This window comes from Acomys russatus, chromosome 29 (genome assembly GCF_903995435.1).
Source record: "Acomys russatus chromosome 29, mAcoRus1.1, whole genome shotgun sequence".
NCBI classification, from domain to species: Eukaryota; Metazoa; Chordata; class Mammalia; order Rodentia; family Muridae; genus Acomys; species Acomys russatus.
In genome coordinates this window covers 14,402,407-14,543,244 of record NC_067165.1, presented here as the reverse complement: position 1 = coordinate 14,543,244, position 140,838 = coordinate 14,402,407, and the positions used below count along the sequence as shown (strand labels likewise).

At 47.6% G+C, this 140,838-nt stretch overlaps 4 protein-coding genes and 2 long non-coding RNA genes across 9 annotated transcripts; 3 read left to right on the top strand and 3 right to left on the bottom strand.

Moving 5' to 3' along the window:
- Positions 1-4,574: 4,574 nt before the first annotated feature.
- On the bottom strand, positions 4,575-5,522 carry LOC127211874 (olfactory receptor 2A12-like). Its single transcript, XM_051171962.1, has one exon. The coding sequence runs from the start codon at positions 5,520-5,522 to the stop codon at positions 4,575-4,577; it is 948 nt and encodes a 315-aa protein (XP_051027919.1).
- Positions 5,523-39,882: 34,360 nt separating this feature from the next.
- On the bottom strand, positions 39,883-44,607 carry Ebna1bp2 (EBNA1 binding protein 2). The gene is made up of 9 exons (XM_051171415.1): positions 44,533-44,607; positions 44,372-44,455; positions 43,995-44,170; positions 43,158-43,281; positions 42,162-42,251; positions 41,819-41,894; positions 41,545-41,638; positions 40,176-40,338; positions 39,883-40,033 (listed from the first exon to the last, which is right to left on the bottom strand). The coding sequence occupies exons 1-9, from the start codon at positions 44,590-44,592 to the stop codon at positions 39,983-39,985; spliced, it is 918 nt and encodes a 305-aa protein (XP_051027372.1). The 5' UTR covers positions 44,593-44,607; the 3' UTR covers positions 39,883-39,982.
- A 145-nt stretch (positions 44,608-44,752) lies between these two features.
- Positions 44,753-121,612, top strand: Cfap57 (cilia and flagella associated protein 57). The gene is made up of 23 exons (XM_051171416.1): positions 44,753-44,847; positions 45,070-45,244; positions 53,127-53,443; positions 55,382-55,665; positions 57,706-57,913; positions 61,869-62,021; positions 67,444-67,583; positions 68,320-68,485; positions 69,171-69,284; positions 75,593-75,805; positions 78,523-78,696; positions 83,620-83,781; positions 88,149-88,304; positions 90,166-90,259; positions 91,109-91,299; positions 92,040-92,213; positions 94,110-94,268; positions 96,963-97,106; positions 101,812-101,928; positions 104,058-104,192; positions 104,280-104,423; positions 112,343-112,475; positions 121,361-121,612. The coding sequence occupies exons 2-23, from the start codon at positions 45,088-45,090 to the stop codon at positions 121,573-121,575; spliced, it is 3,750 nt and encodes a 1,249-aa protein (XP_051027373.1). The 5' UTR covers positions 44,753-44,847; positions 45,070-45,087; the 3' UTR covers positions 121,576-121,612.
- On the bottom strand, positions 45,012-96,694 carry LOC127211514 (uncharacterized). 3 transcript variants are annotated; one of them, XR_007833430.1, is made up of 4 exons: positions 96,594-96,694; positions 83,631-83,758; positions 53,218-53,373; positions 52,455-52,582 (listed from the first exon to the last, which is right to left on the bottom strand). It is a non-coding gene; the product is annotated as an uncharacterized LOC127211514 (long non-coding RNA). The 3 variants fall into 3 exon arrangements; XR_007833428.1 differs by lacking the exons at positions 52,455-52,582; positions 53,218-53,373 and adding an exon at positions 45,012-45,213; XR_007833429.1 differs by lacking the exons at positions 52,455-52,582; positions 53,218-53,373 and adding an exon at positions 67,169-67,565.
- Positions 121,613-128,079: 6,467 nt separating the features above from the next.
- LOC127211650 (uncharacterized) lies at positions 128,080-130,946 on the top strand. Of its 2 annotated transcripts, XR_007833452.1 has the most exons (4): positions 128,080-128,176; positions 129,112-129,224; positions 129,709-129,851; positions 130,476-130,946. It is a non-coding gene; the product is annotated as an uncharacterized LOC127211650 (long non-coding RNA). The 2 variants fall into 2 exon arrangements; XR_007833451.1 differs by lacking the exon at positions 128,080-128,176 and having other exon boundaries at positions 128,748-129,224.
- A 14-nt stretch (positions 130,947-130,960) lies between these two features.
- On the top strand, positions 130,961-132,250 carry Tmem125 (transmembrane protein 125). Its single transcript, XM_051171657.1, has one exon. It carries the CDS (start codon positions 130,989-130,991, stop codon positions 131,637-131,639), a length of 651 nt encoding a protein of 216 aa, XP_051027614.1. The 5' UTR covers positions 130,961-130,988; the 3' UTR covers positions 131,640-132,250.
- The last annotated feature ends 8,588 nt before the right edge of the window (positions 132,251-140,838 follow it).

Sequence of the window (140,838 nt, the reverse complement as noted above, 5' to 3'; positions counted from 1 at the left end):
CAGAGGCAGCCCTGCTCCTCCTGCTCCTCCCAGATGCACAACTGACTGTTACGTGTGTGCAGACAGCCTAGGTCCATCCCATGCGTGCTCTCTGGGTGGCAGTTCTGTCCCTGTGAGCCCCTATGGGTCCAGGTTAGTTGATTCTATAGGTTTTCTTATGGTGTCCTTGACCCATTTGGCTCCTTCAATCCATCCTCCCTCTCTTCCACAGGACTCAACAAGCTCCATTTAATGTTTGGCTGTGGGCCTCCACTATACCACAGTGACACTTGCCCAACTGTGTTCATAGCAGCTTTATTTGTAATAGCCAGAAACTGGAAACAACCTGTATGTCCCTCAACGGAAGAATGGACAAAGAAAATGTGGTACATTTATACAATGGAATATTACTCAGGCATTAAAAACAATGACATCAAAAAAATTTGCAGGCATAAAGATGGAACTAGAAAAGATCATTCTGAGTGAGTTAACATAGACTAAGAAAGACAAGCGTGCTATGTACTCACTTATAAGTGGATATTAGCCATAATGTACAGATAATCATGCTACAATCTACAGACCCAAAGAAGCTAAGTAACAAGGAGGCCCTAGAGGGGACACTTGAGTCTCACTGAGAAGGGAGCCTAGAGACAAGCCATAAGTAAGTATGGACCCTTTGAGCTCTTCTCCAGGTCCTTGCTGCCTATCAAAGCCCTTGCAGGAGAATGAGGAAGGCAGGAAGAAAGGGAAAGGAAGGAAGGGAAGAGAGGAGAGGAAGAAGGATGAAAGGAGAGAAGGAGGGGAAGGGGGAAGGAGGGATGAAAGTAATCAGCTCTGTTGGTCTGAAATATTTGAGATGAAGACTGGTGACATGGCCTCGCCCCTCCATGAGAGCCCAGGGTCCCTGCAGGGGAGCATGTGCCCAGTGTTCCCATAGTATCACCTTATCTACCAACCAGAGCGAGACCGATGCTTAAATAATTAAGCAAGATTAGACATGAGTGGCAAACAGGACCTACGGCTGCAGCATAGTTACATGGCATCATTGACAAAAGAAGGGCTTTTATAAATTAGTAAGAAAAATACAGGACCAGTGAGATGGCTCAGCAGGAAAAGCCTCACTCCACCTGAGCTCTAGCCCCAGAACCCATATAGAGGAAGAAAAGAACTGGCTCCCACAAGTCTTCTGACCCCTACCAGTGTGCGTGCGTGCGTGCGTGCGTGCGTGCGTGTGTGTGTGTGTGTGTGTGTGTGTGTGTGTGTGTGTGTGTCTGTGTGTCTGTGTGTCTGTCTGCTGTCTGTCTGTCTGTCTGTGCCTGTCTGTCTGTGTCTGTAATAAGTGAAACACAATAAATTTTTGAAAAGTGAACACCAGAAAATTAGCAACAGGTGTTATTTATTGATTGATATTTTTGAGGAAGGGTCTCGTTATTTTGTTAATCATTTTTATTTAACTTATGTGTGTGTTTCTCCCACACATATGTCTGTGCATTACTTTTGTGCCTGGTGCCCTCAGGGGACAGCAGAGGGCACTGGGTCTTTTAGAACTGGAGTTAGAGATGGTTGTGAGCCACCGTGTGAGTACTGGGAACCAAACCCAGGTCCTCTGCAAGAGCAGCCACTGCTCTCAACCACTAAACCACCTCTCCAGCCCCAGGACTTGCTCTTTAAAATGCAATAAAACACAAGATTTCACAGAGTGCTAGTATGAATATAAATTGACCTTTTGTAAGATGATGTCATTGTGTGTCAGGAACATTAACGATGTCTTTTCATGACCTTCGACCTTGTAATACCGTTCTTAGGACACCTTAGGAAGTGGGTATCAGAAGAACAGAAAAAGCTGCAGCAACCTTTCCACAATGGGAATCACAACAGGGGATACATGGGGGGAGCTGAAAACACCTCTGTAATATGAAGCCACAGCAACAGTCTGTGATGCAGGTGTGTGTCAGGATCCTGTGTGGCTGTCAAATGCCACCTTGGTATTCTGTGATGAAAACACTCACATGTTAAGTGAACAAAAAGCAAAACTGAGGTAAAATATCCACAAATCATATCTCTGACAAAAACAACAAACAATATTTACCTTTTAAATCCAACTTTTAAAATGTACTTGAAAAAAAATGTAATGTACTTGATGGTCTGGAGATGTGTCTATAATTAAGAGAGCTTGCTGCTCTTCTAGAGGACCAGAGTGTGGTTTCCAGGACCCATACTGTGTGGCTCACAACCATATGCAACAACAGTTCTGAGGGATCCAATGCCCTCTTCTGATTTTCCTGGCTACCCCCACATCCTCTCACATCTCTCTCTCTCTCTCTCTCTCTCTCTCTCTCTCTCTCTCTCTCTCTCTCTCTCTCTCTCCTTCTCTCCTTCTCTCTCCCTCCCTCCCTCCTTCTCTCCCTCCCTCCACTTCATATGCACACACACATACAAACTGTAAAAAGAAATATTTTAAAATTATATTCCAGCTAGCAAACAGAACTTCGAAGGCATACCTGAAAAATAAATAGGATGGAGGGAAAATAAGCACATACAATAAATTCACCGCCAGGGGCTGTTAATCGAACGCAGATGCACGCGATGACACTGATGCACTGCTTAGCCTGTTAGACTGACTGAAATAAGAAAACGCTGACTACACTTACCTCTGGGTAGTTCGCAGAGCAATGGGAGACTGGGTGTCTGGTTGTACAAGTCTCTTCAGAAAACATACTGTCACCTTCTGCTTGAAAACAACTTCACCTAGGTATAAGTTATATACTGTAAAGTTCATACGTTGTATGCATACAGTTCAGTATTTTACCGTGTTCATAGTTTTGTATCTATTAACATAATATAGATTTAGAGCATTGTCACTGTGTCAAAAGAAACTCCATACTCATAATTGTTCCTCTATTCCCATCGGACTGCTAGAACCAACAACTATAGATCCACCTTCTCTAAAAAGAGAAGTTGCCTATTCTGGATATTTTACATAAATAGGATGACATGCTACGTGAAGTTTTGCAACTGGCTTCTTTAATTGTCTCCAAGGAAAACCAACACTGTAGCATATATAATGTAATAATTACATAGATCTCATTTGTTCAGGTTTGGTGCAAAATATATTCCACCAAGTGGACGTACCACACTTTATTTACCCACTCAACTAATGGCTTTGAGATGACAATCTTGCTTTCTAGTTGTCATGAATAAAGTTGCTACGACCACAAGTACATACAGTTTTTGGGGGTTTTTTTTTTTTGGTTTTTTTTTTTTTTTTTTTTGGTTTTTGTTTTTTGCGTTTGGCCTGCATGCGTGTCTGTGAGCCGTACGTGTGCAGCACCTGTGGAAGCCAGAAGAGGACATCTCCCCAAGAATTGGAGTTACCCATGGTTGTGAGTTACCACATGGATCCTGGGAATCAAATCTGGGGCCTCTGAAAGAGCAGCCAGTGCTCTTAACTGCTGAGCCATCTCTCTAGCCACAATGTATGCATTTTTTTTTTTTTTTTAGTAATGTGTATGTTTTAACTTCTCTTAGATATGTATCAGGGAGTAAAATGGATGGGCCATGTGTCCCTCTACGTTGATATCTGAGGACCTGGCAATAACACCAGTTTACACTCCTCCCAGACGTGTAAGGCTTTTTAATGCTTGCACAGTCTTCCAGTGCATCTGTCTGTTTAAGTGTGACACACTGGCATGTATGAAATGGTATCTGTGGATTTGATTAAAATATTATTATAAGCTGAAGAACACACATATTATATGCCCTAACAATCACATTCTGTTTATTTATTCTAGAGAAAAAAAATCCTTTTCCAAAAGTCTGCACAAGAGGGCCAGTGGGAGGCTCAGCAGACAAAGGCATCCACTGCCAAGCCTGGCCACCTGAGTTTAATCTTCAGGTCCCATATGTTAGAAAGGGAAAACAGACTCCCACAGCTTGTCCTTCAGTCCCCACATACACATGGTGGCACACTTGCCCTTCCCACAATAAATAAGCAAATGTCACTTTAAAACTGTTAAAAAGAGGGGGGAAACTTCACACAAATATTCATAGAAGCTTTATATGCAATAGGCAGAGAATGGAAACACCACTATTGTACCCAAATTAAACTCGCAACATAGCATATATGATTACAAATAAAGAAATATACTGCTGTCATACATAGCACTTTAGATGAATCACAAAGGATTTAAGATAAGTAAAAAAGAGGAACCCCCAACACCACGTATTGCATCTGTTTATATAACATTCAAAAATGAGGAAGTTATACTGATGGAGAAAATAGCAACAGCATCAGCATCAGAGGGTAGAGTTGGGGACCAGGTATAATGTTGCTTTGTGTGGTGGTGGGGTACTTCTATGCCCTGATGGAGTTGTGTGGACCTGTGCATACGATCAGCTTCCACACAACCGTGTACCAAGATGAGTACATGTAATAAATGGTAGCATCCCAATTAAAGTCTGCCGTAAGTTAGTGGTGCTGAACCAAAGCCAAACTCACTGGATGTAATCTGGTTTCATTATGGAGGACAGTCTCACTACAGGCGCCTCCGTGAAGAGTGTTCCAGAAGGCTCCTAGTCTCACAGCCCTCAAGCCCTCACCCCGACCCTTTGCTACAGCCCATCACCTTGAGGAAAGCCCTTTTCACATCTTTATTACGAAGGCTGTAGATGATAGGGTTGAGGAAGGCAGAGATGACATTATAGAAGAGAGCTAGCTTCTTGTCCTCTTCTGGGGAGGACTCAGAGCCAGGTCTCATATACATGACCATACACGGGATGGAGAACATGGTGACCACAGTGATGTGGGAGGCACAGGTGGAAAAGGCCTTGATCCGCCCTTGGGTTGAGCGGATCCTCAAGATAGCAGCAAAGATATTGATGTAAACAACGATGATGAGGGAGAGTGGTACCAAGAGAAGGATGAAGCCTAGGATGAAGTTCACCTGGTCATTGAGAGAGGTGTCTGCACAGGCCAACTTCAGGACTGCGGGGACTTCACAAAAGAAGTGGTTGATCTCATTGGGGGCACAGTAGGGAAGAATCATAGCAGAAACAGTATATACCAGAGCACAGGTGATACCCCAGAACCCACAGAAGGCCACCAGTGACCCACGCAGCAAAGGGCTCATGATGACTTTGTATCTGAGAGGACGGCAAATGGCCACATATCTATCATAAGCCATGATCGCAAAAAGCCAAGACTCGGTGATTCCCAGCATCAGGAAGATGTACATCTGAGCCACACATCCAACATAGGAGATGGTCTTCTTCTCACAGAGCAGATGTACCAGCATCTGGGGCACGGTGGTGGTGACATAGCCCATATCCAGAATGGACAAGACACTGAGGAAAAAGTACATGGGTGTGTGGAGGCGAGAATCCATGTGTATCAAGGTGATGATGAGCCCATTGCCTAGGAGGGTGATGAGGTAGAGGAGAAGAAAGACGCCGAACAGAATACCATTGATCTTTGTGTCACTGGAGAATCCTAGAAGAACAAACTCGGTAAGAGAGCTGCGGTTTCTCCAGATGAAATCCTGCATCCTTCTCCTGCTGCAAAGACAGAGCAGAGCTGTCACTCGTGACAGAGAAGCCCCAGATGCCAACCCTGCCGCCATTCATACAGAAGGCGCACCCAACACAAAGAGTAAAGTCAGGTTAATATAGGGGTTGCACAGAGCTGGGGGCCAAAGTTTTAAAGCTATTTAACATGAAACAGCCTGCTTTTCTATCGTGCAATTCCAGCTTATCCCAAGATGCCAAATTATGAACCCCACATTTTAAAATATAGAATTTGCAAAAAGAACGGGGGATACTTAAAAGGTATTGTCTTATGATTCATGGTCCATACAGCTTATGAAAAAGTCACAAGAAGGATGCTACAGGGAGAATTAGGTGTTTAAGAAGTCAACATTTCTATGTAGCTAACATCAAATGTTGAAGTCGGCCTCCGTTCAAGGACCATCCCCAAACTGGCCTTAGTTGAACAGCTCAAAAAGCTTGATGGACACCCCAAACTGAAGAGATTTGGCGGTAAACCAGACTCCCTGGAATGGCAGGAAAATAGCTATCATGGGAAATAAGTTATATTCCATCAGTAAGTCAAAGTCGCAAGTCTTCGTGGACTGTAGATAAATGATACAAGGAACAAAGGACAAGTCAATAACTAAATAATGATGGCCTCAAAAAAATAATAATCATGATGGCCTCCAAAGGGAAGGGACACACTGACCTACAGAACAAAGAACTGCTGTCCGGGAAACACCAAGAAAGGCAAACATAAAGGAAAGTGGCTGAAAACAAAACAAAACAAACAAACAAAATAGGTATTGTCCTGAAACTGGCCTAAGAAGTGAGAATATGTCTTTTCAAATGATCAACAGTGAGACAGGCTGAGGTGTTTCCACAGGAAACAGAAGGTAACTGAGCAACACATTTAATGTGGTGAGGAGGGAAAGGGGAGAAGGGAGAGGGAGGGGAAGGAGTGGAAGAGAGGAAGGAGATGAAGACGTGCACTGAGGAAGAATCAAGCCTCTAGAAATAGAACCCGTTGAACCAGTCCTTGAGAAATCAAGATTGTTTTCTCTCAAATGAAAGTGGGTCATAGATTTCCAAAGACCCATAGCAGAAGATGCTCCAGAGAACTTCTTTAGTCTGAAGGAAAACAGACCTCTGGGAGCACGGAGCTGAAAGGGAGAATGAAAAGCAGAGTCAATGTCTGAGAAAAGATAGCAGAATGCTGACTGTTTAAAGCAACAAAAGTAGCACCATACACAGCAGGCTGTGTGTGTGAGAGATAGAGACAGAGAGACAGACACACAGAGGGGGACAGAGAGACAGGCACACAGACAGAGACAGAGGAGTAAAGGATGCATCTGTGTAGCACACGAGACTGTCTAGTGAGTATAAATGGTTTATATAGTAACCACAATACATGTTTTTATATATTATATGTATCCATGCATCCGTGTATCTATAAAACATGTAACAAAATAGCCTAAAGAATAGGAGGGAAATGGGTTTTTTTTTTCCAGTATTTGAGAAGTGGTGACAAACTAATTAAAGCAAGCCTGGAATGGGTCAAAGTCTCTAAAGTGCTTTTCTCTGTAAAGGAATGGGAAACAGTTTAGCTTTGCAAGCCACGGATAGTCACTGTTGCATGATCACACACAGTGGGCGGGTCAGTGATGGATCACATATATAGTAGGGACCTCTTAAGATTACAAGAGAACTAAAGAATTCCCATTGCCCAGTGGCTTTATTGCCAGATACTTCTCCGCAGCAATACATTGCTCAGGTATCCATGACGATGCTTTGCAAGCAAACCCATTGCACTGCCAGGTTAAAAAAAAAAAAAAAAACACCATACACACAATTATGACCAGCGTGTGATATTTGAACATGGTAATAAATGCCTACACTATGTACTTGCTATTCTACACCTTGAAGTCATCATTATAAAGTTAATTGCTACCGACAAAATGTTCAGTGCAAAGAACCTGCTGTCTTGCAGAGCACACCATTACAGATCAGAGGGTGTCACAGAGCCTCACAGGGCATCATACGGTGTGATGCGTCCAACATTGTCATTGGGTGTTAGAGAGTACACTGTGTTGTGTTGCATCATAGAGCACCCTGTCTTCAGGAGCAGACTGTGCAACAGAGCAGATGGTGTCATAGATCAGTTGCCCTGTCATCGAGTATCAGAGAGGGTACGGTAACACAAGACATGTTGTGTCATGAAGCACACTGTGTCATGGCGCAGGCTGCGTTACGCTGGCCACAGCCTTATGCATCTCATGGTTGTCACACTCTTCAATCAAGTCATGCGGCTGCTTCAAGGGTTTGATCTGCATACCCTCCAGGTGTAGTTATGCACCTTATAAATGACACGATTTCTCAAACCATATCCCTGTCACGTAACTGAAAATTTTTAAAACAGGGGTGCCTTTCTTTTTTTAAGATTTACTTATATTTTATGTGTATGGATATTTTGCCTGCATGTATGTATGTGCACCGCATGTGTCCTTAGTGCCCATGGAGGCCAGAGGAGAACATTAGATCCCCTGAAACTAGAGTTCCGGGTGGTTTCGTGAGACGCCATGTGGGTGCTGGGAAATGAGCCCAGGTCTGACTCTCCAGCCCATCTCAGATACTGTATTCCTAAAACTCTTTAAAAATGTAAAGTTTACCAACCCTGCCCTAGAGAAAGACAAAACAAACCTGAAATAACAGAATTGAAAATATTTTAAATTACATAAATTATTAAAAATTTAATAAGTAATTCAAAGATAGCCAGTGTGTGTATGTGAGTGTGTGTGTGTGTGTGTGTGTGTATGTGTGTGTGTGTGTGTGTGTGTGTAAAAAAAACCTAAGCTAGAACATGAGAGGCAGCCTAATAACTTTAAAACCCTGAAGAAAGATGCCGAATGATAGAAAGACCTCCCACGGTAAAGTGCCGGGAAACGGGAAAATTGATGGCTGTGCTGCCAAAAGCAATGTGCAGATTCTGTGCAATCCTGTTCAGAATCATCATTCTGCTCTTTACAGAAAGAGAAAGGGCACGTCCTCAAATGCATATGGAAGCACAGAGGACCACGGGACAGCCACAGCGATCCTAAGGAAAAGGGATCCGGTGTCACCACATCTGGCTTTCAAGTTCTACTGCAGAACCATAGTAGCAAAAGCAGCGTAGTGCTTGTCTTAGTTATTTCTCTGTCCCTTTGAAAGACACCATGACCAAAGAAACTTAGAAAAGAAGGAATTTAATAACATGGAAATGTTATATAACCCAGTACCTTGTACAATGTATACTCACCCATGAAAATGAACTTTAAAAGAGAAAAGAAATGAAGAAAGCTAGAGACAAATGCCAAACAAGCAGTTAAATGAGGGACTCAGACCTAATTGCAGCAACAACTACATTAAGCGTAAATGTAGTGTGCAAATCACCTGAGTGATCAAGATGGATTTTTTTTGAAAACTAAAAATAGTAGAAGAATTCTGCAACTGGAAGGTAGACACCCCTGAGGAAGAGAAAGCACCGTTTCCTGGTTATTGAGATGGTCAACCAGCCCGGGGTTTCTCCTTCCTTACCTTATTAGTGTTCATAGGCTGCTCTGTGGTAACTCAAGCCCATCGCTCATGCCATAAAACTACTGCTGCAACTCCTTCTGCTCCATCCGGTGCTAACTAGTTGCGTGCGTGCACGCACGCGCGCACACACACACACACACACACACACACACACACACACACACACACACACCGTGGACCTTCAGCTCAATCTCCACCCCCTGCAGTTCTCTCATCAGCATCTGCGTTATGTCCTTCCCACCTCTGTCCTTTCTTTAGAGAAAGAAGCCTTTCTCTCTCAGCAGCTTTCCTGAAAGCAGACATCCTCCACAGTCTCTTTTCCCTCATATTTCTTATGAAAATGCATTTATCCACTTGTTGTCTGCTGCCCCCAACTAAAAGGATTCTGTGTCCTCCTGTGTCTCCAGTGTCGAGCACTGCGCCGGACACAGCTCATTAAATTGTGAAAGTAGGCAGTGCAGTCTTGACTCCACCCTAGGGGCTGTTCTGAAAGCTAAGGGTGACCCCTTTCCTCAGCAGTGGGACAAACACATCCATAATGTAAACCCACTGTGCCTGAAACCCATGTTTAGAGGGATGTTAGGCAGGCTGTGGCTTATAGAAAGATGCTGACATGATAATGGGATGGCTTTAAGCAGGCTTGCTTTTCTCTGCTGAAATTAAGCTAAGGAGGCTGCTGGCAGGTCTCTGTGGGTGACTCTGGGTGTTTCCTTTATAACTTAAGTGTTCAGTTAGGAAAACAAATGCAACCAACAACTAAGCTATGGACAAACATAGAGGGGCCATCTAAAACCAGTAAGCCTTGGGCTTAAATGCATCTCCCATCCCTGTGTGTGTGTGTGTGTGTGTGTGTGTGTGTGTGTGTCTGTCTGTCTGTCTGTCTCTGTCTCTGTGTATGTGTGTGTATTTGTGTGTGTGTGTGTCTGTGTCTGTCTCTGTGTATGTGTGTATTTGTGTGTGTCTCCGCAGAAGTCTCTGAAAGACTCTGGAAAGGAGCATGGATGAGACTTGCTTGGCAAAGCCTCCAGATTTAAACTGAAGCATAAATGCCAGCAGGATGCCACACCTCAGCTTGATTAGAGAAAACCCTCTCACACTCAGGGCTGTTAAAGGCTGTAAGCAGCTCAGAAACTCCCTTCTGTGTTGAACTTCAGGCTGACTGTAGCTAGTCAGGAGCAGCACAGACTTCATCCTGTGTATCTCCCACCATGTTTATTTGTTGAGACTCTAATCCCAATAGAATGGTATTAGAAGGTGGGGGTCACTGGGAGATGATTAAGGTTAGATAAGATAGATGCATACACACACACACACACACACACACACACACACACACCCTCGGGAGGGGGCAAGGGAGGGTGGAAGACTTCATTACAGGATTAATGCCCTTATTAAAAGAAGAAGAGGAGGAGGAGGGAGAGGAGGAAGGAGAGGAGGGGGAAGAAGAAGAGCTAATGAGACTAGCACAATTGGACTTGAGGTCCAGACCAACTTCAAGAATTAAGGGCTTGCTTCCAAGAGTTAAGGATTGCTTTCTGCAATCCCCTTATTGTCTAGTTTTACCTGGTCCTGTCCCAGTGCTCAGAGTACTGTGACACCTTCTCCCTTATTTCATCCCCAAGATCCACCCAGTCACTCCATCCAACAGCGTTTACTAGGAGAAATCTTGATTTTAAAAAATAAGAAAGGAAGGAAAGAAGGAAGGAAGGAAGGAAGGAAGAAAGGAAGGAAGAAAGAAAGAAAGACTTTCTTCACCATGACATGAGCATGTTAGGATATACACACTATAGTGTCAAGCTTGAAGAAGAAGAGGGAAAAGCATGGAGAATGGAGAGGTGGCAATGGTGTGAAGAGGCTGCAACATTCAGCCACACTGTCCCAGCTATAATGGGGAAATCACTGCATGACAGTTGTCTGCATGGAGACACCAAAAGAGATCATCAAATAGCTCAACCAGTTCTTCACACTCCCCTTCTATGCTCTATCCTGTCAGCGTGCTGTCCTGTCAACCTTTCCCACCACCTCTCTGCTGCTTCTGTCACCCCCCCAAACCTGCTTAGTGCGGGAATATGAAAGAAGCCAGGACTTCAATCGTGCCAACAGCAGCCCTTCCTTCTCTGGGCCTTTATTGGCAACTGAAGACCAGGTGTCTTGAGGGGCATGTTGCATATTCTAAGTCTGATGGGTGGGTTGGGAGAGAGAGAGACAGAGACAGAGACAGAGACAGAGACAGACAGAGACACGGAGAGACAGAGACATAGAAAGACAGACAGACAGACAGACAGGGGGGCGGGGTAGGAAGGCAAGGAGGATGAGCCAACAGAGAAATAGCAGAGCAATGCAGATGTCAGGATCTGCAGACAGTAGAGAGACCAAGGCCAGCAGAAGAGACACTCTGCTGCCTCCTGCCCCCTTGTCACTCTTTACCTGCTCTTAGGACCTGTGTGAGGTGTGAGTGAGGAGTCTGAGGAGTTCTCCTTTGAAACTCTGCCCCAGAGAGCCCTGATTCCCAGAAGGGTAGTGCTGGTGCTTTCCTAATGAGCTTCTTGTGCCTTTGAATTCCCCAAGATCTGAATTCCAACACTATTGGAGTCTGGGGACAGCCCAACCCCCTGACTCTCCAACTTTGAGTCCCAGGCCACTGTTCCGCCTCGATATCCTCCCAGGAGTCACATTCTCCTCAAGTTGCCACCACACCACATGGCTTGGATCCTGGTTTACACAAGCAGTGACTATGTGCAAGAAGCTGTCCCCATCATACTGGCTCGTGAGCATGTGCTATAGTTGCGCCCCTGTTGCTGTGATAAAAGACTTAACCAAAATCAACTCGAGGTGAGAGTAGAGTAGGGAAGTAAGCACAGGGCTGAGTTTTGAACCTCAGCACCAAGCTAATAAAATTGTGGTGCCTCCTGCCTCTGGCTTAGTCCCTGCTGGCAGAGACTCTGGACTGGCTTCACTCTGAGCTAGAGAACTTTCGCCCTTGTCACTCAGACAGCATCACCAAAGGCAGGTTCCAGTAGTCTTAGGCCGTAAGTCTACCACAGCAGCCAACAGCCCTTACCAGCATGGGACACGATCTTGTGCAATGTTGCGCTAGCAGTTCTGAATATGATTTAGTGCTGTGGCCATGAGTCTGCCCAAATCATTATCTTCCCGAGCCCAGGCATCATGACACAGAGGGTGTAATTATCTTCTTTGGGAAATAAAAGTGGGTCGGGTACCAAGTCACAGGCATGGGAACCTAGTGCTGGCCCTTGCATGATGAAGACCAAACATAAAAAGAATCCTGTGGTGCCTGACCACAGAACAACGACAGTGATGCATGGGCCTGTCCTCACCCCCAAAAGAGGCTTGCTTGCAAGGTCAGAATACCTCTTCAGACACTCCCCCACACCATCATGGATAACAAGGGATCTGCAGGTTTGATACAAACCTGGCCCCACCTGGCACCCACTAGTGCTATAAAGCAGTGACACAGCTGCAGCCTATTCAAGGCAGCCCTGGACTTAGTCTGCCATCTAGTGCTGAACAGTTCGGTTCACTCCTGAACAGCAATGGATTGAGAAAGAGGAAAGCAAAGTCATTCTCAAAATAAATTAAAATGGAACGAGAGCATGCCAACACCTATGAAACACAACAGAAGCTGAACCAGGAGGGAAATTTGCAGCAGTTAGCTCTTACGTTAAGGATGAAAAGACCTGAATCAAACTAGCACTGCACCTCAAGGAGCCAGGAATACAAGAACACATGATGCTTTAAAAAAAAAAATAACCAAAGGAGAGAAATAATAAGTATCAGAGTAGAAATCAATGAAATAGAAAAGGCACAAAATACAAGTGACACAAATAGCAGGTTAAAAAAAAAAAAGATAAAATTGAATCTAGCTATATCAAGAAAAAGGAAAGATTTGAATAAAATCGTAGATGAAAAAGGAAACATTGTGGCTGCCTCCAAAGCTTATTATGAACAATTCTGCAATGTTGTGCCCCAAACTGATAACCTAGAATAGACAAATTCCTGAATTTGTCCAATTCTGTAGTATACACACAGTAATGCACACACTATAATATCAGTAATGTATACATTACTGACACTGAATCATAAAGAAATAGAAATTGTTCAGAGACTAGTAATAAAATGTCCCATTAAAGAAAATCCCTGGGCCAAAGGCTTCACTGCTGAATTCTACCAAACACTGAAATGACAACTAATACACCTCTCCTCCTTTTCCTCCTCTTCCTCCTCCTCCTCCTCCTTTCTTTGTTTTTTTTTTTTGTTTGTTTGTTTGTTTGTTTTTTAAGACAGGGTTTCTCTTTGTAATAGCCCTGGCTGTCCTGGACTCCCTTTATAGACCACATTGGCCTCTAACTCACAACGATCCAAGGTCTGGGATTAATGGCGTGCGCCACCACGCCTGGTCTTCTGTTATGTTTTTCAAGAAAGGCTTCCTCTGTTTGGCCTTGGCTGTCCTGGAACTCACTCTGTAGACCAGGCTGACCTTGAACCCAGAGATCTGCCTGCTTCTGCCTCCTGAGTGCTGGGATTGAAGGCATGTGACACTACACCCAGCTCTATTTTTTTCCTTAAATAGCTCCAAAAAATGCTCATGGGGTGATGGGTCAGTGGGTAAAGTGCTTGCCACGTAAACATGAGGACATGAGTTCAGATTCCCCAGAAGGTATGTAAAAGCAGAACATGAGAGCGTTCACATCTGGAATCCAGTGCTCCTATAGGAGACGGGAGGCGGAGACAGGAGACTCCAATGAAACTTGAACCTGATATACACAGCAGCAAAGTGTCAAATGTATCAAATGAGGTAAACGGTAAAGACTAACACCCACAGTTGTCCTCTAACAGCCTGCACTCACACACACACACACACACACACACACACACACACACACACACACACACACGAAGACTTGAAAACTCCAAAAAAAAAAAATGTGAGTATGGGTGAATTTTTCCAAACTTATTCTTTTAAAGCCAGCATTATCCCAATGCTAAAACCAGAAGGACACAGAGAAAGAAGGGATGGAGGGAGCTGGAAAGGAAGACAGGAAGAGGAAGCAGCAGCACCTTCTAAAAGAAATGAATATGGATTTAGAAATTCACAACAAAATATTATCGAACTGAAACCAATGATACGACAAAATACAAGGGGTGTGAGGGCGCTGCCACATATGCAAATCAATAAACGTGAGGGACCACATTAGTAGACTGAGGTAGAAAAGCCATATGCTCATCTAAATAAGTGCCCCAAAATCATATCATTCATCGCCTCTTTGTAACAAAAGTCTCAGAATAGATTATTTAACACACTTCAACACAATAAAAGTCATGTATCACGAACCAGTATCTAACAGCATGAACGGAAAATAACAGAAGGCTTTCTAAGATGTGGACGCGGACAGGAATGCCTGCTTTAGCCACTCTTATTCAACAAACCACTGGAAGTCTCAGCCTGAAAAACCAAACGAGAAAGAAAGGAAGAGGATCCAAACACAAAGAGAGGAAGCCAAGCTGTTGCCCTTTGTAGATGGCATGATCATCTACACAGGAAACCTCAAAATCTGCCAGGATCCATCAGAACCAGTAAATGAATTCAGGAAACTTCCAGGACACAAGTCAACACATAAAAGTCAGTAATGTTACTACACACCAACAGAGAACTGTCTGAAAAAGGAAGCAGCATGTGTTGCTTTTAACAAAATCTCAGTTGTTTGATTTTACCAATAATGACTCCAGAGCCAGACACTGGGGTGAAAACCTGCTAGCTCAGAGAGGCATAGAAAGCACCCAGCTGACCTTACCCTCAGCTGATGTCCCAGGAGGAAGACCTTTTCTCATGCCATCTCAAAAACCCTCAAACCGAATGTCCTTCCTTTCTACTTCCTGTGTGTCACTCTATTCATCCTCCTGACTTCCTCTTACTCTCTATGGTGTTTTTCCTATGTTCACTCCCTGTCACCTAGTGGCTTGTATTTTATTTAATTCAAGCAGAAAGCTTTTGGATTAAAAAAAAAAAAAGTGTGTGTGCTAGGGCTGAGCCACACCACAAACTAGAAACAGGTTTTTCTAGTAAACAACACAATCTTAAGAGTTAACAGTGTGATCAAATATCCTACAACGTCCCCCACCCCTTTTTTAATATATCAATGAGACTTCTTGTTTCATTTATTTATTTATTTACTATACAGTGTTTTGCCTGCATGCCAGAAGAGGGCACCAGATCTCATTGTAGATGGTTGTGAGCCACCATGTGGTTGCTGGGAATTGAACTCAGGACCTTTGGAAAAGCAGGCAGTGCTCTTAACCGCTGAGCCATCTCTCCAGCCCCTCCCCCTTTTTGATTAAATAAAAAGGAAAGGTTTTAACTCTAACACAGTACAGGTATTTACAGTAATGAAGCTATTTCTGGCCATGCTTTCCACAAAGTCCAGTTTGGTTTATTTTGGCAGTTTTAGGATTAAGAATTTTGTCCTAAGCAGTGTGTAGTCAGAAGCTGATCTTTGGGTGGTGTTTGTCAGCTCAGTTGGCGATCCTGGCTTGGTAAAACACAGCAGTCAACCCGAAGGTGCCCAGTGTTTGTGCAAAACCTGGTGGCAGAAGAGGCGTGAGGCAGTTTTCCCCCAATGGTTAGTGTTACAATCCAGGTGGATTCATTGTTGCAACGCGCCATCATCTTCTTTGAGACCTCAGAGATGGTCGTGGTTTACTGTAGAGAAATTAAACATTTAAAATGCCATATTCAGCAGATCTCCAAAAGGTTTGAGGACCACAACTTACTAAGAGCATCCAAGGGACACAAACTTGGCTCCCACTTACTTGCTTCAGACTCCAACCTGAAAGCATACACAGGAAGCTGGATGAAGCTTGTTTAGTTAGCACTTTGTGTGACTGTTAGCATAATGACAGAAAGTTTACATATACATAATAACCTTATAAATTTTGAGATAATATGTATACCTTAAGAAAAGTTTTAGAGGTTAAAATGAAAACCAAAACATGAGATTAGTGGCAATAAAATAGTCCCACAATTTTTATTTTCTTCTCTTCTGTACCAGGTAGGTTTTCTGATATGAGACAGAGATTTTGGGTTTTTCTTTAAGAAGTATGCATAGGTTTGAGAGAAGGAAAGAGCCACGCTCCAATTCCAAAGCTGGCTTTAATTTTTAATTGGATTGGGACCAATTGTCTCTGTAGAGGGCAGTGATACCATTTAGCCAATTTAGTCTTTTTCCTGGGACATTTTCTCTTGATGGTCAGTCCATTTTCTTCAGATGTTTCACTTGTCAGTGGTCTCAGATTCCTTAGTTGGATGCTTTTATTCTCCTGAGAAGATAAAAACAAAACCCTGGCCCAGTTCTGACTCTGGGAGGTTCCTTTTTTGGCAGATTATATCTTTCCTAGGGAAAAATGGCTTTGAGCAACAGAAAAAGTATTATCTTTCCATTGGAATTTTTTTTTAAGTTCTTTTGAAAATTTGAAACTAAATATCTCTGAGTATGTGTAGGTAAATACACCTATATTCCCCTTTCTCTTTATATATTAATTCAAGGTTTAAGTCTATTTATTTTTTTAGATCACAGAGAGCACTCATTTTGAATTTCAGCCTGCCTTCTGCAAGTAGCTTTTACACTTAATTCACTGGAATTCTTATGTACCTGCCTCTGCCTCCCAAATGTCAGGATTAAAGGCATGTGCCTCCTGAGTGCTGGATTAAAGGTCTGAACCATTGCCTGGATATGGACTCCTTATAATCATTATTCTCACAGAACTGTCCTGGTTTAATTTAGTTCTCCATTTCCCCTTAGTGTTAGGGGTAAACTTTCAAGTTTTTTTGGACATATAATCTATCATCCTTGCTGATTCATTCTAAATTTGCTCCCTGGGCAATTTTAATATTCTAGTCTGAATTAACTATGATGTCACTTTGTCCACTATTACATTATTTTCAGGTGTTTTCCTGTCTTGCATTCATGCAGTCTTTGCTAAGTTTTGTCAGATTTTGCTATCTCCGTTCATGTCTCCCATGACCAGATATCTTTGCCATTTATCTGCCAGTTAGTGCCTTACCATTTTGATGGTCATATAGCTAAACCATTGCACACAGACCAAGAGGTGGAGAAGATAGAGATTTCCCATTTGCCTTCCTAGTTCTTTGTCTTATATCCAGTAATGCTGAGTTGACTTTGTGGTTCCTTCCTCAGTATTGTCCAGCCCATCCCCCAGTCTATTGGTTGCCGCTTTCCATTAGTTTTGGTTCCATCAGTGGTTGATGAACAGTCACTAAACCATGCATTTAGCCAAATGTTGTGACTATTCTGTAGGTCCCCACGCTTCAATAGGTGCCTCTTTTGGGGGAGGGATGAGCAGTTTAGGAATGGGATTATAGGAAACTGAGTAGAAAGGCATAGAGCCCTTTGCTACTACAGCCTGGTCACAAAGGAATTCCGCTAGGTACCAGTTCCACTGTAAACCTTTGTTTCCATGGATAAGCCTACAAAGGTCTCTGCCTTCCAACGGATCCAATCCATCATTGTAAGGGTTGTGCTTATGACCATAGGGTGGTTGGCAGTGACTGAGTATAAGGTTCTCCATGCCTCGGAAAATGTCCAGATTTTGTTTCTCAAAGAGAGAATATTTATTCTCTGTATATGGAAAACATTTGCAATAGAAGCCAACAGGCAAATGTTGGTGTGCTCCTTTTTTTGCATTAGGAAGAGTCCCCAGCTGCCATTTCATCAATAAATATGGTATCCATAATTAGGGTTCATCTGGTTCAATATTGGTCAGGGTTACGCGCGCGGAGACAAACTCACCAGCAGTCACAAAATTGCTCTTTGTTCCTGACCCATTGGAAATCAGCTGCCATTCTAGTAACCCTGTAGAGGGCTTTTATAACAATCTGTAAATACGATATGTCATTTCTCTAGTGTACAAACATACCAATTAGGAGCTGTATCTGAGTTTTGTCCCTGGATGGTGGGATTAAAGGTTTGTGCCACACCACCATGTTCACTGTAACTCTAGAATTTAGAAAACAACTAATTTATAGAGACCCGTTGGTCTCTGCTTGGGATTAAAGGCATGTGCTACCACCTTGCTCAATTTTTGTTTTGTTTTGTTTTGTTTAGCTGTTTTATTTTTTTGAGATACGGTTTCTCTGTGTAGCCTTGGCTTTCCTGGACTCCTTTGTTTGTTTTGTTTTGTTTTGTTTCTTATGTTGTTCTTTATTCGTTTGCTTGCTTGTTTTTTGTAGACTAGGCTAGCATTGAACTCACAGCAGTCTGCCTGCCTCTGCCTCCCAGAGTGCTGGGATTACAGGTGTGCACCGCCACACCCAGCTCTTGCTCAAATATTTTATCTTAGATCCAAATAACTCCAACTCTTAGAGATTTAGAAAACAAGTTCGAACTGTAGTAACCCTTTGAATTTATTTAAAACATTTAAAATCTCTTAGCTGTGTTTTTGATATCAAAAACCAAAAATTATTCCTTTTAAGAAGAAAACTCAAAAGCTTATATCCAAGATAACGTGGGCCACGTGGCAAGCTACGGTCTAACATTCTAACACGGAATTAAGACATGTGGGTAAAGAAAACCTATTTTTTCATTTCATGCCAGTAAGGCAAGTGTGCTTTTGGTAAATTATCATCCAAAACTACTTATTTTTATTTTTATTTTTATTTTTTTCATGCCTTGTTAACCGTTTTAAAGGTAGGGCAGTTGGTACCTTTAAAAGACCAACAGCTGTTGTGTCCTGCTTATGTACAGTTTTTCTTAAAACTTTTAGAAATTTCTTCTCCTATCAGAGTAGTGTCATAAACATGAGATCCACTATCAGCTGTATTTCTTTTGTTTGTTTGTTTGTTTGTTTTGTTTTGTTTTTTTCAACACAAGGTTTCTCTGTGTAGCCTTGGCTGCCCTGGACTCACTTTGTAGACTAGGATGGCCTTGAACTCACAGTGATCCACCTGCCTCTGCCTCCCAAGTGCTAGGATTAAAGGCGTGCACCACCACTCCCAGCTCAGCTGTATTTCTAATCCATTCATTTATTGGTGTTGATTTTGCCTTTAAAGGCCTGATCACCTCTTTGCATTCGGAATTAGCATTTTCAAAAGCCAAAGATTCAATTAGTATTTTTCTGATTTCTGAATCTGATACTATTCTATTTACAGCTGAAGTCCATCTTTGCAAAGAAAAAAAAAATCAGTGAAGCCATCTTCCCTAATTCTTCAATCTTTTCCCAATCATTTAAAGCTACTAAACGACATAACACCAAGGTATGATCATCAAATTCAAGCTGGCTTTGTAACTCAGCATACTGACCTTCACCTACCAACTGATCCTGGGAAATATTAATACTTCTAGCCATATATTATTGTTCTATGTACCTTGCTTCCTCTTTCTAACATGTTCACCATTGTAACTGAAGACCAGTTTCCAATATTGCTGTTGCCAATTCTTCCCAGTCTTAGGAGATATTCTGTTCTGACTTGCCATGAATTTAATATTTGCTTCACATAGGGTGAATGCATACCTTATGAAACAATCACTTCTTTAAATCTCCTATATAGGATATCATTTAACTTCTTTATAACCTTGGGGATGCCTATCATTTCTGGTAGGTCTTTTATAGTAACTGGATAAACTAAGATTGGATCTCTAACAACCTTGAGCCATATGCCTCTTCAGTTTCATCATGTGGTGGTGTGGTAGGTTCTTGTCTAAATTTATCTGTGTGTGAGTATTTTTCTCATTTTTATTTATAAGTCTTTCTAGTTTTTCTTCTAAGGTTTGTATCTTATCAATCCAATTTTCATATTTTTCTTTTTCCTGTATTTCTGAGGCATTTTTCTTTTTGGTGGCACAGAAAGCCACTATGGCTATTAATGGTAAAATAGGAAATACCAAAATAATAATAATAATCATAATTGGTATTGAGCTAATTTCATTTAAGTCATTTATCTTTTCATTTTCTGCTTCTATTGTGTTGTTGTTGTTTTGGTTTTTTGAGACAGGGTTTCTCCGTGTGGCTTTGGCTGTCCTAGACTCACTTTGTAGACCTGGCTGGCCTCGAACTCACAGTGATCCACCTGCCTCTGCCTCCCGAGTGCTGGGATTAAAGACATGTGCCACCATGCCTGGCTTCTGCTTCTATTTTTAAGCCACCTAAAGTAGTACTATACAAGGTAATGCCTTGTATTATGGCATTTCCCATCCTTAACTCTCTCCTTGAGGACTTTCCAGATGACTTACCAAATCTGATGGCTTGTCAGTTTGTCTGTAACTGGTGTGATTTCTCTGTAATGCAATTGAGCCATATGTTGGACTGCCAAATTTTGTTTTTAACAAAACATCAATTGTTCAATTATACCAATAAAGACTAGGGAGCCAGATGCTGGGGTAAAAGCCTGCTAGCTCAAAGAGGCAGAGGAAGCACCCAACTTACCTTCCTTCTCAGTGGATGTCCCAGAAGGAAGACCCCTTCCCTACACCATCTCAAAAACACTTAAACTGAACACCCCTCCCTTCTACTTTCTGCATGTCTCTCTATCCATCCTCCTGACTTTCTCTTGCTATCTATGAGTTTTTCCTATATTCACTCCCTGTCAACTGAGTGCTTTCTCCACCTCTTGACCTATGGTTAATTTTATTAATTCAAGCAGAAAGATCTTGGATTAAAGGCGTGTGCTAGGACTGAGCCACACCACAACTAGAAATAGGTTTTTCCAGAAAACCACACAATCTTGTGGTTCACAGCATGATCAAATACTCTAAAGCAAATACATTGCTAATAGCTACACAAAATGAACACACATACACACACACACACACACACACACACACACACACCAAGGTGTAAATTTACCAAATATGTGGAAAACCTCTATGATAAAAACTATAAAACTGAAAAAGGATGACACAAAGAGATGGACAGTTGTGTTCAGGGATTTGAAGAATCCATAGTGTTAAAATATCCATACTTCCCAATTAGTTACAAATGATATTATATTTCTGGAAAAACACCAAATGACTTCCTTCTGAAAACCAGAAAACATCCTAAAATGGGTAGGTAACCACACGGAGAGAAAAAAATCAAGTGGCCAAAGCAATCTTGAGATAAAAAACAAAGAAGGCATTCCATTACTTGTTTCAAAAACAAGGAGGTGGAAGACAGCGTAATTGACAGTGGACAGTCACGGGGACTTGAGTTGAGCACCTAGCATTTCTACATAACATCTGGGCAGATCAGCCTATGCCTGTAATATCAGCTGCTGGGAAGGCAGAGACAGCCAGGGTCCTGCAGCTCATTGACCAGACAATATAGCCTAATTGGTGAGCTCCAGGTTCAGTAAAAGACTCTCTCAAAAAATAAAGTGGATAGCAGCTAAGGAAGACAGCAACATCAACCTCCAGCTCCCACGCAAGTATGTACACACACATGCACAGATACACACATACACACACACACATGCATGCATGCATCTGCATAAATATATATATGTGTGTGCACACACGCATCTGCATATGATCATGCATGCATACATGCACAAACACACACAAAGTAGCATGTAATCAAATAAAATATATGCTTAGAAAATTTAAATCTACTTACATTACTCTTAGGATTAAAAGAAAATCAAAATGGAAATGATAAACTATATATCAACAAACAACAACAACAAAAATGTTTGGTTCCCAGCCCCCACATCAGGTGGCCTGTAACTCCAGCTCCAGGGAATCATATGCCTCTGGCCTCCACTAGTGCCTGCACCCGTGTGCACATCACATACACACAGACACACACCCATATGCATAATTAAAAAATGAATCTTAAAACCAAATAATAGATATAGGAATCTTTAATAAAACGTTAACTGAAATTTAGCTATATGTTAAAATAATAAAACATAGTCAGGTTTTACTTACCCACTAAATGAGAAAAGGGAAAGTATCACATCATGATAAAAAGTAAATTCCCAATGAAAGTGAAAAATTATATTTATTTTTAATTATATGTAGGTGTGTTTAGATATGTCTGTGTGTGGGTATAGGTGACGTGAAGGCCAGAAGAGGGCATCAGATCCCATTAAGCTAGGGTTACAGGTAGTCATGAGCTGCCTGACATGGGTGATGGGAACAAAATTGTCCTCTGAAAGAGCATTACATACTCTCAACCAGTGAGACGGCCCCTATAATATTCTTATGAATTGAGGTTGTAGCCTGAATACCTGAGGAGGAACAGGCAGACAGCCATAAGGGAAGGGACTGACCTGTTTGGCAAATTTTATATATATATATATATACACACACACATACACACACACATATACATATATATATGTATGTATATATATATATTTCAAAAATCACTGGAAGAAAATATTTAAATATTTAAAATATATTGTAGGGCTGGAGAGATGGCTCAGAGGTGGTTAAGAGCACTATCTGCTCTTACAAAGGTCCTGAGTTCAATTCCCAGCAACCACATGGTGGCTCACAACCATCTATAATGAGATCTGGTGCCCTCTTTTGCCACGCAGGTGTACATGCAGGCAGAACATTGTATAAATAATAAATAAATAAATCTTTAAAAAATATTGTATACAGAAAAGAGACACCTACACTTGACATCTAAAAATATACACAGTATACATAAGATAGAAAGGGCAAATATTTATAGCATGTAACACCTCAAAAGTAGGCCAGTAACCTGAACAGAAAGACCACAAAAAAATAAGAATACAGCTGAAAAACACCTGAAAAGATCACAGCCTCATTAGTGATCAGTGGAATGCAAATTAAATTATGTGCTAATTCCCACTAAGACTGTTTAAAAATGAAATAAGTGGTGCACATCTATAATCCCAGCACTTGGGAGGCAGAGGCAGGCAGATCTCTGTAAGTTCGAGGCCAGCCTGGTCTACAAAGCAAGTCGAAGACAGCCAAGGCTATAGAAACCCTGTCTCTGAGAAAAAAAGAAAGAAAGAAAGGAAAGAAGGAAAGAAGGAAGAAAAATAAGTGGCTGACTGTTTTCCAATTTTGGCAATGATGAGAAATGACAATGAATTGAATAGATTTATAGCTTTTATTCTTAGAATATTAACGCTTTATTAATCATAGTTTCCACTTCTATTTTCCTTCTTTCCCCTCCAAAAGTTAATGTTAGGAAGGAAAAGGAAAAAAAAAAAGGCAATGTGCCCTGACAGTCATTCAGTGTGGCCATTTGTTTGTTTGAGATGGAGCCTCTTACAGTTTTGCTGCATAGCCAAGATCAACCTTCAATTTCCGACCCCACTCACCTCCAGCTACCAAATGCCAGGTCCCAGGCCTGCCTGTGTCACCATTCTCAACTGATAACAGTCACTTTTGATTCTGTGATCATGAACTTGTTGCCAACAGGGTCCCTGACTGAACTTTGGCTTCATCCTTACAGGACCAGAGACAAATTGGCTCAATTGATAGTTTGGGTCTGAATAATTTTCTCTTTATGATCAGACTTTAAGAATGCCAAGCCCTTAGAGAGGGGAGCCCTCCTCCCGTAACATCTGACCTCAGCTTATCCAGTGTCCTCTGTACTATGTGTAACCTCTTCCTCTGTGTCCTGGCAAGGCCACCCTGCCAGGGTGGAAGTGAACAACATTAGGAGGCCCGAGTCCATGTCAGAAGTAGTCCCTACTCCCCATATTGTGGGACCCACAGGGAGACTGTGCTGCCTATCTAGAGGCAGATTTGAATTCTGGTGTGAGAATTAGTGTTGACGAGGGTATTGAACTGGCTGACTGTCATGTTTTCACTACTATTTACTCTTAGAGAAAAAAATTTTTTAAAAAATTACAAACCCTGGCAATAAAGGCGTCAGGGGTTGCAGATGTCACCCTGTTGCCAGTCCCTGAGCTGTCGTGTAAGGACTAGCAACAGCCTTCAATTATCCAAGAAACTCTGATGTTGGGGGACAGACTTGTGATGTCAAGGCCAGCTGGAGGGGCAGGAAGCTTCTGAGACAGCAGCATTTGTCTCCTGAATTGAGAGACCTGCCTGAGGCTATTGTGTGTGTGTATGCCACTTTGCAAGTGCAGTTACAAGGCCCAGACTCTGGGCCACGGGGATCTCCAGAAAGCTCTGCATTAGCCTGGCACTTCCCTGGAGGATATAAAAACTGCCAATTACACAGAAAGCTGCCTGCCTCTAATCCCAATTAAACTAAAGTAACGTTAGTTGAGAGTTCTCAGCTCCTCTCCCCCTGTTGCTGAGAGTCTCCCAGTTCACTCGGCAGTTCCTGGGGCCACTCTTCTGTTCTGCTGCCCCAGGAGCCCCCATCCTGGATGCAGGCCAATTATGCTGCAGCTGAGCTGCTCTGAACTAAGAATTCCTGGGAGACTTGTTAACTTCTCTGCTTCAGAAGATGAGAGGAGCATCATTAAGAACTGCGGCTTAAAAAAAAAAAGAGGAAGAACTGTAGTTTATTAGGTAGCGGGGACCTCACCAGCAACCACGCAAAAAAAAAGAGAAGTGACGCGGTGGCAGTGTCCCTTAGAGGCACGTGAGGAAACTTGTCCTAACTTTTCCCTAATTCCCTAATCCCAAAGGACTTCTCATCCTACCACAGAGACTTACACATCACGTTCACGTCTGCTCTATTCACAACTAACTAGGAAATGGAATCAAACTAGATGCCCTTCAACAGATGAATGGATAAGAAAAATACGGTACGTACACACAGAGGAATATTACCCTGCTATAAAGAAAAAAGACACGGTAAATGTGTGGAACCAAAAAAACTTAGAATGAGTGAGGTCATTGAGGCCCAGAAATACACACACAGTATGTTTTCGCTCACATGTGGATCCTGCCTTCGAGTCTTTTGTTTAGTGTTTCATGAGGCACAGAAGTGGAAGCCAGGAAGTTAGAAAAGAGCTTTTGGGGAGGGGGAGGGCCATGTTAAGGTGGAGGCATGGTAAATTAAAAGTAAAACCTTCCAAATCTTAAAAAAAAAAAAAAAAAAAGCTGAAGGTCATAATGGCCACTATATTCCAGGAGACATGAATGAAATATACACTGTGCACATACACATGCACACATACACACACACATATGCATGCAAACACACACACATGCACGCATGCACACACACATGCACGCAAACACACACGCACGCACACATGCACGCCAACACACACACACACGCACGCATGCACATGTACACACATGCACACACAAACACGCACATGCACGCATACACACATATGCTTGCACCTGATAAGCTATCCTTCACATTGTATCTAGAATGCTCCATGGAAGTTACAAGTCTCAGAGCATCACTGTTTCAACATTTTAACAACTTCCCAGGCCTCTTAAGATAAAAACAGCAATGTCTTCACGGCCCTCAAGAGCCACTGTTTTGCTCAGCAGCCTCCCTTGCTCTCAGCCTAGGTGACCTTCTTTCTGATCTTTAGATGTCACATGTTCTTTCTAGAAATATGAATTTTTTCCCCTCAACCCTCCTCCATCGTCTTCCTCCAGATCTGTAAATGTTCTCACACATCTCTTTACATCCACAGGATGCCTTTCCCAACCCCCTCCTGGCTGTCTTAATTACTCTGGTTTTATAGGTTTGAAGGCACCCTGCTATGTGCATCAAAATTGTCTTAGTTATTTGAATTCCCATATAACAAAAAAGTCAGGATGTCCTTCCCACTCACTCAAACACCTTAAATAATGAACACACCTGTCGTTTGTTTGCTGTTTCATTAAAGCTATAAGATCTGAGCACCTTCCTCTTTCTTATTCATAATGCTGAGTCTTCGCATTAGTGAACACGACACATCTCTCCATTTGTCTGTGTATTCCTCAGTGGCCCTTGGATTGTAACCATGCTCTGAAGTGAAGAGTTGCACTAGTGACTTTTCTCGTTGCTCTGACAGAAGTAACTTAAGGGAGAAAGGCTCTATTTTGACTCATGGAAGACACGATGAGGTTCACGGAGGCCGGAGGACATGGCAGAGGTGCCTCACATCTGAGAGGATCAGGAATCAGTGGGTGTGGGCATCTCAGTGATCTGCCTCCAACAGACAGGAGCCACAGCCTCCCACAACAGCACTGGCATCAGAGATCACTAGCTGACATATAGGAGCCTATGGAGGACAGTTTGTCTTCAAACCATAACAGGGCCCGGAACATTTTTCATTTTATTAATTTCTAGATATTGGATAAACTAATACTATTTGAGTGGCTTGGATTTTTTTAATGTTTTTATTTTCAAATTATTAATTAATAACTTAGCTATTAGTTAAATTTAGTTAGCAATCTAAGAGTTTATTGCTGTTACAAAGAGGAAGAATTGCAATTGAGTTAATTTTAACTTAATCTAGTGACAGAAATTCGCTTATGCCTTGTAACCTGTAAATTCTCTAGGTTCTCAATGTATGCAGTCATATTAACCTTATTTCTTCTTGTGCAATCTTTATTTCTTTTTCCTGTTCTATGCCACTCCTGGGTCATCAGTATAATGGTGTGTAGCAGTGCTGACTGGCTCTATTGCCTTTATTCAATCTCAAAACGAAACGCTTCCAGGTTGTACTGCTCCGTGCCTTGGGTTTTCTATAGAAAAATTGTATCTGACGAAAGAAATTACTTTCTACTTCCAATGTTGTACAATTTTATCATGAACAGATAAATAGTTAAACTTTATCAAATGTGTTTTTGCATCTATAGAGATGTTAACAACACCATCTAAGCCTTGTTAGTAATGTATTAAAGACATAGACCCTGGGGCAGGGCAGCCATTCACACAGTGTGAGTCCACTCTCCTTTTCACCTTAGTTTTTTTTTTTTTTTTCAATTTTTATTTTATTTTAGGTGTGCGGGTATTTTGCCTGTATGCATGTCTTTGCACTATGTGTGTTCCTAAACCATTTACATTCAGAAACCCTGTAACAAAACAGAGCTCACCGTGGTGCCCAGATACAGTGTGAACACCGAGAGATCCAGACCTGAGCAATGTGGAGACTACATTTTCTGGGCTTCAGAACAAGGTCCTGAATGCAGGCTGGAGGGATGGTTCAGTATTAACAGCCCTTGCTGCTCTCGCAGGGGACCTGGGTTCGGCTCCCAGCACCCACATGGTGGCTCACAACCATCCAGTTCCAGGGGATCCAAAGCCCTCTTCCAACCTCCAGAGGCTCATGCATATACGTGGCACGTATAGAACTCAGGTTCACAAACATAAATATAAAATAAATACACTTAAAAAAAAAAGAATGGAGAGAAAATTTTTACAGAATGGTTTGAAAGGTCACTAAAAACATGAAAATCCGAAGTGAACAAGGAGGGGCTGATGGCTGATCAAAGCAGGCAGAGAAGGAGTGAGAAGGATGCGTGGACTGGGGCCTTCTGTGGAATGAAGCCCTTTGAGCAAACCAGCCACCATCTTCATCAGACCAGCTATGCCTGCGTACCAGATCCTACTCTGCTGGATTGTTGACTGTTGGCACTGCCCGCACAAAAAGGAGAGGCTGGAGAGAGTCACAAGCCCCTCGGCAAGGATTCCAGCCGCTCCACCCCGCCGTTTGTGTGCAATGCTGCCCTAACTGCCCATAGTCTCAGGCCCCCCAGAGGTGCTAGGGAAAGTTAACTGAAAAAAAGGCTGCCATCTATGCAGCTAGGGGGAAGTCATCATCCGTGCTAGGTGAAAAGCTTCCACCGTGGCTGCTCTGGGGCATCCCCACCCCGTAAGCAATCATTCGCTGGTGTTCCATAAGACTGATAAACCCATTGGCTCCCCCAGTTGAAATCTAGTGGAACTATACTCTAGTTTGTCACTGGGGCCACATAAAAGAGGGCAGATGCTCCTATCTCCCCAGGGAGTGAACTCTCATGAGAAAGGCCTCAGAGAAATAACAGCAGTCACAACTACATTATGAACACACAGATACAAAGCGCGTATAAAGGGTCAGAAAACTGAATGTCTAAGGAAGTGACTTCAGGGGTGAGATAAGTCCCAGCTAACAAATAGCACAAGATATGATCCAGCGGCATGGAGTGTAGGTGGCACAGAAACCAGAGCAGCGGGCCTGGAGAGATGACTCCGTGGTTAACAGTATTTGTCGCTCTTCCGGAGGACCTGGATTCAGTTCCCAGCATCCACGAGGCAGCTCACAACCATCCATAGCTCCAGTTTCAGGGGGATCTGATGCCGTCTTCTGACCTGCAAGGGCATCAGACACACACACGGTACACAGACATACACACAGGCAAAACACTCGGACACATAAAATAAATTTTTTTTTTTTTTAATTTAAACGGAAAACAGGGAAAAAAGAAGCTAGAACCAGATCAGGCCATCTACATGAACATTAAAGACACAGCAAGAACAAAACTAAGGGGGGCTGGAGAGATGGCTCAGTGGTTAAGAGCACCACCTGCTCTTCCAAAGGTCCTGAGTTCAATTCCCAGCAACCACATGGTGGCTCATAACCATCTGTAATGTGATATGGTGCCCTCTTCTGGCTTGCAAGAGTACATGCAAACAAAGCACTGTATACATAATAATAAATAAATAAATCAAAGAACAAAACTAAGAAAAGCGCTACAGTTTTCATCAGAAGAGGATCCAGCAGGACAGGACAAGGCAAGCGGTGGCGGGTAGCAAAAAAATCAAGTGGTTGTCAAATAGGAAGAGATCAAGAGTGACTTTAAAGGCCCTGAGAGAACCACTGCAACACTACAAGGACACACCCCTCCTGCCTGTGAAGTACCACTCTGAAGCCCTACTTGAGGTACTAACACGTGCAAGGGGAACAGCGTCCTCTTCAGGGACACCCCAGTTGTAGTTTAATCCAGGAGAGGCGAGGACCAGCCAGTGAGAACCCAGTCAAGCCTGCTTCCCATGCGGCTGGATGGCTTAGGCACACGACTGAAGTTTTATCAAAGTGGGAAGGGAGAGGAATAAAGTCGGACCAAGGCAGGAAAAATCAGAATACTGTAGAGGTGAGCTCAGAAGAGGAGCCCAAAAGAGTCTGGGATTTGCATGGCAAGGAAAGAAACCAGACATAGGAAGTAGAGTTGCCAAACGAGGCCAGGGTGTTGGAAAGCTCTCGAACAAACACACGGAGTAGGCATCTCAAGACGTGAGAAGGTGCAGCCTACAGTCACTAACGTGTTTCAGGAGGCAGCAGTCATCCCACCAGCTCACCCCCGGGTTTATGATTCTGCTTAAGGATTAGACAACAGAGCTGGAGAGGTGGCTCGGAGGTGCCTCTTCGCACCACTCAGCTCTGTTGCTTCACTGTCACATATTCCGGGACGTTCCGCTCAGAGGATAGTACTGCCCATGGTGCGATGGCTCTTCCACAACAATTAAAACAACACCCCCCCAAAAGATGCCCACGGGCCAACTCAAAACAGACAGCCCTCACTGAGACTCTTCCCTAGGTGGTCTGAAGTTGACGGTTTAAGCTTTTCCCATTTTCCCAATTCTCCCAACAGGACTGCTGCTGCCTGCCCCAAACTCTTGGCTCTGTTCTATCCCTTTGACCAAGCTTCATCTATTGAGGAGGCGGGGGGGGGGGGGAGGAAGCGTGTTATTTGGAGAACAGGAAGAGACTAAGGTTACAGCCCCATTTCTTTCTTCTCTTTGCTATTTGACAAGATTGCTCAGCCCCAGCAATGGGGTCAACCCTGGCTGTCAGAACACCCACCCAGTGCATCAAAAGGGCGGGGTGTAAACTCATAATGGATGATGTAACAAGCGATGTGTGAAACAAATGCCGGAGCAGGGCTGACACTTGCTCAGACACTGGCTATGGTGATGTGATGAAAGATGACCAGAAAGCTTCCTCGGACCTTCTCATCTCAGCTGCAGCCTCGCTCCTCACCTGGCTCTCCGCCCTCTCATCATCATCAAGCCCACCTTCCTCTGCTGACGACTCCATCTTCCAGACTTCAGCCTCCTCTCCAGCAAGACCCGTCCCTCTCTGTTTTCTGCCCCACCTCTTTCCCTCCTCTGACAGCCCCTTCCTACTACCCCACCTTAAGGCTCTCCGTGCCCAGCACCTCCAGACTTTCCGCTAAGCGCACTGTTCGGCTTCCCCCCCTCTCCTGTTACTCCTCCATCCTTGTCCCTACCCCTCCCAACAGCCCTGCTGAATAGTTCTCCTTTTTCTAGTCCCCACCTTTGGTCCCACCCACCCACTCCTCCAGCCACACCGGGCGAGCCATCAATCTCATCTTGGGGAGAGGCTCTCCTGCCGTTGCTGCCACACAGACGTACCAGGACTGTGGACAAAGGAATGCGGGACCATGGAACCAATATGGACCACCTCTCTGGTTAGTCAGGAGAGCTCTGTGGCTAGACTCTGGCTCTTACCTACTGCGGCTCTAACACAGTGGTTCTCAACCTGTGGGTCGTGACCCCTTTGGGTGCCGCATATCAGATACTTACACTATGATTCATAACAGTAGAATCATTACAGTTATGAAGTAGTGAGGAAATGATTTTATGGTTGGGGGGTTGTCACCGCAACGTGAGGAACTGTGCTAAAGGGTCACAGCCTTAGGAAGGTCGAGAACCACTCATGTAATCTGTTATTTGTTCTTCCTGCCTCCTCACCTACCTTCGAGTGTCTGCATTTCCAGCAAATGTGGGCTATAACCAGAGTTCAAATAGCAGGATCAGAGTCGGGGATAGAGCAGAGAGAGAAAGAGAAATACAGAAGGGACGGTCCTGATCTGCCCTGGACTAAAGTAGGAGTAGGGCAGGGTTCCTGCTCCTGTCCGAGATGGAGACTCCCGTGTCCTTGTTCTGTTTATTAGTTCATTTCTCTTCACCCTAGACTTCAGACTCAGGCCAGACCCCACCTGCCCTAGGAAAGCAGTTCCTGTCACAGAGGGAGGGGCCCCCCATTGTGCTGTCATCAAGATTCTGAGGGGGCGGCATTCTCTATCTGAGAGACAGGTGGTAAAGCCTACAAGGCAGGTGCCTTCCCTACAGGGTCTCACATGGATATCCCAGGAGCCCTTGACCTCACTATGTAGCCAAGGATGACCTTGAACTCCTGATCCACTCATTTCCACCTCCCAAGTGCTGGGGCTACAGGCACGTGCCACAATTCCTAGGCAGATGGTCCTGGATGAGGACCCCCAACAATCCCTACAGATCTTAGCAAAACTTGAATAACTCATTAAAATTTGTGCAGAAATAGAAAATATTAAAAAGAAATTCTTCGGGCTGGAGAGATGGCTGAGTGGTTAAGAGCACTGACTGCTCTTCCAGAGGACCCGGGTTCAATTCCCAGCAACCACATGGCAACTCACAACTGTCTACAACTCCAAAATCTGACACCCTCACACAGACACACATACAGGCCAAACACCAATGTACATAAAATAAAAATAAATTTTTAAAAAAAGAATGAAATTCTTTGTTACCAGATCCAACAGCTAATCCTCCAAATTGTAATTTAAATACTATAATGTTGAACTGATGCAAACACAAACAGTGCACAGCAGGGTGCCAGATGGACTCACAGATAAGACACGCACATTTTTAGGTTAATACTTGGAAAATACAGTTTGTTCCTAATACAAATGGCTTGTTACTTTATCTTGGAATTTCTAGTTGATTTGCTTGCTGGCTGGGTCTTGGCATCTGATCCTAACTGAGCAGGAACCCAGAGAGTTCTCGAGAAATCAGCCCCCTAAGGACACTAGGTGTGTCACCACCCCAGTGTTTCCCAGTTCACAGTGTCCAGACAAGAATGAATCCTGTCTCGCTTAAGGGACAAAAGACTGTGACTGGCACTGATGGCCTGGAAGGGTTCTGGGCAAGCAGAAGCCAGCCACACAGTGTCAATGGGCTGCCTGAGCTAGCTGAGTCTAGACCAGGGCACCTGGGGAACACTGACAAATAGAGCTTGGGGTGGAGAGAGAAACTTCAGAGCCTCTGATCGCCTTTTTTTTTTTTAAGTTTTTGGTTTTTTGGGTTTTTTTTTTTGTTTGTTTGGGGGGGTCTTTTTTGTTTGTTTGTTTGTTTTGTTTGTTTGTTTAAGTGTATGGATGTTTTGCCTGCAATGTATGCATGTGCACCACATGTGTGGTTGATGCAAATGGAGGTCAGAAAAGTGCATTTGATCCCCTGGCATATGAGTTACAGACGGTTGTGGGCTGCCATGTGGGCACTAGGAGCAGAAGCCAGTTCTTCCACAAGCTCGGTACATGCTCTGAGCCACTGAGCCCTCACTCCAGCCCTGGTCATTCCTTTTCTCTGAGTTTCCACCCAGGCCAGCACAGAAGCTGACTGTAGCAATTCTGGTTATTACAAGTCAAGTGGACCCAAGATGAAGGAACTCAGCATTCAGGGCACAAACATCCTTTCTAGGTGCCCCCAAACTAACATAGTGAGTTTTTTTTTTTTTTTTTAAAGATGAAGGCCATTTTCCTGTTTGCCTCAGGGACACCGCGAGGAGTGAGGCATGGCCACAATGACAAGGTACTTCTCTAGCCCAGCCAGGTGTGGTGGCATCTGTGTCCGGATGGCGTAAAGGTTTCTATAATGGCATTAACAAGAGCGTCCCATAGATGACGGCCAGCTAGCAAACTCTTAGCCAAGCACACAGACAGAGATAGTATGGACAATATGCTTTGTGCTCACGTAACTTAGACAGAAGCTCCAATCCAAGAGAACTTTCTTTGATGATGACAGTATTCTATATCTGGGCTGTAGCCAACAGCCACACATGACTGATGAACACTTGGAACATGGCTGGTGTGACTAAGAACTAGAGTGTGTGTGTGTGTGTGTGTGTGTGTGTGTGACATTTGTGTGCAATGTACATATGTATGCATGTGTGCATCTATTTTAAGAGCACAGGATACCCTTTGAGTGTCCTTCTGCAGACACTGTCCGCCTTTGAGGAGGACTAGGCTCTCTCACTGTCCTGGAGCTCACCAGGTGGGCTAGACTGGCTAGCTAGCAAGCCCCAGGGTTATGTCCATCCCTGCGCTGGAAGTACAAGTGTGTACTCATGCCCAGCTCTTAAAATGTGGGTTCTGGAAATCAAACTTGGATTCTCATCCACAGCAAGCACTTTGCCTGCTGAGCCATCTCCCCAGACCAAGACACTGCATTTTTTTTTTTTTTTTTTTTTTACATTTAATCTTAAGTCATTTAAGTTTGAGTATTCACGCAAGCATTTTTAAAATTGTATTTAACCTTAGTCATGTGAACTCAGGTAGTTATTGCATTTGATCTTAAGTCATTTAAGTTTGAGTAGTCACACAAACCTTTTTTAAATTGTGTTTAATCTTAGTCATGTGAACTCAGGTAGTCACACACATACCCAACAATCACTGTACTGAGCAATGCTGTTCTACACTTCCGGTTTACTGAACTTTGTCCCCTGACGCCCAGCACTATAATCAGTCATGTATCACTCAATGGGTGCTGAAGAGGTACCTAGTCCAAGTCTTCCAGAGGGCAGGAAGGTAAAGTTCTAGCCTGAGCCACAATGCTTTGTTTCTCCAGTTCTTACAATTGCTAAAATAATAATTAAAAAAATATAAAAAAAAGCCCGGCGAGGATCTGGCCTTCTCGTCCACTGCACAGCTTGTCTTGGGTACAGGCTCCAAGATAAAGCTCCTGCACGGAGATATGATGATAAAAGGCTGAGTAAGTCCAGGTTTTCCAGCAAGGACAGGGAGTAAATGAATTAGGATTTTTGCCAGTATTAAACAAGGCAGACATGAACACCAAAATCCAAAGAACAGCCCAGTTGAAAGAGTTCAAGAGCGCCTGAGTGAAGTGTGTCGATGATGGAAGCTTTGTAACTGTGAAGGAAGGAGTGTTGTATGTGGGGTGGGCGCTGGGTAGAAATCATCCAAGCAATCAGGCAACTTAGAAAAATATTAGAGAATGCAAGTAACGTAACAGCATTTCTCCTTTCTCTTCAAGAAGAACGCCCTAGCTCCCTAGGTGGAAAGAACACCTGTGGACGTGTTGCATGCTTCACAACTTCCTAGACACTGTGGCACACTCACCGCACGTGACAGAAAGAACGTGTGGCTGGCCCAGCCAGGCCAGCCTCGCTTCAGACCCCTTTGGACCCCGCAGAGAATAGACTGTGCTTGTCCAAGTTGCAAGAGGTCTGAAGCACTCGTGCCTGCTCATTATAACCCCGGGAGCAATGTCATCAGGTGACACTGGTGACAGTCTAAGAAACTATACTCTCCAAAACACTAGACCCAGGTGGTATGGACCTATAAGATGCATCTCAGCTGGTTTCAGAATGATGGTTGGAGCCAGAAGCAGCTTGAGGAGCCTCGACATGGGTGGGAAAGCCTCACCCCACTCAGGAAGAGTACCCCCAGCTTTCATATGGGGACCTGGGAAGCCATGCTGAGTGGATGTCTCAGCATGTCTCCTTATACTATTTACTTAAAATATACTACTGACTATGCTTATTGCAGCAGTGTCCTTTCTGTAAAATTCATGTCAGCTGTTTGTGTGACTCCTTCAACACCTTCACTCAACAAACCTATTCCAAATCCCTAGTGTGTGTTGGATGTTGTCCTGGGAGGGAGAGCTCAGCTAAGACACACCTAGTCTCCTGGAGCCTGCTTCCTAGCAAAGGGGAGGGTATCGACAGGTGTGGACAGTTGGAAGGAGAGGAGGACACAGTGGTCCTGATGCTCAGAAATGCCTTGGGTCCATGACATGCTGAGCAGTAAAGCTCCGCAGCTTTGACGGACCTAGAAGTATCGGTGAGCTTTTAGAGTGCAGACATTCGAGTTTCAAAGCAAACAGAAAGCCATTGATCCTTTCATTATCACCAAAAAAATTTGTACAGAAAATATTGTCTTGGGGTTTCACTGCTGTGAAGAGACACCATGACCATGGCAACTCTTATAAAGGGAAACATTTCATTGGGGCTGGCTTACTGTTCAGAGGGTTAGTCCATTATCATCATGGCGGGAAGCATGGTGACACACAGGCAGATCTGGTGCTGGTGAGGCAGCTGAGAGCAGGAACAGAGGGTGCCACACTAGGCCTGGTTTGAGCATCTGAGACACACATCCTCCAGCAATGCCACACCTCCCAGTAGTGCCACTCCCTGTGAGCCGTCTTTATTCAAATGCCACACAAAGTGTGCCCTTTTGCCTGTCTCCTTCTCCATAAGACAAATAGTTTTATATTTTGTTTATTATTTATTTAGTTTTGGTTTTTCGAGACAGAGTTTCTCTGTGTAGCCTTAGCTGTCCTGGACTCACTTTGCAGATCAGGCTGGCCTTGAACTCACAGAGATCCACCTGCCCCTGCCTCCTTGGGTGCGGGGAGTAAAGGTGTGTGCTACCACACCCAGCTTAGTTTTACATTTTTTAAACTATGAAACTACATGGAAAGCTTTTATAAAGAGGTAAAAATTACTGAATTTTGAAATATACTCGTCACTGTAGCTTTCCTTTGACCTGACTAAAAAGAAGAAACAGTCTCTTGCAGAAACTTGGGGGGAAAAAAATGCTTGTGAAGAGAACTTTTCTCACTTTGACGTTTAACACTCAGCTTGGCAGCATCTGGGATCATTTGGCATGCCTGTGAGAGACTGGCTAGGTTACTGTCTGCACCTGTCTGCGAAAGGCTACCTAGTCTAGCCTCTGCGCATGCCTGTGAGAGACCAGCTAAAGTAGCCTCTGCGCATGCCTGTGAGAGACCAGCTAAAGTAGCCTCTGCGCATGCCTGTGAGGGTATGTCTAGGTTAGTATCTTGACATGTCTGTGAATGGTATCTTGATTAGGCTGTTGTGGTGGGAAAATGCACTCTGGGTGTGGGCAGCACCATTCCCACAAGGAGAGACCAAGCTGCACACCAGCATTTATCGCACTTTCTGATTGTGTTTGCAATGCAACCAGGAGCCTCAGGCTCCTGTTGCTATGACTTCCCTGTATCCTTGAGTTGTAAGTCAAAAAGAAAACTATTGCTTTTGTCAGGGATTTTTAATTTTTTTTTTTTAAATCACAACAATGAGACAAATAACTAACATTCTAATAGGCAGATATCATCCATGGATCTTATTTGTCCTGAGAATACAGGACATGGACTCACATAAGCATACGGTCTCATTAAGAGTCAGTTCTATTCTGTATCACAGAGGCCCCTATGTAAAAAACTGTAAACTAATGTACACAATGAAACCCAACATTGTGTGCAAAATCCTTACAGCTGCACATAGTCCTGCTTTTCACCTGAGTCTCAAAGGAAATGCTGTGCACCTTTCATCTTCCTTTTGTTTGGAATTTCAGCAGATACAAAATCCAAGTATCTACCTACCTTGTCTTTTGTGTCCTTGGTTTTCTTGGCCCAAAGAAGCCTTTACCCTCCTGGTATCCCCAAAGCCACCACCTCCCCGAGAACACCATATGAACATGTCAACAGCAGCATGGCCAGGGGCACGGCAGGTGACTGGGTATCATTTGATTTGGTTGGGAAGTCATTTCACATGTACACATTGCAGGCCCAATGACTTCTACTTAATATCTTATATTAAAACCATGAAAAGATCCTGTTGGGCATTCAGTCATCAATTTGGAAAGCATTCCAATCACTTGAGTGCCTAACAAGTAGAGTTTGAGGTGCAGAAGTGAATCTTACTTTATGATATAAACTGAGTCTGATTTTTAAAAAGAAATTATGTGTGTGGGTGTTTTGATTGCATGTATGATGTGCACCACGTGTGTGCCTGGTGTCTGAGGAAGCCAAAATCGCGCTTTAGATCCCTGGAACTAAAGTTGTAAGCCATGTGAGCTCTGGGAATCCTCTGGAAGAGCAGCCAGTGCTCTTAACCGTTGAGCTCTCTCTCCAGCCCACTGATTATTTTTGTCCTAAGAGTAACTCCAGAAATGATGGCTATGTTCCTATGGGTCTGTTCCTTTCCATAGAATCACCATATTTCTGCTTTCACCTTTCCCCAAATGACCTAATAAAATAATAATTTTCATTAGTGATGACTGTTCAATGCAGAAGAAAATTTGTAAAATTAACGTTTATTGGGCTATAGAGTAAAATAGCACACTGTGATCCAAATGTTCATCTAAGACTACATAGTTGGTGACATTGAGTAAGCTTTTCTTTTTGGTTTAAACTGAACCCAGGACCTAGCATACAATAAACAGGCACTCTACCATGATGGGTTTTTTCCTTCCAAAATTAGATTTTGTATTATGCATGTGTGTATCCACACATGTGGAGGTCAAAGGACAATTTGCAGGAGTTAGTTCTGCCCTTCCACCATGTGGATCCCTGTATTGAACCCAAGGCAGCAGGCTTGGCAGCAAGCTCCTTTAAGCACTGAGCCATCTCATTGGCCCAACATTTTTCTCTGCCTTGGCAAATTGCCTTTCTCCCTCCCAAGTCTGGGTTCCCATCTGACATCTTAACGATTTGTGCTTCCAATGCCATGAAGCCTCTCAAGGTTCTTTTCACTGAGGTCTATTGCCATTTTTGTAGCTGTTTGTGGGTACCTCTTTCCTCTACCCTTCTCCATCCCTTTTCAACCCCCTAACACTAGATAGGAGAGAAAAAAAAAGATACAGAGGAAAGGGGGTGATTTTATTAGACTACTTCCTGCTAATTAGGGCCATTGAGCTCCTTGGGGAAAGTTTTATATTTTTTTCTCCTTTCTCCCTCTTCTTCTTCTTGTTTCTTCTTTGTACATGATTACTTAACAAACCACAACAAATAGCAACTAGCAACCAACAACCCACCACCTCTCTCAGGACCCTAGCATTTATCTACCCTCTGAAAAGTTCCTAGAATTCTAAACATCACACACTCACAAACCATCTGCAGCTGGCAAAATCCCCCCTCTGCTGGATCACAAGGCAAATCAGAGTTACCTGCTGGGAAGCAGCCTCATATCCTGCTCCTACCTCACACCTGGGATTAAAACAAAAACATATTCCCATTATATTGCTGTTTGTTTGTTTGTGTGTTCGTTTGTTTGTTTTTCGAGACAGGGTCTCTCTGTGTAGTCTTGGCTGTCCTGGACTCACTTTGTAGACCAGGCTGGCCTCGAACTCACAACGATCCACTGCCTCTGCCTCCCGAGTGCTAGGATTCTCACAACATTTCTCCCCTTTCTGTTTTAAGCTGCTGTTAGGCTAGCTGTAGTGGGAGTCATGAAGTTGAATCTGCTCTTGTCTATCAGAGTACTTCCCCTCACCCACCAACTGGGCTTTTATTATATTCATTCCCCTCACTCTATTTCACTGCTCAGTATTAGCAGCTTCTTCCCTCCACCATGTTGACCATTAACCATGGCAACTGCGGACCAGCCTCTAGGACAGATGTCACCATCCATTCCAGTCTTGGGGAGTAAGTCTGACTACCCAGTTATTTAGAATTTGTTTCACATAAGATGAGTGCCTCCCATATGAAATCACGCCTCTTTAAACCACCTTAGACCTATCATTTCTATAGGATGCCATCCTATCTCATAATCTTGATCCACGCCATTAGCAGGCATATTGCTGCGTTTTTTTAAAGAAACCAAAATTCCAAAATTCTCACTACACACAACCACTTCTGTTCAAGTTCCTTCTGAGACCCCAAGCCTCAAAACAAAATGTAAATTCAAGCCAAATGTGCGAGGAAGGAAATGTTTCAAACAGAATGAAAGGGAGAGAAGAAAATATTCTTAAAACTTACTATTTCCATCACGGAAACACTAGGGCATTATAACTGTGGAAAAGCACGAGTTCCAGGGATGATAAAATGGCAAGGAGTGGCTGCCAGGCAGAATTTTCAAACAAAACAAAACAAACAAAAAAACAAAAAAAACGGGAAAGCTTGAATCTGCCAGGTGTGGTGGTACATACCTTTAATCCCAGCACTCAGGAGGCAGAGGCTGGAAGATATCTGTTGACATCCCTGGTCTACAGATTTGAGTTCTAGGACAGCTAGGGCTACACAGAGAAACTGTATCAAAAAAACAAAAACAACAACAAAAAAAATTTTTTAAGCCGAAATCTTTCTAAAAAGCCTAGAAAGCATGGTGCCAGAGGCCGCCCACGTCAGAAGAGCTTTGAGAGGGAAGAGGGGGATGGATGGGGAGACACCCCATTCCTCATGGCAACAGGAGGCTCCAGGACGGTGGTGGACCCCTCACCATCTTAAGGAACAATTCTCAACAGTCAAATTAAAGGCTGTTTCAGAAATGGAAGGTATGAAGTGTATCTGTTTACTAAACAATGGAACACAAGAAAAATCTAAAGCAAGCCAGGAAAATACCAGGCCCGGGGAACAATGGCCAATCTAGGTAGCCTAAAACAGAGACCAAGTTATGGCAGATCTCGGCTGTCATAGGAAAACTCTAAGAGACAACCAGACAGAGAGAAAACTAAGAACAGAAGGAAGACTGGGCAAGTGGGGAAGCGCAAGGTGAGTTAAATGAGAAAACGCCAGTGGCTATGCGAAAGGAATCTGATAGCAATAGACCTTCCCAGGGGCTGGCTGTGACAGTTCAGACTCCTGTGAAAGGACGGTTTGGGAGGACAAGTTAAAGTGAGGAGGTGAGGTTCAACCTGCAGCTACCAAAAGACAGGGTTTCTCTGTGTAGCCCCGGCTGTCCTGGACTCACTTTGTTGACCAGCCTGGCCTTGAACTCAACAGAGAGCCTCGGGGGTGCTGGGATTAAAGGCGTGCATCACCACTGACCAGCAGCAGCAATACTGCCTAATGTGCAAACTTCTCGATCTTTTAAAAAGTCCATTTTTGATCCAAGAGTATCTTTCTTTCGTAAGCTTAATTTATTAAAATAATTCTCTACAAAAAGCAAGACAAAAGCTCTGAATGTGCTGTAGGCTATACATCCTACTTTTTCTTGGTTCTTTATAGAAGACAATGCTGTTCAGTGGGCTTTGCTCTTCATTTTCTGTCTTGTTCGTTTTCCGGGTCTCTTCTGCACAAACACACAAACAAAAGAAACCCATATGTAGTCAAACAACACTTGGCCTTCTGTGCCAGGATGAGAAGGAACCAAGGGGAGTAGGAATGGGGTTGGGAGGAGACTGAACAGGCCCCAGCCTGGACCCTACACTTACATTTGCCCCTTTCTTCCCAGGCCTCTTGGGGCCCTTGCCATGAGCCACCTTGGCTCGGAAGCAGGAGACATCATCGTAGCTCTCGCGAGTGTTCCATTTGGAGCCTTTCTTCTTTCCACCAAAACCAAACTTCTGGTTTTTGTACCTTCGTTTGGCGTTAGGCCTGGAAAAGGTGGCCTCATGGGTTAGTGCACTGTAAACCCAACAAGCCTTGTCTGGTGACAGCCACAGGCCCATTTCTGGAGGAAACGCTGCAGGCCTCTCCTTGGTCCCACATCTTTACTCTACAAACCACCCAGGCAAAGTCATCCACTCACGAAGTAACTGCCGAGAGGGAAAACTAGCAAAGGAAAAGCAGAGAGGACTACACACACCGCGGCTTCCTGCTTCCACTGCCATCCCCTGACTCAGTCCTGCTCGCTCAGCCTCACCTGTCTCCGTTCCTCTCAAGGATAAAACCACAGCTGTCATTCAAATGTAACAAACTTTAAGAACCTGTCAGGTCCTTCCTGGCCAAACCATGCCACTGCCCCTCCCGGACTGGTTCCAGTTCCTTAGGAAGGGTCAGCCCAGCACCCACCTTCACCCCGCCTTCCTTCCCTGTGCACGGCACTTGAGAGGCGCTGCCCTTGCTCAGGGGGTGTCTGTGGAAGTGGAGACTACCATCTCAGAACAGGAACATGACCTGCTTGTAACTGAGTCAAGCCAGTGCCTATCCCCCTAATGCCAACAAGATGAAGGCCCCTAAACCCTGGCCTCATGCTGTTTCTTGTGAGGGCGAGCACAGGTTCCACGGTGAGCTCATCCGGATCTTCCTTCTCTCACACGGTCCTGCTCAAATATTCATGTCCTTCCTATTAGGCTCAGGTGGGATGGTCCGCCATGATACCATGCCCAGACTGTGCCGGGACTTCAAAGTGTGCTTCCACACTAGCGTCCTGATATACCTACAAATCACCAGCCCGAAGGCCAGTGTCCACCTACGCAGATAATGAGACCGAAAGGGCAACAGTGAGCCCCCCGCGCCCCACCCTACCCCCACCTGCCCCCACTCCCTTTCAATCTTCACAGCGCTGAGGCACAAGCCACTGCAACTTCGGGAATGAGTGGCTGGACCCCCCACCAGCACTCTGCAGGTCAGGGAGAAGACACATTTGACACTTACTTCAAATGATCCAGGAACCAATTTCCACCTTCAAGCACTGCCACGGCCATGGCCACCTCATAGTATCAAAGGATCTGCCCCGTGAGCAGCAGTACTTTACACCGGAGGCCTTCCCTGGGCAGCTAGCTCCCTCACTGGACTGACTGTGGGCCATCACAAGCCCGACACATCACAAGACAAAAGCGAACCGAAACCCTTACTTACCCTTTATTCATCTGCTGGCCTTTAGCTCCTGCCTTTGCGCGGCGTTCCACAGGCTTCTGATCGCCCTCAAGGAAATCCAGCTTATCAGAGAAGCCTGTGCAGGGAGAAGCATTTCGGTCAGCACCACTGTATTTTTAGGGAGGTCAAGACATGGCTGCTACTCCCTAAATGGACCTTAAGAAGCTCATCTTGTTCTCAAACCTAAGCCCAGAAGACTAAAACCAAGATGACTACAAAGCACCACAGGGGTCCCTTAGCAGACAGACACACGGACCTTTCTGGTACTTCTTGATGGCGTTCATCATATGTGCTTTCTCCTTCTGCCTCTTCTGAAGGACCTCAGTTTGCACCTGGGAGACAGGCACAAAGTCAGTCGAGTATCCCAGACCATGACTCCAGAGACTACCAGCTCAGCTGCTGCTATCACGCTATGTTGGGTGCACCATGGTGTCCCACGGTGCCTAGTGAACCTGTGCTCAGGGGTACCGGCAGACACACGTCATCAAGAGGTAAGACCCACAGGACCAGATGCACACAGAGCAGGAAGCAAATCACAGCACAGTGACCTGGCCTGGCCTTCCCGGCCTAGCCCTATGCCGTGCAGGTGTTCTCCTCACCTTCTTTCCATATTTCCTAAGTGCTCGAAGTTGCTTGGCCTTTTCAGATTTTTCCATGGCAGCCTGTTTAGTCTGCAGCTTCTGTCGGATCTAAAACACAGGTAGTATTTGGAGGATACTAGAACAGGGATGCGGTGTTCCATTAACCCTGAAGACTGTGGAACTCATATACTTTCCTACTTTTCCACATGAGGACAATAGAGCCCCAAAGCTGAGCCTGCAGCCAGGTACCAAAAGTGCCAGTGCGCAGCCAGAGCTCACAAGCGGCCCTGCGCCTCCGAGCATGCCTGTTCCCTCACACAGAGCTGCCTGCCTGTCAGATAAGACCTGTTTCTCCCCAGCCCTGTTTACAGATCAATGCTAAACTTCAGTACTTTCTTCTTATGGGCCACCTATGCACACCCATACCTTGCCTCTTCCATCACACACACATACATTTTACCCAAAGTGGAAGGAGTTATCAGTGCGACTGTCAGCTGTATCTGTGCATGTCCCTGATTAGCTTCTTGGGGTACCATCTCCAATTCTCTATGATGAAGACTGAGACCAAAGGGACAATTTAAATTCATCCTGGATGCGATGCCAAGAAGTTTCTTCCTCCTGACAGGACATGAAGATCAAGTCCCCCGAGCCCTAAATTACACCATATCTGAGCCACATAATCAACAGTTCAATTTCTAGAAGACAAAAGCTTCCCTACAAGCAAGAGCATTCATATTGCTGGGCCCAGAACCACAAGACTGTTGTGTCTATACACCCTGCTCCTGACACTGCCAGGAAGGAAACACGCGAGCCTTCTTATTACAGGGACCACGCTTCCTCCAGCCCTCCTCTGTTTCACCTAGGCTGCTGGCATGCCTCTGACGCAGAGACGTCCTACAGAAAAATACTGACTACAACCAGCACAAATAGGACCACAGGTAACGGGCCAGCTGAACGAGTGTACTCTCGGGTGAAGCCTTGGCTTTCCAGAGGTAAAACTTGCCTGTCTCTCACCTTTTGCATCTGCTGATCAGACTTGGCCATCTCTGCAAAATAATCCGTGGGCCGCTTTGTGGGGACCTGGAGCTGGTGGAGCCGGGGCAATACAGCCAGCACTGCAGCCTGCGCCTGGCGGTAGCTGAAATCAGGGGACAGGGTGACATGAGGGGAGGAGAAAGGCATCCCATCCCTTTCTTCCCACTGCCTTTCAAAAGTTAACTAAACTCAGGAGTAGCAACATCCCGCCGTCACTGGCGAGACAAACCAAGTAAACAAAAACTGCAATCAAACTCCACTAATTTCACATAAAACAGAAATCCCACTTGACGTTTACTTTTATAAAGGGAAAATACTTCTAAGAGTAAATCAGCAGTTTCAAACAATGAGCTTATTAAAGGTGCCATCAAAACACAAACTACTTTCCCAATTACAGAAAATCCACTCAAACATTGCCTGGGCAAGCAGGGCGGTGGTGGTGCACGCCTTTAATGCCAGCACTCAGGAGGCTGAGGTAGGCGGATCGCTGTGAGTTCGAGGCCAGCCTGGCCTACAAAGCAAATCCAGGGCAGCCAAGGCTTCACAGAGAAACCCTGTCTCGGAAAAAAAAAAAAAATTCCTAGGCAAAGTCTTCTCTGATTGGATGCATCCACACAAACTTCAGACGAATTATTCTGAAACATTCCCTCAAGCAGGGCGCTGGTTATATGATGCCAAGAACCTATTTTTCTCCCAGGAGGAAGCCCTTAGCTCCACTCTCAGCCTAGTGCCAACTCCTCGGTGCCTCTAAGGGCGCTGGCACACTGCATTCCCCTTTCTGTGACTCTTCTATGGGAGGACCCACAACCAACATACAAACTCATTTCCCTCTGGAAGTCGTCTTCCGGATTAACACCTTTCTTCTGGTCCTTGTTCTGGGGTGTTGACTGTGTTTCGCTGACTTCCCCCGGCACTGGACCCAGGGTCACATCGAGCCTTTCAACCCACTCCAGATCCCGTTTGAATTCAGCCAAACACTGCTTCAGGCCATTCTAGGTAAAGTCAGACACGGCGCTCATGAGAACCCAGAGCTCGTCTCTCTCAAGCCCAAAGTGCTGAGCTCCAATATCCGCACAGGAAGCCCGACCTGTGCGATCAAGGCGCAGGGTGCATCTTTCCCACAAGAGTCTCCCAAGTAGCACAGCGCCTGTGCGCAGCCCATCCCAAAGACCCTGACCCGCGCGCGAGCTCACCACGTCATTCACCGCCTTCTTCGGCTTCTCTAGCACCACGTTGAGGCCAGGCTTCAGGAGTCCGCGGGAAAACGCATCCTGCAACTACAGACCCGGGAGCGTCAGTCCCGCAGAGCTAGTCCCGGCCCATCCCCGGCCCCGTGAGCTCCGCTGCTGCTTACCTCCCGGTCTGAGACCAGGGACTCTTCAGACTCCGAGTCTGAGAGCGGAGGGGTGTCCATCTCCCAGCCTCTCGCCCGGCGAGGTTCGGCCCCCACGCCACGTGCCCGCAAGCTGCAGCAGCGCAAGCAACTCTTCCACTCGCCTCTGGCTCTTCCACACGGACTTCCGCTTCCGAGTGCAGAGCCGAACTTCCGGTTTCTCGTTGCTATAGAAACCGCTCTGGCGTTTGGGCGTGTCCGAGGTGCTCCGGATCTTTAGGGTGAGCACCCGCGGAGCCCTGCGTGTTCTAGTAACCCAGAGCCGTGAGGCGATAGGTGAGGGGTTTCTCTGGAGTCGTCTTAAGGGCCTGGAAGCGTTGGGAGTGCATGGGCGGAAGGCAAAGCGCGGAAGGAGCCGCGGGGGTGGGGTTAAAAGTCTGGGGGCGGGGCAGTGGAGAGGCTAGGCGGAACCAGGGAGGGGCGGGCCCAAAGCTGGGGCGGGGCGGGGCGATGCAATGCGAGGCGGTCTCAACTTTGACCTGCTTGCTGCTTTAGCAGCACTCTTTGACAGGTACCATGTCCACTGTAGTAGCTCAGTCGCTGCATGTTTTTGGTCTTCGGTCTCACGTGGCCAACAATATCTTCTTCTTCGATGAACAAATCATTATATTTCCTTCGGGAAATCATTGTGTGAAGTACAATCTGGATCAGAAATGGCAAAGATTCATTCCAGGTAAAAATAAAATAAAATCCTTCTCATCCTGACATATATTAAAGACATGTGCTACACAGAACCACACAATCTCAACCATTGGGAAGGTCTTTTCTTATTTATTTTTTTTTTTGTCAACTGGAATATTCGTGTTGTTTTATAAATACAGACAAAAATAAATGCCAATTTGCACTGTTGAATTATCAACCTGACACATGTGGCCAAAATGACGCAAAATAATGCTAATTTTAAAAGTACTTTTTCGCTGTGACTTCATAGAAGAGTTACTTTAAACAGTGTTTTTCTTGTATTCTCCGGCAGTTGGGTTTGTCCTCGCGAGAACCTCTCTTTGAGCCTAACAGTTTTGAGGGTGCACCACCTTCACTGAACCCTTGTATGGTGGAGACATTGGAAATTTTATCCTAAGTCACAAATGACCTTCCTTAGACCCTGCCCCTGGTTTGTTTTTTTTTTTTTTTTTTTTCCCACATCGGTCCAGCCAATGATATTCATGACATTCTCCCACTTGTTTTGGCACTGGCCGTTTTTATTGCTTCGTGCGCATATATAAAAGGCCACACCACACATATATAGTCGTTAATGGATTGCTGTTACATGAAGACCTGTGCACCCAGACACCCGGGATCGGCCAGTTCCAGGGCTTCTTCATTGCTTTTCTTTCAACCTCCCCAGCCCACCCAGCCCATCCAGCCCATCTCAGGTCTTGGAGTTTTGCCACATATCTGTGTGACCTTATACAAGGTGTTTTTCCCATCTTATACAAGTGGAATCATAGTCTGTTTGCTCTGTCGCTGGCATCTTCTGCTCAGCTGCATGACCCATAGCTGAGTCCATCTTGTTGTAGTATGGCACTCCAGTCCAGGAACACACACACACACACACACACACACACACACACACACACACACACACACTATTCATCCATTCTAGGTTGGAGGGGCATGTGGAAAAGAACAATTAGTTGCTATAGAAACACTCCACCACAGCCACTCTTACATGCACACATGTTTGCAAAGATTTCCCAGGACACGCTCCCAGAACTAAAATTACTGAGAAATTGGTTTATAAATTCCCACTGGCAATGCATACGGGTCTCTATAACCCCATCCTCACCAACCCTTGGTATTGTTTGACTTTCTAATTTTTTTGTGTGGTTCTAGTAATCCAAAAAAGGGATCTTGTTGTTTTAGCATGCACATCTGCATTACTAATTAAGGTATCTTTTTCTACTTTGGTTTATGTTAAATACCTTTTACCAATTTTTCTATTACTTTTATAAGGTTTTGTTCTATGGGGTAACCCTCTTACTGAGTTATAAACACCCTTCATATATTCCATATATTAATCATTGTCAGGTATATGTGTTTGAAATAATTAACAGAGGCAGAGGCAGGTAGATCTCTGAGTTCAAGGCCAGCCTGTTCTGCAGAGAGTTCCAAAACAGCCAGGAATACACAGAGAAACCCTGTCTCAAAAAATGGAGAACAAAACAAACCCCCCAAAAGTAAGAAAGAAATAGTTCTTTTCTGCAGCCTGTGCTTTTTTCTTGCTTATGGTATCCATGGATGAACAGTTTTAATGAAGTAGAAGTCATCAGACACCATGTAAATATTCTGTAAGAATAAATTGTGTGTCTTAACTATAGCTGAGGGGGTGGGGACATGGCTAAGTGGGCAAAGCACCTTCCAGGCATTCATGAGGACCTGAATTTGAACTCACAGAAAGTCAGAAGTGATAGCACACATCTGTAATCCCATTGCTACTGTGGAAAGATGGAAGATAGACACAGGAGACTCCACAGAAACCTGTGGGTCAGCTAGCATGACATGCACAGCAGCGAACAGCAAAGGGACCCTGCATCAAACAAGGTGGAAGACCCACATTCACAGTGTCTTCTGACCTCCACAAGCGTGCCACTGCTAATACACACACACACACACACACACACACACACACACACACACACACACAGCGGGGCAGGTAAAGAAATACAGTTGATTGTAATTTATTAGCTTTTATGTCCAGAATATTTGCTGGACTATTATTAAATCTAATGAATAACTTTTGTGTAAATTTTTTGGGGTGTCCTACATAGACAACCACATCTAACAATCATAATGGTTTCTTTATATTGTGTCACTATACTGGGAAGCTCAACTCAAGTAAGAGTTGAATAGAAGCAATGAAAATGTTCTTAGTCATCATGTTTCTGGCCATAAAAAGAATCTATTAATATTTTCTTATAAAGGATATTTGCTATGAACAAATGTCAATGTCCTATATCAGGTTAAAACAAATTATTTTCCCCCATTTTTCATGCCTTTGCTCTCAGTGAACAGACAATGGATTTCCTAGCATATATTTTCTGTATTTAATATAGATCTTTATACATGACTAACACTAAGCCATCATTTTATTCAGACAATATTTATGCATACTTTCTGTCATATGTACCAGACTCTGCTACTTTTGCTTGTTACAATTAATACAGTCCAGCTTGGATTCTTTTCCTTTTACATTTAGTAGTGAGACCTAGTGCTCAAGTCTCCAAGTTTTGTTTATTTGAGAATGCTTTATTTCATCTTCATTTAAGCAAGATAGTTTGACTGGGTATAGAAATTTTTGGATGCAGGTTCTGTCCCATTGTCTTTTGGCCTCAGCTTTGTTAGAGTGGTTAAGGAATTAGAAACTAGGATCTTATTTCTGTGGGTACACAATCTTTCTCTGGATATCTGGAATGTCGTCCCTGCCTCTGGGTGTGTTGCACACACACACACTCATACATGCTGGCCCCCTTTCGTGTGTGTGTGTGTGTGTGTGTGTGTGTGTGTGTGTGTGTGTGTGTTCTTGTTTCTCATTCACTTAAGGGTTCTCTAGGATCGCAAGTGTCTTGCAGTGCTTTGAGATAACTTTAACAATTTTCTCTTCAGTGGCTCTAACTCTTCTTGGAGCTTTATCTTGCATTTCCAAGAGCCTCACCTACATGTGAGAATCATCCCAGGCACACGTTCAAGGTCTTCCCACACATCCCGTAAACCAGTCACTTTTTGAGCATCCTTCAAGCCCAAGCCAAGGGCAAAGACAGACAAGGACAAAACTGGTGCTGGTGCTGGTGCCAGTTAGCTCAGGATCAGCTGGGCATAGCATTCCAGGGGCCTGGGCATCTGGGACATAATCTAGGAAAGGCAATTCAGAGGTCTGGGTGTCCTGAATTTTATCTCCTGGTGAGGACTACAGCCAGGAAAGAACCACTCTAAAATGCAGGTTCTATGGTGGCCAGATCTCAGACCATTGTTGGTGAAATGAAAAGTAAAAAGGTCTGCAGGGTGGTGATGGTGCACACTTTTAATCCCAGTACTCAGGAGGCAGAGGCAGGGGGATTTCTTTTGAGTTTGAGGCCAATCTGGTCTACAGAGACAGCCAGGCATATATAGAGAAACCCTGTCTCTAAAAAACCAAAAGAAAGAAGAAAAAAAAAAGTAAAAGGTCATGAACTTGAAAGATCTGAATTTGACCTGTCTTTCCCATCTTCTAAGCTCACAGTGTCCTGTCTGTGAAATGGAGCTGATGTCCAGCTTGCTGTGGCCACCAAATAATAATGAGGCTCAGACATTATCATTTGTTCAATCAACAAAAATGTATTAGGCGCTTCCTAACGCACACGCACACACATGCGCGCACACACGCACACACACGCACACTTACACACCTCTCTTCCGGGTGCCTCTATTACACTGGGGGAGAGCAACAAGTGAATGGAGATGTTAGCGAGGAGGAAACAGGCCTGCAAAGTGCAGAACTTTGAAGGACCATGAGCTCTCAGACGGTGGACAGGACACTGGCGTTGGTTTACTGAGGAGGGGACTTTTGGTGGTGAGGAGCTGGTCATGTGGATATAGGAGGGGGGATGGGTAAAATAGGATGGCACCCTAGAATGGGGATGAGTGTGTTAGAGGAACCTCAAAGAGGCCAGGCACAGTTGGGGTGGAGGGAACGCAGAAGTAGGGAGCAAGAGGTGAGGCAAGACAATGACACAGGCAACAGATCTATGCAGGCATGTGACCATGTGACCAGAAGCCATGGTGGCACTTAGCAAAGCAGCATTCTGAGTTCACACTGGCTACTCTGGGGCGGGGGGGGGGGGCAGGGCAGGGGTCCTTAAGGAAGAACAAGGGTCACAGGGAGCCCTGATATTATCACATAAGGGGATGAGGCGTGTAAGGCAGGGTGGGGACAGTCCCTGGTGGAGACAAGTCTGGGGTCCGTTTTGGAGGCAGGCACATAAACAGACCAGTTTCTACAAAAACAGACACAGAAGCACAGTGGTTAAATGCGAACACTCAGAGTGATGGAGCTGCTGTTGGCTGAGGCAGAAAGGGCAGAGGGAGGAGACACATCTGCCTGAGACACACGGAAGCATCTAAATGGGACATAAAGGGGCAGTTTGAATTCCCAGGCTCAGGGAAAGGAATCTGGGCAGAGGGAGAAATGCAAAGTGCCTGAGCTGGTGGAGCTTCCGTTAGCTTTGGGATCCTCCTCCGTTTAGAGCAAAGAGCTGAGGAATTAAGTAAAGAAGAGAGACCAAAAAGATGCAGCCAAAGAGGGCGGGCCAGGCTCTTATAGGAGAGATGAAGCTATTTCAAGAATAACTGACATAACTGCACTAAAAACAATGTCAAAGTGTCTGGAAAACTAAAATCAGTTAAGAAATCTAGTCATGGACCACATGGAAATAGCACCATCAGTGGCTGTGTTTACAATGGTCCCAGAGGGTTGTATGCCTGGTGATGCTGTGGGCATCTCACTTTAAGCCCACACCACGGTGTCAGCACAACTCACGGACACTGCTCTCAACATGCCTGTTCTTGCACAGGGCATGGCTACACCAAGCACCTGCTAGGTAGCCAGTGCCTGGTAAATGAACAAGTGGATGAATGGGCAAGAAAGTCATGGTCCCTGCCCCCCCCACACACAAACACACACACACACACACACACACAAACACACACACACACACACACACACACACACACACACACACACACACACACACACACACACACACACACACACACAAGCTCTGGCCTGTAGAAGAGACCAGCACGCTTTTCAGCTCGCAGGCTGGTATCGGCGAGTGGGACAAACGCTTCACACACGGCACAGCCTGGCAGAAAGCGAGCACAGGAGTGAGCCCTTTCCTCTTGCCTCCTGCAGGCATGACCACACTCCCTGCTTTAACTTCTCACTCTGCCATTTCCTGCCCATCCTGCCGTCATTCCCAACCTCCGCCCCCAGCTTGAGAATCTTAGTCAACTCCTACACCATTCTACCCCAGATGTTCACAGCTTGGAGTTCACAGTGTACGTCCGAACTTGTTTCATTATTTCCTCTTTCCTCGTGTCTTTTCCCTTGCTGGATATTCAAACCTGTGTTAAAGACATTATTACAAAAGCAATGAGGCCCAAGCGTAAATAGCACAGAAGACCAGTAAATGTGTATATAAATATGTAACTTTAATATAGCCTAGAAGTAATGTTAGGAGTCAGTGTGGACTTGGGAGGCCATTTAGAGTCTTCTTTTCTTTTTTAAAAAATTGTGTGTGTGTGTGTGCATGTGTGTACGTGTGTGTGTGCATGTGTGTACGTGTGTGCACACACCCACGCGTGCGTGCGTGTGCGTGTGTGTGTACGTGTGTGTGTGTGTGTGTGTGTGTGTGTGTGTGTGTGTGTGTGTGTACACGAGCACAGATGCCTGCAGAGGCTAGAAGAGTACATCAGATCCCCTGGAGCTGAAGTTACAGGCAGTTTAAGACTCCCAGCTCAGGTACTGGGAATCGAACCCGGGTCCTCTGGAAAAGCAGGGCACCCTTTCACCCTCAGAGCCATCTCTCCGACTCCAGAGTCTCACTAATTATCCTTTATCAGTGTGGACCCAAGATAAATTGAAGACTTAAATGAAGTCAGTCAAATCATTAAAAACTAGAAACAAATTCACGTATTAAAGTTCAGTGATTTAGAGGGACCATTTTAAGCAAATTCCAACAGAGGCAGTCTGTCAGTCTGTACTCCACCCCTGGTGCCCCACTTCTCCCAGGCACAGGACCCAGAAACCTAGTGTCATTCACACCTTCCCCCAAGCCACTCACTGAATTCTGCTGGTTCCATCTCTTAGCATCTCCCTAGCCACCCTCATTGCATGCCCACTGTCCCCTGCTGCCTTCACATAGCATTTTGCCACCATCACTTCCCACTGACCAGGCAGTCGCCCTGCCTCTAGGGGGATCCACACAGCTGCCAGGGAGAGCTTCCTGTCACATCCAGATGACCCTTCAGGAAGGTTCCCAGTGGCTTCCGTTGCCCCCACCCACCCACCCCCAGATGCAGTCTAAACCCTTGTGCGAGGCTCTTGGCAACCCAAGCCTTGATCTTCTCTGACAGAGCTGTCCCTCCAGGCCTCCTGCAGGAGTTCAGTGTGCTGGGCAGATATGCTGCAGGACAGCATCCCTCCCTGGCTTGTTAGAGAACAACAGCCTGGAGCCCATCACAAAGGGATTCCCATACAACTTTCTAGTGCATCTTCCCCTGTCTCACTCCATCTCCCTGTCTGGGACCCACATCCATGAATGATGCACCGTGTGCTCAGTGACCAAGGCCCACATGAAAATATTTCATTCTGTGTTAATATCAGGATAAAATGAATATCGCAGTATTGATTTGCAACCATCACATATGTGACTGTATGTATATTAAATATTATATATATTCAATTACATTTATTTATTCAGTGTGTGTATGTGTGTGTGTGTATGTGTGTCCATGCTTGTACACCTGCATGCCATGGCATGCACATGAAGGTCAGAGGACAGCTCGTGGGAATTTATTCCTTTTGTCGTGTGGTCCTGGTAGATCGTCAGCAGTGTAGTGACAGCAAAGCACTCTGGCCGACCAAGCCATCTTGCCAGGCCTATTTTTATCACTTGTTTTATTTTTACTTGTAATCATGTTTATGTGTGTGTACACAGGAGACATATGCACAAAATACGTGGGTCCCTGGGGAGGCCAGAGGCTTTGAATCCCCCCGGAGCTGGAGTTATAGGTGTTGGTGAGCCACATGATATGCGTGCTGGGAACATAACTCAGGCCCTATGGAAAAGTCACCAGCCCTATGTTTTATCATTTTAAATGAAGACAGAGACCCATGAAAGCAAAGTACCTGGGGCCCACGTGCTAGGGCCTGCTGTGGATGGAGCGTTCAGACTTTGACCACTGCTTTCGTTTCATGCTTGTCACTGCATGGCATCAGGATGCTGGCCATATTCCCAGCTGTTGTCTCTAAATTCTAGGAAAGGGTTAGATAGTACACATGTGTCTCCGGTTACCAAGGAAGCACAAAATGTCACCATAAAGACTTCTGCATCTGTCTAACTGGCAGACTGAGGAGTCGCGTAATTAGCATCCAGCCTCAACAGTAGAATACCAAATGCTACATTCTCAGGACATGAAGGCCCATAGGATTAGGCCTTATTCTACCATTGTTGGGCCATCCCTGGTCATCACAGACCCCCACCCAATGCTCCAGCCATCTGTATCCTTGGGGTTCTCCCACCACACTGCACCCTCTATTACACCCTTCCTGTCACATGCTGCTTCCTCCATCCTCTCTGGTCTGATTCAGGACAAGTTCCTCAGCATCCCAGCTCAGCCTAGTGAGGTGCCCATCCCCAGGCATCTTCGCAATTCCCTTCAAACAGTCAAAGTAACGGGTGGCCTAGGGCGGATCTTTGCACACTTGTACACCTTTCTCTGTTGCTGGTGCCCCTTGCTAAGCCTGGTTGGACTTTGATGGAAGCATTGCCCCCCACCCATTTTACCTCCCTTTGCAGGCTCAGACAAGAGTCAAGGCATGCTGGCCTTGTCCATCAGTCCCAATCGGCGGTACCTCGCTATCTCTGAGACCGTGCAAGACAGACCCACCATCACCATTTATGAACTGTCGTCCATCCCCTGCCGGAAGCGCAAGGTCCTGAATAGTTTTGAGTTCCAAGTTCAAAAGTTTGTCAGCATGGCTTTTTCTCCAGACTCTAAATACCTGCTGACACAGACGTCACCTCCAGAGTCCAACCTCGTCTACTGGATGTGGGAAAAGCAGAAAGTAATGGCCATCATGAGATCTGATCTTCAGAGCAACCCCATCTACCAGGTACCTTAGGCATGACAAAGGCCCCGCCCACTGTAAAGCAGTAAGTGCTGACATGTGGACTCAGCGCTTGCTTTGTGCCACGGTGCTCATCTCTCCCGTGCATTTTAAATTTGAGCTTCAGAGTAACCACACAAGGGATACGGGGTCATCATCCCATCTTAGAGATGAGGGTCCTGAGCCTCTGTGAGGCTAAGTAGCTCGTCCAAGACTGCAGAAGTGGTGAGAGGCAGAACCAGCTAGTTCCCAGCTTTGTCTCCTGTCTTCTTTACTATGGCCCAGAACTACTTACTGTCGGGGCACAGGTTAGACCCAGCTGTGCTGACTAAAACTTACTCTCCTTGGTTCTGGACCGTTTGCATATAAAGTGGTAGGTTTTGGGATTTTATTTTGTTTGGGAGGGGTTTTATTTTTGGTTTTAAAACAGGTTATTGAGCTGGGCGTGGTGGCGCACGCCTGTAATCCCAGCACTCAGGAGACAGAGGCAGTGGATCAATGTGAGTTCAAGGCCAGCCTGGTCTACAAAGGGAGTTCTGGACAGCCAAGGCGACACAGAGAAACCCTACCTCAGGAAAAAAAAAAAAAAAAAAAAAAAAAAAGGTTATGACCACATAGCTCAGGCTACCCACAAATTCCCGATCTTGCCTTCCTCTGCCTCCCAAGTGCTGGGATTAGAGGTGGGTGCCAACAGGCCCATCAAAAAGGTAGATGTGTAGGAAACTGCCAATGAAGTCACAGTTGTGTGGAGAACCGAATTTTCTATTGCAGTTGAAAAACAAAATGAAGACCTTTTAGGAAGCAGATTGACTGATTAGGCAGGGAGCCCCAAGGTCTTATCTCTCTGCCGTCACCCCTGTCCAGCACCTTACACTCATGTTTACAACTTCAAGAAGTCAGGACTGTCCATACTCAGAGACACCCCCTCGTCAGAGCCTCAGGCATGCATCACTCATCTCCCAGAGGCTGGTGTGCGAACGTGGACATCACCAGCAGAGCACTCACGGCCGTCCTCAGTACAGAGAGGATGCATGGTGGTCAGAGAGTCACAAAGGCAGGGAGAACTGGAAAGCTGTCTCAGCCAGGCCATAGTGTCCCAGTGGTGACCCCTGCTGAGAACAGAGAGCACCTCCTCTGCAGTGGATCCAGTGATCAGTGAGTGCTGCCTAGATGCACTCTATGAACCTAGCTCTGGGGACACAGAGGCTCAGCAGCAACATGCCCCCAAGTTGCTCTCTGTCCAGTGAGCATGGCAGGCTAACTGTTACTAGTATGTCTTGGGATAAGGGCTCCAGATAAAGGAAATTCATCTGGTGGGAGACCTCATTATCCCTCCTGATGTGTGTCTTCTTTCCTGCGGACAGGCCTCCATGCACCAGCTCAACCCCATGTGTCTGTTCCCAGCTAAACTTCATTCCATTGCACTGGTTCAGAGTATAGCTCTGCTCAAACGGGGAGACATGTTGCTGCATGCCTGGAATCAACAGCACTCAGGAAGTTGAGGCAGGAGGAGTAACCATTTAAGGCCATCCTTGGCTACAAAAAAAAAAAAAAGTTTACTCTACTTTGTAAAAAAATTTTTGAGTTGGGCATGGTGGTGTACGCCTTTAATCCCAGGCAGAGGCAGGAGGATCTCTGAGTTTGAGGCTAACCTGGTCTACAAAGCAAGTCCAGGGCAGCCAGGGCTATTACACAGAGAAGCCATGTCTCAAAAAAAAAAAAAAAAAAAAAAAAAAAAAAAAAAAAAAAAGTTGTTGACTGATAGTTCATCTGATAGACATAGACTTGTTTCTTTATCAAGTATAGTATAAAATTCCATGGTTTTGTGATATGTACAAGCTATTAAGAATTACCTAAAGTGAGTTATTAACAGGTGAAGTGGGGAACATTTGTAGCAAGCTTCATCTTGCCTTTTTTCTTCTTTTATCTCCTGACATTTTGCAGGTTAGCATTAATCCCCAGGATAATACTCAAATGTGTGTCACTGGAAATGGGATATTTAAGCTTCTCCGTTTTGCTGAAGGAATCCTAAAGCAAACCAATTTCCAGAGGGGAGAATGCCCAAACTACCTAGCCCACGCCTGGGTGGCCGATGACAAGGTCATTGCTGGCACTGATACCGGCAAGCTCTTTCTCTTTGAATCCGGAGATCCGCGCTGGGAGACAAACATAATGGTCAAGGAGCCTAGTAGCTCCAGGAGCCTGGAGGTCATCCACGAGTCAGAGAGGTAACAGCGCCCTCTGCTGGGCTAGTGCTTGTACTGCCAAATGAGCTTCTCAGAAAGCTTGAGAGATGACTCAGCTCAGCTCTTACTGAAGACAAGGGTTTGCCCCCACGTGGCGCCTCACGACCATTCTAGGGAATCTGGCACCCTCTTCTGGCCTCTCCGGGCACTACACACCCATGCAGTACACTTACAGATAAGCACGCTAGACACCAGAGAAAATAAAGAAACCTTTCATTCCGGCCCCTCACCACCACCCCACCCTGAAAACCAGCTGTGTTTGTTTCTTCTTTCTCTTTCAGCATCCATCTGCACTCAAGTACAAACCCGACAGGTACGGCCATAGCCCACAGACAAACCATTTTCCTTTTATACCTAATCTCATTTTACACCCAGTTCAATGTGACAAGTCTTCAGATTGTAGACTTTTTTTTTTTCTTCTTCAAAAGCATATTTTTCTATGACTGGCTGTCTAATTTATCAATTTTCCAGAATAAATGCCTTCAGAGCCCTCTCAGTGTGTGAGGCGCCTTGCCATGTAGGAGAGACACGGGCCCTCAAGCACTGACACTTCAACACGAGGCAATAGTGAGCAAAGAGGGGCAGGAAAATGGACTCAGTAGACCTGACAGAAGGATGGAGGGCGGGGGTGGGGGGTGCAGGGAGGAGTCCTGGGAGGAGGGCGAGGAGGAGTGCTCGGTTTCTTCCGCATTGTAACAGGAGTGGTCACATCCCAGGCGGCACAATGTGCTGCGGGACATGCCCATTTGAGTCCTGTCCTTCACATCACGCGTCATTGTCATGCCGACTTTACAGCCTCAGGCTCTGTGATGGGGCTAGAGTTCCATTTTCGTTCCCCCTGAGCCCAGACCCCAAGCTCCCTGACACTTGGCACCCTATGTGCTCTTCCTCCTCAGTATCCTCCACTTACCCAATTTCCCACAGTCCCCTCCCCACGCCAGTTGGCACCTCCTTCTTTTTGTGCCTTGTGTAAGGGCCTCCTAAGGAATTCTTGGCGGGACTGTTTCCCCCGTTACTAATTACTACTTACATTAGATGGTTCAGACTATCCTTTATATGCCACCAAGTCTTGGAATTTTATAGTAATATTAGATGAAGGCACATGTCTACATCTGCTATGTGCACAGTATTTCCGTAGGTCCAGGGATCAGCACAAAGGCCCCTCAGCTCGACCCAAGCAGCCCTGCCTCTCTCCTCTCCTGAGAAGGAACATCATCAGCTCTCCTGCGGGTATCTCTCACAACCAGTGCAGTCTTAATGGTGGGTTCAGCTAGGCGCAGTTCCTTCTCTCCATTCCCTGCCCCAGCGCATAGACACACACTCACCCATTCCTGTTTGCCCTGGAGGGCCTGGCTAAGAGCACCGACTTTCTGCTCACCCAAGACAGGTGCCTGGCCTCAGTCCCTGTCCTCAGAAAGCCTGTGTTACTTGCGGCATGCCTACTTGCCCCTTAACAGTCCTTAGCACATGAGCCCGAGACTTGAAGCTTCCTAAGGTAAGGACTGTGCTGGTCTCATTGACTGCTGTTTCATAGGACCATTATAACTCTAAATTAAAACGTATGAGCAGTTATGAATATTTATTGTATGAACGAATGAATGAAGAGAGAGACCCGGGTTCGGATCTCGGCTCTACCAGGGGTGTGCAGTCTTGGTAAAGTCTGTCTCCTGAATCATTTATCTCTAAACAAAGTAAGACTTCATTATCCTTGGTCCAGCGAGCATGTAGCGTTCCAAGCACCTTTTGACCACAGGAAAGGAGATCAGTGGGTTGCGTTGGTCAAAGCCAAAGATGTTCCCCTCCCCCTCTCACAGGAGACAGGGATTCATTATGTGGCCTACATACTGGAACTCACTCTGTAGACCAGGCTGGCCTTGGACTCACAGAGATCCACCTGCCTCTGCTTCCCGTGTCCTGGAATTAAATACCCACTCGCCTCCCCCCCCACCCCCCAATCTCTCCAGACCGTCACGCTTCTCCTTAGGATTGTCTGCAAAACCATTCCACTCTTTCCTTTTCTAGCCTGATCGAATTTCCACCACCCAGCTCCCCGGTCCCCTCCGTTGAACAGATTGTGACAACCACTAACACCCACCACCACACCTTGCCGAAGGTGTTTGCCATCGCCGCCTATTCAAAGGGTTTTGCCTGCTCTGCTGGGCCGGGGAGAGTGCTGCTGTTTGAGAAGATGGACGAGAAAGACGCTTACCGGGAGAGCAGGGAAATCAGGGTAAGGCAAGCCGGAAGGACTCTGACAGAGCATTTCACAGGGTGAGGGATGGGGAGGTGGGGGGGAGGGGAATGGGGTGGTGGGGGAGGGGAGCAAAACCAAGACACAGAACCCTGTCCTGAGAAATCTAGGAGCCAGTAAACTGGATTGGGATTTAGAAGTAGCAAGATCAGCCGGGCGTGGTGGCGCACGCCTTTAATCCCAGCACTCGGGAGGCAGAGGCAGGCGGATCGCTGTGAGTTCAAAGCCAGCCTGGTCTACAAAGTGAGTCCAGGATGGCCAAGGCTACACAGAGAAACCCTGTCTCGAAAAACCAAAAAAAAAAAAAAAAAAAAGAAGTAGCAAGATCTGGATTCCCATGGGGAAACGTGGGAAATTACACTCCCTCCTGGAACCTGCTCTCCCATAACCCTTCCATTATCACACCCATGATATTCAGTATACTGCCCAGTGCACATGGCCATGGAATGATACAGAAATGACCAGGACCAGCAGGTTGTTCTTCAGTGACAGGGACCTGAGGGGGAGGACCAGGAGATGGGGAACTAACGAGGATAGGAAAGCTGTCACCCAGTGGGATGACGCCATCAGAAAGCTAATCAAGCTGGATTGCACAAGGGGAACATAGGATGTCTCCAGTGCATCCCAGATCAAGTCCTCAATGGCCTTGGGACTGACCAGCACAGCCCTTCAAGGGGGAAAGGTCACGTTCTCAGGACCAAGAAAAATGCAGTTTCCCAGAGGCCCTGGCCCCAGCCATGACTGGTCTTGTGCAGCATGTGCCTAGCTTTAGACACGGAGTTAAGTTATTTCTTCATATATCAGGGTCCCAGGGAAAGCCTCAGACTGTCCTGGCCCTCGATGCAGAAAGCACGCTGTAGAGACAGGTGCAGTACAGCAACTTAGGGAAGAACCCAGAAGGCTCCTGGGTATTTGATGCTATTCTGGAGGGTTCTAAGAAAATCAGTGACACTTGACAAGAGGGCCTAAGTCAGGAACTCCAGGTGGAGTCAACAGCTTAAGCAGAGGCACCATGGTAGCAGTGGCGTGTTTAGGACACGCCCTGCTGCCCAGTACGGAGGGGCTCATGACATTTAAAAGGAAAAGAGGGGCACTGTGGACCATGAAAAGTAGCAAATACCAGTCTGTAACATGCTTCAGCAATCCACAGGCTTGGGGGCTTGTGACCGGTTATGTTTAAGAAAAATTCATCTCCCTGTGATATACAGTGTCAGACATGAATCTGTGACTTACAGGCTGAGATGAGCTGCCAGCGTGTGTCCCTCTGTTTATAACATAACACAGTAACCCCCATGAGAGGTGGAGGTGAAAGGGATGAGACAGGAGGCCATGTAGACCCACACATGCACTGCTGAGTCCCCAGTATTCAAATGGCAGTGCCACATGGCTGTAAGCACGCATCACTGGAGAGCTTTTTTGTTAGTACAGCCCAAAGGTAGTGAGGGTTAAGATCCAAGCAGTGGGGGTCAGGGGCAAGGGGAAGAGGGAATGCCTTTGTGAATACTAATTCTGGGTAAAGGTGGGAGGAGTGTTCTCAAATAGCACCCAGAAATGATGTGTGGGGCTTTGGCGTGGGAAAGCCCAGGAAAGAGGCCAGAAGTAGGGAAAGTGGAGACAGAGCAAGGAGTGTGGGAGATGAGATGGCGCAGGCCAATGCAGTGGGAGTTTAAGTCATCCATGAAGAACTGCACACACACACACTCCTCTGTTGGTTTGTTTATTTGTTTAGCAGGTGTTTATCAAATGTTTACTGGGCCTGGCAGGCTCTGTATTGGGGGCTGGACACACAGTAGGGAAGTCGACCCAGGAGCAGCCTGAGCTGAGCTCAGGACTCAACGAGCAAGAGAAACAAAACTGAACAGGGCGACAGATGCAAACCAAGACAGGGAAGAAATAGGGAGAAAAAGGAAAAGGCCCAGGAGCTAGAGGGGGTCCGTCCCGGGACTGTCAGGGGAGTGTCTCTCCGAGGAAGGTGCCATTGGACCAGAAACCAGAGCAAAGTAAAACAGGAGATAAAAGTATAGACAAGAACTAGCAGGCTGGAGGGATGGCTCAGCAGCCAAAGATCTTGCTGTTTGAGGTTGAGGACCCGACCAGTCCCGATCCTCGGCACCCATGCATACAGCAGGTGCAGTAGTGTGCACCCATAACCCCAAGCTGAGGGGGAGGCCAGAGACAGTTGAGTCCTGAGAGCTGCTTGTCCCAGCAGTCTTCAATCCATGAGCTCTGGGTTCAGTGAGAGAGAGCCTCTGCCTCAAAAATTGTACCGGCAAGCCATAGAGGAGGGCATCCAGTGTCAACCTGCGGCCATCGCATGTATTGGTACACACACATTGGGACACACACAAACATACACATGAACATGTACATTTATAGACCTCACAAAGGAAGGAAGAGAGGGAGAAAGGAAGATGAGTAAAGAGAATAAAGAAGGCTGAAGGATTCACCGTTCATTTACTCCCTTACCACATCTGTTGTGAACCTACCATGGGGACAGATGCTTGGTGGCTGAGACAGTGGCGTCAGCTCTGACCCCCTTCTATCCGGGAACTTACTGTGTTTGGAGAACACGGCCACACCCTGCTACACCCTAGGCCCTTGTGTACACACTGGGACATCACTAAAGCCGGGGCCTCCACCTAGTCACTCCCCCTTGGTGTGTCTATACTCCATGGGTCCCTGGGGCGTGAGACACTGGGTTCTTGTGTGTGGCTCGGAGTCATGACTCTGTACACAGCCCGACCCTTCTTCACATGGCGAATGCCCCTCACTCTACCAGCAAGCCTTCCCTGCGCGTCCTGGGCTAAGGAGACAGACATCGCCAAGGCGTACCAGTAGCCCCTTGGAGGCCCATCTTGTCACGTTTCTGACACTAGACAAAGGAGAAAGGGAGCTCTGGGCTGCTCCATCTTTCTGAGCATTTGCCAGGGGATGACATGGAGTGAGGGGCGGGGGAGCCAGACTCTTAAGGAAGTGACTCTCAACCTTCCTAAAACCGCGGCCCTTTAATACAGTTCCTCGTGGTGTGGTGATCCCCCCCGCCAACCATAGAGTTATTTCATTGCTACTTCATAACTGTAACGTTGCTACGGTTACGAATTGACCCACAGGTTGAGACCCACTGCTCTAAGAAACTTAGGCCAGGGTGCAGAAATGGCTGGTGCAGTCTGGCCCATCAACATGTTTAGTCACTAACAGAAGCTAAATAGGGAAAAGGAAGTCGATTTTTTAAAAAGATTTATTTATTTATTTATTTATTTATTTATTTATTTATTTATTTATTATGTATACAGTGTTCTGCCTGCAAGTACACCTGCAGGCCAGAAGAGGGCAGCAGATCTCATTATAGATGGTTGTGAGCCACCATGTGGTTGCTGAGAATTGAACTCAGGACCTCTGGAAGAGCAGCCAGTGCTCTTAACCTCTTAAGCCATCTCTCCAGCCCAAGTCCGATTTTATTATGTGTCATTGGGAACAATAGCTCCTCTCCAAGCCTACCAGTGGCGGCATTGACCCCTTCTCCTTCCTGCGCCCTTTAATCCACCCCATATTACAGAAGGGCCACCGCCTCCCTCCAAGGCCCTGAGGTGCACACAGATGTGCTGGGTGCCAAGGGGTATCCCATGCACTGGGCCCCCAACAAGTGGGTGTCTGGAGTGGACTTAAATGAACGTTCGTGTTACAGGGTCTCACACTGGGATGCCTGGCCCGCTCGTTCCCACCTGTACCATTCGGATGCTAGTAGCTGCAAAAGGAACCCGTGGTGCTATTTAAAACCAATGAAAGCAGAGGCACACCAGCCCTCCCTTCTCCAGACCCAAGCAAGATGAGGGAAGTAGCCTGCTCAGAAGTCTGAGCTAGAAGTAACCCTGGAACCCTTGTAGCCAGAGACCGTGACTGAGAATGACTGATGGCTGTTTTGTGCCTTGGGCAGATCCCTACGGACCCACAGAGCAATGACCCAAGCCAGTCAGACAAACAGGACGTTCTGTGCCTCTGCTTCAGCCCATCAGAAGAAACCCTCCTCGCCAGCACCAGCAAGAACCAGCTTTACACCATCACCATGTCCCTGACAGAGATCAGCAAGGTAAGCCTCCCGCCAAGGGCATCAGTCCCCTTCCAGACCACGCCAGGATGCTCATCCGAGGGGCTGCTCACCACATGGATAGAATTTCATGCAAAGCTCAGTATGGTTCATGCACACCATTCATACAAGCAAACAGAAAAGGCTGAGCATGCAGAAGCACTCACAGGGATGGGGGTGGCGCGGAGCTGTGCCACCTTGATGTTGCCTATCATATTCAAATCCCACATGTCCTGCCAGGAGCTGTGCCTCAAGGAATTAAGTCACCTGCCATATCTGTCCATGGCCCAAAGGTGGAGATATAAAAATCTTTGCAGTTGCTCTTCCCCACCCCCCTTTCTGGCTTGTTTTGGACTTGCAAAGGCGACTACCATAATAAAACACTCCAAATGAAGCTCACACTGTTCGCTGCACACTTCACCAGTTAGCTGTCACTTCAGACCTGTGTCCCCCAACAGCATGGACTCAAATATATAAGATGAAGAAGACAGGCCACCTACAGTCACAGTCAGGATTTTAACATATCCTTTTGAGTCACATTTTTGGGAGATGTTTTTGTTGCTATTTTTGGAAGGGGTCTGGGTTTTCATTTGTTTGTTTTTGAAACAGGAACTCATATAGCCCGAGTAGCTAAGTGTGACCTTGAACTTCCGACCTTCCTGGCTCTTCCTCAGTGTCACAGGCATCACCTTTCCCATTCCTTCCATGCTGGGAATCGAACCCAGGGTTTCATGTATATGTTAGGCAAGCACTCTACCAACTGAGCTACATCTGCAGCCCAGTGGTTTATAGTAGCCTTGTTATCAGGAGTTGAACAACCAGTACGGCTGTTAATTATAGAATATAGTCATCACCTCGTAGAAAGAACATCCCAGACCCTTTAACTGTCATCCCTCCACCGCCCCTCCCACCTCAACCCTAAGCAAGCGCTGATCTATTCTCTAGATGATAGATTTGTTTATTCTAGATACTTTATATATAAAAAGAAATAATACAGTATGTGGACTTTGATGACTGGCTTCTTTGATATACCATGCTATCATAAAGGCTTTTCTACTCCATAGTATGCACCAGAACTTTGTAAACTTTTCATGGCCAAATAATACTCTAGTATGTTATTCCAACATACCACATTTTCTTTATCTGTATATCAGTTTGGGTCATTCAAGTTATCTCTGTTTTTTGATGTTATGAATATCACCGCTGTGAACATTGCTTTACCAGTTTTGTGTAGACATAGATTTTTATTTCTCTTCTAATAGTGGAAATACGGGTCACTTCATGATTTAGGGGTTTATTGCTATGAAGAGACACCATGACCACGGCAACTCTTATAAAAAAAAATTTTAACTGGGGCTGGCTTATAGTTCAGAGGTTCAGTCCATTATCATCATGGCGGAAAACATGGCGGCGTGCAGGCAGACATGGCGCTGGAGAAGGAACTGGGAGTTCTACATCTTGATCCACAGGCAGCAGGAAGAGAACTGGCTTGAGCTGCTGAGACCTCAAAGCCCGCCCCCTAGTCACACCTACTCCAAGGCCACACCTCCTAATAGTGTCACTCCCTCTGGGCCTGTGGGGGCCATTTTCTTTCAAAGCCACCACTCTTGGTAGTTTCACGATGGGCATTTGAGAAACTGCTTAAGTTCCAAGAGGCAGTATTGTGAGGGTTCAGGTTTTTCTTTTTCCTTACTGACACCTGTAATGATCTGACTTTTTTATTACAGCCCAGAAGATGTATAGTGGTATCTCATCACCATGGTTTCAATTTGAGTTTCCCTGGTGACCATAATGCCAGCATCTCTTCAGGTGCATTTTGCCATCCATCCATTTTCTTGGAATAAATTCTATTCAGATCTTCTGCCCACTTTGAACTCTGTGCTCTTTTACTACTAAGCTCTAAGAGTTATTATGCATTATAGACATGAGTCTCTTATCAACTGTTGGACTCATGCCTCAGTCTCCTAAGTGTTGGGGTTATTGGTATGCCCCATTACTTCCAGAATCTTCTCACTTTCTTAGTAGTTCATAAAGGCTCCTATTTCAGTGAAGTCTAGTTGGTCTGTTTTTCTTCTAGATGGCTATCCTTATAGCCATCTTTAAGGATCCATCACCACAGCTTTGGGTAATGAAGATTTACCCCTGTGCTTAAGGGTTTATAGTATTAGCTCTTATAGATTTAACTCTTTGATTATTTTGACTTGGGGGTGGGTAGTAAGGCATGGAGTATAGGACTTGTGGTAGTTTAAATGAAAATGGTGCCCAAAGGCTCACAGGAAGTGATACCACTGGGAGTTGTGGCCTGAGGCCTTGTTGGGGGAAGTATGTCCCTTGGCTTGGGATTTCAGAAGCCTAAGCCAGGCCCTAGAACTCTCAGCTAGCTCTCCAGCACCATGTCTGCCTGCAGGCTACCATGATGACAATGGACTAACTCTCTGAACTAACTCAGCCCCGATTAAATTCTTTCCTTTATAAGAGTTGCTGTGTCATGGCATCTCTTCACAGGAACAGAAACCCTAAAACAGGCCTGAACCTCATCCTTGCACATGTAGATGTCCAGTCGATCCTGCACCATTTGTTGAAGGACTTTTCTTTCTCCATTGGGTGATCCTCACGCCTTTGTCAAACTCTGTTGTTGGCGCATGGCTTTGTTTATTTCTGGAATCTCCGTTCTAATCCATCCACTATTGATGGGTTGGATATTCAACCAATGCTTCTGCCTGCCTGTCTGTCTGTCTGCCTGCCTGTCTGTCTGCCTGCCTGCCTTTCTGTCCATGTTCACATCTTCTGTCTGTCTAAACCCTGTGGGAAGTACGTTGTTGAGATCTTCAGCTCTTTAAGTTGAAGTGCCTGTTGCCTTTCATTCCCAGCAAAGTTTTCACTTTGTGATTTTGGTGTTGTATTGTTAGGCATGCATATGCTTGTAACACGCCATAATGGACCCTTTTATCATCATAAGATGCAGCTCTGTTCCCAGTAATACTTTGTCTTGAAATCTACTTTTGGGGCTGGAGTGATGGCTCAGTAGTTAAGAGCACTGCCTGCTCTTCCAAAGGACCTGGGTTCAATTCCCAGCACCCACATGGCAGCTCACAGCTGTCTGTAACTCTAAGATCTGACATCCTCACACCAATGCACATAAATTAAAAAGTAAAATTAAAAATATTTTTTTAAAAAATCTACTTTCTCTGCTATTACTGTGGGAGTTACAGTGGTCTCATGGCTGCTGACAGCATGATTAAGTTTTTAAATCCTTTCCAATATGTTTGCAATTTCATTCTAAAACATACTTTCCATACAAAGCCTGTGATTGGGCCTTTCGTGTGTTTCTAGGTTTGAAGCACACACCCCGCCACTGAGTTCCCTTCCAGCCTGGGTCTTGTTTATTCCCCATTCATATTTAGTGTTATGACTGGCGTGGTTGGATTTGTGTCTGTATATTAGCTACTTGTCACTGTGACCACTCACCTAACAGAAGGTATGGTTTTGTGGAGGAGAACCCTTGACGTCAGGAACAGCTCAGGCTCTGCCAGCAAGAGCCCGAGGCTGCCTGTTCACATCTCTTTGGATCAGGAAGCTGGGCAAATACCAGAAGCAAGGCAGAGCAATAAAACACTAGCACCTCTTCCCAACCTCTCTAGCAAGACTCTCCTTCCCAAAGGTTCTGCACAGCTGCAAAAGAGTGTCACTAGTTGGGACCACGTGTTCAAACACATGGGCCTCTGGGGGATGAAAAGAAAATAGATATATGAGATAGTTATCATGGAAATTCAGACAGTAAAGACATTGCAGGCCATAGAGAGCCTGCGGGAGACCAGTGAGCTTGCTGATCTGGCTCCCTGTCCTTCCACAACTAGGGAGCCTAGGCGGTAAAGAATTACTTCCCTTGTGGGAAAAAAAAAAAAATGAGTGACTATGTATTGAGGGCAAAGGGAGTAACAGATGTGCAGCACCTCCGTCTCAGAGAAGAAAGAAGAAAAGAAGTGGGTGGGTGTAAAGCTATTAATGGGAAAGGACAAGAGTGGTGGCAATTCTCATGTCAGCGTTTGGCTGGCTTGGGAACAGACCTCGCGTGTGTTCATCTCATTGGGTTTCCCAGCAGTCACTCCCCTCTGTCATCAGAGAAAATGTCTCACATGACAGGCATCTGTAACACCCACCGGACCAGCCACCCACTGCTCGTGTGCTAACGGCTCTCGCATAATGAGTACAGCCTCTGTGGAGAGAGTCTTGGCACTACTTATTAAGACACTTAAAAATGTTTATAGCATTTACCCAGGATTCCCCATGCATAAATTTACCCTAGGGAAGTAATGAGAGATACACAAAGGCTTCTATGTAAGGGCATTCCATGTGTGGTGTTATTCTCAAATAACAAAGTTAGAAGCCACACAGATGTTCCCATGGAGGAAGAACGGTTAAACCTAGGACACTAGGCTTGTGTTGCCATTAAAATAATACATTTTTTAAGTTTTATTTATTTATTTTTTATTTCTGTGTATGTGTATTTTGTCTGCATGTATGTCTGTCTACTGTGTGTGTGCCTGACACTGTAGGAGACCAGAAGAGAACATCAGAGCCCCTGGAACTGTGATACCATGTGGGTGCTGGGACTCAAACCTAGGTCCTCTGAGAGAGCAGTCAGTGATCTTAACCACTGAGCCATATATATATATATATATATTAGTGATTATCAGAAGATCTTGATCACATTCTCCCCAACCCTGCCCAGATCTATTTGACTTTTTTTTTTTTTTTTAATAGAAGAGGCCATCTCAAAGCACTCATCCCAGTCCTCTGGCTCTTACAGTCTTTCCACCCCCTTTTCCGTGATGTTCCCTGAGCCATCGGTGTTGGGGTTATGTTGTACATGTATCAGTTGAGGGTGGGCACACCATGGTCAGTTGTTCCCTGCATTTTGACCATTGTGGGTTTCTGTAATGTTCTCCACTGTCTGCAAAAAGAAGCTTCTTAGAGCAGGCGTGGTGGCTCATGCCTTTAATCCCAGCACTCAGCAGGCAGAGGCAGGTGGATCTCTGTGAGTTCGAGGCCAGCCTGGTCTACATAGTGAGTCTAGGACAGCCAAGGCCACACAGAGAAACCCTGTCTTAAAAAAAAAAAAAGGAGCTCTTCTTTGAGAGCAGCACTTACCTGTGGGTGTAAGAAAAAGTACTGAAGATGCAGTTAGAGATTATACTGGTTTGGAAAAAAACAAACAAAAATGGGCCGTAATAGGCTCGCCCATAGGTTCCACCAATATTCCAAAAATAATAGTGCCTCAGGAAAACCATGTGTAACGCTGAAACAGTTTGCCTCAGCCTGGTTTCTGTATGCACAGGCTAATTAAGGGTCCCAGGCACTAATTCATGCTGAAGGACACAGTCAGCCTTTTGCTCACCCATCTCGTTCTGTGTGGTTTCCCCAGGGAGAGCCTGCCCATTTCGAGTACCTGCTGTACCCACTGCACTCAGCATCCATCACTGGTCTAGCTACCTGCATCCGGAAGCCCCTCATTGCCACCTGTTCTCTGGACCGCTCCGTCCGAATCTGGAATTATGAAACAAAGTAAGGAGGAGAGAGCTCCACTATTGTCGTGTGTACAGAACGCCAGCCAAGTCTGTCTATGCAAAGTGTTTTAATTAGAGAGGTTTACACAATCCAATGACCTAGAAGCTTTCGGCTGGAAAAAGCCTTTTACTAAGAACCAAATTAGTGAGCTGTCTTTCAGTCTTGCATGGGCTAGAAAAATCACTTTCTGGTTTATTAAATGCTTGCTACATGCCAGACACTGTTCTAGACCCTAGAGACATAGAGGTAAACACCCCACAATGGCTTGCCTTCCATTAATATCTTTGTCCCTCCAGCTTTCCGGTCCCTTCCCCTACCCCGGTTCCTCTTGCTGCAGGGATCACTCTATACCTTTAGCTCCTCCCTTTCTCACATCACTGGCCCAGCCACCTTAGCCCCCTAACAGTTTACTCTTCTGGCACAGCTTTCACAAGGATCTCCAAACCCGAACTAGACCCATATTCTCCTTCACTCTTGCTGCTAGGAGAAATTATTTGTGCAGATAGTCCCTGTAAACCTTGGGCTCTCAGCAGGGCTGAGTGTTCATTGCTAGATGGCATTTCAACCAGTTTCCCGTTGACTGTACTCAGTGCCCACCGTTATCCTTTAGCAGCCAGAATCCAGGAAACAGTCATTACATGAAATAAAATAACCCAGGCACACAAAAACAAATAAAATGGGGAGCTTGACGGGGCTAGGGGTTCAGCTCATGACTCAGTACCCTTTCTCACAGCACACTGGAGCTATTTAAGGAATACCAAGAAGAGGCCTACACGGTCAGCCTTCACCCCTCTGGACACTTCATTGTGGTGGGGTTTGCTGACAAACTCCGACTTATGAATCTACTCATTGACGACATCCGCTCTTTCAAAGAATATTCTGTCAGAGGATGCAGAGAGGTAAAGACTGTGACACCAAAGTCTGTCTTTGGGGGACCCTAGTGGCTTAAAATAGCCAGTCTCACCAGACTCATGAAGGTTGTTTTCTTTTGTTTTGTTTAATTTTTATGTTCACTGGTGTTTAACCTGCATTCATGTCTGGGTGAGAGTGTCATATCCCCTGGAGCTGGAGTTATAGGTGTTTGTGAGCCGCCATGTGAGTGCTGGGAATTGAACCCAGGTCCTCTGGAAGAGCAGCCAGTGCTCTAACCACTGAGCAGCCTCTCTGTCCCCTGCCCATGCTTTTCTACACCCATCAAAATAGTCTGACTGGACCCAAGGCTTTGTGGGATTCCACCTGTGATAGGGCTGAGTATCTCAATAAAGATTAAAGAAGAAAAGCAATCCTAACATAAGAGCCCCAGCTGGGAGGGTAAAAGTGGAGATCATGTCAGATTTCTCTCAGGTGGCTTGAAGAAGCAAGTCTATGATGCAAAGCATCACCTGCCTGGCCTGAGACAGAGCTTCTGAAGACCCCCTGAGGCTCTGTGATAGAAGCAGGGAGCTACAAGATTATTGGTGGTGTCTGGAAACAGGCCTTCCCCACACCCACACCCACACTCTCCCAGAGTCCTGCCTGAACTCCCCTGAAAAAGTGGTCTCCACTGAGATGCTCACCTCTTGCCTGCTCCCTCCTTCCCTGTAGTGTGCCTTTAGCAATGGAGGTCACCTGTTTGCTGCAGTCAATGGAAATGTAATTCACATTTTCACCACCACGAGCCTGGAGAACATCGCCAACCTGAAAGGCCACACGGGGAAGGTAAGTCCGTGACCAGTGGCCAGGGTAACAAGGGGCTCTGAGACGTGCACTGTGCCAGCCACAGGGCTCACAAAATAGCTGCAAAAACAAGCTACAACTGACTCGGTTGCATGCAGCTTGCTGAAGAGGTTAATTTAGGCTGGGATGCTTGTAAGGACTTGGTCCTGGGGAGGGGAGCAGGAGTTACGCAGACAAAGCTGGTGGCGACAACCATCACATGTGAGACTATCTCTCGGACCAGCTCCAGAAAACAGTGAAAAGGAAAGAAGAGAAAGTCTCGGTGGAGCAGGCGGTGAACAGCTGGTTGAGGGAAACAAACCATTGGGGAACAACTGGCTATAGGAGCCAGCTGTTGAGGAGAGGCTGAGGAAAGAGGAAGAAAGACATACTAGTCCATGCATTATTTGTGGTACAAACTGAAAGGTCTTAAAGCCCGGGAGCACTTAACTTTTCTGTCTCTCTGTGTTGTTTGCTTACTGTTACTACTTGGGCCAACCGCAGTACTTTATGTAATGGGAAGTTCAATTTTTTTATTACAGATTACATCCTGATTTTTCTCATTTTTTTACAGTCAATAGGGCATTTAAAAATCCAACAAAGCAAGAGAACAATCTAAGAAAGAAATACAAACAGTTCTGTATAACATCCAATAAAGCATAGAGCAAAAATCAATTTCCCAGCAGAGGTCAGCAAGACCTGATTATTATTTCTTAAACAATACTTGGGAAAGTTTATTCATAAATTTTCCCAGGCTCTAAGCCATTGTGTTTATATGATTGTCATAGCAACATAGCTTGAAACTAAATGTTTTAACACGAAGAAGATTTGACTCACTTCCAATCCCAAACCAACAGGTGTGCTACCCAAGCCTAGGCTAAGTGCCAAGGGGTCCTCTATTATAAAGCACCTGTAAGGCAAGACAGTCCAAGCTCTCCTTCTATTGCTCGCAAAGCAGATTCTAAAGAAAATTTTCTCTACCTAACAGTATCTAGCCAGGTACTGTTATATCAAGATCCTAACTTTTTTCCAAGCAGTTTCTGCTTGGTGGGTGCTCACTGTCAGAGCCAAGAACTCTGTCATTCATTATCTCAAGCCTTTGGCCAGATGCCTTCCTTCAACATTCTCTGTGGGAAATTTTTTTCCTGTGTGAATTTCATTAGGGCTGAGAAATAGAAGGACAATTTTAGGAGAAAAAGCAGATTTCGAAATAGTTTGTAGACAAAAAAATTACACCTGGACCATACATAATATTTAAGGGCAGTGGTGATCAGCCAGAGATCTTTGGAACTTGCCCTTGTGTCTTTAATAAGAATACAAACCCCACAGATAGATCACAGGGAGTGTCAGAGGTCCTGAAGAGTTTGTGGAAGACTGGAGTCTTTTACAAGCCCCCGCCCCATGCATGGAACCTTGTAGATCTTCTTAGTATTTTATACTGTGTCGTCCTTGGTAGCTTTTCACTGAGTCCTGACAGGTACAATAAAAGAATATGGAGCAAAAGACAATAAAACTACTGCAGACATGTTTGGAGAGGCATAAAAGTCAAAGGATGTTCAGATCCATTATCAAAAGCAATACATGCATTTAGGAGTTTTATGGCAAATAAGGTCGCCGTGTTTTTCTATAACAGCATTAAACAACTGAAGCATATCTTTTAAGAGGTGAAGGAAGGCAGGGTTAAGAAAGCTAAAGACTTTGACCTAAGTGAGAATAGCCATTTTCACTAACAGGAGCCATTGGATCAAAAGATTGGCTACTTATAGAAAAAGCAGGAAAAGCAAATGTTAAAAATAATTGAAGCCAGGTCTATAAGAACAGAGAGAGGGGAAAGCCTGGCGTGAATCCGTGGTTCAACTGAAATTAGAGGTAACGCTGTGAGTCTATGGCTTTTAATGCAGAAAGAGGTAGGCAGATCCAGAAAGAGAGACAGGAGCAGGGGTGTCCATGCGTTGAAGGGAACTTAAGGCCAATTCTATACAATTAGATCCCCACAACAGAAGTGTAGCACATATTAAATCATTTTCAAGGCTAACATTACCCTAAGCCAAAAATCAAGCAAAATAGTCTGAAAGAAGAAAGGAAACTGCAGATCTATACCCTTCATGAACACAGACCAGGAAGTCTCAAGACAGCAGAACATTGAAACTTATCGACATACAGGGTTACAGATTGTGACCCAGCAAGGTTTATCATAGGAATGCAAAGCTGGCTTGATACCATAAAACCAACCAGTGTCATCCACTGTATTAACAGGTTAAATAATGTAAACAGCCTCAAAAATAAATGCTTTGGCCTCAGATATTATTAGACTTAGCGCCCTGTGTTGTATTATATGGATTTTACTTATTTTTGTTTGCCTTTTTATTAATTGTATGCGTGTGTGTGGCATGAGTGTAGAGGCCTGAAGCAAGCCAAATTCAGGTTGCCAGAGTTGACAGCAAGCATGAGTTCCCCACCCCGACACCACAAGCCATCTCACTGCTCCTGTATTTTATCTTCATTACACATCCTATAGTACATTGTGGTGGTTGGTAGTTGTTTGGTTTTGAGACAAGGTCTCACTACATAGCCCTGGCTAGCCTGAACCTTGCTATGTAGACTAGGCTGGCCCCAAACTCAGAGATCTGCCTGCCTCTTTCTCTGGAGTTCTGGGGTTAAAGGTGTGTGCTACCACACCTGGCTTATAATACATTGTTTTGATTGCTTCTTTATATAATTTTATTGTGTCTTTTTAAAAAAACTTAAAAAAAAAAACCCTCAGGGCATGGAGGGGCACACCTTTAATCCCAGCACTTGAGAGGCAAAGGCAGGCAGATCTCTATGAGTTTGAGGCCAGCCTGGTCTACAAAGATAGTTCCAGGACAGCCAGGAGAAACCCTGTCTCAAAAAAAATGAGTATAATTGTAAAGATTATAATACTTTCCATATGTCAGAGAGTTAAAGAAAATGTAACACACCATCACATTGTCTCTTGGTTACTTATAAAATTAACAATTGTTTTTTCTTTGATGTGACAACATATTTTTTCTTTATTTTCTTTTTATTATTTATTCACTGCATCCTAGTTGTAGCCCCCTCCCTCCTCTCCTCCCAGTCCCACTCTTCCTTCCCCCTCTCCCCTCAATTCCCTTTTCCTACTCACCCACCTAAGTCAGAGATCAACTGCCCTCAGTCTAAACTTCCTTTGTTATTTCTTGAAAGGCAGATCTGCCGGCAGTCAGCGCTCCAGTTTTTTGTTTATCTGAGGATGTGTGAACGTGTCCTTCATATTAAAATAGAAACTTAACTTTGCTAGACATAAAGGTGGTGGTTCTTGTTGTTCATCTCTGCTTTAAACAGTCTCCCCCTGCTCTCCACATCTCCTTCCTGAGTTTCTGAACAAAAGCCAATGGTTATCTTGGGCTGGTCCTCAGGTGGACCAGTTGGTTTTCTCTTAGTTTCTCATAGCGTTGGCTTGCAATGTTTTGACTGTGCTGTGTCTGGATGTCAGTCTCTTTGCAGTTCTCTTACTGGAAATGTACTGTAGTCTTTGGATGTGTGCACTCATGTTTTTCAACAAGTTTTGACTGCTTTCAGCATTACATACTTATTTGTATTTTTTTTTTCCCCCTGAGGCTCTTCTCTCTCCTCCTGTGAGGATCCGTGCTAAGTTCTGCCATGTCAGAAATCCTGTGCTTAGGCTGCACGCTGTGACCATCCAGTTGCTGAGCTTTAACGGATGAGGTCTTAGTGTTCCAGGCTATCCTTGGACTATTTACCTTTGAAAGAAGTAGGGAAAGCCCTACTGAGAGACACCCAGAGGATTTCTGACATGGCAGAGTTTAGCACGGCTCCCCACATCCTCCTGGTACTCCCAACCCACATTTGCTGGTGCATTTGATGTTCATCCATGGCTCTCTTGGACTCTTAACATCCCAAAACATCTCTGTCCTTGGAAGCTACCAAAGAGAACTCTTGTTGTTGTGGTGGTCGTGGTTTTTTGTTGTTGTTGTTGTTGTTGTTGTTGTTGTTGTTGTTTTGTTTTTCTTTTTGGTTTTTCAAGGCAGGGTTTCTCTGTGTAGCCCTGGCTGTCCTGGACTCTCTTTGAAGCCCAGGCTGGCCTCGAACTCAGTGATCCGCCTGCCTCTGCCTCCCAAGTGCTGGGATTAAAGGTGACCCCACCACCACTGGGCAAGAGAACTCTTAAAGAGTATGGTGGAGATATAAAGAGTTACTGTCTACTGCTGATGGCTCTGGCGGCATGCAGAAGTAGAAGGGCTCAGTTCTATTTAAGGGGCAGGCCACTGAGAGCTTGAGCATGCTCCAATGAGTATAGAGATAATACAGATTGGACTTTTCTTTTTCTTCATTTTATTTTTATTTTTCTGGGGGAATAGATAGGGAGGTCATAGGAGGAATGTGGACATGGAAGGACTGGGAAGTGATTGTGATTGGTGCATGATGTGAAACTTCCAGAGAACCAATAAAACAAACAAAAATGTTATGTGGGAGGAAATATCCATGGGGAAAAAAAAATCCCTGTTGTTCAGATTACATAACCACTTTTGATCTGTCTTCACGGTCCCCTGATCAAATCTACTGTTGAGCCCCTCTAGTGAAGTTTTCATCTTTTACAATTACATTTTTCAACCCCAGGGTATCCATTAGAGTTTTAAAAAAACACTCTCTCTCTCTTTAGTATTTCCAACTTGATGAGACATGTCATCACTTCTTTTAACTCTCCGAGCAAGACTTTCTTGCTTCTTTGGATGTGTTTACACCAGCTGTGTTGGCGTCTTTGTCTGCTGAGTCAATCTGGGCACCTTCCAAGACACTTTCTTTTTGCCTCCTTGATCGCTTTTGTCCTCTTTTTTGGGTATACTCTCTTTAAAGGCTTTGTTGGTTTGTTTCTTGTGTGTTTCCTAACTACTTATTGGCTGGCCATTTTAGACACTATATCACAGCCACTCTAGACACTTGTCCCTGAGAGCTGGCAGTGGGTGGGTTAGTTGGTCAGATGACTGCTTATTTGCTCAATGGCAGAACTAATTCTGTAAAGCCCTTCCCTGTGCAAGATGCAGCCTTTAATGTCCCTGCTTACAGACTTTTTTCCCTTTGTCTTTTTCTTTTTCCTCCTCCACCCCTTTTCTCCTTCTTCTTCTTCTTCTTCTTCTTCTTCTTCTTCTTCTTCTTCTTCTTCTTCTTCTTCTTCTTCTTCTTCTATTGTAGCCTTTGATTTGCCTGTAGATGGCCTAAGGTACTTACTAATCACAGATTTCCCATAAGCCCACTTACCTACTTAGATTGTTCAGCCTTTATTACTAGGTTTGTGTCAGGGTTGGAAGCTGCTATCATCCATCCTTTAGGCCATTTGGTCTTTTGTTTGTTTTGGTTTGTTTTGGTTTGGTTTGGTTTGGTGTTGGGTTTTTTGCTCTGTGGTCTGCAGAGAGTTTAAATGCGCCCTCTCTGGTTCTACCTGAGAGAATGCCTCCTCAGTCGGGTGCATAGTCTTCCATGCTGCCAGGGGTGAGTGCAACTTTACAACTTTAAGCCTGGATTCTTGGGAGGAGTCCTTGAGTCACAGGAACCCACTCTCTTCTGACCTCTGCAGATACTTGCAACCTCAGCCAAACTATGCATCCACCTAAGAGCAACAAATCTTTAAATGTGTGCATGTGCTTAGAAAGAAAGGTTTTTCAAAGATCTAAGGAGATGGCTCCATCTGTAAGATATCTGACACACTAGCATAAGGACCCAGAACCCACATTAAAAAACAAATCTCACCATGATGTCCCACTCTGTAATCCTAGAGCAGGGAAGGCAGAAACAAGTGCATTCCTGGGGCTAGTCTCGCCTGCTTAGTGAGCTCCAGAGCAGAGAAAGACTGTGTCTCTAACAGCAAGGTGGATTGCTCCTGGGGATCAGCATCTGAAGTTGAACTTTGACCTCCATGCACACTGAGCACACACCACAACATGTGCATGTACACATATGTACATACACATTTTCAAAACAGTATTAATAATCTATTCGTTAGATTAGAAAACTAATGTGAGTCAGTCTCCAGTCATAAAGTGAGAAGGAAATGGGAGTACATTGTTTTCAGTGTTTTACAAACATCTTAGAAAACAGATTAATGTGGCCAGGAAGCCATGTTCTGTGCTTAGGACAGACCTCTACCAGGAACAGACATTCTGCCATAACGTAGAAGCCCTAGACTCACCTCCTCCCCCAAGTTGTCACGAGTGTGTGTGTGTGTGTGTGTGTGTGTGTGTGTGTGTGTGTGTGTGTCCATTATTCTCACCCAGGTGTGCCTGCGTACCTTGCAGATCCGTTCACTTGTGTGGAACATAGATGACAGCAAACTGATCTCTGCGGGAACGGATGGCGCCGTGTATGAATGGAATCTGTCCACAGGCAAGAGAGAGACAGAATGTGTGCTCAAGTCCTGTAGCTACAACTCCGTCTGCATCTCCCCTGATGCCAAAGTGATCTTCGCTGTTGGATCAGACCAGACTCTCAAGGAGATTGCGGATTCTCTGGTAAGTCCACCGTCCCTGGCTCTGGCTGTTCCACAGTGTTGTAGAAGACAGACTTCTGGGCTTATGATAGGAAGCATGCATGAGAAAGGCCCTCCTGCACGGGACAGGGCCTCCTGCACGGGACAGGCCCTCCTGCACGGGACAGGCCCTCCTGCACGGGACAGGGCCTCCTGCACGGGACAGGCCCTCCTGCACGGGACAGCACCTGCTGTGTTCTCTATTGGGTCCGCTCAGTCACTCCTTGATCCTCCTACATGGATCAAACTCTGGATCTCCTGTCCTCCATTTTGCTGGTTGTCTGTAACTTCCTATTTACCCCCCACACATGGAGATCAGCAACATCTCGAAACCACTCTTGGGTCATCAAGATAACCCTGGGGAGCCACATGGTGGAAGGAAAGAGCCAGTTTCCACAGGTTGTTCTCTGATCTACACACACACACACACACACACACACACACACACACACACACACCATTTTGCTCACGCGTATATTAAAATGTAATTAAATTAAGCTGAACTCTTGCCCTATTCGGCACCTAGCTGAGATAAAGCCACTGCTATGGTTAACTGTCATCACCCAGGCTTGGCCCTGTGTTCTTTCAAAATCTGTAACCTCCAAATTTTTATATTACCACAATTGACCCCTGGACATAAGAGCAGAGAGGAACTCAGTGAGGACCCTTTATACAGATGTGGCCTATGCCTTCTCCAGCCCAGGGACAGCTGGTCTCTAGCGTCTTGGGTTTTCTCAGCTTCTGTCACAGACTGGCACCTTCGATGTGGGAGGAGGCTCATGGCTACCTGAGACAAGTTTGGAACACAGCTTAGTTAACATGGGGCAACAACTCTTTTGTACAACTCTTTTGTAGGTGGTCTAACCCTAGTTTTTTAGGCAGCTTTTACAAAGCTAGACCAGAATAATTTTCTGTCAGGGCCTAGTCTCTCCCCCTGACACCCCTACTAGTAGATACACTGCCTGATCCCAACGCACCCCGCCTCCCCACACACAAACATTTAACAAACATGTGGGCAGGTGAGTGGGTGGGTGAAGTCGCACGGTCACAAGTAGACGGATGAACAAGCTCCCCGAGAGCATAGCTTCCTGGATGAATTCATGGTCGTCATAGTGTTTGCACTCTGAGGTGTGTTTGTAGGCAGTGAATTCAAGAGGCTACAACTGACCACACTTACGAACTGAGGGGAGCCGAGAGCGGTGGTGGTGCCCACCTTTAATCCCAGCACTTGGGAGGCAGAGGCAGGTGGATCTCTGTGAGTTCTAGGCCAGCCTGGACTACAGAGCAAGTTCAGGTCAGCCAGGGATACACAGAGAAACCCTGTCTCAAGAAACAAAAACAACAACAAAACGAACTGAGAGGAGTTACTTCCTGCCTCGGTGACTCATCTCCTGTCGTCTTTTAAATGTGACTGTAACTTCCTCGGTTACTCCCTGGAATGGCCAGATGAGCTACAACAGGTAAAGGACACGAGACAGTATTTTAGTTAAGGTCTTACTGATGTGAAGAGACACCATGACCACGGCAGCTCTTTTTGTTTGCTTGTTGTTTGTTTGTTTGTTTGTTTGTTTTTTGAGACAGGGTTTTTCTGGTGTAGCCCTGCCTGTCCCCTGTCCTGGACTCTCTCTGAAGACCAGGCTGGCCTCGAACTCACAGAGATCCACCTGCCTCTGCCTCCCGAGTGCTGGGATTAAAAGCATGTGCCACCACCTTGACCACAGGCAACTGTTTATAAAGGAAAACATTTCATTGGCACTGGCTTACAGTTTCATGGTGGGGGAGGGCAGAGGAGGGGCATGGCGGCACGCAGGCAGACATGGTGCTGGAGAAGGAGCTGACACTTCTACATCTGGGGCCACGGGCAGCAAGAAGAGACTGTGAGCCCCTAGTTAGGCTTGAGCCTCCGAAACCTCAAAGCCCACCACCTAATGACACACTTCCTCCAACAAAGACACACCTACTCCAACAAGGCTATTCCCTATAGACTGATGGGAGCCATTTTTTTCAAACCTCCACAGACAGTGTTTGCACATGGTGCCATAGGAAGATTTCCAGCCATTCCTTTCATATGGTTCCTAACACCCACAACTGGTTACTAGTCAAGAAACCATAGCTGGAGAGACAGTTCGGTGGGTAAGAGCACTTGCTGTGTGAGCATGGGGACTTGGGGTGAGATCCCAGTACCCAGGTGTGGCCATGTGTACCTGTAACCCCAGTGCTGGGCAGGTGGGCAGGGGGCAGGACAGAGAGAAAACTCAGGCTTGCTGGCCATCACAACAGATCCAGGATCAGTGACGAGATCCTGTCTCCAAGGAATAAGACAGAGACTTACAGAATAGGATACCTGGTGTCCTGCTGGCATGTACTCACACTGGTATAAACACACACACACACACACACACACACACACACACACACACACACACGAATACCATGTAAGAGTTGAGAACACCAGAAGGCATGATCTCACACTTTTGATCCCAGCACTTGGAAGGCAGAGGCAGGTGGGTCTCTGTGAGGCCAGCCTGGTCTACAGAGTGAGGTCCAGGGCTACCTAAGTAAGGCTACACAGTGAGACCTTGTCTCAAAAATAAAACAAAACAAAAATTAGGAACTCTGAACTGGGGAGGCAGCTCAGTGGTGAGAGGAAGAGAAGGAGAAGCAGGAACCAAGATGTATTTAGTTTGGGTCTTTTTCCAGATCCTTCGAGAGATCTCAGCTTTTGACGTCAACTATACAGCCATCACCATCTCACATTCCGGGCGCATGATGTTTGTGGGCACATCGGTGGGAACTATCCGTGCCATGAAGTACCCTCTGTCTTTGCAGAAAGAATTCAATGAGTACCAGGCTCACGCTGGCCCCATTACCAAGGTGAGAGGTGCCGTCCCACAAAGTCCCAGCCTAGGCGTTGCCTCGCTAACCTACCCACGCCAGCAGCTCCTCGGAGTTGCATGGTTCTCCCCGTTCCTCCCCTGTTTGTTTACTTGTCTATCGCTCACTCACCAGGCACCTGCTGGTTATTCAGACCCATGTCAAAACTGCTAGGAATTCATCCTAGGAAGTAAGCAGTGCCACACCTAATGATCATTTGACACAAAATGGCACCCAATAATGGACCCTTGGGTGGTGCTGTAGGTGGTGCCAGCTAAGTCACCATCAGATTTCCCAGCTGCAGTAAGTTCTACCTACTAATGACCCTCAGATGTCCACTGCTCCCAGACAAAAGGAAACCACACTACAAGATACTAGACCCAACCTCTCCCCGGGATATGAATATAAAGACTACCTTGGAAACGGTAACACAGACAAGCATTTGTAAATAGTCCTATTCCCCCTTCTTGTGAAGTAATGTCCAGTAGCTAAACAATTTAAGTCATAATGGAGGAAAGGGGGAAAAAGTGATAAAAGAAAGACAGACAGAAACAGAAAGAAAGCAACCCATGTCCAGTGGTAGATGGATAGATAAGCAAATGTATTTCACACATACAGTAGAGCAACGGTCTTGAAAGGGCAGGAGACTCTGCACTGTGCTACAACACGGGTTGGTTTAAGAACACTGCACTAAATAAAACAAGCCAATCCCAAGGCAGCAAACATAGCACCATTCCACCCTCACCAGATGCTTAACAGTAATGAAAAGGGACTCAATGGTTAGAACCCCGCTGTGGGAACAGGGCTCCTTGGCCCCTTCCAGAGCTTTTTCGGTTTTCCTGAAGCACGGAGTTTATGATAAGTGGCTGTTGGCTTCCCATCCTACGGCCAGAGTAGACAATGACCTGGCGTCTGCAGGATCTCCAGTGCTGCCTGAAGCCTTAGCCTGCTTGGATTTATTCCTAGGGTACTGGTTCTGGTCCCCAGGGCTTTGTCAACTTCTGAGGCCTTTGGGTCCTTTCCACGTCCCACCACTGCCTACTGTTTGAGTGTGGAACAGTGACTTGGGATTATGTCCATCTGTGACTCACCCAAACTGAGCAATAGAACCTTAATTCATACTTTTGAAAGAAGGGTCTTAAGATTAGATGAAAGTGATAGAAAGTAGGATGGTTTTTCTATGTTCCTCTGGGAGTGGTAGCAAAGGAGGGGGAACTATTATTCAATTTGTACAGCTTTAGCTTTGAAGGACAAAAAGCATGAGTAGATGGTGGTGATAGCTACACAGCTTCACAAATGGACCAGTCATAACTGTATACCAAAAACATGGGTACAATGGTAAATTTTATAGTGTATGTATTTTGCCATAACAAAAAGTGAATGAAAAAGAGTTTTCTGGCATGAAAAATGGATGTCCATAAATCAGAGCCAATGGAAAAGCAAAATTTATTCATGGGTGGGGCAGGGCTGGGGGGAGAGGTTTACACAGACCTCTGAAAAACAGACCCTGAGAAAATGTATGTCTCCTTTATTTGAGATTGGATGACATGAAAGACTTTTAATTATGTCCTGAATCCTTTATTGGCTTACTGTTGCTTTTCCACTGCTGCGATAAAATACCATGGCCAAGGCAGCTTATAAAAAAAGTGTTTAATTTGGCTTATGGTGTTAGAGGGTCAGAGTCCATGAGGGCACAGTGACAGAACCGCTGAGATTCACACCTTGATCCACAACCACAAAGCAGAGAGCAAACACTGGGAACTGCATGAGCCCTTCCCAGTAACACACCTCCTAAACCTCCCCAAACAGTTCTGCCAACTGGGGATCAAGTGTTCAAATATATGAACCTATGGGGCCATTCTTCCCCCCCCCCCACAGGAAAACCGTCTGTTTATTTGATTAAACAAAAATAAAATAAGCTGCATAGGAACAATTTTAAAGTCCAAAGAGACACCAGCTTTGTTTTAAGGCTGCAGTAGCTGACACAGCATCTCCTTGCTACTGCCCAGCCTTCTCTGTGGGGCACAGAGATACATTCAGAAGCCTGCTAGCTCACAGGAGGTTTGGACCACTTCTCCACTGGCTCTTCATCTGCTCATCATCACCTGTCATGCCATCGGCTGGCAATAGGAACATTTAAGGTTTTAAAGGGGAAAACCCAAAAAGGGAGAAAGGAGGCTTGCAAAAAAAATAATATTAATAGAAATACACTTTTACTTTTTAGGTTTTGGGGAAATTCCCCTAGCCACCCACTGCCTCGATGAGCTCAGAAATGCCACAATTCCAAAAGTGGTAGAGGCAGCTGAAATCCCAGGGTGGCTGGCGAGGAGGCGTGTTCCTTTAATCAGCTTGGTGAAAGAGACGTAACTTAGTCACTCTAACATCAGGCAACATGCCTCTGTGGGTTCCACCCAGAAATGTAGTCACTTTTCTTTAAAAAAAAAAAAAAAGACCCAGTTGAGTCATGTATTATATAGTTACATAAAAATCAAAGCTCTTTCTTTCTTTCTTTCTTTCTTTCTTTCTTTCTTTCTTTCTTTCGCTGACCAGGCATGAGAGGTAATGGATAGTATTAAACAAGAGCCATTAAAACAAAACCGAACAAACAACCCTCCCACCCACAACTACATGTAACATGCTAGTTAAACCCTGCTAAACCACCCACCCTCACCGGCATCGACATCAAGGGAAAAGACATTTTACCACCCTAAAAACAAGAAAGCCCCATACACGTGAACAGTCTCCCTCAAAAAGACAACAGCTGCACAGACTGCTAAAAACACGAAGAACCATTACAAAGCTGGTTATAAAGACAGTAAACGCGTTGCTACCACGAGCGTCAACATTCAGTCAGTGTGCTCTGAGATAGCCTTAAGACACGGCCTGAGCTCGTAAGTTAATACAGTCATTGAAAGGAGGTCTAAGACCATGTGGATACACAGGAACATTTAGAACCATTACTGGTTAGATGAGGATGGAAAACAGCCTGCCAGGCTGGATTGTTAACCCGTAAAACCAGTTTAAAAAAAAAAAAAGGTATTTCTTCTTGGTGACATTTACTTATAAACCCAAAACCTGGCTGCTCCAGTGGCCTCCAGGATGCTTGCATCCAGGTAGACCAGGTAGAAGGCTAACATTAACAGTACAGCATTCCCTGAAAATGTGCTTCTCAAATTTATCAAGTATTTAACAAACAAGAAAAACAAGGAGGGAGGGGGAAGAACGACAACAAACGTCAAAATGTTGCCTTTGGTAGTAAAAACAAATCAAAACAAAGAGCAATGCATACATCACCAGTCACTGCAGAAAGAAATGGCTGCACCATGGTGACATACATCTTGCTGGGTGCAGACAGCCTGAAACACAATCACAAAGTCAGAGATTCTTATTCCCTTCAAACACCTGAAGCTCCCCCACTAGAGTTTTTAAGAGTCCCCAATAAAAGAGCATGCTTGCAGACACTCCAACGGATAAAACAGCTTTCTCTTGAAGAGAAGAGACCTAAAGGTCTAAATTCGAGGTAAAGTTCTCCATCAGGTCAGACAAGCCGTCCCTAACACTGTATGCAGAACTGGGTTTGTGGCAGGGGGGAAAAAAGCAAAATTGGCTGAGAACTACCTTGGATGATTGACTACGCTAACCTGACATCTCTTGTTTAAGGTCAAACATTTCTCCACTGGGAGGGGGAGGGCTCCTCCATTGAAAGAAATCAATTCTGTATTCCTGAACATTGTCTTCAAGAAGCAGGCTCCCGCCCCCACCCCCACCCTTGCCCACTTCCCACTGGACTAATACTATCCCTTTTAAGACCCATCAGGTGCTGACATGAGGTAGATGATGTTTTGCCAAAAGTGAGGTAGAAAAAATCTAATAAACAAATCAGTGTGGTGAGGGGCACTGTGTCCCATGACCTCGGCTCACGTGAAGCCAGAGGAAAGCCTATGGGGCCGTTCTTACTCAATCCATCCCACTTACCTGTAGGTTCTGTGCCCATTAGAAAAGGATTTTTCATTATAAAATGACACATTTCTTTACTGGGCCTGGGCATTGGGTTGAAAGTAAAGTGCCACAATATAGTCCTATCTTCCCTTCAAATCTACTGAGTTTTGTGGTGAGATCATTTTTTATTCTAGAAGCAATGTACGTTTACGTTAGAAGTCAGACCTTCATAGTAGTAACACCATTCATATGCTGACATATATAGGCATATATATATATATATTTTACATGTATCTGAAATAAAGATTGTACTAAATGATCACTCACAACTTGCTTTTTAAAAATTTAACATTATCATAATAATTATTCTCTATGATTGAATGTTCCTCAAAAGCATGGACTCCTATAGAGTCCAGATGAATGTTGGCGTAGCCCCCACTCTGGTTGACCTCCGACCTTCCTTGCTGTGTGGCTGTGCCTGAGACAGGCTAGCCCTCAGTCTTATAGGGTTGACAAACACAGCAGGAAATTGAGAGTTTAAAATAAATAAATAAATAAAAGAAATCAGTCTCCGGGAGTCAGGGAGCCAGATCAGCCTTCAAAGACACTTGTGGGCAGCAGCAGTGCCAGAAACCCAGAACCCAGAAAAATAAGATCACTAAAATCAAATTCACTGAGGCAGAGTAATGATGCACTCTGTTGCTGAGTGTAACCAGGTCCTATCTCATACAACAAGGGACAGATTCCAAGTGTAGCCCCATTAGCACAGCGAGAGCCATGCTAACTCCTTCATACCCAAACAAAGTAATGTGCTGCTACACCAGGGTGTTTCTGCCTGGTTCTCCTGGTAGAGGGCACATGGCCCATGCCCGCAGTGAGGTGTTGAGGGTTGCGTGGACAGAGGCCTATGCCACAGCCAGCCCTGCCCTGGCCATCCTCAGCCTGGCCCGGGGCGCCACTTCTCCGTGCTCTCCTCCTTCACAGATCCTGCTCACCTTTGACGACCAGTTCCTGCTGACTGTTGCGGAGGATGGCTGCCTGTTCACCTGGAAGGTCTTTGATAAGGATGGCCGGGGAATCAAACGAGAGAGGGAGGTGGGCTTCTCTGAAGAGGTGCTCGTGACTAAAACAGACATGGAGGAGAAGGTAAGAACCGGGTCTAGTGAGCAGCAGCACAACTCTTGAGCAGCCTGCATTCAGAGGGCGCAGGCCAGAGTCAAAGGGGCCTCTGAAGGTTTGGCTACACCCATGCCTGCTGCAGACAGCTCTCTTCCCAACTGCCTTCATGCCAGCCAGCCAGCCAGCCAGCCAGCCAGCTTGCTGCCACAGGACCGCCTCCACCCTCACACTGCCTGTACTCCATGGTCATCCTGTGCCCTAGTGCCGAGATCCCACTCTTCTCTCGCTGCAGTGTTGTTAAGAATGGGGCGAGGGAAGTTAAAGACAGCCAGTGCACACCCGTGAGATAAACCTGCCCACGTACCCAGGTTGTAGCTATGAAGCGTAACGATTTCCACTGCAGCAAAACTTCATTTTAAAATACGTGACCCAGGGCTGGAGAGGTGGCTCAGAGGTTAAGAGCACTGCTTGCTCTCCCAAAGGTCCTGAGTTCAATTCCCAGCAACCACATGGTGGCTCACACTCATCTATAATAAGATCCGATGCTCTCTTCTGGTGTACATGCAGGCAAAGTACTGTGTACATAATAAATAAATAAATCTTTTTTTTTTTTTTAATGTGACCCAGGGGTCAGGGGGAGATAGACAAAGAGACCCAAGATTGGCTCTCCAGCACCCAGCTGGGCACAGAGGCCCAGTGCCAGGGGTGGAAGAGATCAGAGGACCATGGGGCTCATTGGCAAAACAGCCTAACTGAACTGACAAGCCCCAGGTCCAACAGGAGACCTAGTCTCAGAAAACCAACTCTAGAGTAACCAGTGAAGACAGTCAACCTCTGGACTCCACACTGCACACACACACACACACACACACACACACACGCGCGCGCGCACGCGCGCGCGCACAGTAGCTCACATCTGTGGTTCCAGCACACAGGTGGCTAAAACAGGAAGATCATGAGTTTGAGGTCAGCATGGGCTGCATAGTAAGACCTTTTCTCAGAATAAAAAGAGGAAAAAGAGACGCATTTGCCACGGAGCAGGCACAGTTCCGACAACATAATCTCTCACATGGAGACCTCGGAATACCTCTGTGGAAATGACACAATTTTATCCCCCATGGCTCGAGGATTATTGATCAACATCCTTCAAAGAGGTTTAGTGCTGGATCCAAACTCACTGAGCTGGTAAATAATGAATCAGAATTTGATTCCAGATTGAGTCTGGACACAGCTCTCAGTCACTAAACCAAAAGAACCTCCCTCCCGTCGATACACTAAGCCCAACACAGGACAATGTTTTGTTGAAGTCTTGAGTGCCTAGCCCTGGACACAGCTCATGACTAGAGTTGCTGCCTCCCAGGGAATCCCAGAGCTACATAGTCACTGCTGCTCAGGAAAAGAGCCTGAGCAGCCAAGTACACCCCCCAGGGTTGGCTAGACTCTGGGCATGAGTGTTTGGAATGGTCAGACACCGGCACACACTGTGATCAGGGGGCTCTCAGTCAGGCGAGGAGAGAGACAACAAAACTGCTAGAACAGCAGGATAGAGAGCTCTGGTGTTCCTTGGACAGCCCTTCCAAAAACCCCTGGAACTTTCTCTATGAAAGAGAGAGGAGGAGGAAGGAGGGAGGGAGGAGAACCTAGCCTCCCTGTGGCCTGCTCTTTCCTCTCTGTTTTCTTCTCATTCTTCCCAGAGGGTAGAGAAGCCAAATAGGAAGTGCAAGGACAAGTTCAAGGTCTGACGGTGTCTGGGCTGAGTCTGTCCCCTGACCCTTGACCTCTGACCCCTGACCCCTGACCCCTGACCCCTGACCCCTGACCCTGACCAGGACTGACAGCACTGCTGCTGCCACCACAGTGGAAACATTGTATGTGTGTGTGTGTGTGTGTGTGTGTGTTACTCCCTGAGCTTCCCTCTTCTTCCACATCCATCATGATGGTTCTGTAAACCTCTCCCCAGCTCCCTGCCTTCTCTCACTATGTCCCTTAAGTGACATTCCACATTCTTCCCAATTCCAGCTCCCTGTCTTTCTATCCTATGATCTTCCATGTAACTATCTCTCGGCCAGGGATTTACTCACTCCATCAGTCATGTGGATATACATTTCCATGTGCTGGCAACAGAAGCGCCTGCTGTGTGCCTGGCAGGCCACGAAAGCTGGAGCTCCTAGGACACAGGGGGTCCTAGGAGGAAAGCCAGGGAAAACAAAACAGGGCAGCGAGCTGCAGTGGTAGTATGAAAGAACACTGCCAGGGGAACACAAGGAAGGACCCCACCCCAGGCCAGGTTGTATCACAGGAAGGAAGCCCAGCACAACACTACCGGAACAAAGGACCTTCCATAGCGAGCCAGCAGCATGTGAAGGGTGAAGAGGTGGTCCTCCAGGAAAATGTGCCTCGCAGCTGTGAGTGGAATGCGATGCAGAGAAGAAAGCTGGAGAGAATCAGAGAGACCACGGGGGCCTCTTACTTCTCCTAGCCTGGAAACGGTTCGGAAGGAGTGCAGACAGACCTTAAGGGAGGAAGAGTGTGACTGGATACTCTGCAGCAATGTAGTGACAGAACATGGAAGCCAATGAACACGCACCTTGAACGTCCCACATCAGAAACTGGACCACTTGCAGCCATACGCATCTCTCTAGTCCAACACAGGCCTTGGAGCCGCCTATTCACCTGCTGCCACTTGCCAGCGCCACAGTGCTGTTGCAGCTGTTCGAGGCACGGAGACAGAGCAGGGAAGCCAGGCAGGCCAGCCCCAACCCAGCTACAGCCAGTCACTTGGGCTGTCTTCCAGCATAGCCCCCCCTCAAATCACCACAGAGACAGTCAGACACCACATTTTCTAGACTCTCTAATTTCATTATAAATATTTCAATTCCTCCATGCTTCCCTCCCCCACCTCGGCCCCTACCATCTCTCACCTGAACTCTGTAGTCACCTCCCAGTAATCACCTCATCTCTAACACTGCGCTGTATACCATCAATCACCAAGGCCTTGTCACAGCAAAGCCAGTCTGAGGAGGCTAGAGGAGGACCTTCAGAGGCCCTCCAGTGTCGCATGCTTCATACATGACCACTCCAACGGTCTCCAAGCTCACACTCCTCTCCCTCTCCCTCCCGTTGGCACTAAACCACATGAGGAGCCTGGGTAGGCATCCTTCCTCTCAATGCCTCCCACATGCTAAGCCCATACCAAGTGCCAGTCAGGAGTACAGGAACAAATGTAAATGATGCCTGTTGTCATTGTCATGGAAGTCGACCAGCAGAGACAAGGTGAGGGTGCGTGAGATGTAATCAAGGTAAGCAAGAAGAAATCATCTGTGGGGGCTGGAGAGATGGCTCAGAGGTCAAGAGCGCTGCCTGCTCTTCCAGAGGTCCTGAGTTCAATTCCCAGCAACTGCACGGTGGCTCACAACCATCTAGAATGTGATCTACTGCTCTCTTCTGGTGGGCAGGCACAATGTTATATACATAATTAATAAATCTGAAAGAAAGAAAATCGTGTCCTCTCCCACTCTTCAGGAAATGAGGTGCTTGTGTTACAGCACTTTCAGAAACTTTGGTAGTAATGGAAAAAACAAACACTAGACTTTGGAGCCAAGCAGAAGTGGGACTAGTGATGACACAAGCACAGGCATGGAAGACAGGAGAGGGGACAGTGACCACGTCATTGGACACTTAATCACACTTTATAATTAGGTGTTTATTTGGCTATATAGGCTTTGAGTTTCATGGGGACAAGTATCTTTTGGGGTTGGGTGTGGTCCAATATCGAACTTGAGATGTGTGAGACCTGGGGTTTGAGTCCCAGTACCAAACACAGAGAAGGCGATTATCTTTGCAGTGCCTACTATGTTTTAGCTGTCAACTTGGGATACGTTGGAGAACAAAGCCAACAAAGACATCACCTGTGGGGAGCTTAAATGCTCCTGAAAGAAAAAGACAACAGAATAAAGAAAATAATAAGCAAAGCACTTAGTAATTACCAAGTACCAATATCTGAAAAAAAAAAATACTGTTTTTAAAAAAAAGAGAGCATAAGGTGGGGCTGAGAAGGGGAGTTGAGTGCTGAGAACGGGAAAGGGTGGGTAGCAGGATTAAATAGAAGGTCCCAGTAGACCTCACTGGACAGGTAGCATTTACGCCCATCTGAAGGAGCCTTGAGGCTATTGGCACACAGTGGGGCCACTGAGCATCTGTTGCATGAAGACACTCTTGTGTGTCTTCAGGTCACCTGTACATCTTGTGAGGGAACCGGTGACAAGTCCTAGCTGGGACCCAGTACTGCCTTTGGAGTGAGCTGGAGCGATGGGCCCCAGGTCAGGATCGCTGACGTAAGTACTCTGATTCCCCCTCCTGCGAGAGCTCCTCATGCCGCGTCCTTCCTCCCAAAGACTCAGATTATGTTGGAGCTGAAGACACGCGTGGAAGAACTGAAGATGGAGAACGAGTATCAGCTCCGGCTGAAGGATATGAACTACTCGGAGAAGATTAAGGAGCTGACGGACAAGTTCATCCAGGAGATGGAGTCCTTAAAGACGAAGAACCAGGTGTGTCTGAGAGCCGGAGCCCGCAGTCTCGGCAATAAGCAGTTTCCTTGCTGCTGGACACGGGGCCAGCTGCATGGTCCAAGGGCATCCCCAGCTGTTCAGCTGTAAGGCTGGAATGCTGGGGGAGATGTGATGGCATGGGGCTAAGCCAGCCAGGCAGAACAGGAAGCTTTCCACAGTGAATGGTACTGCCAGGTCAAACAGGTTGGTGGAGAAGAGGGAAAGGAAGATTAACCCGCAGCGCTGCTGTTATGGGTAGCTTACATTTTGTTTCTAATACACTTTTGTAATTTCCAGATTCTCTACGGTGAGTTTTTTTCTTTTTCTTTTTCTTTTTTCTTTTTTTTTTGGGGGGGGTTGTTTTTTGTTTTGTTTTGTTTTGTTGTTGTTTTTGTTTTTTGTTGTTGTTGTTGTTTTTCGAGATGGGTTTTCTCTGTGCAGTCTTAGTTGGACTTGCTTTGTACCCTCAAACTCACAGCTATCCACCTGCCTCTGCCTCCCGAGTGCTGGGATTTAAGGCATGCTCCATCACCGCCCAGCTGAGTATTTATTTTTTATAAACAAGAAAACTCATCTTTAAACAATGAAAGAACAGAATGCTAGAGAAGGGATTAGCAGGTGCTGATTTCTAGATTGTCAAAAATAAAATCCGTCTTAACAATGTGTAGTTAGGCTTAGCCCAGGAATTTATAAAGCCAGTCTCTGTGCTATACACACCTGCCTGGCCCACTCATATACAATACCCTCCTTCACCCCCACAACCCCATCTTTTGGCTCAAGGGGTATTTGTACTGGTAACTTATCTTCATGGGTCTGTTTGGTTGAAAAGCCCTTGGCTGTTAAATTTATTCATTCGTTCATTCATAATTCATTCAGGCAGACATGGAGTCTTAGTTTGGTACTGTTAATAAGCCAAACACAGAGCCAGGCCCCGGGGCTGCACCCTCAGCCCGCCAAGAGCTGGCTGACTCCAATAAATACTTAGATGTGAGCATACTGAACTGACAGCACATGGCTGGGGCTCTTGTTGAATTTTGATTGCTTGGTTATTTGGCTGGCTGGTTGGCTGGTTGGTTGGTTGGTTCGTTAGTTGGTTGGTTGGTTAGTTGGTTGGTTTGGTTTGATTTCCTTTGGTTTTTGAAATAAAGTTCCTCTGTGTATCCCTGGCTGGCTTGGAACTTGATGTATAGACCAACCAGGCTGGCCTCCAACTCACAGAGATCCACCTGCCTCTGCCACCCAAGGGCTGGGATTAAAGATGTGCACCACCACGCCCAGGCATCCACGGTAGATGGCTGGACTGAATCCCTGACTTTCCTCCTCAAAATCTACTTGGTCTGTGTCCAAACCAAAACTCCTCGCTGACTAATTCATTTTAACACATGTGCGTAAAGAGCAAAGGCATTGAACTTTCAGAGAGAAAGACAATGTGGATAAAAAGTGGCCACAATGTGGACAAAAGGTGGTCACAATGTGGACAAAAAGTGGCCACAGTGTGGATAAAAAGTGGCCACATAGTCTGTGCGCCACAGAACACTGGTGCAAAGAAAGAGCTTGAGAAAATTTTATGAATAAAGAAGTTATCAGTAAAAGTAGCTCCTGTCATATTGGCACTGTTAGCAGATGTGTAGAAATGAGAAAAGGTGACTCTGTGGGGTTTTTTTGGTTTTGTTTTGTTTTGTTTTGTTTTATCATTTATTTTATTTTATTTTATGTGCATTAGCGTGAAGGTGTCAGATCCCTTGGAACTGGAGCTGTGAGCTGCCATGTGGGTGCTGGGAATTGAACCCGGCTCCTTTGGAAGAGGAGACAGGGCTCTTAACCACTGAGCCATCCCTCCAGCCCTGTGACTCTGTTTTAGGTTTTAAAAACAGAGAAAGAAAAACAGGACATCTATCACCGAGAGCGCATGGAAGACCTCATAGACAAACAGAACCGGGAGCTGCAAGACCTGGGTGAGTCCACAGGGAGGAGCCACATGCAGGCAGTTTAGGAACAACCATCTGATAGCTATCTCCCTCCGCTCCACCCCACCTACCCCACCCACCCCACCCCACCCCACCCCGCCCCACCCGACCCGACCCACCCCGCCCCGACCCGCCCCGCCCCGCCCCACCCCACCCCACCCCGCCCCGCCCCACCCCGCCCCACCCGACCCGACCCGACCCGACCCACCCCAACCCGACCCGCCCCACCCCACCCCGACCCGCTCCACCTCCAACCCCAACCTCCCGACACAGCAGAAGTCAGGGACCGTGGCTCTGTTTATGAATGCACTACTTTATTGGAACTCACCATATTTCCCCTCCTGTGTATTTGCCCCTTCCTCACAATACACACCCAGCACCTCTTACATGCCGGTGGGAGATTCAGCGTCAGAGCCTGACAGACTGTGAGTCCCAGGTCTCAACAGCTCCTTGCTGTGTGTTCTCGGTACCCAGTACCAAGGCTTAGCTTGATTGTCTATAAGATGGAGCTATAAAATCTGTGTTGCATACTTGGGACACTTTCCTGGCTCTGAATCCTCAAATGCCTCCTACCAGTACCTTTATAGAAATGATTTTTCTGTCCGGAGTTGTGTGTGTGTGTGGGGGGGGGGGGATTTGGCCACCTAGTGAGATATAAGCAGGGGTTGGCAGTCAAAGGAGTTAGGTGAGCCTTGAACCTTGGCTCTGGAGGTGCCGCCGCTCCGGTGGGCAGGGGAGGAGGAGCAAGGAAGCACCATGGGCAGAGGGGCCTTACATGCCGGGAAGGCTGCTGCCTGCCCACCCACACAGCGCACAGACCACCCTGCCTCTCCCCAGAATGTTGCAACAACCAGAAGCTGCTTCTTGAGTATGAGAAATACCAGGAGCTGCAGCTCAAGTCCCAGAGGATGCAGGAGGAGTACGAAAAACAGCTCCGAGACAACGACGAGACGAAGAGCCAGGCGCTGGAGGAGCTGACCGACTTCTATGAGGCCAAACTGCAGGAGAAAACTACCCTGCTGGAAGAGGTGCTCCCAGGGAGCCCAGCAGCACGAATTGGCTTGGGGGTAGAGGGTAGGGGATGGAGGGGGAGGAGGGGTGATGGGAGGGGGGAGGGGGGGATAGTTAGAGCCATGCATTGGTTCAGCCATTTGCCCTGCAGCTACTGTGGTCTGGGAGTTGATAGTGGGGGGGTGGGGAGGGCGGAGGAGACAAGCTCTACCCTCAGGGCATTTTATCTAAGGGGGATGGAGCAAGGAGAACCAATTCATTTTACAGATACAATTGCAGTGATTCAAGCTCTCTAAGACCGAGTCTGGGCCAGGTGGTGCCACACACCTTTAATCCCAGCACCTGGGGAGGCAGAGGCAGGCGGATCTCCTGAGTTTTCCAAGGCAGCCAGGCTACACAGCCTGGCTCGGTGCTGGTAGGAGAGGAAGGGGAGACAGGGTCTGAAGCCCGAGCGCCATATGAAGAACATAGACAAAATGGGGCATGCAGGGTACAGGGTGTTGGTAAGCGGAAGAGAAGGTGGCGGCCCCAGAGGCCTGACATGGTCCAGGAGAAACGGGAGAGGAAGGGAGTGGACAGAGAGAAGACAGGACAAAGCCTTGCTTTCCATTTCTGTACTTTGGCTCATCTTCCCTTCCACCAGAAAGGCTCCTGTGATCTTGTCATCCCAGGCTTTCTCAGTACAGCAGCCTCACAGCCCCTTCTCCCGGCACCCTCTCCCCCCCCCCCCCCCCCCCCCCCCCCACCTCCAAACCAGGCACAGGAAGACGTCCGACAGCAGCTTCGGGAATTCGAGGAAACCAAGAAGCAGATTGAGGAAGATGAAGACAGAGAGATCCAAGACATCAAAACCAAGTACGAGAGAAAGCTTCGGGATGAAAAAGAGTCCAACCTGCGGCTCAAGGGGGAAACCGGCATCATGCGGAAGAAGGTGCATGCTGGCTGCTCCCCAGCGCTCCGCGCCCCCCGGGGGTGGGCCCTGCCCCAGAAGGCCCACAGAGGAGGCTAGAGGCAGTGGACAGGCAGCCCTGGGTGGACACACAGAGGTCCCGCCTCCAAGACAAAAGGGCTCTACCCTCAGGAAGGACCACATCGTCTTTGGGGATGCATGAGACCTGATCTTACTGTGTATCCCCAGACTGGCTTAGTTCTCCCTGGGGAACCCATTCTGTCCTCAGTCTCGTGATCCTCCCGCCTCATCCTCCCAGGTGTATACCACCATGCCCGACTCTCACCTTCCTTCTCGTGAGCTCCCTGTGCACAGAAAGATGCTCTGAGCTTTCCTTTCTAGACAGGTCGGGCCTACTGGAGATGGCAATGGGATCTGAGTGGGAGGTAGGCAGCAATTCAGCCTGGAGATGTCTTGGCTCCTCCTTAGAAGAGTGGTGGGGGGTGGGAGATACTTCCATTGCAAGGTGAGGCAGCTACTCAGTTCACTGATGCTGCAAGAGGGACAATGTGACATACAGATCCTCGGAGAATTGTCTCATTTCCTCTAAAATAGTGAGCCACAGAGGAGCTAAGTTCAAAGTAAGCCCATTAAGAATCATCCTGTTAGAAATCACCCTATTGTTAGCGACTCCCAGGACACTCGGGCTCTCCCTCCTTGGACATGGCTACAGTGCCTCACCAGATAGAACTCATCTCTGTGACCTTGACCATCAGATAGAGCTCATATCTGTGACCTTGGCCATCAGATAGAGCTCCTCTCTGTGACCTTGACCAAGATCTCAAGGTCATTGTGGTCTGGGTAGAACCCGTGTTCATCTAGAGGGCTGGTCTCTAAAGCATCTTGTACACAGACTACTCTCTCCTGCAGGGAATGAGAGCTGGTTCTCAACCTGTGGGTCGAGACCCCCAATATCCTGCATGTCAGACATTTATGTTACAATTCATAACAGTAGCAAAATTAGAGTCATAAAGTAGCAATGAAATAATTTCATGATTTGGGGGTGTGGGGGTCACCACAACACAAGGAACTGTATTAAAGGGCCACTGCATTAGGAAGGTTGAGAACTTTCAATAGACCTGGATGTTATTGCACTGTATATTCCATCATTCATTTGACCTGGGAAAATACTGCACAGCCCCAAATTCCCCCAAAACTCACTCTCTGAAGCATACAAAATAAGCATGGCATGACAGTCCATGCCTGTAATCCCAGCATTTAGGAGCTAAGTCAGGAGAAACGTGCATCTGGCTATGTAAAAAGAGCTGTCTCCTTACCGTAAGAGGGAAAAGCTGGGTGGTGTGGCACAGCACTCAGGGAGGCAGAGGCAGACAGATCACTGTGAGTTCGAGGTAAGCCTGGTCTACAAAGCGAGTCCAGGACAGCCAAGGCTACACAGGGAAACCCTGTCTCAAAAAACAAACAAACAAACAAAAAACAAAAGAGGGAAAATAGTTGTGACGGGAGGTATATGTCAGAGCTGGGATGGAAGTAAGACAGGGCGATGGCCACAGTACATTGTACGCACGTGTGAAATGTTCAAGAATAGGGGAGGAACTGCTGGGCAGTGGTGGTGCATGCCTTTAATCCCAGCACTTGGGAGGCAGAGACAGGTGTATTGCTATAAGTTCGAGGCCAGCCTGGTCTTCAAAATGAGTCCAGGACAGCCAAGGCTACACAGAGAAACCCTGTCTCAAAAAACTAAAAAAACAAAACAAACAAACAAACAAAAGAACAGGGGGGAGGGAACTATTCCTCGTTTTACAAAAAGGCTGTTCCCACGAAAACTAAAATAACAGCAATAACAAAATCCACTCCCCCAAAAGCCGCCACTCCATAGACCCTAAGGGTCTTCACTGCAGCTGTTTCCATCTTCAGTTCAGCAGTCTGCAAAAGGAAATCGAAGAGCGCACCAACGACATTGAGCTCCTGAAGGCAGAGCAGCTGAAGCTGCAGGGCGTCATCAAGTCCCTGGAGAAAGACATCCAAGCGCTCAAGAGAGAGATCCAGGAGCGGGATGAGACCATTCAAGACAAGGTGACTCTCTGCCCTCCCCAGCCGCTGCCCAAGGGACCCACACCACAGCTGAAAAGGTCCTGCCTTCTTAGCGATCATTTGCTTGACACGGTAGAGGAAGACCAGCCAGTGAAGTTCCCACTGTGTGTTTGGCACGGAGCTAACTAGTGCCAACACATCACACTCGACCCAGGGGTTGTGTCTCATGAAGCCAAATTCCAGGAGACTGATTGTTGTACCCAAGGTCCCACAGTTTGTAGGGGGCAGACTTTGAACCTGGGTCAGCTGGCTTCCAGATCCCTGCCTTCCACTGATCCTGGGCTGGCTGGCCCACTTTCTGCGCTGAGGGTAATTCACCTGCCACACTGCCCACATGGTATTGCTGATCAGAAGGGGACTCCCATCACACCGGGTTGGTCCTGTCACTACTGGGTAGCCAGGGAAATGGGGATGTCTTTTGGGCAGGATACTCAGCTGACAGGCACATGCTTTCCGTGGCACACCGCCTCAGCATCCAGGATTTGCTACTCTCCTGAGCAAACCCAGATCCCATGGCTGCCTCTCCATCCTTTGCCTCGGCTGTCAGAATTCTGCTATGGCCCCACGTGGGTGTCAGTGCTAGATAAGTGTCTTGCGACACAGGCCCCTCTGCTGACCAGGCACTGAGCCTTGGGCAACTACTCAAAGCCGCCCCGTGCTCTCCTAGAAAGTGGGGCTTGCAAGGATTTGGTGAGCTAGTGCCCGAATGCTGTTTGCGTACAGGAATTCCTGTATATGGTCTGGCCTTTGGAGAAACGGCATGGCTCTCTCAAAGAGGGAACTGACAAGAAAGAAAACAAGCTCTTCTAATGCAGAAAGCCATAACCCCTCCTCTTAGTCCAGCAGCCTTTCCACTCCCCAGCCCTGGCCCCCAGCAGCACAGCCGACAGAGCACAAGTGTAGTTAGGTCAGTCTTAGTTAGGGTTCTGTTGCTGTGATGAAACACCATGACCAAAAGTAAGCTGGGCGGGAAAGGGTGTATTTGGCTTGCACTTCCACATCATTGAAGGGAGTGAGGACAGGAACCCAAGCAGGGCAGGAACCTGGAGGCAGGAGCAGAGGCAGAGGCCATCAGTGCATGCTGCTTACTGGCCTGCTCCCCATAATTTTCTCAGCCTGCTTTCTTATAGAACCCAGGACAGCCAGCCCAGGGATGTCCCCACCTACAATGGGCCGGGCCCGCCCCCATCAATTATTAACTAAGAAAATGCCCTAGAGGCTTGCCTACAGCCTGACCTTATGGAGGCATTTGCTTCATTGAGGCTCCCTCCTCTCAGATGACTTTACCTTCTGTCAAGTTGACATAAAACCAGCCAGCATGGTCATTCTCCCACTGAAAATCCTCCAGTAGCTTCCCATGGCCCACAGCAGAGGTCAGTATATAAAGGATTAGATGGTAGATATTTTCCAGGCCATATGGTCTCTGTCTCAACTAACCAGCTGTGGGTACCACGTGCGAGAGCACCCAGAGAAAAAGTGGACACAAATGAACTAGACCATGTTCCAACTGAAATGGACAAAAAATAGGCACCAGGCCAACTTTGTCTCCCAGGTTCAGCTTGCCAATTCCTGGCCTCCGGGATGACTTCTGACTTCTCAGAGCCTTGCCCTCCTGCCCTCCTTCGGCAGCCTCTGTTCTAACTCCCCTTGGCACCAGCGTGTCACACTGAAGCGGGCTGCTCTCAGAGGCTACAGCGTGAGCCACCGCAGTGCCTTTTTCTCCCTCCCTTCCATCAGGCATCACTCTTGGGGATTGGCTTTGCTTATGTGTCTGCCCCACCAGTCAGTATCTTTGCCTTAAGGATAGGGACTATGTCAATTCTCAGAGCTGTCAGGAAAATGTCACCCAGCCCAGGCTTGCTTGATAGTCTCCTGCTCCAATTACAACAAATTACCTCAAAACTTGGTGGTCCAAACAAACAGCCATCCTCTCAGTGTGAGGAACTGAGCAAGGTCCAACAGTATGGCTTGTCTCTGACCCCCAATGTCTGGAAACTCAGCTGAGAAGACTTGGGGAAGGGTCTTTTGGGGGACCAAAAGCTAGAGGCTAGAAGATGACCGCCCCAGATGGCTGTGCCTTCTACGTGCCCAGCTCTGTCCCCCATTGGCAGAGATGGTAAGGAGGCTGGCCTCACCTGAGTATTTCAGCCACAGAGCTCCAAGTATGCTCTCTATCTGAGAGACTTACACAGCAGCCAACCTCCACCACAGCAAGTGTCCCCAGAGAGCCAGGTGGGGAGCTGCCTGTCTGTTTGACCTAGCCTTGGCAGCCTCACAGCATTCCCTCCGCTGCATGCTTTGGCTTACCAGCGAGTCATAAATCCAGTGAGACACAAGAGAGGGGAACGGATTCTACTTGCTGGCAGATGTGCACCAAGGCTGTAAATGCAACAGAAGTGCAGTGTGGGATGGAAGGCATTGTCTTTCACAACCTACACGGAAGTGGGTGAGTTCCTGTGGAGTCCATGCTGCAGCCTGTGCGGGACCTTTGTATCCCCAGCCAAAAGTCTGTGCCCTCCTCCATCTGCGGTGTCACAAGCTCTGTTGTTTTTTGTTTTTCTTTGTGTGTGTGTGTGTTGTTTGTTTGCTTGTTTGTTTGTTTGTTTTACCCTAGAAGGGTTCCATATGCTGGGGCCTTGTGTCATCAATCACTTCCCTTTCTCATCTCACTTCCAGGAGAAGCGAATTTATGATCTGAAGAAGAAGAACCAAGAACTAGAGAAACTCAAGTTTGTCCTCGATTACAAAATAAAGGAGCTGAAGAAGCAGGTGGAACCGCGGGAGAACGAGATCAAGGTGATGAAGGAGCAGATCCAGGAGGTGAGGGCCCTCGCTCCCGCGCCGTGCCCTAGGGAACCTTTGTCCCCTCTAACCCTGTCGCTCACCGGCCCTGGGGAAATGAGAGAAAACGCTTCTCACAGCGAAGGCGTGCAGGGCTCGCAGCTCCCAAAAGCAAGTGAGAAGGGGATTCAGCCTGTGCTGGGGCTCTGAGTGAGGCTGTGTGGGAGTAGGGGGTGGGAGTAGTCTTACTATAGCGGCAAACGGGAGGTACAGCTGTTGAACTTTTAGCCACCAGGGGGCAGTATGTGCTCAATCAAAAGGTACTCTTGCCACCAAGATGGAGGGGGAAGGATATTGCTGGGGCCCCAGGCTGGGGTCCAGCGTTTGGACTTCTGACCGGGATTCAGAAGTCTTCAGAGGCTCTTAAGCCCAAGAGCGGAACAATGAAGAGTCTGTTCTGGGGAACAAACAGGCCAAAGGTGGAAAGAGGAGAGATTAGAAGTCAGGCTATCCAGACAAGGATTTCTAAGAGTCCAGTGGTCCAGATGTGTGCCTTTTAGTCCCAGACCCCTGCACGTTTTCTTACAGCATTCTGTTTACCTGTCAGCTTCCCACTGGGTACAAAACAGCTAAGATTTGGGGGCCATGATAACCTAAAATTGACTTGTTGATATTTTCCACCAGAATCACTCGTGAATTTTTTTCCTCCCCCTCTATCATTTGTTGCTCAGTCAAATGGAAATGTAACCGTCTTTCCTGATTCTGCCCTTGTCTTAACTCCCGTGTCTGAAAGTATCACCAGCCTCTGTCCAGTCAGACGTCAGTCAGCTCCTTTGGGGCTGCAACCGCCCCAACCACCCCATCCAGCCTCCACCATTGCTTCATTAAAAAGAAAGAAAAGGAAAAAAAGAAAAGAAACATTAATTTACATCTATTTTACTTAGTGGGTGGGCAACACTTGCCAGCACCTCCTGTGGAGAGCCCAAGACATCTTGTAAGAGTCAGTTCTCTCCGTCCACCATGTGGGCTTCAGGGGTGGAACTCAAATCCTTGGCCTTGGCGTGCAACTTCACTGAGCCATCTCGTCAGCCCCCTGCGTCAGTTCTTACCTGGGCTTGACTCAGGCTGCAGCCTGGCCTCCACATAAAGGGAGCTCCTTAATGGCGTCCCATCCCACTAGAATGAAATCTAATAGCTCTGCACCTCTCGCTTCTCCAGCCTCACCTCATGCCTTCCTCCCCTGCTCCATTCCCTGCTTCCTGACAGCTCTCCCATTTCAGGCTCTCTGTGGTAGGGTCTCCTCTCCCTGGAAGACTGTTCCCTGGATCCTCATGTGACCAGCTTTTCATCTTCCCTGTTTCAGCTTAGATGCCACCTCTTCCCTGACACCATGCACAAAGGAGGCTCCCAACCCTCCTTCCGTTTTCTCTAGATGTTCGTGCTGAATGGTGTGGCAGGTGGCAGCATCTTTGGCTGTCTAGGTGCCCATGAGAGCCGTGGCGAGGGTGTGCTCAGCAAAGCTTGTGCTCCAAGAGTCACTCAGTAAAGAAATCAAACAGAGATCAGCCAAGCGATGGAGATCTAGAGGGGATGGTATTGACTTTCCCCCGTGGGTGGCTGTATGCTGTTCTCTGTGTCCCTCAGCTGAGCACAGAGCTGCCTTCTGGAGACCTCCTGCCATACACTTCCAGGACAAGGAATGGCAACGCTCTGCTTTTTCAGTGGCAAACTATCTTAGCCTGGGGAACTTGAAAACAGCAGCCATTTTTCTCACTGGCCTGGAGGCTGAGAGTCCAGGATCAGGGCAACAGGAGATCCTCTGTGGGTAGGGTCTACTGTACGTTTCTCTGTGTTCTGAGGTGGCTGATTCTCCACTGGGACGGGGTGGAGGGTGGGGCCTTGGTGTCTCAATGCCAGAAGCACCCCCCCCCCCCACTAGGTTGTTATGATCCAAAACATCTGCAGACACTGCCAGATGTGCACTGGGGGACAAAATGCTTCTTCCACTCTCCCACCCCTCCCCACCGAGAACGACATGGAAAAGTGGATACAGCATCCATGCTGGGAAAGAGGCGTTTGTTGCCACACTGTGGGCTTGTCTTCTGGTTTCCCAGCCAGACACTTGCACTTTACATATTTTACAGTTTGTATTTCTATCCTTGATGTAATGTGAGGCTCAGCCTGTGGAGGAAGGAGCAAGGGCAAAGAATACAGACCTGGACCCCTTCCATCCTGACCCAGTCTGTCCCTGCTGGCTCAGGACTGATAAGAGGTCGGCTGTGCCGCTCAGACATGACCTCGGGGCCCTGAGTGTTAGGGGCACCCTTTCTCTCTCCCAGCTGCCATTAGATGCCAGTAGCCTCACTGTCACTGCACCTGGTGATGTTCTTCAGTGACACCCAGTGTGGTGAACCCCTCAGCAGCCTGCCTCCAGTGAGGTGCCACCTTGCAGTCAACCCGCAGAAACGCACCGGGCTACCCACCCGTAGGCCTGCTGCAAGCAGGCTGCTCGCTGCCTGCTCTTCTCTTTCCTACTTTGTCCTCCAATACTTTCCCTAAATCATTCAGCCAAAGTGCCCCTTCCCAGGGGAAGGTGCCTGCTCAAGTGGCTCGTGTATGCAGGGCGCCTTCTGCCTCAACCACAGAGGACATTCTGACTCAGTTCTCTCATCCCGTTAAACCGGAGGCTTCTGGGACACAGAAAGCACCTCCACAACAGTTCTGTATTTTGAGGCCTCTCACAGCACTCATTGGGTTGTTGTTGCTGTTGTTGTTTTAAGATTTATTTAGTTAGCAGGGCAGTGGTGGTGCACGCCTTTAATCCCAACACTTGGGAGGCAGAGGCAGGTGCGTGGCTATGAGTTCGAACCCAGCATGGTCTACAAAGCAAGACCAGGACAGCCAAGGCTACACAGAGAAACCCTGTCTCGAAAAACAAAAAACAAAAGAACAAAACAACAACAACAAAATATTTATTTAGTTGTATATGCTTTTTGAAAGAGTGTTTTGCTTGCACACACACATGCGCACCGCATGTGTGCCAGGCCCCCACAGAGGCCAGAAAGGATCATTAGATTGCCTAGAACTGAAGTTACAGTTTTGAGCCTTCATGTGGGTGTTGGGAACAGAACCCGGGTCCTCCTGTCCAGACCAGCAAGTCCTCTGAACCATTGAGCCGTCTCCCCAGCCCTGAAGGTGCTCAATTCTGCTTTTGCTGCTGCAGAGCCGCATTCCTGTGTGTCCTCTGTGAGGAGGCTCTCCGCAGCTCTGCCAGCGCTATGTTACCACACCTCTTCCAGAGGCGGGTAACTCCTTCTTCTCCCCCCACCCCTCACTCTCCTTCTCTTTGCTCTTCCTACCTTCCTTCCTTCCTTCATCAGATGTTCCATCTAGTAAAACGCCTCCTATAATAAAGAGGCATTCCTCTGTGTCCAGAGCATGGGATCAGCTTCTTTGAACCATCTCTGGCCCTTCTGAAGGTGGACAGGAACCTTAAAAATGTGACGATAGAACCTGGGGAGGGGTCATTCCACCTACCTCCACCCTACATAGCAAACAACGAACTGCCCCACCCCCCACAAACAGCCAGTGAGCCCCCATAGAAGCAGGAGTACTAGTGCAAGTAGTGCCACACTAGTACCAGGAGTGCACACCAGAGTTGCGGCGTCCATCACACCTCACCCTGTGCTTTGCATGGAACCTGGGTTTCCCCACGCCTAGTCTCACCTGAATCAGATATACCTTGGGCAAGACAGATTCAACCAGGGAGAAAAAGCCTTTCAGCCGTTTGTCTCCTGCCATCTTTTTGAAGAGGGCCTTGCCCTCGGTTGTACTTCTTTGACCCTTTGATGATCAGACTGGCTAATCCTTCTCAGCTTTTCCCTGTTCTTTGGCCCCAGATTGAAAGATGCCCACATGATACTCTGGCCCTCAGAACTCTTACTTTAGAAACTAGCCTCAGCTTTCCATTGAGAACGACCGTGGCCCCAAGGGTCTAGCTCCAGCTGTACCACCTCCCAAATCAGGTGAAGGAAGTATTTCCCTGGAGAGACCTGCCCTGAGCTGCAGTTAAGAATTCAGAGTGGGGCTGGAGAGACGGCGCAGCAGTTAAGAGCACTAACTGCTCTTCCAGATGTATTGAGTTCAATTCCCAGCACCTACATGGTGGCTCACAACCATCTATAATGTTCTCTGATGCCCTTTTCAGCACTGTATACATATAAATAAATAAATAAACCTTTAAAAAAAGGAAAGGAAAAGCCAGGCATGGTGACGCATGACTTTAATCCCAGCACTCAGAAGGCAGAGGCAGGCAGATTGCTGTGAGTTCAAGGCCAGCCTGGTCTACAAAGCGAGTCCAGGACAGCCAAGGCTAACACAGAGACACCCTGTCTGGGGAAAAAAAAAAATTCAGAGTGACTGAATTAGAAAGAAACACAAGAGAAATCTGCACAGTTGAGACAGGGGCAGACATCTAAGAAGAAAAATCCATAGTCTGGCCACAAACAGGTATGGGACCTGGGGTGAACAGGGTATCAGTCAAGAGGGGTGCTTATTGGATGGCAAAGAGTCAGGAGAGAGATCCCATTTAAGGAGACATAGCTGGGAACTAGAACAGAAACACTGTGGTGTCGGGGACATGTTCCCCCCTCCCCCCGTCCCCGCAGTGAAAGACGTCTGCGTTCAAACACGGTTTTCATCCCTGACTTCCCCGTTCACGCCTCCGTCCCCTGGTTCTCTGTAGATGGAAGCCGAGCTGGAGCGCTTCCATAAACAGAACACGCAACTGGAGCTGAACATCGCTGAACTGTTGCAGAAACTGAGAGCCACGGACCAGGAGATGCGCAAAGAACAGCAGAAGGTGCGAGGATTTGGGAGGCTGGCAGTGCGTGCGTGGCACACTGGGGATCTGGCATCCGCCCGCCCGTGATGGGCAGCTGCCTCCTTCAGGCAGAGCCAGCCATTGCTGAGAAACACTTCCCATTTTAACTCATGCTCTTGCCCACAGGCCCGTCTGGTTCCAGGCCTGCACAAATTTACACGTCTAAATCCATCCGAGACTATAAAACAACTTGGGTGTCAGGATGGGAGGGCGAGAGTGTTGGTTTTATAGGAAGGAACGCCTTAGCCATGGGTTTGTTTGACCTGGGGAAGAACGTAGTTAAAAGGGTCATTTGTACTTAATGAAGTGGTTAAAAGCTTTGACCACCCCAGAGTTGCTGATGTCGAGAGAGCCTGAGAAGACTGTGCAACTCTGTCTTGTTTACTTGCTCTGTGTGTGTGTGTGTGTGTGTGTGTGTGTGTGTGTGTGTGTGTGTGTGCACCGATGCCTACAAGGTCAGAGAAGGAAGTCAGTGTCTGCTCCATCATTCATCCCCTTGAGACAGTCTGTCGCTCACTCCAGAGTTTGTCATTTTCTTCAGCTACACTGGCTGACCAGGGACCCCAGAGATCCTCCCATCTCCACTTCCGGGTGCTGGGGCTTTAGGTACAAGCAGCCATGCCTGGCCTTTACCTGGATCTGGGATCTAGCCCCAGGTCCTGATGCTTGCACAGTTAAGCACTCTTACCAACTGAGCCATCTCTCCAGCCCCCTGCATATTCTGAGACAGTATCTTATTCTGTAGCCCAAGCTGTTCTGAAACTGACAGTGTAACCCAAGCTTGCCTTGGAACTCTCAATCCTGTCTCTGCCTCCCAAGTGCTATGACACAGGTGTGCTGCCCCATCTGGCCTGTTTCAGTCGCTTTGTGTTGTAACTGGGACAGTAGGGGCAGAGAAGTGAGGAGGAAAAGAAACCTCACCCAGTACTCATAGCTAGCTAGTTCTCACTCTGAGCCAGCCTGGGAAAATCCTGGTCCTCTGGCTCCGGACTAGGATGCAATTGTTAACCGTTCCCACAGGCCACTGAAATGATTCTCAAACCAGACTGAGCTTTTCCACCCTCCATATCAAACACTGGCAGTATACGAGGCCAAAGCTGCAGAGCTCCACGTGGGAAGAGGGTGTGGCCCTACTCTTCCCAAGCCAAAAGGGCTGATGAATGGTTTTGTAGCCTGTGCATAAACTATGTAGAAATGGAAAATTATATACAAAGAGAAAATATATATATCAATATATATATGTGTGTGTGTGTGTGTGTGTGTGTGTGAATGTGCATGCACACGCGCGCGCACACACACACACACACATACTGGAAAGTGGCTGAAGGGCTGTGAGAGCGAAGAGAAATGAGACACTGTTGGATAAGGGTAGGGGAAGGTGGCCGTCAAGGAAAGCATGGCTGAAGATTGAGAGCTGGTCCAGTGTACAGAAAGCTGTAGGGGTTTCTAAGCCATTCATGGCAGTGCTCCTGACTGTCAGGAGAACAAATGGCGGGTGAGGTCCTAAGGGGCATGGGGCAGCCCAGGGTGCGAATCCGCGGGAGAAAATGATACATCTTTCTTGGCGCCAAAGCAAGCTGTGGCCGCATGGGCTTCCTTTCATCTCATAAGCCTGAGGCCATTAAAGGAATCCAGAGCAATAGGGTTGCCGTGTGTGTGTGTGTGTGTGTGTGTGTGTGTGTGTGTGTGTGTGTGTGTTCCCAAGCCCTGTCTTCTTGGCAGCTGTTCAGGCAGGGTACTCAGCCCAGGCAGGTGCACAAGTGTTTCAGAACTGCTCCTTTGTTTGTTTGTTTTGTTTTTGTTTTTGTTTTTGTTTTTCTCTGTGTAGCCTTGGCTGTCCTGGAATCTCTTTGTAGACCAGGCTGGCCTCGAACTCACAGCGATCCGCCTGCCTATGCCTCCCAAGTGCTGGGATTAAAGGCGTGCGCCACCACGGCTGGCTCTCAGAACTGCTACTTTTGGGCTGGCTGCCCATCTAGGTTTCTGTGCCCACGGTGGCCCCCAGCAGTCAGGTGTCAATCCCAAATGAGGACACTCTGGGCCCTTTCTGCGTCATTAGCCTCTGCCTGAAAGCCCCGGCAGCCCCAGGAGTAAATGTCTAATTACAGGAAAGAGACCTGGAAGCACTGGTCCGGCGGTTTAAGACAGACCTTCACAACTGTGTGGCGTATATCCAGGAGCCCCGGCAGCTTAAGGAGAAGATCCGAGGTATCTTTGAGAAGTACGTGCAGCGGGCTGACATGGTGAGCTCTGAGTGCCCCCCCGGCCCTTCCCCCCACCACGCTGCCACATCTCCCCTCCTTTGCTGACTGGCTCCCCAAACACACCAGGTGGAGATTGCCGGGTTGAACTCAGACCTGCAGCAGGAGTATGCCCGCCAGCGGGAACACCTGGAGAGGAACCTGGCCACGCTCAAGAAGAAAGTGATCAAGGAAGGCGAACTGCATCGCACCGACTACGTCCGCATCATGCAGGTATTGGCTGCATCCCTTTGATGCCTGAAACCACCCTTCGTCCAAACATCTAGGGACCCACAGCTTTCTCACAGCTCCTCTTCCCTAATCTCCCAGAGCTCATCCTGGCTGTCATCATGGCCCAGGGTCCACCAAAGAGCCCACCCAGGGATCATCATGCCCACTAGTAGCCCCTGTTTCTTTTGCCATCTCATCCCTATCCCTAAGGAGCTAGCATCCTGCCTTGCTCTTCACAGTTACCCATGATCCATCCAGGCCACGGTTCTCCTGATTCCTTTGCTCCTTTCTCTGCTTCTGTTTCCAGCTCCCTTTTCACCACCCTACTCTGCTGCCTTTTATCCTGTCCTTTCCGCCTACCAGGCTGTATCTGGCCAGTCTCCACCTGCCTCGGCTCCCTTTCCGGTGCCTCAGGTCTCTTACCCTTATCTCCTGGTCCATATTGGACCACACCCACAGGGTTGGCGATGATCACAGTTAACGAGCTTCCCACACCCCACACCCAACTCCCAGGATCCTTCAGCAGACAGTTCGCGGAGCCTGGCCCCATTCCTGCCACCCCCACCCAAGCACCTTACTGGGGCTGCCCATCAAGATGCTTCTGCCAGATTTTCGTTTGGGTGTCAGTATCATCTAAGGCAGTTAATATGAATTTATATCAAAGAGAACATCAGACTCGCGTAGGGTGCATACTTTTATGGCTACACTTCTGTAATGCCTTCATTGAAATACTGGAATGGGAACAGGGTGCAATTTGGATTGAAACCAGATACTGGGTTGGAAAGTTACACACAGACGAGTAGAGCACACAGCAACCCAGACCAACCAAGGCACAGCTGGTCTCTTGCCATTTTAAAACCAGCAGCCCCCCCCCCCACTACCATTCAAACCATCTCTCTTCTGGACCATGAAAGCTTTCAGAGACCTGGGAATAGGACTGGATGGGATTGAGAGGCTCCTTGGTACCAACAAGCACACACAGCCTTGCTAAGAGACCAGGCTACTGAAAGCCTGGGCTGTTTGTCACCTGAGCCCTGCCACCAGCACATAGGTCTGGTCCCTCCACACCAAGTAGTAACCCAAAACAAAAGTCCATCCCAGGAAAGCAAAGTGTGGGGCGGGGGGGGGGGGGGGGGGGGGGGGCGGCGGGGCAGGGTGTGTGTGTGTGCATAGGCTTGCTGCAGGATACAGATGTCTGCATGCGGGAGCCAGGGCAGAAGTCATGTTTTTTTCCTTCTCCTATTCCCTGGAGAAGCTGGACCAGGGAAGGAGTGGGCGGCAGAAGAGATTCTGTGAGGTGGGTCCTGGAAAGTCTTCTGTCTTAAACAGCATTGCAACCTTTGTGCTGTTAGCAGGCCGTGGTGGCGCATACCTTTAATCCTAGCACTCTGGAGACAGAGGCAAGCAGGTGGCTCTCTAAATATGAGATTATCATGGTCTACAGAGCTAATGGTAGGACAGCCAGGGCTACACAGGGAAACTCTGTCGGGGGAGGGGGGGAGGAAGGAAACAAAAAAAGAAATGTGTGTGTGTTGTGAATGTTGTGGCTTTTGTATAAAGGTGGCTCAGACAACTCCAGGAGACAAGAATGGGGCCTGGAAATAGGGCTTTGGGGCACCAACACACACACACACACACACACACGGAGAGTTTTTGTTGATTTTATCAGGGCACTGGGTAAGACCTGGCTTACAAAAAGTTAGGAAGGACTTCTTTTCCCAAGGGCTAGGGATTACACCCAGGATCCGTGCATGCCAAGTAAGCATTTCTGTCGCTGAGCCACATGCCCAGCCCTGAAGACATTTTTAAAAGAATGTTCCTTTTAATGACTTACTGCTCTGGATGCTAAAAAAAACTGTTTTCTTCTTTGATCTTGATGTTGAACAAGCCGGCTAGGCCCAAGCCACAGGAGGTTGCAGGGTCTCTTCGGACAAGGCCTAGCTAGGAACTGTATTCTAGGCCAGGATACGGGAAGTGGATGGACACGGGATCTGTGTAGACCAGGACAGCAGTGCTCCACTGCCCTTTGGCCATGAGACTGTGTGGGCCTCCACAAACCACTCTGTTTATCTGTAACATGGGGCAAAAGACACCAACCCCAGTGGCTACTGTGATGCTTCGCCAAGACAAACAGCAGCCACTGGTCTGCTACAGAATTAGGGCTCCAGAAAATTCCATTCCTTTCCCTTTATCCCAACAAAGAAATTAGTCAAGAGCCACAGTGGAAATAAATGAGTCTAAAAGTCCATCACGTATGGGCCAGGGAGGCCTGTGGCCTCGGGTGGGAAAGAAGAACACTACTGATTACACACACACACACACACACACACACACACACACACACACGGTGGCTAGGAGCCCAGGCTGCCTCCGTATATGGTGCTGAGGGGCTGCCTGGAGCTGCCTGTGTGGCTAGCAGGGCCTCAGCACTTTATTCCAAAATGGCTAAGGAAAGCCAGGGCAGGCGTAGTGGCTGAGCAACTGACTGGAAAATAACCAAGGGGAGAGGCGGAGGACTGGGCCACCACCTCCTTAGCATACCCAGATAGGCGCTCAGAGCCTCCGGACATCCGGTCCCTGGCATGCTTATACAAATACGGAAATCAGAATCGCTGTGCAATACAAACGCCTGGAACACACATTTTATTCATTCCCTTCACATTTTTTTTCAAGGTCTTCTTACACAACACGCTGTGTGTCAGCCCCAGAGGAACCCAAGACAGATCTAAATAAAGTATCCCCACCCTCAGAGAGTTCCTGAGGGACGGGGGCCATTACGTTCCTCCAGTGGTGTGGGCCCACAGAGGAAGCATGCTCCTGAAGAGTCCTGGAAGGAGTGAGAGCCATTGGAGTTTGGCCACAGGACGGGTGGAGGGTGACTGAGGACCAGCTGGGAGAAGAGCCTTCTTGCCAGGGAGAGGCAAGAGCTTGAGAAAAAGGCAGAGAAAGGGATGGGAGCTGCGAGTGGGGACTCATGAACCCACAGACCTCGGTTTGCTGCAGAGCCAGGAACTGTGAGGTTCATCCTGGACTCTGATCTGAGCCCTCCCCGGATACAGTCCGTCACCTTTGTCTCATAAAGGTGGACTCAGTCTGGTGAGGCAGGAAGTGGGCGGCAGGGAAACCTGTTAGAGGCCTGTCAGGTCAGGGACAACAAAGAGCTTGGAAAGGGGAATGTGGTGGTGTCAAAGGCACTGCAGAGAAGAAGCGACAAACTGGAAGGCCAGGTCAGGCACAGAGCAGGGAGGATAAGAGGTTGCCCTGTCTGTGCAGTTAAATGGTCCTACTAACAGATGGGAGAGGCTTCCAAGATCACAACCCTCACCTGTGGCCTAATTCTCTCACACTGAGGAGCAGCTGATGCTTAAAGGCTCTGACTCAGAGCAGCCAGTAGGGGGAGCTATGGGCATTCCCTTCCCTTCTCTGCTTCACATCAAAATGAGAAAGTTCAGCCGGGACTTCCATCAGTCTGTTCCAACTAAGGCGGCCCAGGTGTCCTTGCTTCAAAGTCTCTATATAAAGCTCTCAGTGTCTGCAGGCTGCTCTCAGATTCGCCAAGCTTAGAATCGGTCAGATCTTTCCTATGGCCCCATAGCTGAGTAGGAAAGATCTGGAAGACTGGAAGGGTTTATAAACCATCTTGGCCAGGATGCCATCAGGAAGAGAAAGCTTAGCAAGTTTGTTAAGTTCACTTTTTTTTTTTTTTTTTAATTTACAAAGTCACAAGCAGTTGACTTCACTATGAACTTTGGCCACCTAGAAAACAGTGTTTAGGGAACTCGGCTTGTAGGAGTGTCTTCGACCATCCTTCTGAGTGATAGAAAGAGGAAGTGAGAAGGTGAGTGTGGTAGGAATAGGACCAGGGCACTCTGGAGGCAGACACAGCCACACTCAAACCCCCATTCTCCCCTTCCCCAGTGTCCTCCTGACCACAGGAATCTGAGAGTACCTTCCCCATGAGACTGCAGAAGGATAAGATGAGGTGGTGAACGCAGACTGTGTGCAGGGATGCAGCCCAACCTCACAGGCACTATTATTCTTAGCAGGGTTTTTTATTTGTTTGGTTTTTTATTTCATTTTTCAAGACAGAGTTTCTCTGTGTAACAAGCCCTGGCTATCCTGGACTTGCTTTGCAGACCAGGCTGGCCTCCAACTCACAGAGATCCACCTGCCTCTGCCTCCCTAGTGCTGGGATTAAAGGCATGCGCCACACCTGGCCTCTTAGCACTATTTTTTGTTTTTTGGTGGTAGTGCTGTTTTGTTTTTGTTTTTTGTTTTTCGTTTTTTGGTTTTGGTTTTGGTTTTTGGTTTTTTGGTTTTGTTGTTGTTGGTTTTTTTTGTTTTGGTTTTTTGGTTTTTGGTTTTTTTTTGTTGGTGGTGGTGGTGGTGGGTTTTGTTGTTGTTGTTGTTTTGTTTTTCAAGATGGGGTTTCTCTGTGTAGTCCTGACTGTCTTGGATTCTTAGCACTATTTTTATCATCAAAGTTTTAGTGCCTTTTGTTCTGCTTCCTCCCTCCAGGCTCCTGGCTGAGATACTTTTCTCTGCCTCTCTCACCCCTGCCTCTCACAGGGCTCCGTTCATGCCTCCGACTCTCACAACATCAGCTGTTACAGCCAAGAGAGACCTTCCATCTTTAGGTTGGGGGTTAGAGGTGAATGAAGGAATGAACCAGCAGTTGCAGGGTTTGATTTCTGGCCTCAGTCACACTCCACTAAAGACAGCAGATGGCTCAAGCGATTAAGAGCATTTGCTTCTTTTCCAAAGGTCTCGGATTCGATTCCCAGCACTCACACAGCAGCTCACCACTATCTGTGTCTCCAGTTCCAGAGGACCCAGTGCCCTCTTCCGGCTTCCTCAAGCACCAAGCATGGACCTGGTGCACAGATATAGGCGTAGACAGGCAAAACACCCATACGCATAAAATAAGATAAAAAATAAAGGGTAAAAAGATGGATTCATACTCTGGGGGCCCATCACGGAGGTGTTGGAAACTGGCACTGGGGCCAGACACAGTCACTCACACCAAAGGGTGGCAGGAGCCTGAGATGCCAGTCACAGGGCTGTGGCTGGCCAGGGGCTGGGGACACCCTGAGGCTCTGCCTAGAGTCATTCTAATAGTAGAAGGGGGCTGCTGACCACTGGGACAAATCACAGTGACACCTCGCTCAGACACAAACTGATGGGACTTGGTGACGAAATGGTTGGAAGCCAAGGAAAGGAACTTTTAAGGGACACCTACAGTCTCTAGTCCGTGTCCCAGTTGTCCTCCTTTACTGATCGAGGCAGAAGTGAAACTAAACAAAGCCAGCTGAGAGGGGTAGAGAATGTGCCCCACCCCCACCCAGGCCATGAACGCACCCAGGAGTTCTTTGTGGCATTCAAAAGACCCTCCCCTCTCTTTCCCTGTCCACCACATTCTTCTTTTCCTCTTCCTCCTCCTCCTCCTCCTCCTCCTCCTCCTCTTCTTCTTCTTCTTCTTCTTTTAGTTTTTTGAGACAGGATTTCTCTGTGTAGCCTTGACTGTCCTGGACTCGCTTTGTAGACCAGGCTGGCCTTGAACTCACATTGATCCGCCTGCCTCTGCCTCCCGAGTGCTGGGATTAAAGGCGTGTGCCACCTCACCCAGCCATTCTTCACTTCTTACCCAGCCCACTAATGTTTATTGAGCACATCTCACATGCAAAAATGATGCTCTAGGTTTTAGTGTCCAATGGAGAGATGGCTCAGAGGTTAAGAGCACTGGCTGTTCATCCAGAAGTTCAATTCCCAGCAACCATATAACCATCTATCCATCTATAATGTGATCTGGTGCTTTCTTCTGGCCTGCAGGCAGAGCACTGTATACATAATAATAAATAATTAGGAATGTATTGAAACAATCTCATGATGATATAAAGCTAGCATGGAAAAGATCCAGGGGAGACTGGCAGGAAATTTTACTAGACAGCATCTGGAAAGGAATTATGGGTGACCCTATCGCCAAGGGCCAGAGTTCATTAAAAAAAAAAAAGTAAAGCATTAGATGGAGAAAGGCCGCCAACTCAGAAAAACAGGCATGGAGCCTGGCCTGGAGAACAGACTGGCAGCAGGCACTGGGCGCTGCTTCCAACAAAGAGGGAATTTTTTTAAAGTGAGGAGTGCTGAAATATAGTGCTATGCTGAAAGTCTAAAGGTCTAGATCTCTGCTTAGACTCCGGGGAGGGGGGATCTCTGCATTATCTCTAGCGGCTCCTGCTCCCCCAAGGGCCCCACAGGTGCTTCCTCATAGCAGAGGCAGGCTTGTCACAACTCAGGAGACATTTGAGACTGTCTGGGGTCCAGCCCAGCACCCGCCAGTCCTGGTGTAACCCCAGCCTCACGCAGAGGTACTTCAGTGCAGTTCTAAGCAGTGCCATCCTCCACGGACTTAGCCTGGAGGCAGGCACAACCACTTAGAAAAGCAGAGACCCGGCCTGGGGAGATGGCTCAGTAGGCGAAACTCCTGCTGCACAAATGTGAAGACCTCAGTTCAAACCCCCAGCACTCATGGACAAAGCTGGTGTGACTGTGTGTGTCTGTAACCTCAGTGCTGTGGGGAGAAAAGGCAGGAAGAGAGCTGGGGTTTGTGGCCCACTAGCCTAGCTCCAGACCCAGTGAGAGACTGTCTCAGCCTCCATGCCCACACAGTCATGCACCTACACACACACACACACACAAAGTAACAGAGCCTTGGAACCTGCGGCAGACCTGCTGAGCCACCAGCTCCATTTTACCATGCTGGGGTGATTTATTTGCAGACGTGTGTCAGTGCTCATCATCAAAGGAAGTAAGCACAGACATTTAAACAGGGAAGGAACCTGGAGGCAGGAGCCGATGCAGAGGCCATGGAGGGGAGCTGCTTCCTGGCTTGTTCCTCGTGACTTACTCAGCCTCCTTTCTTATAGAACCAGGACCACCAATCCAGGAATGACAGGGTTTCTCTGTGTAGCCTTGGCTGTCCTGGACTCCCTTTGTAGATCAAGCTGGTCTCAAACTCACAGAGATCCACCTGCCTCTGCCTCCCTCAGTGCTAGGATTACAGGCATGCGCCCCCACCACATCTGGCCTACACCCATATCTTAGGGAGGCATCTTCTCAATTGAAGTTCTGTCCCTTTGGATGACTCTAGCCTATGTCAAGTTGACATAAACCTAGGCAGCACAGTTATCCGGTAAAGATTTATTAAGCAGATGGATATTGGTCAAACACAAACAAACAAATCTCCAGCGAATATCAGTGGATATAGCAGATGGTAATTCTGCTTGCTTGTCTGTGTTGCTCACTACACACTGTGATGCTGAGGGTAAGAGTCTTTTGCTGCATATAAGGACTTAATAGATGTCCTTTAGTTTCAACAAATGAATGGGGACATTAGAAAAGGCTAGCATGGCCCTGAAGAATGCTGTTGAGGTTAACACTCTGGCTCTGCTACTTGCTAACCACGTGGTTCAGGCCACTTACATAGCCTCTCTGGTGCCTCAGTTTCTTTTTCTATAAGTCTATGATTATAGAATCTGGGGGTGTAATTCAGTGGTAGAGGAATGCTTAGCACTCATAAGACCCCGGCTTCAGTCTCCAGAACCATCGCCACGGGATGGCGATAGACTCTATCGGGGCCACCATGCTCAAGCTATATTAAAATGTCTTCACAGTACCTAGGAAAACATTGTCTGGATGTTTGAACGAGCACAGATGGGTAGGAAAGGTGCCAAGTCCGCTTGCAGTCAAGTGAGCTGGTACCTTGAAAGGCTTGGCAATGAGCAGGTCAGAGGTTCACTGCCGGACGCCGGATCCAGAGGGTTAGCCTTGGTCCAGGCCCCTGGGTTCTTAAGCCCAAGAGGGCTCACCCTGAACCCACGGAGCACCTGTGCAGCCTACTCACTGCCTTCCCTTCTTTTCTAAAGGAAAACGTCTCTCTGATCAAGGAGATTAACGAGCTCCGCAGGGAGCTGAAGATAACCCGCTCCCAAATCTATGACCTTGAATCAGCCCTGAAATTGTCCAAGAAAATGAGACCACAGGAAGTATCAGAGACAGGTAATTTCCCCCCGGGGGCCAGGCACTGAGATGAAGGCCCAGTGACAGCTGTGAACAGCTCTCCCTTTGGCTTCTTTCAATATCAGGTCACACCGTGGAGCCTCTCCGCGGCACACAACGCTCTCCAGAGGACTGTGAGACCTGCCCACATCCATGTTCTCACTCACGGGGCCTCGGGGTTAGCAACCGTTCGGAACTCGGAATCTTACAGGTTTTAGAAAGAGCATGCTGGGTGTTATATAACACCCCTGCAAGGTCTGGGGCAGTGCCCTGAAATCAAACACATTAGTATTCTACGGTATCATGTGAATATTCAAACCAAGCTCCATGAATTTAAAAATGCATTCCATTTTTACATCTCTCTCTCTCTCTCTCCTTCTCTCCCTCTCTCCCTCCCCCACCCTCTCTCTATCTCTCTGTGTCTGTCTGTCTGTCTGTCTGTCTCTCTCTCTCTCTCTCTCTCATACACACACACACACACACACACACACACACACACACACACTTTAGAATTGTGGGTAAGGGACTTATAATATTTAAAAAGACAAAAAGATGAGAAGCTAAAGGGAGAGAGAAATTATGTAAGAATTGTTCAGTAAGTGCCGGGCGTGGTGGCGCACACCTTTAATCCCAGCACTCGGGAGGCAGAGGCAGGCAGATCACTGTGAGTTCGAGGCCAGCCTGGTCTACAAAGTGAGTCCAGGACAGCCAAGGCTACACAGAGAGACCCTGTCTTGGAAAAAAAAAAAAAGAAAGAAAGAAAGAAAAAAGAAAAGAAAAGAAAAAAGGAAAAAAAATTGTTCAGTAAGTCATGGCTGCAGCGACACATTTCAGTGCCTCTGAACATCTGGCAGTCAAGGCAAAATAGAGAAATAGAGAAGAGTATGAGAGTGAATCCTCACACTTGGAAGATTAAGGCAAGAGCATTGCCATGAGCAAGCACAAGTCCAGCCTGGGCTACAGTGGGAACCCTGTGTCAAAAATGGGGTAGTTTACATAATTCTCATTGTATGGCAGAAAGAAGGGGCTTGGCTTGTTTGCTTTCCCTGCCCCCCTAGAGAAACAAACATTTTCCTGGCACAGATTGCCTGAGAAACCTCACATGGTTCTTGTAGAAAGGCAAGTTCACTGGCAGCCTCCAGGTTCCACGGGCTTTCAGGAGATAAAGAAGTGCTCCCCGCCATGTTCACACTGGCCATCGGCACACACTGCCATGTTCACACTGGCAATCAGCACACACCAAGAACATAAGGCATCTCAATGAAGAGTAAGCCATGTGAGGCTGACGCCCCGTGTTCTGGTGGTTGCTATTTCGGAACAAAGACTGTATATGCTGAAGCGTCCCAGAGCAATACCCTGGGATTCCAGATGCCACCGGCTCTCTCTGTACTATGTTTGCAACCTGTGTACAGCCCTGTGCTACGTGACTATGTGAGGTCTGTGATGAGCTACACAAATGATTCTGGTGCCATGTCCTCATGGCCCCTTTAGTGTAAGGATACTGTCTGATGTTTGCTCAAGGATGAGGTCACCTGGTGACTTGCAGTTCCAGGAACACATGCATCGCTGTTGGTAAGCACTATGTATATGTGTATATATACAGTTGTGTTGCTTTATGGTCCCTTTAGGTTAGTATAACAGTTGGGATCAGAGTAAATCCTTTTAGTGGTACCCAAAGTCAGCATCTTCAGTCCCCAGCATGGACATGAGAACACAGTGTCTGTTCTAAAAGATGAGCTACAGATTTCTCAGAGCTGAGGCCACCTTCTTTTGGGGGAGGTTAAAGCTCAGATATCCCTGTCAACAACTGCAAAAACTTCTCCTTAAAATGTTACAAAGCTGCCCTGGTATGCTGCCACACACCTTTAATCCCAGCACTCAGAAGGCAGAGGCAGGTGGGTCTCTGTGAGTTCAAGGCCAATGCTGGCCTGTATAGTCCAGGACAGTCAGAACTACACAGTAAGACCCTGCTTCATGAGAAAGAAAGTGGGAACAGGGTGGGGGGCGGAGAGAGAGAAGAGAAGCGAAAGCCAGCCACAAACATCACTGTGTCTAAAGGCACACACCTGTAATCCCAGCACTTGGCGGGTTGGAAACAGAAGGTGTAACCTCAGTGTAGGCATGAGTAGGGACATAAGGACAAGAAGATCCCTAGGGATTGCTTGTTACCAGCCTGACTAAAAAACAAGCCTCTTCAGGTTCAGTGAGAGACCTTTCCTCAGAAAGAAAGGGTGGGGGGAGAAAGGATAAAAGAGGAGAGGAGGGGGAAAATACTGCAAATTCGCTGAAGCATCCTGAAAACTTCTTAGTTAGGACTACACACACACACACACACACACACACACACACACACACACACACAGGGGGAGGGGGAAGAAAGAGAAGTCCTTTATATTATTCTATGGAAATTTCCAGACATAAAAAGGTCAAGAGCAGGGCTGGAGAGATGGCTCAGAGGTTAAGAGCACTGGCTGCTCTTCCAAAGGTCCTGAGTTAAATTCCTAGCAACCACATGGTGGCTCGTGACCACCTATAGTGAGATCTTCTGACATGTAGGAGTACATGCAGGCAAAACACTGTATACATAATAAGTAAATAAATCTTTAAAAAAAAAAAAAAAAAAGGTCAAGAGCAAAATCTGGTGAATTTGCACAAATCCATTTCTCAACTTCAGGAAGCATCAATTCCCAGCACTCTGTCTCTTCAATATCTACCTACCCCTCCCGCCTCCCAATATTCCTAACACTCACACCATGAACAGTTTGAAAGCAAACCAGTCAGCCAGGCGTGGTGGAGCATGCCTTTAATCCCAACACTTGGGAGGCAGAGGCAGGTGGATCTCTGTGAGTTCGAGGCCAGCCTGGTCTACAAAGCGAATCCAGGACAACCAAGGCTGATACATAGGGAAACCCTGTCTCAAAAAGCCAAAAAACAAAAAACAAAACAAAACAAAAAAACAGAAAAGAGAGCAAACCAGCCATACAGTCATCTACGCCATCCACTATAACTTTATTCAAGGAGCATTCACCTATGACAGTTGGTAACAAGAAATACCAGTTGTCAACCTTGTGCAAAACCCAAGTCTGACTGTGGATTTCGAAATGGGTGCCCGCCCCCTTCCCAAGACAAGTCGGTGCAAAATACACATTCTTCAAGTTGCTTAGGGACCTGGCCCGTTCCGCTGGTGTTTAAGAATCCTTTGAACAGGGAGTGTGTCATTCCCTAACCACTATTTTAGCTTTAACAACATTTATATTGTTTTCAAATTTGCGAGACAATTAGCCAACAGATCTAGCAGATCCACCTGCTTGTTTCTCAATTACTAAAACCACATCACTAGAATTTACAATCAAAGCTGGCTATTAAAACCCAACTAACATGGCATAAATACGCTGTGAGAACAAAGAGAGCACAAAGGGAAATAGGAGATGATTGGGGGCCAGGGAGCTGGAGAGATGGCTCAGTGGCTAAGAGCACTGACTGCTCTTCCGGAGGTCCTGAGTTCAACTCCCAGCAACCACATGGCTCACAGCCATCTATAATGTGATCTAATGTGCACTGTATACATAGTAAATAAATCTTTAAAAAAAGAGAGAGAGAGAGAATTGGGAGGCTGGGAAATGGGTGGGGGAATGCTCCCTACTTCATAGGCCCAGGGAACTAACTCCTAAGCCGAAAATAAGGAGATTGGAAAACAAAAAACAAAAAACAAAACTCACTAACATATGCTAAACCCTTGAGGCATCAAACTATAGGCGAAAACCAACAGAGACCATTAAAGGCTATTAAAATGAGAAGGTGGACCCACAAGAGGGTAAACAAACAGGTCCAAGTTAGATCTTCAGGACCCACAAGGTAGAAGGAGAGAACTGACCTCTGACCTCTATGTGTGTGGCAACACTCATGGACACACACACACACACACAGTGAAGGGAGTGCTGAGTGAGTGAAGTCCTGGGTGAACATGTGCTGTTGACATGAGCCAAGTCAAGGGCCATGTCTGTCGACAGCACCCCAAAGCCTCAGCCCTGTGAGAAATGGTAAAAACCTTCTCTCTTGGTCCAAGAGCGAAAGCTGACAATGTGTTCAATAAAATGTCCATTGTAGTTTTCTTCTCCCCCATCCCCACGCAAATATTTATGGCCTGCAGACCGCTCCCTAGGGATACAATCTCCTCATTGAGTCATATGCGATTGTCTGGCTCCTCCCTTAGACTGTATAATAAACGCACTGGGCTGCTGGGACTGCTGGGGCTTCTCCGTCAGAGAGCCCAGGCCCCTCAGGCCTAGCTTTTCTTTCTCTGTCTGTCCTTTCTTCAATTCCTTGTCACCCCAACCAAATCAAGTCACTGGAGCTATGCAAGGACTCAACATTACACCCAGGTGACACACACGAAGAAATAGATAGTAAAATATAATAAAAAGATTTGATACTTTATATGTTTAAGGAAATAAAAAGAAATTTTTAGTCTTATTTTATTACTACATTATTATTATCATTTTCATTATTATTTCGAGACAGGGCTTCCCTGTGTAGCTGGCTGTCCTGGAACTCACTCTATTGACCAGGCTGCCCTCGAACTCAGAGATCCACCTACCTCCGCTGGAATTAAAGGCTTAGCTAACCACTACCACCATGGCCACCATGGCCACCACCTCCCAGTTTGATTTTTTTTTCCCCCCCGTTTTGAGTCAGGGTCTCTGTGTAGCCCTAGCTGTCCTGGAACTCACTCTGCCGACCAAGCTGGCCTCAAACTCAGAGGTAAATCTTCCTCTGCCTCCTGAGTGCTGGGATTAAGGTGTGCATCACCACCACCCGGCCTGTGGATTTTTTTTTTAAAAAGCAAGAGTCTTCTAAAATCTTACAAACCAATTATACTTAAAAAAACCACACACACACAAAAAAAAAACTAGTAGAGATGAGAACTGTAATTATTATCATTAGAAGCTCAGTGAACAACCCGAGCAATGTGGTAGACACTATGAGGGAAAGGAATGAGGATGTTTCAGCCCAGAGGGACAAGATACACTGCGAGCCAGGACGGGATGGAGTAAGTCAGCAGCCACCGAAGTGGACTCTGACAAAGAAGGGTGTTACCACAGGGAGCAACTGGAGTTTTGGTGACCATCAGATCCAAGGATCCTAGCAGTTCGGGAAAGGATAATTTATGGCCAACCTACATCAAAGCCACTGAGCACCAAAGTCAAGAAGTTACCTGCAGTCAGGGAGAAGAGCAAGGGCTCAGACACCGGAGGACATGGCCAGGCTTCAGCCAGGTGACTTCTTGGTGGCACAGAGTGCTACAGCTTGGTCAGTGGCTAGCCCCTAAATATATATCACCAGGGATATGATCTCCTTAAAACGGAACTAAAAGAAAACAAAACTGACAAAAATTGAACTTTATCCCCCCCCCAAAAAAAAACCTTCTTGAAAAATAATTTTTAAAGACTGTACATAGGGAAGAAAAATGATCCCAGAGGTGAGGCTGACTGCAAGAAGCCACAATAGATAAAGAAGGCAAAACATCGGCGCTAGAGAGCCAGTGATGACTAGCACAGGGAAGACAGTAGTGGATTGTGGCTCCAAATAGGCAATCAGGAAGAACCGGAACACTGCACAGAAGCATCGAGGCTGGAGGGTCTGGAACCAAACCATCCTATGTGTCTGCTTATTTCACAACAGAGAACTACTGTGTGTGTGTGTGTGTAAATGCAGGTGAACGGGCACCACAGAGTGTGTGTAGATACAAGGGTCAGAGGACGATCTCAGTTATTAGTCTGACCTTCCTTGTTTGAGACAGGATGACTTGTTTTCCCCCCACACGCAGTGTGTGCCAGGCTATAGCTAACCCACAAGCTTTCAGGGACTCTCCTGTCTCAAATCCCATCTCCCTGTGGGAGGAGTTCTGAGATCACACACAGACACACAGACACACACACACACACACACACACACACACACACAATGTTTCATGTGGGTTCTGAGATTCCAAGCCAGGCTCTGCATTGTTTAGATTACATAAGCACATTAAACATTTTAGAAATCAGAAGGATGAAAGCAAGGAAGGCTGGCGAGAAAGAAAGAGAAAACCTCCAAAAGCAACAAAGGGAAAATAGATCAAATTTGGTGGGGGGGGGGCGGATTTAAAACCATGATAACAGAGCATAGAAAGGAAGAATGAGTAAATCCAACTGCGTCCCTGACCACTTTATGATTTTCCATCATTTGAAGTCAGATTTGGGTCTGAGAATGTAGCTCGTTGGCGAATCTCCACCATATGTATGAAGCCGCTGGGTTCAGTCCCCAACACTGCCGATAGCAATAGTGGCAACTACAGTAAGCTAACTGTTTAAGTTATAGCAGTCTTTATGTGTCTATCAAAGGAAGCCTGTGAGCAGTGTGCAGAGAGGGACACGGACCAGGTGTGGAAGGTGACAGGTTCTGAGCAGAACAGAAACAAGAGAAGACTGGGGTGTGAGCAGAGGGGTAAGGGTAGACGGAGCTTCATGGCAAGAGACAACTGTAAGGCTCACCCACAGTAGGATGAACAGCAACCTGCTGTCAGAAGAATGGAAAGAGACTGGGGGGAGGGGTGATGGGAGAAACAGGAACAGCACAGCCACAAGCCAGAGTGGGAGACAGAGCAGGAGACATGACAAAAGCGCCACACGGGGTCCACCAGGCCGTCTTCCACGTGCTTTACCCCCTAGGAACATTCAAAGGGCAATACGACCCAAGCCAGGCTTGTTTCAGGCCTCCAGCCTGTAGCTGTGGGTCTGGTGACCCTTCCTCGCCTTTGTGGTGAGCCTGCCACTGCCCACCTCTGAGGTCCAGCGACCTCACTCAGTGATTGGAAATCCAACAGGCCTAAACGGTATAGTTTTAGAGCAAGATCCTCAGCACATGTAGAGAGGTGCTGTGACAAGGAGAGGCTGGAGTGGCAAGGAGAGGCTGAGGTGGCAAGGAGAGGCTGGGGTGGCAAGGAGAGGCTGGGGTGGCCTGGAAAAGCATCTCAGTGCTGAGTCTCCCAGGCTGACACCAAGCCCCTCCAGGTCTTGGTTTCACAGGCACCTTCATCCCCCGGGATGTCAGGTGGTGACTGGTTAAATATCTGTGTGTGAAGGCTAGTGGAGGAACCAGCAGAAGACAGGAGCTGATGCAGAGGTCATGCACTTGAGGGCAGTAGTCAGCAGGGACAACCAGTATCAGGAGGATGAAGGGTTGACACCTAGGGGAAGGAAAACTACGAGACCAGGAGCCTTGGCACTGCAGACAAGGACGGCTAGAAGTAAGGGCAGAAAGAGGCAGAACCAGGCTCTCCTAGGCAAGATAACCAATTGCTCTTTATTTTTTTTTATTATGTTAGGGTTTTTTTCCCCCAAGACAGGGTTTCTCTGTGTAGCCCTGGCTGTTCTGGACTCCCTTTGTAGACCAGGCTGGCCTCAAACTCACAGAGATCCACCTGTCTCTGCCTCCCAAGTGCTGGGATTAAAAGTGTGTGCCACCACACCTGGCCCACCAATTGCTCTTTAAATGCTGGCCCCATCGCACCAGTTAGAGGCCAAGACAAGGCAGACCACTGGCTACTACTGACTGCTTGCTTCCTTGTGGAATTGTCCTTGCCTTTGCCTCCAACATCTCTTCTTTTTCTAGTTTTTTCCTTTAGAGCTCCAAGCAAGGGCTTCCTGTAGGAAGGAGAGACAGGCAGTGTCATTTGTTAAGAGAAGGAATGGACACTCCTTTAATCCCAGCATGTGGGAGGCAGAGGCAGGCGGACAGCTGTGAGTTCAAGGCCAGCCTGGTCCAGGACAGCCAAGGCTACACAGAGAGACCTTGTCTGGGAAAACCAAAAAAAAAAAAAAAAAAAAAAAAAAAAAAAGTGGGGGGATGGTGGGAGGGTCAGAGTTCAGGTGTGCTGCGGTGGGGAATGGGAGAGTCTGTGGGTTATAAACAATCTAAACAAGCCAGGCATGGTGGCACATGCCTTTAATCCTAGCACTTGGGAGGCAGAGGGAGGTGGATCACTGTGAGTTCAAGGCCAGCCTGGTCTACAAAGGGAGTCCAGGACAGGCAAGGAGACTGTCTCGAAAAAACAAAAAACAAAAAAAACAGTCTAAACAATTGGCTGGAGACAAAGCATTGAGCCTTCCCGGCTACTATCCTCTATAGCACCCAACAGGCTAGACATAAATGAGAAGATCCAGAAAGTTCGGGATGTCTCCGGTGTAGGCTGGGCAGAATAGATGAAATGGAACAACAAATCAATTAGAAAACCTGGGGGTGGGGATCAAGAAACGAAGGAGGGGAACCTCATGGTAGATCTAGGTGACCAGAGAAAACTGCATTTAGGAGCTCATCGCAGGTAGAATGGCCTTACAGGAAGAAGCAGTCTTGTCTAGAATGGAAGTCCTGAGTGCAAACAGTGAAAGTCCATGGTCAGAGACTGGTGCCCTGGCATGGGAGGTGGGCAGCAGAGGGGACCCCTGGGTGGTGAAGAAAGGGGAAGGCGACAGGGCACCGAGGCCAATGTTACTGCTGGGAGTCTAGCCTTTTAAGGCCCAGGCCTGAGGTAAGCCACAGGCTCTGTGGATGCCCAAGACTGGGAAGACGGCAAGTTCAGAGGTGCAGGAAGCATTAGCCAGTGCCGCACAAGGAGAGGCCGGCAGCCTGCATCCAGAAGCACCGTCTTGACCAGAGGACTGGTGGCTTGCATTCCAGCCACCGTCCCCACAGGAGTCACATGTGGCGTGGGCAGGTTCTACTTATCCCTTGGAGTGTCCCCTGTTTATCTCTGCCGCTGTGGGTGCTCCGTGGCTGTTTGGAGGGGCCGGAGACTTCAGTAGTTCAGTAAACAGGCCACAGTGATGCTGCTTTGTCCCTTCCAGCCCTCAGCAAGGAAATGGCCAGCACCACTCCTACGATGAGACTGGATGAACAGGAAGAAACCGGGAGAATCATCGAGATGCAGCGGCTGGAAATCCGCCGCCTCAGAGACCAGATCCAGGAGCAGGAGCAGGTTCCGGGCTTCCACACCATCGCTGGAGTTCGCCTTCCTTCCCTCATTGACTCAGATGTGGACTTGGAAGTGCACAACAAGTGACCTCTGGTGAGCCGGTTCCAGTCTCAGCCAGAAACACAGGGAAACTGTGTGTCTGTCACTAAACCAGACTCCTACCTCGTCCCATTAACCTCCTTCATTCAGGAGAGCTGGGGCCAGGGCCAGAATAAAGGTGTTTGCTCACAACCTGGTCCAACTTCTGCTTAGGGCCGGGCACGCAGGAAAGCACACGGTGGCGGTTGGGGCAGGGGAGCCTGAGAAATCAGGGCTGTGGGTTCCCCAAATCCACTGTTGTTTGTTCCCGTGTGGGTACTGGGCAGCATGCGCTGCAGAGAGGAGCAGGACCTGGGGCCAGCTTCCTGCCACAGGCCTGGGATGAGGACTGGGCCACCTCTCACATCTTAAGTGGCTCACCTAGTGCTTCCCTCCTGGCTTTAAGTCAGGACCAAACCAGGTCTCTTCCGGTTTCTTCTTCTTCTTTATGAAACATAATGAGGCCTTTCCTGTCCTGTCCTTCTTCTTGCCTTCACATCTGTGTTTGTGTGGCCTCGCCTGGTTCTCCCATTTCTCAGGACACTTTACACTTTTCTCTCCAGAAATGCGCCCAGGACCTACCTCAGGAGGCTAGCCACACGAAAGTCTCAGGAGACAGACTCCTTTATCCTTTATGCAGTAACGTGCAAAAGAGGGTAACCCAAATGCCCTGGTTTCTGCTTGCAGAGATCAGATAATTACATAGTTATTTAAGCCCACCGTCCCTCCTGGTCCCTAGCGGTCCCCTCTGGCTACATGAAGCCTGCCATCTCCCAGGCTCCTCAGTTTTCCCAGGCTGCTTTGCCAACAGTAGGCGCTGCTCCTGGGTATTTTCACAGCCAGACCAGACACTGTGCTGGCCAATATCCAAGATGGAAGGAACATGACAAAGATTGGAAAGGACTCTGGGGGATGGGGTGCTCCATGGAGGATGGGGTGCTCCATGGGGGATGGGGTGCTCCATGGAGGATGGGGTGCTCCATGGGGGATGGGGTGCTCTATGGAGGATGGAGTGCTCCATGGGGGATGGGGTGCTCCATGGAGGATGGGGTGCTCCATGGAGGATGGGGTGCTCCATGGAGGATGGGGTGCTCCATGGAGGATGGAGTGCTCCATGGAGGATGGAGTGCTCCATGGGGCTCTACTGATCACTCCTCACTCAACCTACACCCTATCACACAGCCAGTTCCTTTCCTCCACACCAGTGTGACAGCCATCCTGTTGCCCACTGGGAGGTTATGGCCTTTCTGCAAGATCCCACCAGGTAGCTGGGATCCTCTACAAATCAAGCCTCAACGTTCTAGACTTGTCAGCTTTGCAGGAAAGAATAGTTTAAAATGAGCGCCTTGTTGTGGACCAGGAAGGAGAGAATTACTGATTCCCTGCTGTGGCTGGTGGGTTTATAAGAACTGGTATTTATTGCTCATCTACTAGGTGTCACATGATAGACGAGGGCTAGAATGTTCTAGGCACATAGTGTATTAATGTAATAAATGTTAAAATTAGGACTATGAACACTGGATGGTGGTAGTCAGCACTTGGGGCAGAGGCAGATGGATTTCTGAGTTCAGGGCCAGCCTGGTCTACAGATTGGATTGAAGATTTCATTTCTGTTCGGGGCTTCTGTGGAGCGGCGTTGATATGCCCTTTTGCCTGCTGAACTTGTGATGGGGTGCCTGTCTGCAGGGTCCTAGACAAGAGACGGGGTGGGCTCCAGCTGGGTTCCAGGCCCTGGCTCGGGTCCTTTTTGAGGTCTGGGTGTTTCTCTGTCAAAAGAAAGCCTGGGAGACACAAGTGGAGCCAGAAAATAAATTCCTCTCTCTTTGCTTAAGCTATCTGGGGTCATACCCAAGGAAGGGTACCTGTAGCCTTCTGCTAGAACTCAGTCCCAATTTGGGTTTTTGGTTTTGGGGTTTTGGTTGTTGTTGTTGTTGACAGAATTTCTCTGTGTAGATTTGGCTGTCCTGGAACTTACTCTGTAGACCAGGCTGGCCTTGAACTACCTGGCTCTGCCTCCTGAGTGCTGTGCAATCACCGCCTGGCTTGTTTGTTTGTTTAAGGTTTACCTGGTGTGTGTGTGTGTGTGTGTGTGTTTGTGTGTGTGTGTGTGTGTGTGTGTGTGTGTGTGTGTGTGCTCTCACATGCACACACTTGAGTGAGTGTAGATGCCCACAGAGTCCAGGAGAGGGCATCAGAATCCCTGGAACTGGAGTTGCAAACCCACTTGCAAAACCAGTCACTGCAGCTGGGCTGATTGACTGCTGACCTTTCCTGTGGTGCCAGAGGGTCATGGGACCCTCACTGAGGATCCAGCCACACCTCCCAACCAGCTATATACACCTCTGGCTGGCCTAATTAAGTGGGCTGGGGGGCTAGGGGAGGCGGGATTTACTGTATACAGGTGGGACGACTAGAGAGAACACTTCCTTTTATGTATCCATGGGGAGTGGGTCATCCATTCTGAGTGCAGACCATCCAGTGTAGCTGCTTTAAGGCACCCACATTCCTACCCATGACCTCCACTGCTCTGTAAGGAAGCCTAGTAAACTCACTGGTTCCCCCCAGAACCCCCCCAGAACCCCCCCCACTGGTTCCCCCCAGAACCCCCCCACTGGTTCCCCCCAGAACCCCCCTCCAGAGCCTCCCCCCAGAACCTGTGGGATTGTACCTCAGCTTGTCACTGGGACCTTCAGAGAGAGGTAGACGTCATTTACTTACTGTTGTTTCAAAACTGTTTGGCACTGTGTCCAGAGAAGCAGGCACGGGCCCTCTGCAAGATCAGCAGATGCTCTTAACCACTGAGCCATCTCTCCAGCGCAATCTTAAATTGCTCAAAGGGAAGCTTTGGGACCCAGCTTGAGTCAGGGGCCTTACCTCTGTTCAATCAGCTGTAGACGCAGGGGCGAGTCAGGAATGATAATCCTGGTTTCTAGGATGAGCATCATACGTCTACCTAGAGAAATGGTCAGTCACCATGCATAGGTATGGATCCACTGATGCTCTGTGGCGACCCTGTGCCTCCTAGCCTTTTCTCCCAGGTGACAGGGACATTAGCTCCCAGCTCACTCCTGTGTCCCCTGCACAACACCTGGTTCACAGAAGGGGCACAATAACTTTTTTTTTTTTTTTTTTTTTCTGAATGAGTAGATTCAACCATAAAATTCCTCTCAGAATCACTAAGCTTTATCTCTATTTTCAAATGAAGAGACCCAAACCCACCAATCGTGTCCTGGTTAGTTGTTTTTATCAACATGACGTAAGCCAGAGTCATTTGAGAAGCGGGACCTCAGTTGAGAAAAATGCCCTCACTGGACTGGCCTGTAGACAAGTCTACAGGGCATTTTCTTGATGAACGATGTGAGAGGGCCCAGCACTCTGTAAATGGGCCCATCCCTGGGATAGCGGTTTTAAGTGTTAATTGTAGGCAGGCTGAGCCATGGGGCGCAAGCCAGTAAGCAGCACTCTTCCACGGCCTCTGCATCAGCTCCTGCCTCCAAGTTCCTGCCTTGAGTTCGTGCCCTGACCTTCAGTGATGGATTGTAATGTGAAAGTAAGTGAAATAAACGGTTTCCTCTCCAAGCTGCCTTTGGTCATGATGTTTTAACAAAGCAATAGAAACCTAGAAATTTACATAACTAGGGCAGAGACTTGACACTTCAAGATCAGCTAGCTCCAAAACCACAATTCCACTCAGCCACTGAGCAACCATGAGTTGCATACCTGTTGTTCTAGGAGCCGGAAAAACAGCAGTGAACATAGAAAGCCCTTCCTCATAAAGAAAGACGTTCAAGAGGGAGACCCAGACCCACAGTCATGGGGGATGGGGTACGGATAAGGGGAAGGACAGGGGAGTAAAGGAATAAGAAATACTGGGGGAAGCCAGGCATGGTGGTGGCATACACCTTTAATCCCAGCACTTGGGAGGCAGAGGCAGGTGGATCACTGTGAGTTTGAGGCCAGCCTGGTCTACAAATCAAGTCTAGCGCAGTCAGAGCTACACAGAGAAAACCTGTCTCAGGAAAAAACAAAGAAAGGAGAGAGAGAGAGAGAGAGAGAGAGAGAGAGAGAGAGAGAGAGAGAGAGAAGAGAGAGAGAGAGAGAGAGAGAGAGAGAGAGAGATGGATGCTCGGAAAGATGGTGATTTATTGATTTATTTATTTATTTTTGTTTTTCAAGACAGGGTTACTCTGTATAGCCTTGGCTATCCTGGAACACTCTTTGTAGACCAGGATGGCCTCGAACTCACAGAGATCCACCTGCCTCTGCTTCCTAACCGCCCCCCCCCCCCCGCCCCAGTGCTGGGATTAAAGGTGTGTTCCACCACCTGGCCAAGATGGTGGTTTTTAGACAGGGTGGCCTGGAAGCTCTTCTGAGCCGGGTTTGTATGTGACCATCTTCAGATCCCAACAACCATCATCTTCAGGAGGTCAGCTGCACCACCTGCAAAAGATCAACCCAGCTGGGCTTGTTGGCTCTTCTCATAGAAGAGCAGAGAGGATCACAGGCCATCACCTGGGTATCAGCCACAGCATGCCACCTGCTCTGTGCCTCTCTGCCCTAATTATATGTAGCCTTGGGGAAGGGCTAGAGCATATAAGCCAACAAAGACCATTGAAGGGGGATGTTGTGAGGTATCTGCCAGAGAAGACTGCTCAGGTGTGGGTGTAAGCCAATAGGAAGTCTTCATTAGCAGCCTGGAAACTACACTGGGTGTTCAGGATCCCAGTATAGGCCAAAGACTTTCTCAGGGAAAGCTTTTAAGCACAAAAACTATGTCCTGGGTTGATGTACTTCAGTTAACAAGAATAGGGAGCCAGAAGCGGAGCTACAGAAGCCGAAAAGCAAGGTTAGTACATTAAGAGACTTTCCCAAAACTATGGGTTTCATCTTGGCAAAATGGTGCTCTCTATGTGCTAAGTTTTATAGCCTGAATGGCACTTCCATCATGGAGTCAGCTGTGCTAAGGTCTGGGGAGCTGTCAGACGCAATCCTCTGCCCTGGGTAAAGACTTTCCAGCGTAGCCTTTTGATGGGGAGCACCCACGTTCTAGTAACCACCACACTGGAGCGACAATTCAGTATTAACTCTGAACCACTGACTCCCCCAGCCAGTGTTCAAACTGAGGGGACTTTAGGCTCTGTCTCCTGTTCTATAGACTCCAAAGGGGCTGCCCAGGATCCCCTGCCCCGGCTCTGCCTCGGACAGCTGGACATTGGGTCAGCATGAGACTAGACTTTCCTAGGGACCAGGATATTGGAAGTGTTTCCAGTGAATCCAGGATTGACAAGCTTGGCCAGACCTCTGTTCTGCTGGGCCTGTATGCTTTGCATGGACAATAAAAGACTTTCAAAGAGCTCATTAGTACTTTCTTGATAAAATATACTTTAGAATTCAAATACATATATTTTTCAGTGCTGGGGGTTGAACTTGGTGCTTGAGCAATCACTGGACTATATCCTCAACCCAGCAAATACATTCATTTTAATGTGTTTTTTTTTAACTTGCTCTTTTGAAACAAGCTATTAGAAAGGTTTAAGTTACACAAATAAAGAGGGGCTCCCAAATAATCACAGATCCTGTATGGGTCTGAGCTAGGACCTCTGCATATACCTTAAGGGTATATGTATCTTGGTGTTCTGTGGGACTCCTAGCAGTGGGAGTGGGGGCTGTCTCTGACTCTTCCGTCTGCTCTTGGGACCTTTTTTCTCCTACTGTATTGCCTCCTCCAGCCTTGATATGAGGGTTTGTGCCTAGTCTTATTGTAATTTGTTATGCTGTGTTCGGTTGATATCCCTGGGAGGCCTGCTCTGTGTGTGTGTGTGTGTGTGTGTGTGTGTGTGTGTGTGTGTGTGTGTGTGTGTTGAAGGGAAATGGAGGAGTGGATCTGAGGATGTAGGGAGGTGGAGGGGTCTCTAGGAGGAGTGAGGGAGGAGAAACGTCAGTCAGATTCGGATGCAACATATGAGAGAATTTGTTGAAATTATTTGTAAGCTCAAACAAATACATACAAACCAGGCTGTCCTGGAGTTATGAGGCTCCTCGTCATCTACACAGGACAAAACAAAGAGGAAGCCCCGCCAGCAAAGGTTATTTTGTGAACTGATCTTGGGAAGATAACTTGGATTATATTTTTGTCGTTTTTTTTTGTTTGTTTGCTTGTTTTATTTTGTTGTTTGGTTTTTTTGTTGTTTTATTTTTATTTTTTATACACATCAAACGAAGAGGGGAAAAGAGCACACTAAGGCATATGTTTGAGTAGCAGGGGGAGGCAGAGGCTGCCTGACAGCCTGCACACCCTCCAGCCAGCCAGTCATCTCTGGCCACCCGGGGCATGGCCTATGAGATCCTGATTCGCTGATTAGAAGCCGAGCCCTGAACCTTATCCGGGTTCCAGTTCCACTTCAGAGCACCCTGTGGACTCATCCCTGAGGCACTCAAGGACCACAGAGCCTGGGCCCGACTTGTCTTTCTGGTTTCATCCCAAATGCTCAAAGCTCAAAATAGTCACACCCGTCAGTTCACACTTTGATTCAGCCAACGAACGCAACCAGCATTTCTCTATTACCCTGCTTGTACAGGCTACCGCGCGCTGCCTGCTGGAATCACGGTGGTAAACTGGCCGCTAGCCCTGAACTAGCTGAGGACACACATCCTGGGAGTGGGGAAGGCTAACTAAAGGACAATTAAGAGCAAAGAAGGGCGGTTATTGAGGAAGCTCGGGCGGGGGGAGGGAGGGGGAGGGGGGAAGTGCAGTCAAATCAGGCAGGTCAGATGGGGCACCTCAGCTGACTGAGTTCAAAGGGTAAGTGGAGGCATTCCATACAACCGAAGGAAGCTCTGGCTTGTCAAAGGATGTGGAACTTGTCCAGGAAATGCTTATTCTGGGAGCTCCAGCTGGATACCTGAAAGGTCTCTACCCACTCATGGGGCACGCTAACCTTGCCACGCACTTGAGGCCTCAAGGAAAAGAAACCAATGGCTTATTGGGGGGAGAAAGCCCAAGATGGGGCTGAAGCTACGTTTGGGGTATCACTGACACTGAGCTCTGGAGCTGAGGCCGACTTTGAGGCACACCTGGGTTTTGAGGGGCTAGACTCAGGGATACGAATCAGGACTGGGACTGAGGGTACACAGTGTGGTTTTTAAACTAAAGTTCAGAATAAGCTGGACCGAGAAGAAGTCGGAGCTGAGGTGTCAGGCCAGGTGTGGGGCCTCCCACTGGCTTCCCCTCTGCCTCAAGGATTACAAGCACCACGGAGTTTAACTACGTGCAAGCTCGGAGGTAGATCTTCGGGGAGGGGCTGAAGGTAAAATGACGTTGGAGTTGGGGAGTGGGTTAGAGCTCAGACTGGGGCAGAGGGACGGCATTCTTTCCTCCTGCTGACCTAGCCAGCGCATTGTGTTCCAGACCTAACAGCAAGCAGCCGGCAGAAGCCCCTCCCTTTCCAGGAATGTCTCAGCCCCTTAGAAGGCGCAGGGCCACGTCAGCCAATTGGCTCAGGCCCTGCCCTGGAAACAACACCTGTTAATCCCCCCTCCTTCCAGCTCACCTAGGTGCAAGTTGGGCAGGTGAATCGTCTCCCGGAAACGGAGCTAGAACGCCCCACCTGGGGGGCCCCTGCCTTCTCAAATCGGATTCAGCCACAGCCAGGCTTCTCGTGAGTGCCCCACCCGCCCCCCGCCCGCCCTACCCTCACCTTTCCCACTGGTTCTACTACTTAGAACCTCCACCCACCTGGGGTCGCTCCCCCGCCCCAGTAGACCTGTGCCAGCACTGACCAGGCTGCCACAATCCTGGGGAATGCTCGCTAGAACAGACTCCGCCCATGGCCCCTCCCCCACCACCCGTGGGGGCGTGGGCACCTGCCCCGCCCACTTTGCAAGCCGGGCGGCCCCCGCAAAGGACAGAGGGGTCCTGGAGGACAGATCTCTCTGGTAGCAGTAAAAAAAAAAAACAAAAACAAAAAACTTCTCGACTATGTGGTCCGTATGGGCTGTGGGACTTAAGCCTTCTGATTTACCCTGCGTCTCTTACTCAAAAAGTATGCTTTGAATCCCTTTGTCCCATGGGAAGTCTGAAAGGAAGCTGATAGATGAATTCTCCCAGTCCTCAGCATAAACTCCTGTGTCCTCACTTTTCAGATAAAGCCTCTAAGAGCTGAGCTGGGGCTTGCCGGTCCCATTCAAGGCCCTCCTGGACTCGCAGCTGGCACCTACAGGCTCTGTCTCTGCTGCTGCAGGAAGCTGGCTCCTTGCCGGCTGTGCCAGCTTTATTTTTACCTGGTGTGAGTCATGCAGTCTGTCCTCTGGGGAACAGGTTAAATGAGTAACACTGTTACATCCCTCCCCACATTCCCACGAGAGGAAGAACCAGGCTGCGGTTCAAATCCAGAGCCCTCCTTTTTTGCTGTCTCAGAGAACACGTGGAGGGGTGTGGGGGGGCGGCGGTTGTAGACCAATAGGGAGCATGCAGGTCAGTGGCGGGGAGGTGAGGGGGTAAGGAGGTGGGGAGGGGGTGGAGAAGGGGGCGCCCAGTTCTGGTGAGGACAGATCTGGATGGAATTATGTTTAGAGGCCCTAGGGGCGTGGATGTACAACAGCAGAAGGCAGTAAGGAACCCCGGCAATGGGGCTGAGAAGGTGGCAAAATTCATCTTGAGAAAGGAACACAGGAGGAACAGGTTTAGGGTAAGATGAGGAATTCGGGTTGGGCCCTGTTGCATCAGGGATGACTTTGGCCCCGGGAGGAAGACCAGCACTGGAAAGAAAGATCTGGAGCCTGCACCTTTTATTGCCAGACCAAGATAGAGTGGGATTAATGGAAGAAGGGAGTGCTGACCCACAGAGAAGGAAGGTTCCTGAAGGGTTAAGTCCTCAGCCTCCCCTCTCCACACCTCCCCCCCCCCCCAGGAGCCAGTAGTGACAGCTGAGGCCATGTGAGTCTGGTCCTGAATGAGGCTTTATCTCTGACTGTTCATCCCATCATCCACTGTGGCACCAGCTTCCTGGATGGAACAGGCAACTGAGCCGGCCAGAGCACGAGAGGTCAGGGGCCCAGCTGGGCAAGGGGATTCCTTGAAGGGGAGAGGGGGTGGCTCTGTGGTGGAGGGAACTCTGTTGGGGTCAGGAGAGGCATTTTCCCTGGAGGTGGAATGCTGGGGCTGCAGCTTTCAGAAACAGGTCCTGAGGACCCTGAGGAAGATTCTTGGGGCCCTTCCCTAAGACTCACAGGTGAGATTATGAGGGCCAGATGGGTGGGAAATAACATGATCCTGTCCTGCAGGTGAGTAATAGCCATATCCTGGACTGAGAAGAGGAGATTGGGCCTCTAGCTGCCAACCAGGTGATGGGGACACAGGGCCATGATAAACACCCTCTGAGCCCTGACGTTGATCTTCTATCCTGACCCTGCCTGACCAAGCCATGTCCCAACAAGTCTCCGTGGGAAGGGGGCTACCCCAAGATGTGCTGGCAGAGCAGGTGGAACTATGGTGGTCCCAGCAGCCCCGGCGCTCCTTGCTCTGTTTCTCTGTGGCCGTGGGCCTTGTGGCTGGCTGTGGGGCAGGTGGCGTGGCACTGCTGTCCTCCACCAGCAGTCGATCTGGCGAATGGCGGCTGGCCGTGGGCACCGTGCTCTGCCTGCTGGCCCTGATGGTTCTGGTAAAACAGCTGATGAGCTCGGCGGTGCAGGATATGAACTGCATACGGCAGGCCCAGCACGTGGCTCTGCTGCGCAGCGGCGGAGGGGCGGACGTTGTGGTAGTGCTGCTCAGTGGCTTTGTGCTGCTGGTCACCGGCCTGACCCTGGCTGGACTGGCTGCTGCCCCAGCCCCAGCTCGGCCACTGGCTGCCATGCTGTCTGTGGGCATTACCCTGGCTTCCTTGGGCTCAGTCTTGCTGCTGGGTTTGCTACTCTATCAGGTGGGTGTGAGTGGACACTGCCCCCCAATCTGTACGGATGCACCCTCCACCCGAAATGGCCACAGCGGTAACGGCATCATCTTTAGCATCTCAGCACAGTTGTCGTCTGGCCAGCGTCATGAGACTACCTCCAGTATCGCCAGCCTCATCTGACAGAGCTAGAGCCCTTCTTCCCGTGACCTGCCTCAGTGTCCCCAGAACTTGTCGCAAGACGCGCACAGGTGCGTGCACATACGTGCATCCCCCTGGCCTCCCCCGTGGTATTGCATAATACATGACTAGAAGCTCATGTGTACTCACACGTCCACACCATGAGAAGGTGAGTGATGCCTCCTCGGGGCTATTTGTGTCCATGGACTGTTGTGTTCTCTGTCTGGTTCTGGGGTCTCTACGGGATAGTCATCTGGAGCCCCTGAAGACTTGGCCCATATTTCCAACACCAGCCTTGCCCTGTGACATCATCAAGGGTCTCTACGGAAGTGACTGTTGCTTCTCCGTGACTGCACCAGTAATCACTCTTCAGCGAGAGTGACTCTTGGCAAAGCCGAGGGAAATGGCTTCCTGACGAGATGGGCCTGGACCAGGCCTGGACAGGAGAAAACACCTTTGAGCTTGTAACCTAGCAGCTGGGGCCTGGGTGAGGTCACTCAGCCTCTTCTGCCTCCGTCTCTCAGAACCGTGTTGCCATTGATTCTTAGGATTAAATGCTACCTGAGGGAGATGACTGGGCTCCTGGCAAATGTTGAATAAAAAGATGGCTATAATTGTTGTCTTCACATCACTATATCACCTCAGAGACCCTCATACCCCCACCCCACCCCCACCCCCCACCCCCACCCCCCGCACCAACAGCCCCACCCCCACCCCACCCCCCCACCAACAGCCCCACCCCCACCAACAATCCCACCCCCACCCCACCAACAACCCCACCAACCCCCCCAACCCCCACCACCCCCCACCCCCCACCAGCCCCACCCCCACCCCCCCTACCAACAGCCCCACCCCCACCAACAACCCCACCCCCCACCAACAGCCCCACCCCACCCCCCACCAACAACCCCACCAACAACCCCACACCACCACCACACCACCACCACCACCACCACCAACAGCCCCACCCCCACCAACAGCCCCACCCCCACCCCCACCAACAGCCCACTCATCCCAGGCTATGGAGCCATAATGGTATCTTCAGCCAGACTTGGGGATTCTGTTCTCAAGAGAGAAAGATCATGAGGATTGCAAAGGTTTGGGGAAACAGGTTCCTGATCTCTGAGAGTGGGGGAACCCAGCCCTTCACATTTGCTCATTGGGAGAGTTTTGTTTTGTTTTTGTTTTTTGGCTTTTCGAGACAGGGTCTTTCTGTGTTAGCCTTGGCTGTCCTGGACTCGCTTTGTAGACCAGGCTGGCCTCAAACTCACAGCAATCCACCTGCCTCTGCCTCCCCAGTGCTGGGATTAAAGGCTCAAGGGGGAACTGGTGAGTGTTTTCTTTAGAAATGTGGCCCTGATTTATAATCTTCCTTCTGTGGAGTCCCTGAGGGATCCCTTGGAGGATGTCTCCCTCCCCCACCTATGAAACAAGAACAGCCTGGGATCCATGTGGCCCTACCAGTTGGCCCGCTTCTGGGCTCCAGCCCTTCTGAGCAGTAAGTCACTTCCTGCTTGGAATCACCCTGGAAGGGGTCTCTTTTTCTGCGGTGTGTTTCCAGGTGACAAGGACATAGGTTACTGCTTTTGCCACTTCCTGCTGGGCAAGGTGCAGATTGTCCTAAGGCATCGATCAGAGTCCCAGAGGCCTGTCTCCGAAAAGACGCTGGTGCAGGAAACGCTTAAAGTAGTGAAACTGGAGCTGTAAAGGGCTTACTAATGAACTCCCTGGGGAAGTATTAAGTTATACAAAGTAGAATTTCGCTAAAGGAGTGCCTGCTTCCAATGACTGGACGATAAATAGTACCCTAACCAGGCTGGCTGGAAGTTCTGTGCCACAGTTGAAGTTTTAGGCTTGCTGAGAAGGGTGCTGCTAATGTTTATTCACCAAGATTAACCTCCAATTAGGCTCCATTTCCATAATAAAAGGAGACAACCCTGATTTACAATTAGCCATTAGGCCCATCCCCATATCAAAGAATGTGCCTCTAAGGGGCCACTCAAGTAGGCAAGGCTGGGTCACAACCGCCATTAAGTCCCCGGTGCTTGCATCTGGGAAGCATACTTCTGCCAGGTGGGCAAGATGAGCCTGGTAACTATTGGCAGCAGAGATGCAGGCTCTGCAGACAGGACATCTCCTGGAGAGATGCTGGGGAAGAGGGCTGCAAACTGAGAGGAGGACAAGGTGCTCAGAGCCAGGGGAGGAAAATAGCACACGTCCCAGGATGCCTGTAACAACAAAAACCCACTTCCTGTATGCTCCGAGGAGCCTAGTCCCTCCACACATTCAAAATGGGATCACTGTTGCCTATCTCAGGAGTTCCTACTTGGGTGCCACCAGTCACTGAGCATCCAGCTCAGAGACCCCAGCGTGGTCCCAGACAATGGAGGCTCTTTCACTGGCTCTTCTCCCAAGACCAATGACAAATCATCTCTGAGGGGCTCATAGACGTTTGCCTGATAACACACGTCTCTATTCTTTAGAAGGGACACTCATTGTGTTGGTCCTGCTCATACAGCTGTCTCCACATTCCTCTGATTTTGTTCTTTTGTCCTCAAGTCCACTTTCGGTCACTGACATAACGCTTGAACCAGAGTGACCATGGTAAAACTAAAATGAAAATCTACCTTAAATGTGTACCCTTAATTTTTTTCCCCCTGATATCATGTGGTCTTGTTCTCCTCTCAGCCTCTTGGACCAGCCACACCAAACTATTTCCACACACTTCCAGCATCCTCTCACTCTTCTTGCTTCCTATCTTTCTTATCCCATAGGACCGCATTCTCTAGGACATGACCCCCCCCCCCACAGCCTCTCCCCTTAAATCAGTGGCTTGCTTTTTTTTGGTGCCCACAGCACTCTCAGTTGCAGACCCTAACCCCTAGGGAAGGATATGAGGAAGAGAACAGAACATGTGCCCCAGATGGCCCACTCCCTACGCAGTAGAAGTCAGCCATCTACCCAACTGACCATAGTGTGAGGCAGGCTATGCAGCCAGCAGTACGTCTCCCACTTCCATCACTAAAGCAGGCCCCCAGCTCGACCCTACCTTCTACTGCCTTGCTCCAGACATTTCACTCAGCCTCTCCCTGGTCCACGGCACCCACAGCAGCCCACCAGTGTCTCTCCAAAGCTGTCCCTTCTTGGAGATACTTTCCCCCTACTCTCTTCCCCTCCCTTGTCTTTTGGTTAAGACTCTGTGGCCCACTTTCACCCTTAGTCAGGTTCCTCTGCTTCTCAGCCCTGCATTTGCTCTCAGCAAAACATCCTCTACAGATGAGCCCACCCCTCCCTGCTCGCCGCCCCAGCACCCTGCAGTGAATAGTCCTGAGAGGAATCTGCTTTGGATGCGCCTCCCTCCTCAGTCTCCACTGCTGACTCAGCGCCCCCCCCCCCCCCCCGCCACTACACAAACACACTCCAAGAGAATATGGGGGGGGGGGGAGGCATCCTCTTTTCCCAGGGAGCACAGTAGAGGGAGGAATTCAGACTTTGCCCTGGAGACACTGAAAACCATAAAGATCTTAATCCAGGGGGGTCCTGTGGCTAAAGTTGGTTAGACTTCCTGGCTCCTGGGGAAGGCAGGGATTAGTTTTAGGAAGGAAAGAAGAAATGGCTAAACAGCCCAGAAATGCTGTCTCAGGGGGACTCTTTCCAGATGGGCCACTTCCTTATGGCCAAAAGAAAGCTAGTGAAAGTTGTGTCAAGTTTGGTTGTATAGATGTGTATGTGGTGTGCATTCGTGTATGCACGGGCACATATGTACATGTGCCCATGAGAATGTGTAGATCTGAAGTTGACTTTGGGTGTCTTACCCCCCCTCCGCCCCCCGTAGCTCTCCGCCTTGTAATTGAGGAAGGGTCTATCCCTGACCCTGGAGCTTGCTGTTTTGGCTCGTCTGGCCAGGCTGCTTGACTTGCAGGGTCCCTCCCTCCACTGAACCCTGGGGATCCAAACGCTAGTACGCAGTCTTGCTTAGCAAATACTTTACTCGGGAAGCCATCTCCCAGGCCACAGTGAGGAGGATCTTTACATAGAGAAATGGCTGGATCAGAACTGTGTGTTCAGGTGAGCATATAGTGGATTTGCAAGTGGGGGGGGGGGGGCAGAAGTGGCGCTAGGGAACCAGCCATTGTAAGGTACTAGGGCTTAGGTTAGAGGCTGCTCCAATAAAGCAAATAACCCAAGATGCAATGGATGCTGGGAAAATGGGGCCCACAGAGGGGCCCAGATGGGAGAGATGTGGTCAATTAAGCAGTGATTACCTGAAGATGAAAGACAGAAGTCAGCTTTGAAGAGGGAAGGCAGATAGCCCCAGGGCGCAAGGAGGACTCGCAGCTCCTTTTGGTAAAGATAAGGAAAGATGTGCCTGCGGTGAGTGGGTGGGTTTGAAGCTGAAAACAGAGGGAGGCCCTGACCAATGGCTATTCTCCCTGCAAGGTGGAGGCAGCTTTAAAGAGCAGCTATAGCCAAGGGAAGGGGCTATAACTGTTAGGCAGGAGGTTAGAGGGCGGGTCCTCCAAAATAAGACATAAAGAACAATAGGACTTCCAGCTGGGCCAGCTCAGAGACCCTAACACAGGATGCAAAGACTAAATGGTGTTGATCCCTCCAGCCTGAGGGACTTCCTTGCCTAGCTGACCATGCCCAGAATGCTATTACCTTTCACCTAGTAAACTTTTCAGTTTGTGGAGCACTTGAATCCCTATACACAGTCTTGCACCCTATACATCTTTTAACAATAGCTTGAAATCTGGGTAAAGTGATCTCATGAGAAAAACCCACCCATTCCCTGGAAGTTCCAGGCCTGGGGGAAGCACAAGGGAGGAAACAGCAGAAAGCGGAGAAATATGAGCCCTATTGCCTGCTGGGATCTGGGATGTGGCCGCTCCTCTCTGCGCCCTTTCTTGCTTCCTTGCTTGCTAAGAGGAAATTCATCAGGACTCCCTTTATCACGCGCTCCCGGTGGAATATTCTTTTTAGAGCTCAAGAGTGGAAGTTGCTTCTGGGGTTGAAACCAGCAGAAACCCAAGACCTCCCTGTAGCATGACCAAGAAAACTCCAAGAGTCCTAGAGGCTTTGAAAGCCCACTTGAGGTAGCATCAGGAATGACCAGAAGCCAGGCTGCAGGCGTGGGCAGCAGTTGGCTGTGAGCTGGAGTTTCACTGGGGGCATTCAGTGGTAAAACGATGGGCCAGGCATAGAAAAGTACTGTGGTGAGGTCGGCATGGTAGATCTCAAACTCTAAGCCGGGAGACAAAGAGGCAGCAGGTAAGGGGTGGCAGAGGCAGGCAGATCTCTGTGAGTTCAAGGCCCACCCGAGCTACATAAATTCCAGGCCAGTCAAGGCTACACAATAACACCGGGTCTATAAATAAATAAATAACTGGGTCAATAAACACATAACTGGGTAAACAAACAAACAAACAAACTGACATTGAGCAAAACACTAGTAGCAGGTGAAGTGGACAGAGAAACTCAATTCCTTCCTCCTGAGGCTATAGTCAAGCTTTTTGTTCTCAGGCATGTTTCCTGAACACTGGGAGAATGTTCTCTTGAAACTGCCCCTTCTAGTCTAGTCACATTCCACAGGAGACCCCAGAACTCCCGGTCTCCTCCTGGCACTCGGTAACCAACACATGCACCCTCGGGCTCAGCGCGTGTCATTGTGGAAGTCTCTCACATCAGACTTGCCAGCTCTGTGCTCCCAAGCTGGAGCTTACACTCTGAAATCTCCTGGGCCTTGTGGGCTGGCTAAGTGGGGAAGGCAATCAGCCCAGGCCAGCCCAGGGGGATGAAAACCGCCTAGGGGTATTCTTGTCTGCGTGCTTGTTGCTTTAACTTCCAGGTGAGACAATAGTCAGTTGTTGAGTGCAGCTGGCAGGTAGAAGCAGATAAGATGTTTGAGTCTTACAGCCTGTCGGTTCCTACAGTACATCTGTTGGGAGAAGGCAGTGATGCTGTTCATGGCACTGTTTTTATAGAATCTGAGGAGGTTTTCACTTTTGTTTTTTTTTGGGGGGGGTTTGTTTTGTTGAGACAGGGTTTCTCTGTGTAGCCCTAGCTACCCTGGACTTGCTCTGTAGACCAGGCTGGCCTCGAACTCACAGAGATCCGCCTGCCTCTACCTCCCGAGTGCTGGCATTAAAGGCGTGCGCCACCACGCCCGGCTTTCCGAGGATGTTTTAATTCAAATCCTTTGCTGTTCTCACCAGATCTGAGGCCTGAGAAGCTGCCTTTCAAGTCTCTAGCAAGAAACTACTGGCAGGGGCAACTTGGCAAGCTCCTCCCTCAGAATGAACGCTGGCTTCCTATGGCACAGAACTAGTATCGTGGTGGTGCGCCAGTCATTAGGGTTATAGCTGGCACCTACTCTCTCCTTTTCATATGGAACTCCATCTCACCAACAATATTAAGTAAATGCCATTACAATCTCCAGTTCACTGAGAAACTGGGAACAGATAGGTTCAACACCTTGCCCAAGGTCACACAACACGTCAGTGTCAGAGCTGGAATTTGAATTAACTGGTGCTCTCGAATCACAACTAAGATGCTGTTAAAAGCGTGTGTGTGTGTGTGTGTGTGTGTGTGTGTGTGTGTGCATGCATGGGTACACATGTGTGCTCCTTTGATTAGGGGCCAAAGGTTAATCTCAAGTGTCCTCAAGAGCCATTCACCTTGATTTTGGGGACAATGTCTCTCCTGGCCTGATGTTCAGTAAGTGGGTAAGTTGTTTGGACAATGATGCCCAGGGATCCACCTGCCTCTATCCTCTCCAGTGCTGGCATTACAAGCATGTGCCACCGTGCCCAGCTTTTTATATTTCCTGGGATGCAAACTTAAACCTGAGGTCCCTGTGTTTATGCAGCGAGCTCTACCCACTAGGCTGTCTCCCAAGCCTGGGAGTTTCTAAAGCCTTGTGTCTGTGGCTTTCACAGTTCCTCACTCATCTTTGGTCTTCCCACAGCAGAGCCATGGTCATCCCTTTGGAGGTAGCCAAAAAGCTGGATTCTCCTCAAAAATAAGGTTCTGGAGTTGGGGCTCTGGGGGCACAGCAAGTAGTGGGCAGTGGAAGCTGGGGCCAGGACCCAAAGCTAGAAGAGGCCAGATGAGAGCAGGCCTTGGAGGGGGAGGTGTCAAGTTAGTGGCATTTTTCTCTTCCTCCACAGTTCAGCACCTTTGGCTCTTGAAGCCTATGACCCAGGCCAAGTATCTTCCCTGGGCCTGGAACCAAGCATGTGGAACGCTTGGGAACAGATTGCCCCAGCAAATCAAACGAGGCCTAGAAGGACAGAGTCTAAGGCTCTGTTGCTTCAGGGTCTTGCTTAGTTAGGCCTGGCATCCAACAGCAGGGTCCTACAGTGGGCTGGAAAAGCAACTGCTAATTTTGAATCAGGCACTTAACCATCTCTTGGGTCCTGAGGTTCCACCCCATGTCCTGAAGCATATGTATAAGTAAGGACAGTTAGTTGAGTCTCTCTCAGGTCTGAAACTGCATTGAGGGCCGTTCCTCCTCAGTGGAGGCTGAGGGCAGGAAACAGGCCAAACCATGTCTGCTACAAACCTCTTCCCTCAGAGGCCAGGATGTACCTATAGCCCTTTTGGCCCGCTCTTCAGGGGCGCTCCTGCAGTGTCTCAGGCTGAGGAAGCCTCTGCTCTGTCTAAGCATTCAAGGGTCAAACCATCTCTGAACTCAGGAACAACTGATAACTCAGACCCCAGGAGCCAGACTTCTCCCCTCTAGCTCTCTCCTTTCCTTCTTTTTCAGACAACCCCTGCAGTGTGGCCTCTCCCAGCTCCTCCCTCAGCCTCTCCTCTCAGTTGCTTTCTGGCAGGTTCATACATTGCTAGTCTCTATGACCACCACATTGCTGACACCTCCAAACCCAAGATCCCAGGCTGGACGGCTCCCAGGTGAACCCTCTGTCCTGGGTTTTTTCCCCTGGAAATCCTTCCTCTGACATGGAATGGTCACTCCCCAACCTGCTCTCCTGTTACTATACCCAGAGGCCAAGCCAGAAACCAGGAGCAGCTCCCCAGATCCGGAGTCAGCAACTTCTGTCAACTCCGCCCCTTTCTGTTTCTGGAGTCTGCCCTACACCTTAGGTCTGGTCACCTGTCTGTCTCTTCCTCCATTCCCTCTTTGATCCTCAACCACAATGGCTTCAAATGTATGTATTTGTTCATTTATTATTAGTTTGTGTGTGTGTGTGTGTGTGTGTGTGTGTGTGTGTGTGTGTGTGAACACACATGCCACAGCACACATGTGGAGGTCAGAGAACAATTTTGTGGAGTTGGCTCTCTCCTTCCACCTTGATTTGGGTGTTAGGGTTTGAACCCAGGCCATCATCAGGTTTTCATGCTGCCTGCATGAGGCAAGAGCCTTTACCAATTCTGTCACCTCACCAGGTTTCCAGGGGCTTTCTCAAGCGCCTCCCTGCATCAGCCACTTCCCCCAACCCCATTTTCTTCTCTGTGGGCTTTTCCTTCAAGGGCTGACACTAGATGGACACAAAGCAGGGTGGCTGCCTGGCTTGTAAGGATGGCCCTTGTCTGGGAATGGTCTGAAACAGATAGCACCCAACCTCATGTGTGCTACAGGACCTCGCCCCTTGCGTCCCCCCCAAGGCTTGGATGACTAGTTCAGTGGTGAACTCCTGAACCAGTCTGGACCAGTGTCTTGCCTGATTGCTTGAAACTTGGATTCAAGGTTTTAGAAGTTCTAAGAATGGAGAGTCCCATCAATGCCCTTCTAAATGACACAGCCTCACAGGCTCAGTGCCAACCCCCAGCCAGAGGGATAGGGCAGCCTGCCTAAGTCCCTTTGCTTCTATTCAAAGCCAGGGTCCGTCGTCCACAAGCTCCTTCCCCCTTACAATGAAAGACACTTACTTAACTCAAGCCCATCTCGTCTCAAGGCGGCCTCTCCGGCTGACTCTCCCTTCTTCATGAGCCATTGCGTGTGAGCACAAATCAGAGGGCAGCTCTGTGGAGTCAGCTTTTCCCTTCCACCTTTACAGGGATCAACCTCATGTTGTCAGGGTTACGCGGCAAGCACTTCCCTTTCAGGGCCATCTCTACTGGCCCCATGTTTTTCTTTTTCTTCTCTCTCTCTCTTTCTCTCTCTCTCTCTCTCTCTCTCTCATTTTTGTTTTGTTTGTTATTTTTTGTTTTTTTTGAGACAGGGTCTTTCTACATAGCC

Bases quoted from the DNA above. Each gene is read 5' to 3' on its own strand.
- Cfap57 (XM_051171416.1), top strand. From the start codon at position 45,088: ATGTCCACTGTAGTAGCTCAGTCGCTGCATGTTTTTGGTCTTCGGTCT. The intron at 57,914-61,868 runs GTAAGGCAAGCC...TGCCTTGGGCAG, and splicing joins GGGAGAGCAGGGAAATCAGG to ATCCCTACGGACCCACAGAG. The intron at 88,305-90,165 runs GTGTGTCTGAGA...ACTCTGTTTTAG, and splicing joins CCTTAAAGACGAAGAACCAG to GTTTTAAAAACAGAGAAAGA.
- LOC127211874 (XM_051171962.1), bottom strand. From the start codon at position 5,522: ATGCAGGATTTCATCTGGAGAAACCGCAGCTCTCTTACCGAGTTTGTT.
- Tmem125 (XM_051171657.1), top strand. From the start codon at position 130,989: ATGTCCCAACAAGTCTCCGTGGGAAGGGGGCTACCCCAAGATGTGCTG.
- Ebna1bp2 (XM_051171415.1), bottom strand. From the start codon at position 44,592: ATGGACACCCCTCCGCTCTCAGACTCGGAGTCTGAAGAGTCCCTGGTC. The intron at 44,456-44,532 runs GTAAGCAGCAGC...CCGGGTCTGTAG, and splicing joins CCCTGGTCTCAGACCGGGAG to TTGCAGGATGCGTTTTCCCG. The intron at 40,339-41,544 runs GTAAGTAAGGGT...CACCTTTTCCAG, and splicing joins GGCCAGCAGATGAATAAAGG to GCCTAACGCCAAACGAAGGT.